A 144,179-nucleotide genomic window follows, 5' to 3' on the forward strand; every position below is an offset into this window, starting at 1 on the left:
CTACTTTTGTCTGTTTTTATCTACATTGAGCAAAATGGTGACAATGTTTGACGGGTCACAGATATTAATGCCAACTGTGCACACAGATAATTCAAACTGGCTAGTTGTGACAAAAGAACCAGCCATATTTTTGACGTAGTATTTCTGTATTACTCTCCATCGCTCCCACAATTTCTGGCAGTGACGAATGTCAGTCAGTTTGCATAAAATAAAATTCTGGCAAAATCATGAGTGATTAAAATGATTGAAAAAGTACAAAAGTGTTATAGTGCCCCCTAGAGGAGCTGTTTCCTCAAATCTCTTGTTATAAATGTATGCAGTGTGTCAAAACTCAGACTTCTCATGTAATTAGAAGGTTGTCTGGCTATGTATCAGTGACTTCATAATTATTATTATAAAGTAGCTTTCAGGGAATAATGGCACTGGAAGAAGGTGGTGGTTTTGGTGCATGAACCCCTAATAATCAATATACACAACTTTTTTAGGGTTTTAGAACTTTTTGTACTTTGCAGACATTTTTCCCATATTCTCCCTATAGCTATCTCCTGCTCAAACTGAATTTCTGTCCACTCCATCATCTCACTTCTTACTTGCTGTAGCATTAGCCATAGCTGGCTAATAAACATTAACATAATATTACTGGCTTGTCCTTCACTGTTTCAATGGGTATGTATTATTCAATATTGGTACACAAGAACAATAACAAATATGCTGCATTTAGAATTTTGTCTCCAGTATACTATTTTTTACCATGATGCAGGATTATTTAGCCATGTCCCACTATTTTAATGTCCAATATTGGCGATTAAATGATTCATACTTGTAATGGATTGTTTTCGACATCTCTATGAAGTCAGGCATTTTGTCCATATAAAGGGGTGCAATGTTTTTCCCAATATGAAGTGTCTGCACTACTTTCTTTCCCTCTGTGCCCTGTCTTATATTACAGGGGGAAACTGGAATATGTGGCAGATAAAGCGTGTTAGCTAGCATGAGAATATTGTAGTCAGTTGCTGCTATAAAATTTTTACAAATTTTACATAATACAGTGGTCTGTTACAAGTCACATTTTTGGAATGTTATCATTGATTTGGCACTGGATTATTGTTATGACATGCCTAGTACTGAATAACTCTTCAAATAAGTGTAGTTTTGCCTGTGTTTGTTAGGGATCAGAAGAGAGTTGATGGTAGTTTTTTGCTACCGACAACATGAAGGAATGGTGATGTCATTATTAGTTTGCACCGCTTCTTTTTCCAAGTAATTGTAATCTGAAAACCTGGAAACTGCATCTGTTACATTGTTTTGACTTTCTATTTAAAATGAACCAAAGTATTTCATGAAGATTAAAGTGCCTTGTGATTTTTTTTTCTTACATGATGACCAACCTTTTTTTTTTTCCCCCCCAACAGGGAAAAGTGCCATCCAGAGAGTGTGCCATCATGTGAAGCCATGCTGTTTATTAGCTTAGACTTCCCCATTACATTATTTGTTTTCTCTCTAGAGCCTCTCAGATATGACTTTCTTCATTACCTCTTCATTTTGTGTTTTTATTGTTCAAAACTATGAGTGTTTCTGATTGTGTACTTTTCTCCACATTTCTGGACTTGCTTTAATATGGGCCACTTCCTTAAATTACTAACATCCATGGATATCTCAAAGATGATGGATCTAAACACTGAAACTGTGGTTTTGTAGTTGGGTGTCCCCAACCCTACAAATGGTACTGTAACAACCCGTTCCTTTGTGTGGAGGAATAAAAGAGAGGCAAAGCTGTTGGTTTCATCCTTAAGTATAGCGGGACCATAGTGTGTGCGTGTGTGCGCGTGCATGCGTATTATATATTTCTTCAGCATCTGCATCATCAAGGGCTTTCTGATTGTGTTTCCCATCTCTTACATTAAATTGTATGATTGCTCAGATTGATTGTGGCTATTTCATATTTATGTAATGGTTTTATCTGCATATAAATGGAGATTGAACGAATATTCTTGTGCAATTACATACAAAATGTTAGACTTAAGGGCTTAGATGACTACAAATGAAATTGCAGAACTTGTGATACTCTTCTTCATTAGATGGCCTATCTCTAACACTATCCAAATTGTTTTGCATTCCTTAAGCCTTGTATCATCCTGTCTCTGCTTTGTCGCTGTGATGGTTTCCTTATTAAAGATAACAGTCAAACTAAACGTAAGCATTGGTTTGTAAAATATATTTACTTTGCTCATATATATATTTTTTTTTCTTTACTTTTGTATCAGCGCTGCCTCTTTATTTACATTGATACCCCTTTAATTTGTCATGTAATGACTACTGATTAGTTAATTGTTAATTTCTAATTTAGTTTGTGCATTTAATTAACCTTTGCATCCTATTTTGCTGCTTGTTTTCAATAAGATATCTGTTTGAGACCTTTCTGTCTCTGTAACACTCGAAATTTCAACAATGTTCCTCAGATTTGTTTTTCTGAAGAATGACCAATATGTATGTATAATAGACCTACATTATGTATGTATGTAACATACAAATGTAGGTCTAATATATGCATTTATGTCCATGTGTGACGGTGCTGAAACCGTTTTTGTTATTTCAGTTATTTAAAATATACTTAACCCTCATGCCCTGTTGAGGACAAAAATGTCCTTTTTCATTTTAGTTTTTAGTGGTAGTTCTGCTTTTGTTATCAAATTTGGCAAAGGTGTGAAATTTTCTGTAAATTTTGGTATTTTAAACTCAAATCCTATAATGCTCCTTTTTTTACACTGAGTAAACTAAATTGTTTAAGGGACAAAAGTGTCCTCTTCAAAAATGCCCTAAAAATAGCACACATTAATATTTCTTAATACTGTTTTTACATAAATATTTTAATCCATTTCAGTGCTAATCTAGTGTTAAAAGTCAGAAAAAAATCAAACCTTTGGTATTTGTGATTAGTACTGAAGTGGATTAAACTTGATGCTGTAATGATGCTGTAATTCCGCATTGCAATTGAACTATACAAAATCAAACAATTCACATATTATTCTACTAATCTGCATATTTTGAGGGTGAAGTTTTTTTGTTTTTTGTCCTGTGTGAAGTGTGAAACTTCAGCTGTCATATCGTTAATCTATAACTGGACACTGGACAGAGCTGAGCGCTCAGTGTTTGGCTGACTGCTGAAGAAGGCGTGTGTTGTGGTTGACGACGACACTCCGAATTCTCCTCTTTACCTTCTAAACGGTATACATTAGTGATGTCTCAACAACCACAACAAACTGTGCCCACCGCCCCTGACTCCCTGATCCTGGTGGTCACATCTAACTTGCAGAGATAGTGCTCAGTGCTCAAGAAAGGGAGCTGTTTGAACTGACACAGGCTGCGGGAATCAGTGCAGATCATTGAAGGCCAGAGAGTAGCAGAAACGGACTTTCCACTCAGCTGCTCATAAACCTTTACAGGGCCACACTCGAGAGCATCCTGTGTCTCAGTCAGTACGTCTGCATGCACATGCAAAAAAACTAATTATTGCCTTAATCGTACTATAACAGGAGAACTTAAGTGCATGTAAACACGTTACTCCAATTAAAATTCTCATTATCCGATTGAGACACCCAGATAATGTGATTGGAATTCGATTTTGTATCGACCAGCGGCAGCGTCGAAAGCGTCAATAACAATACAAATTGTCTCAAAACACTTTACAAAAGACATCCTGAAACCTCCAGAGCAGCCTGAGGGTGACAGTGGCAGGAAAAACTCCCTTTAAACAGGAAGAAATCTTGAGTAGAACACAGCTCATATGGAGGGACCCATCTGCTGAAGGCCAGCTGGGTAGAAACAGAGAAGATAGAGAGAAAAGAGCAAGAGAAACAAGAGAAACTTATGTCAGAGATACATATATTGAGCTGAAGGAAACACGTAGAATCTAATTATATAACATGCTGATGACTGATCTCATGTGACAGTTTGAGAGTATAAGAGGATTCATGGGCAGGTTGGAGAATTGTTCATCCAGGTAGAAGTGGACAGCTGCAAGCCATGAAGACTGGGCATGTTGATGAGGCCACGACAACATATAGTTTATGAAACTCCACAGATCAGACATACAGCACTCCTGGAAGTGCTAATCGAAGTGCTAATTGAAAAGAAATTATAAGAGATTAGAGGACATGAGCTTGGTGCCAGAGAAGAGAAAGTAGAGCACATGTCCTCAGTACATTGTTCCCCAACAGCCTACGCCTATAGCAGCATAACTAAGGGATGGTTATTTATAACTGTTGTTTAAATGCCTGCGTACTTATATGTGCCTTTAAGCCGGGGTAAAATTTCATTATGTTCTCATAATGACAATAAAAGACTCTTGAATCTTAAGGATTTATAATTTGAAATCCTTACAGGAAGTGGTGGCATTACACAATTCCTTTCCTTAACACATATATATGGTACACCTCTGTGTAAAATGAGCAAATGCCTTCATTCACAAAGCTTGAACTACAATATCTGAAATGATCCAATAATCCAAACATTAAGATGCCATTATTGAAGAATCTAACCAATTACACATTTTCAAATTAAAATAGCAAAGTAGTAATTTAGTTTATGGTTATTTTACATTTTTCATATTTTTCTGACTTATTTTTTTTTTAAATATATTCTTTTGCTCACTTTCTTTGACTTCTCCAGTGCCTTCAACAGCATCCCACCCATCCTCCTTAGAGACAAGCTACTGGACATGCAACTTCACCCTGACATGGCTGCCTGGATTTTGGACTACGTCACGGGACGACCGCAGTATGTCAGGGTGGATGGATACACATCAGAGGCCGTGACGAGAAACACGGGGGTGCCACAAGGAACGGTACTGGCACCATTCTTCTTCACCCTCTACACCTCCAACTTCCACTACAACTCCAGTATCAATCACCTCCAAAGGTTTTCCGATGACTCTTCCATAGTCAGATGTATCACCAATGACGACGAGGAGGAGTACAGAGGACTGATCGAGAGCTTTGTTGAGTGGAGTAACCAGAACCACCTACATCTCAACATCAGCAAGACTAAGGAGGTGGTGGTGGACTACAGGAGGAACCAGAGGAGTCCTGTCCCAGTCACCATCCAGGGTGAGGAGGTGGAGATTGTGGACTCGTACAAGTACCTTGGGGTCCACATCAACAATAAACTGGACTGGTCTCATAATACGGACACCCTGTACAGGAAAGGACAAAGCAGGATGTTCTTCCTGAGGAGACTGAGGTGTCTGTAGTAGACTCTTCAAGACCTTCTACTAGTCTATGGTTGCCATGCTCTTCTTTGCTGTGGTGTGCTGGTGGGGCGGGGCCAAGACTGGCGAGGTCAACAGACTCAATAAACTGGTGAGGAAAGCCCGCTTGGCGGTGGGATTGAACTTAGACTGCTTAGAAACAGTGGCTAAAAAGAGGGTGAGGGACAAAGTCTGTGCAATACTGGACAATCCCTCTCACCCTCTGCCAGATGAGCTGTGGCTGATGGGTAGCTCATTCAGCCAGCGGATCATCACACCCCGGTGCAGAGCTGAACGCTTCAGACACTCTTTTGTGCCCACTGCCAAATGTAGCATACTTACACTGTCACTTTATTTAAAACTACTGTCACTTTGTGTACTGTACTTTTTGCTGCTTGTTGCCTGTTGTCCTGTTTAATGTTTAATGCTGTTGTCCTATTTAATTTCTTTAATTTTTTAATTTCTTTCTGGTCACTGTTGTGCTGCTGTAACATTTGAATTTCCCCAATGGGGATCAATAAAGTACTATCTTATCTCATCTTATTGGCTACACATTTTATGTAACCTGCTGTTCTTTACACATTTTGGTAATTATGTAAGTGTAATGCATGATTCCTATTGCTTTATCGTAAATATAAACTTTGTATAGAAATAAAACAATTAACACATCCTTAACAGAGGACCTTAACATTTTGAAACTTGTCGAAATGAAATCACACAAATGAAGTTCCTAATGGAAAAATTAAGTTCTTTGAATTGATTTGAATTGTTCGTTAATGTGTAACGATACATTACCTTAAGTTAATAGAAAATATTAAATACAACTGCTAAAAGAAATTTGGCCATAGAAAATGTGTTCAGATGCGTAGGCTGCTGACTGTATCTAGCCGTTGAGAAGCTGATTATCTCCAGAAGATGGCAGCAGTGCAATAGAAATGATAGAAGCTTCAAAACACCAATGAAGAAATAAAGCTTTTCCGGTTGGATGTGTGTGTTGGCTGGTAGAGATGTTGTTAGTTTTGTCTGAAGAGCATAAAGAACATCTCGCCTTCCTGCCGAAGGTTGACGCCACAGGTAGGTTTCTTCTAATCACATATCAGCTTCGATTTTGTCCGGAGCTGAATCGGCTCCATCTCCTTTATTGTTAACTCGTGACCCTTGACTGTGTGCACAAAATGTTGTTTCGATTAACTATACAAGCAAGTACGCGCTATTAGTAGAACATTCAATATTACCAATACAAAATGTAACAATAAATCACTCTTTTCTATTCGCCTTTTCTCATGAACTTTATGGACTGTGGGTACATTTTGTAAGTAAGACTTGGAAATGTTTAGGCTATATGTCTATGAAGGTTCTTAGTCATCCAGGTCATGGTACGTTAATCCAAAAGACGTTTAAAGAAAGGCAGTTGGACTCGTAGAGTTTCCTGAAGACGGTTCGCCACTCATCCGAGTAGCTTAAATTCTGAGAGACTGGTGGGAAGTTGAGGTTTAAATAGGAAAACTAATAAGCTGTAATAAGCAGAAACTGGTCCCACCAATTTCCATTAACGGCTGGACATTGCCTGTAGTTAAGACAGGGCTGGTCCTGGTCATTTCAGCACCTCAGGCCAAATCAGAGCCGTATATTAAAGAGAGTCTGGTCAACTATGGAACGGACCGTCTGAGCTATACCAGTATGCTGATTGGTTTGAGCTGGTCACGTGTTTCATGGGCATCATATTAGATACATCTAACTAATATTCACCTATAGAGAATAAAGAAAAACAGAATAGGATTAAAAATTACACAGCCACAGTGTTCAGCCTACGGCTGCAGCACAGGATCAGGAGAACACGGGGGAAACTCCACCGTTTCCCCAGGGAACAAAAATAGAGAAAGTTAGGGGAGCAGAAGGTTAAAAGGAAGAACTGCATGTCAACAGATGTCAACGGGATAAACAAACTCTGTGTTTTATTCAAATTCACAATCCGTTATGCCGTCTCTGGTACTTTCAGCCTCACTCCACAGAGATAGTTTTAATTACTTTGCAAATTATAATGGATGATTAAAAATATAGTTTTGATACTATTTATCCCAGGGAAGAAATTACCAACAACCTGGCGGTATTTAAATCAGCTCCGCCTTTACCGATGAACACAGTAATGGCTGATTTAATGGTTTCATTCGTCTAAACGGGTGATTAGTTCAATTGTATTTGAATTTTAGTTGAATTATAGCACATCCTTCAGTATTCTTAAGTGACGAGAGGAAGAAAAAATACGCAAATCAAACAAAAGTCAGGAAAAAGTAAAAACCTACCCCTAAATTACAGACATGTCGATTTGCACTCGATTAGTATTATCAGAGGACCTTTCTGTTACGAGAATTATGATAGGTAATTTTTACTTCACAAATCACGGACATGGACGATTCGCACGGGATTAAGATCACAGACGACCTCTGTGATTATTAGCAATTACCGGAGGTCCCCAGGTAAAACTAATCCCGTGCAGATAGGGCTAATGTCTCTCTTTGACATTGGTTAAGATTTTACAAAGGAAAATTTGAGTCATACCATCATTAATATGTACCTTGAGTTCAAAAACATCCAACACCACTTTATAAATGAATTAAGTTTGAAGCTAACCGAGCCTTATGCTTACGGTGGTCGAGAAAGCTCAACATACTGCAACTTGAGAAAACGCATGCAGATAGACTTACAACACCTGCAAAGTCAGAAATGCGATACAAACTCACAAAACGGAAATGTTTCGAGAGGATCCTTCAAAAGTAATGGATCAAAACCCTGATCCTCATGAGAAATGATATATGTCTGCTATGTACACTAACGGTCAAAAGTTTTAGAACACCACGCTACGGTACTCTCCGAATCTATGTAGACTGCCATATGGGATTTGTTTACTAAATGCGGCCACTGCATTGGTCTAAAACGATCACGTCGTCAGGGGCAATGCTAGGAATATGGCTAAAGCTTTGACAGAGAATGATCCGGCTAGTTATGGCTGCATGGCGCACACACTACAATTGTCTTCATGCTGTGCAGATCCAGTTGGGAATGAAACAAAATACGCTACAGCAAGATGTTTCCACACGCTTTAAGAGTACCTTTTTACATGTTGAAAAGCCTGCTGGAAAAAAAGCGGGCATTTGCAAGATATGAAGCTAAGTCTGCATTATTAGATGCTGTGAATAAGCACTTCGATCAAATTGAATGTGTTTAACATGGCCTCAGTTTGCTAACTTCGCCCTTTTATTCTGGAAGTCTGGCTGTAGGTGTGCGTTCACCTGTTTGTGTGTACATTAGGGTTGAACGGTATCCAAATTTTGATACCTTCATACTGTCTCCACATTTTACTGCGGTATACGGTATTACCAGTGTTGGGCACGTTACTTTTAAAAAGTAATTAGTTATAGTTACTAGATACTTTTCCCAAAAAAGTAACTGAGTTAGTAACTGAATCACACATTTTAAGTTGTGTTTAATGATTTGTATTTTTTCTTAGCAGGTTTCAGCCAGTTGCATAGAGTAGAATTGTATAGACACGTACTTACACAGAACTTTTAATATTTATTGCCCCTCAGACCCCAACTAGTAGACGTATAAGGCTTTCACATCCAAAGTTCCGGGTCAGACCTCAAGCTGTAAGAGCTGCGTGCCTGATTTTTCCTCCCTCATACGTCATCGTGTACATTGCAGAGAAAGTTGCATTTTGTTAATGACCCAAAGAATGGACCCGTCAAACCCCCGCTCTTTCTAAAGGCTGCTGATATTAGAGTAAATCACTGTGTCCTGCACAGAGCCCGATAACTGCCGCCAAATTCCTCCTTTTCTCGGATGCAGAGCGCTGCCATGATCGTTAAAGTGGGAGATCACAGTACAAGCTGTATATAAACACAGTTGCCGTTCACTTATGCGCTTACATTAATGATCGTGTAACAACACATTTGATTTGTTTGATTTAAAAAAAGGAACAAAAATCTCTGTCCTTCAGAGATCAGTCTTTATGGGAGTACATCAAAACGTGTTTTTGAGCTGAAGCTTCCACAATGATCCAGTCTGTCAGGCCGTCGAGTTAGAGTGTAACAGGCAGATATGAGTCAGAGAGAAAAACCCGGGTCGACCCGATCCAACCAGTAACGGCTCGCAACTTTTCCTCCACATTCAGCATCGCTGCCGCTTACTTCTGCTAGCTGGGTGTTATGTGGGTGTGATTTGTGTATAAAGTGAACACTGTGATTGGCTTATGTGAAAGCTTACTCCACCTTAGCCAATCGTCATCACCTGTGCGGTTGTTTCGCACCTCCCTCCTCTACTCGCCAAAAAACAGCTTCGCGGCTCCCGTGGCGGGGAACCAAGTAACGGAAACGGCGTTATAAAGATGGAAACAGTAATTAGTTACATTACCCCGTTACTGAAAAAAAGTAACAGCCGTTTATTTTAACGATGTTACTCCCTTCATTGGGTGTTACTGTGACTAATTAAAAATTACGAAGCACGCGTCAATTTACACAGACCACCTAGAATGGAAGGAAGCCAGACAGACAAAACAAACAAACAAAAAAGAGAATCCGGTGGATTTTCAAAATAAAGTACCCCATGCAAACTGCCGGTCGTAAAAACAGAAAAAAAGCGAAACTTAATAACTACGTAGCATATTTACACATGTAGAAACATGTTTAGAAGAACATGGGCCGGGAAAATGGGCAAGTCTGAGCAAGTAAACAAAGTCTGGCGGGCTAAACGCCCGCTTCTGAAACGCTCCCGGTAGGTTTTGAAGTTGCGTGCAGGACGGACCAAATGGACCGCGACGGTCACGCAACGCGGCGCAGACAGCAGCATCACCAAACAGCATCACCAACTGTTAGCTTGTGCCTACACCGTTCAGAAACTGAATACCAAACACTAATGATGAAACAATAACAACATAATGTGCACAATATTAACAACTTTTATTAGCAACAACTTAAGAAGTACAAATACAACAGTCAAACAATTAAATTAACATAACGATCCAGAACCGTTTTTTGCGCAGAATGCGCTGCACACACATCAATTAAATGAAATCACAGCCTGAGCAACTTTGGGTAACAAAAAAGAGCATCTTATAAAAAAGTGCAAATACAACAGTCAAACAATTCCATCCAGAACAGTTTTGCAGAATGTACCGAACACACACCGACATTGGACATAGAATCATTTATTTATTTTGAATTAATTATATCTTATATTTAATCCTTATCTCCTATATAAGTGCACTGCAATTTTTTTTAATGGCTGTAATGACGGTGTTGATACTGATACCGTTGCTTTTGAAAGACACCGGCGGTATACCTTATTACTGTATTACCGCCCAACCCTAGTGTACATCATTGTGGAGCTCTGTCCATCATAAAGAGAATGGAACAGAAGTGACAAAGAAAGAAAATTAAACAAAGTAAATTAGCTTAAATTAGATCAGTAACCTTATTATTTATTAAAAATATGCAGTCCAGATGTGTTCTATAGGAAAAGTGACCTGAAATTACTTCTGTTGTGATCTGGTGATATAAATGGGATTATGGAAATTGACAGTACACTGTTAATCCCTGTTAATCCTGTTCTACCGCTCTTGAATTGAATCCATTCTATCCTTTAGCCCAGTGTCTTGGTTCAGCAACCTATCTTTAAAAAATAAGGAGTCCGGAGTTGTTTTATTATTATACCATGGTCTGGGTAAACCCTTGATCCTTCTGATTGGCTGCGTGCTGTACATTAAAAAGTGATAATGGACGTTCCGGTCAAATTACCTGATGACAGTTCTAAATGATTGTGCTGGCTCCATTGGTAACCGTGGCAACAGAAACGCAAAACATACGTTATTTCACAGTTTATTTACCACAACGGCAATAGATGTTAAATAGTCTTCTCAAAAAAGAAAAAATATACAAGACTTGCCATTTTTAAATACAAATTCCAAGCTGTAATGTTAAACGTAAATTATTGTGTTGGGTTGGGGCGGTACAGTGGCTCGCGGTTAGCGCTGATGCCTCCCAGCTCGGGCCTTTCTGGGTGGAGTTTGCATGTTCTCCTTATGTCCGTGTGGGTTCTCTCCGGGTACTCCGGCTTCCTCCCACCTACAAATGGTTGTGTGTTAGCCGTGCGATAGGCTGGCGACCTGTACAGGGTGTACCCCTGTCCAGGGTGTACCCCTCTTGTCCAATGCCAGCAACCCCCGCGAACCTAGTGAAGGATTAAGTGGTATGAAAGATGAGATGAGATGTGTTGGGTTGTGACAATTTCATTTCTAGCTATCTTATGATGTAAATGGTTGGCTTTGGGGTTCTGAATTCATGTTTTTTTGTCCTCAGTGGTTGGAGAACTTGGTCGCATAGCGCTGCAGTTCTTAAAGAGAGGAACTACATCCAAGATCTATGACGGAGCAGCCAGTAAGACTCATCTTTCAGTACTTTTCAAACAAAGTGTGGGTACAGTGGCAATTTTGGTTTCAATGGGGCCATGCAGGAAAAATCTTAGAGTGCAATCCAGAAATACCATAATCAATACCCTCACAACTCCACCCAGAAAGGCCAGAGTCAGACTCAAACCCAGACCTTCTCGCTGTGAGGCCTCGGTGCTAACCACCATTGTGCCAATCTGACCACATACATTACCATATCAGTAGCACCAGCGAACGGCAGTGTTTAAGATCTCACGATATCGGATACTCATTATCGAAACAGTAATGTGGCAACAATAAAAAACACAATGATACAAAAATATATAAATCAATATACAAAGTCACCACACACAATATACCACAGTCATTTCACCTCCTAAGATAGATAAACAGCTCCATGAAGTTGTGCCCCCCACACAAAATTCCATCACAGTTCAAACAATATGTGAACTACATTATCAATTCCATTTAGATTAAGAATAGATCAGACTCACCAAGCGCCTTTTTACAAGGTCCTGGCTCCCGGTTAACCAAGTTTTCTGCTTAAGCCACCACACTTGAATTACTTAGTTTTGTCTTTTGATTAAATCCAGTCAATGTGCTCCCAAATGTTTTATCTCCAGCTTCTGTTAAAGAGATTAAGTCCTGAATCATACACTAGCTGGGTAGTCAACTTGATTCATCATGCAATGAATGAATGAAACATGAATTAGGTACCGGTATGTTAGTGGAGCTAGCAAGGCCCATGCTTCAAATCAGCCAATGAGAAGTGCTCTGGGGCCCTGAACTTCAGGACCCATTCCCCAACTGAAATGTGAGCTGTACACGCAGCAGTTCATCAGTCCTCAATACTCCAGACCAGGTCCATCTTGACTGTGCCCCACCAAGTGTAAACAGAGGCGCAGCATTACAAAAAGCAACGCAATTGCTATCATCAAATGAAAACTGTGGATAGTTCATTGGGGACAAAGTTTATTATTAACTTATGTGCTTATGTGCAACAACATTTTTGACGCAGGAAAACTTATAAAAGCATACAATCCTCCTCTGCACAGTAGCGTCCTCTGGTGGGGCTGGCCCCTAATGCAAAGACGCCACTGGTGCATAGTATCTGTCTATATTATTTAATTAAGGTCACAGGGATTTTCAAAATATATGCTCATCTGCTCAGAATTTATGTATTATACTTAAGCTTTGAAACACTGCAACAGTCTTACAGATGTTCTAAATATGTGATTATTAATATTATTAATAATAGCTAATATATATACACAAATACGTAATTATAATAATTTGGGTGACTCTGCTGTCATGCTAGGTACAGATAGGTTCATTATTAGTTACTAAAAACTAATAATCTGGCTGTAGCAGTTTGATCATGTGTTTGACTATGGCTAAATAATTCCTGGGGCCCTTGCAAATGTTATACAGCTTTGACACAAATTATACATAGTTACATACCACAAGAAGTAAGTTCATAATGCATTACTGTTTTTTAGGGAAGCTGAATGTTCCTGTGGAAATGGTACAGCATGGAGTTGAAGGACTTATGTTCCTGATGACAGAGAGCTCCAAACACATGGTGAATGACACACTATTCTCTACACTCTACAGTATTTGTCCTCTTTTTTATTTCTTTATTCTTTTCCTTTTTTTTGCATATTTGTCACACTTCATCAAGCAAATAATAATATTAGACAAAGATAATGAACGTTTACACAACATGCAGTTTTTGAAGAGACAAACTTCCTCCAGTGCAATATGAAAGACTGATTGCTAATTACCACAAAGGCCTGTTTGCAATTGTTGCTGCTCAGAGTGGTACAACCAGTTATTAGGTTTAGGGGGCAATTACTTTCACATAGGGCCATTTGTGTTTGGATAGCCTTTTGTCCTTTTGTCAAAGTGTGTGTGTGTGTGTGTGTGTGTGTGTGTGTGTGTGTGTGTGTGTAGATCTCTGAAGTGGATTTCATGGACTCAGTGTTGGTTTTGGGGTTTGGTGAAGATCTTAACCAGATCCTCTTACAGGTGAATTTTAATTGGTTTTATTTATCTGATGATATTATTTGAGCAGTACAAATTCACAAAGTGTCATGTGTTCCACTGTTCACTGCTCTGTTTTGTTAAAGCTCTACCTGCAGCATCACAATCAGATACGCAGCATTCTGAGACAGCTGCCCTCCAATCTGCCTGCCTACCACAAACTGGAATGGAGACTGGATGTACAGGTGTGTTTGTACATACTCAATGTGATTATATTTCCCTTATTGATCGCTCATGGGCAAATTCCTTCTCTGAGTTTGACCCATCTACGTTCACACAGTAGTGTAGCTATATAACAATTATGTTTGTTGTAACCAGTTATTTTCTGCATTGTATTGTACATGTACTGTATGAGTGTGTTGTAGGTTTGTTAGGCCAAGCACACTGACTTTAATATTTGGCACTGTAACAAACGTTTGTCTTTTTACAATGTCGTTTTTTTTTTTCTTTTCCCCACTCTATAAAGGTGAATTTTATTTATAATGCACAGGTAGCCAGTGCAGTGTGTAAAGGATGGGGGTTATGTGCTCATATTTACGGAGTCTCATTAGAATCCTAGTAGCACTATTTTGGGTGTATTGGAGCTTCTGGACTTGCCAGGAATCCCAGTGAAGAGACCCATTGCAGTACTCGAGGAGATAAAGGCATGGACAAGCTTTTGAGCATCCCGCAGGGTTAAAGTGGGGCGAAGCCTGGAAATATTGCGAAAATGGTGGAATGACATCTGGCACAGGTGCTTGATATGGCCATGGAAAGTCAAATGAGGATCAAACCGAACTCCCAGATTTGTGACTGAGAACATTACTAGAAAACTACTTTGTTTTAGCTAGCTTAGCTAAGCTAACGTTTGCACTCATAGCAGACCTTGTCGGTCCTTATAGATATATAGATGCTTTATAATTCCCAAACTTGGAAATTTCACAGTTGCAGCAGCAATGTACAGGCACTCAACACCATACATACTATTTAACAGGAAAACATAATCTACTATATACACTTTATTTACACAGACTGCAATGCTGTTCCCCCAGCAGACCACAGCAGAGAAAAGGGTGCTGGCCACAACAGACTGGTAGAAGATTTCCAGCATCTTATTTCATACATTGAAGGACCTAAGCTTCCTCACGAAGTAGAGTCTGACGCAGGCCTTCTTGTACACAGCTGTACTGTTGATCCTCCAGTTCAGTCTGTTGTCGATGGTCACTCCCAGGTAATTGTACTCCTCCACCACCTCCACGTCACTACCCAGGATGCTGAGGGTCTGTTCCCTTCCTCCTGAAGTCAATCACCATCTCTTTGGTCTTGTCCACATTAAGCAGCAGGTGATTACTCCAGCCCACCCCACAAATCTGTCCACCAGTCCTTTATACTCCTCCTTAATATTTGAGGAAAAATGCCTGTATGTGACATGACTCTGAGTTGTGCTGAAAGTCAGCGGTGTATAAGGTAAACAGGAACGGAGCAAGCACAGTCCTCTGTGGGGCTCCCACACCACTCACCACCACACCAGACAGGACACTTACCAGATGCACAAACTGTGGCCTGTCTGTCAGGTAGTCAGTCAGTGTGTTTATATGCATGTAGAAAAAAAATGAATTATTGCCCAAATCGGACTATAACAGGAGAACTTGAGTGTATGTAAACAGGTTACTCCGATTAAAATTGGATTTCTCATTATCCAATTGAGACACCCAGATAATGCGATTGGAATTTGATTTTCTCCGGCATGTATATGCAACCGCAGTTTCAGTCGGATAATGCGTGTGCACATGCTCCACAACCACTATGCTGGGGTGTGGCCCCGGAACAAAAACATCTAAGAAAGCCGGTCGCAGAAGAAGAAGAAGAAGCTAAATGGAGCCACTAGAAGAACTGTCTGAGGGATAGTGCGCAACTTATCTGCACCAGAAGTTGTGCGAAAATTACGTACGGGATTAAAAAATTTACTGTTATCCCTATGGTTGTTGTTTGAAATGCCGGTCTGCCGCATGAGCAACTCTCATTTATTATATGACATAATGGGCCAACCGGAAAGCGAGCCGTATTAATGTGGTATTAACATTATCACATATCGCCACCTAGTGTGGAGGAGGAGGAGGACATGTTCCCATCAGTTATTCGATTTTCTTCCACTACATGTAAACTGGGACAAGGACTATAGTCAGAAAGTCGAATTTTGAGCATAGCTCGATTAAGCTCTGCATGTACATGCACTGAGTGATCCAGGAGACAGTGGATGTACCAAAACCCATCAACCGCAGCTTCTCACCCAACAACAAAGGCTGGATGGCACTGGAGAAATAAAAGAAAGTGATCCTCACTGAGCCTCCACTTCTATCCAGGTGTGAGTGAGTGCCATCAGGACCTGCAGCCTTGCATTGGTTTAGTCTCTCCAGGTGTCTACTCACCTGGCCGGTCGTCACAGTCAAGCAAGGGGGCGGTGGGGGGAGTGTCCGGTGGAAGAACTGTGGTGAGCTGTGTATTGATGGTCTGATCCAAAGGGCTCACTGCAGGGGGTGGAGTAGGAGACTTGAGGTGTGGGATCATTGTAGGTAGTGGGGAGGTGTGGGGGGATGGGGTAGAGGAGACAGGGGTCCAAGAGCTAAACCCGTTGGAGAACGTGTTAAGCTCGTTCACACGCTCCAAGTTTCCCAGTCAGTGAACTCAAAGCAGTCCTGCAGGGCCTCCTGTGTGTATTTGTGTACATGCCCTACCTCCACACCGCTCCGCCCACTTTAAATCGCTATTTCCATTGCTAGAAGGTGGGCGGAACGAGGTCATGGGGATACTTGGAACGACAAGGGTTTCCAGCGGATCGCGGCTGAGATGACCAAACTTGGCTTTATCAGGACGGTAAAACAAATGAAGGAGAACCTTAAAAAAATTGAAGGCCGATTATCGAGCAGCCAAGGGACACAACAATAGGTGTGGTGCTGATCGAAATGTCCCGAAATGGTATGAGGAGATGGACGCGATATATGGCCACAGACCAGGGAGCGCCAGCAGGGAAGCTTGCCTTGAATCCATTACACCGTTGGTGTAGTCCTCCGCTAAGTTTTTTTATTTTTTTATTATTTATTATTTTATTACGTTCATTGTGTTCTGCTTGAAAGCTCATAACTGCATAACGGTTATTTTCTTTCATTCACTAGTTATTGGAACATAACTTTACTGTGTAGCCTGCTGTTGCTGGTAGCAACAAGTGTGGGTGTGGCTAAAGCCCACAAAACTGGGGGGAAGTGGAGTCACTCCCAAGCAATGGAAAAGGTAGTTAAAAAAGCTGGTGAGGTGTGGGCCGTTGTGGAGATAGGGCGTGTATGGAAACCCGGCTTTAGACACAGACTGTCTATGAACAAGAGGGACGTACTTTGGAGTGAGCAGGACAACCCAATCAGCATATTGGGTGAAGTCTGTCAGTGCGTTTTCATGCATAGCTTAATGGAGCTATTATTAGCTATTATTATTATAATTGAGCTATTGCAGGACGGCCGGCGGCCAACCACCTACCACCCACCCCACAGTCATCACCTGTTTTTTTCCACACTCCAGTACGCTAGGTGGCAGCAGTGCACCTTTAAGTTGGCCATGCTCGCCAATTAAGGAGAAGAAAAAGAAGTGGAGCAGTAGCAGCAGCAGCAGCAGTAGTAGTAGTCGCAGTCGCAGCAGTAAAGACGTTAAAGCATATTGACCAATGACCATAGAAACAATATGGATAACGCCGGTAAAAAACGGAAAGAAAAGGGTGTGGCTGAGAAGGTGAGGGGGTTAAAAAAAGCGACATTTAGAGAGTGAAGCCACTAAATGTCGCAAATTAACTGAAATATTCAGCAGCACAGCTGCCAGAGGGACTGCAGTGTGATGTTACCTTCATTTCTATGTGAGTATTCAAGTTAAACAAGAATACTATGCTCTTAACACAACATCTCGTCAACATCAGTGCTATTGCTATAATTTGGATGGTAAAGTATCATGAGCCACAATTAAAGTATTGTGACACTCATGCCAGGCGTTATTGATGTTATTGTTGAGTTTCCGTGCGCCGAATGCTTTGGGCCGGGCCTAGTCAAAGTCCGTCCCTGGATAAGATGCGCGCTATCCCTCAGACGGTTCTTTTACCATCTCTGTTTACCTTCTTCTTTTTCTGCGACCGGCTTTCTTGGACGTTTTTGTTCTGGGGTCACACAGCAGCATAGCGGTTGTGGAGCATGCGCATACACGCCTTATCCAATTTAAAAGTCAGGTTCAGTAAATGGTGATCACAATTATAAAGTATAAGATAAAATTTAACGCTGCAAGGTTCTACATGAACTGAAAACCAGTAAGACAACTTTTGTTATAGTGCCAAATATTGTTTTTGTTTTCAGTGTCAAATTCTTTTTTCAATGCTAATGATTAAAGTCAGTATTGTGGGCCTATATTAACAGCTATTCTGAGTTGTACTCTGTTAAAAGTGGCAACATGTGATTATTAAAACTCTCTTTTCAAAAAGTCTGACTTTTAAATAGTAACCATTGTTCTTCTTTAAACATTTAATGGCTCTATGCAAGATGCCTCCTTGACTAAATTGCTTTCACTGTCGGACCTTGTCAGTCTGTGTGGCATCACTAAATTGTGTCATTAAATAATGTCATAATCTTAAAGGTTTTGAATGTGGAGAAATTGTATGGTTTTGTTTCTATTTATAATCTGCTCATAATGGCTATGATTTTGGAGTGGTAGATTAATATTCCAATTCTCCTTTCAGTTGTCAAGTCGTTCATTCCGCCAAGAGGTCTTTCCCATGCTGACCATGAGTCTGCTCTTTAAAAGAAGCTGTGACAACTGCAGTGACTTCAGCAGGATTCTCCAGACAGATCCCAGTACCCTGCTGTACCTTATCTCCACATTAGAAGTTGCTCTGGCTTCCATGAAAACCAGTCATGCTCGCCGTATTTTACGCAATATCAAATAATCTTCCTAGATCATTGTCTGTGTGCCTCTTGTCTTTATTGGACCAGCTTAATTACTCAAAATAGTCAACACAAGTGCTCACTAAAAAAAATCTTGATGAGAATTTTGATGAGAGATGGTTGATGTATGATGTAATAGAAATAAAATGCAAAGTCAAAGTTGCAGGTAGTCACTTATTGTGCAGTAGTTATGTTTTGATTCATGATTGAACTTTTACATGCAACATTACAAGGGGATGAGACAGATTTGTCATTAAGAAAAAACTGCACAGGAAAAATAATAAACAAAACAAAAGTAGTTAAGTTCTTCCACACCAGATTCGCTCATCTATGTCTTTGTGGACCTTGCTTGTGCACTGGTGCCCACTAATTTTGAAACGGGAAGAGACCATCCCAAAATGGTTCCCACAAAGACAGTATGGAATTGTCCAAAATCTCTTGGTATGCTGGAGCATTCAGAGTTGCTTTTGCTGGAGCTCCTGAAAAAAAAATCCACACCATAATCTTGCCTCCATCAAAGTTCACACTTGGCCAAACGCAGTCAAACAAGCACCATTCTCCTGGCAACCACTAAACCCAGACTGGTCTATCAGATTGCCAGATGGAGAAATGTGATTCGTCACTACAGAAAATGCGTCTCCACTGCTCTAGAGTCAGTAGTGGTGTGCTTTGCACCACTGAATCTAACGCTTTGCACTTGATGATGTATGGCTTGGATGCAGCTGCTCGGCCATGGAAACCCATTCCATAAAGCTCTCTACGCATTGTTCTTGAGTTATTATGAAGGCCACATGAATTTCAGTAGTGACTGACCCTGCAGAAAGTTGGCAACAATGCGGGTGACCCCCATTTGTCATCTTGCACGGACTGCCACTTTTTGCCCAAGCTGCTGTCGTTCCCAGTCACTTCTACTTTGTTGTAACTTACAGTTGGCCTTGGAGTATTTGGTAGCAAGATTTGGTATTTGGTATATTGTACATTCAAAATTGTGAATGTACAAATAATTGCATGTAATTTAACCAATCAGAAATATGTTTCTAAGGGATGTTAGGGTAACTATCAAAACCGGTTTTAAGTTTTAAGCCTAATCTTACAGGCAGTGAGGTGTCTGCCTTCCACACACAAATTGGGAGCTAATTACCTCAGATTGCTTTTGGAAACTCAAGTTATATTTTTCCTGTATTTTTTCTCTTTGTTTTGTTTATGTTGTCACATATAATGAACAAATTCAAACACACAACAGCACAGATCATGAAATCCTGTTCATCACTAAAAAGTAAGAATCAACCCCTGGACTGTACTCTTGACCTGACTGAAGTGATCAATAAAAGTTGCCGAAACCTCCCGAGGGATTTGTTTTGCGTGAATTTGGTTTGTGTATGTGCACTCTGCTTCTAATTAAGTATTTCAGTTTTCATGGTAGCAGTGAGAAAAATTATTTTATAGGCCTTTCCACACTTTTTTTTCGAGTTACCACTGGCTGGACTGGCTGAAATGCTATGAATCTGCTTTAAGGCGGTCTTCCACTGCTCATCTGCAATCTCTTTCTCAACTCATTGTGCCAAGCAGATTTAATATGATCCATTGATTCTGTGCATCTCAGTTGAGTCAGATTATCATATTTTATGCATACTTTACCGTGCAGGTCTTGCAGAAATCGAATTTCCATCAATGACTGGTTCAGGGGGGTTTGTACCTGCAGGTAATTCTAAAATGTTGCAGTGAAAGTAAAAACAGACATTGTATTATTAAGTGAGCGTGTGCATGGTGTGAAAGAGGTGATGAGTTGAGACCTCTGAATGTGAACTGATTCTTTTCTGACTGTTTAACTACAATCTCCACAGGGTGTCCGGCCAGAACAGGTGAGGTGGTGATAATGTCGGTCAATGATGCACACACTCTTTATCATGCCACTCGTTTATTTGGAGACTTTTCATGTGAATATGGTTCTTTATGTGGATGTGAATCTTCATGTGGTTTCTGTATAGAGAATTACAAATACATAAATGGAATTAAATCATGTTCATAATTCCTAAACATAAAATATGGCATAAAACACAATATAATATCAATAAAGAAAATATTGATAAAGTGAAACTATGCATTAATTTACCGCAATGCAATATTTGCATACGGTTCCTAACAGAAATGCACACACGGTCCCTCAGGGCAATACACACGAAAGGCATGCAACCATTGACTGACGGTCCCTTAAGCTCTGCACGTCACCAATCAGTCCTGAGCGACGGCAAAGGAAACAATTAACTCCGACGACGCTGTCATACATCAACAGATAAACCAGACGGCCCGTAAGTATGAATAAACCGCCATGTTAATATACATCTTCAATAATAAACAAATAAAAGAACACTTACGGTCTCATGGACGCACAAACAGTCTGAGTGAACGAGTCCCAACTCTAATTACTCCGCTGCACTTTCTTCAGCAGCAATTGATCGCTCAGCGAGGTGATCACGTGATGCTGCGTGATTTTCTGCACACATAGAAAATCCTCACATTTTCAATAAGATGTCCTTAAAGAGAACACATCAGCCATCTGTGAAATTTTCAGATCTACGACCAAACGTGAAGTGTGAAATTTCGGCAATTTTTTTTTTTTTTTTGAGAAAATGGCCTCTAAAGTTTTACATTGCAAAATCATGTATATTTTTATTGGGAACCACTATGTACCAAAACCATATCTCCTCAAATCCTTCAAAACATATCCTGTAATCATATCGGCATGTATAACATCAAAATATCAGATACATTTTTCAGTAAGTTAATTCAAGTGTCAAACATGGATGATGAGCCATTGCTGATAGGTGCAATCGTCTCCACCGTCGTCTCCTTTTACCAAAGACAATTTACGGCCGATGAACTCAGATGAACCTGACTTTCCCTCTCCTTTCCTTCATGGGTCTAATTTGAGCTGCAACTTTCTTCTTATACCACTTTCACATTGAAAATCCCGGGTCGTCATCGGCAAAAGTCCTGGGTCGGACGTCCCGTGAGCGCTGTGTGCCTGTTTTTTGTCCCTCATACTTCATCGCGTACATTGCAGATAACATTGCAGTTTGTTGATGACCTGAAGAACGGACCAATCAAACCCCAGCTCTGTTCACTCCACTAGCTCATGTGTGACTGCGAGATCCCCGGCTTTTTGCAGATGACACGGCAGTGGTCGGATGCATCAGCAACAGCAAGGAGTTTGGCTACAGACAAGAGGTGGAACACCTGTAAGGTTAGTGCAGAGAAAACAACCTCTGCATCAACGTGAAGAAGACGAAGGAGATTGTGGATTGTGACCATTGTGGACTTCCAACAGGGCAGTCGCCTACCCCTCTCCTTGCACATCGGAGGATCTGCGGTGGAAGTGGTCTGGAGTGTCCACCTGAGTGATGACCTGAGCTGGAGAAACAACACTTCCAGTCTGGTCAGGAATGCACACCACTTTACTTCCTCAGATGGCTGAGGCGTGCTGGTCTGGGGAGGTCAATCCTCATGTCTTTCTACAGGTGTGTGGTGGAGAGTGTCCTGTGCTCCTGCATCACTGTGTGGCATGACAGCTGCTCAGCTACAGAGGAGAAGAAGGCTCTACATAATAATAATAATAATAATAATGGATTGGATTTATATAGCACTTTTCAACACATGCCTGTTCCCAAAGCCCTTTTACAGAACCCATTATTCATTCATATACGTTCTCACTGGTGGTGGTAAGCTACTTTTGTAGCCACAGCTGCCCTGGGGCAGGCTGACAGAAGCGTGGCTGCCAATGTGCGCCGAACAGCCCCTCCGACCACCACCACATTCATACACATTCACACGGGGCAAGGAGGGTAAGGTGTCTTGCCCAAGGACACTACAGAGCGGGATTTGAACCGCCAACCCTCTGATCATTGGACGACTCGCTCACCACCTTAGCCACTGTCGCCCTAAATAGGGTGGTGAAGGCTGCACAAAGGACTGTTGGAGTCACTCTCTCCACAGCAGTGGACATTTACACCTCCAGATGCAGGAAGAGGGCAACTTGCATAAGGAAGGTATGTTTTTGTCCCCCTCCCGTCTGTCAAGACGCTGCAGAGTTTAAAGAGCAGGACCATCAGACTGAGGAACAGCTTCTACCCAAAAGCTGTAAGACTGTTAAACTCTGGTGGAGCTGTGTGATTGCACAACTAAATTGTTTTGTACATTTAATTCAATGCACAAACTTGAACAATTCATGCTGCTCTGCTACAGTTACTCATGCTGATTGTTGCCTTTTTATTTTATGTAAAAAGATAAGATGTTTGTTTATCTTATTTATTTAATCTGTTAGACACTGTTTACTAGTATCATATACTGTACTATGTCTATATTATAGTTACTTAGTATCTACATACAGTATTATAGTTACTATGGGTACAAATTTTCTGATATTGGATGTGAAATTGTTATATAGCAGGTAAAATAAGTATTGAATACATCACAATTTTTCATTGTAAACATACAGTCAGGTCCATAAATATTGGGACATCAACACAATGGATCACCAGTGTCTGGGGATGTTATGCTGCTATAGGCCTAGGCTAGGGGGATGATGCACTGAGGACATGTCCTCTCCTTTTTCTTCTCTGGCTCCTGTCCTCTAATATCTCATCTCATCTAATCTTCCGTACCGCTTAATCCTGCACTAGGGTCGCGGGGGTTCCTGGAGCCTATCCCAGCTGGCATTGGGCGAGAGGCGGGGTACACCCTGGACAAGTCGCCAGCCTATCGCAGGGCTGTCCTCTAATATGTTATAATTTTATTTTCTATCTCTTATAATTTATTTTCTATTACTAACCACTGTGTCTCACTCTCTCCCTTCCCTTCCCCTCCCCCTCCATCTTCTTGTGAGGGTCTCTGGTCTGGAGTGCTGAATATCTGACCTGTGGAGTTCTAAGCTACATCTGCTGCCGTGGCCTCCTCAACCAGCCCAGTCTTCATGGCCTGGAGTGCTGTGTATCAGACCTGTGGAGCCCCATAAACTACATCTGCCCCAGTCTTCATGGCCTCCTCCAGTTGTCCACTCCTACCTAGACGAACAATTCACCAACCTGCCTATGATTCCTGTTACACACACAAACTGTCTCATAGATCATCAGCTATGTATTAGATTCTACGTGTTTCCTTCAGCTTGATGTATGTATCTATGACAGAAGTTTGTTTATCTTGTTCCTCCTATTCTTCTTTTCTCTCTATCCTCTCTGTTTCTACTCAGCTGGCCTTCGGCAGATGGGTCCTCCATATGAGCTGGGAAAAGATCCAACTCAACATCCAGCTCATCACATATATCTGACCAACACTACTATTTCGAATTAGACTCTGATGCTGACACGGTGTAAACAATATCTTGCTTGTTTTGTTTCTATTTTTTTTATTATTATTATTTGTTTTGTTCCTGAACCAACCTTCCAACTGTAATGATGATGCATTTTAAATCCATGTAAATTAATGTTTCAGATGATTGAGTTGCGTCCGTTTTGTTTTTTGTTCGTTTGTTTCAATTTTTATTCTCCTATTGCTTTTTTGTTGTGATTAATTTGTAATCAAATCAATCAGCAATGGAAATGTAGCTTTTTTGTCTCCTCTCCTTCCCCAACACCCACTGTTTCTTCCTGTTGAATCTACCAGAGTGTCTATCACCTCACAGGACAGATATGTAAATGCACAGACATGGGAAAACAACAGGCGTCGACCTTACTTCAAGTCGACAGCAACAATGGTGACTGTGCTAGCTCCTGTTCAAGTGTACAGTCCTGATTGCCTTTGTAACAAAGGAGACTATACTGGTTCCTGTGTAGGCCCACCAGTTGATCACAGGGCCCCTTGAAGACCCCTGGAGGTGTTACTTGAGAGCTGGCATCCCTCCCATAAAGGTGGACCTTGCCAGAAGCTCAGGGTCTTTCTTCACAAACACCGGTTGTGTGTGCACTGACCTTTCTTTAAAGAAATGAAATCATTGTTGGCCAATTTAAACCAATAAAAAACGGTAGCCTACCATATATGCCAACCAGATTTTGAAGTCTGTCTAAAAGAACTGAGTGATCCACTGTGTCGTAGCAGTAAGATCACGTAGGACCAATATAGATTTTTTTTATTATAGATATTATATTATCAGCTTTGAAAAGTATGCCTGTCTTGCTTGTTTAATTGCCTTATTGTAGATGGTTTGTTTTTTTACAGAATATTTGAAAATTGACCACTAATTTGTTCTTCCTCCATATTATATGGTCTTGCTCTTATATAGCGCTTTCCTACTTACTCAAAGGTACTCAAAGCGCTTTTACAGTCAGAGACATATCCACCCATTCGCTCACACAACAACACACACATTCACACACCAGCGCCAGTTGCACTGGGAGCAACTGGGGGTTCAGTGTCTTGCTCAAGGACACTTCGGCATATGGCACACTTGGGGGATCAAAACGCTAACTCTCGGTTCATGGACAATCCGCTCTACCTACTGAGCCATAGCCGCCCCAATATATATATATATACAGTGTTATCTTCATTTTAGATGTCAAAGGGGTTTTGTGGCTCCCAATGTTTTCTTTTCTGTGGGAAATGGGTCCAAATGGCTCTTTGAGTGTTGAAAGTCGCCGACCCAACCTTATGTTTGAACATAAGCATCCAATTACAATAAATGAAATAATAAATGATGACAGATGATATATAACGAGATGATTTTATTTTAACTTCAAAGTTATACAGCAACCACTTCCTCATCATATCACCCTTAAAAAGAAAGCTAAAGAAAGCATAGTTAATTAGTTCAGTACTGACATGTAAAACTAGCCCTTACCCAAACGTCACAAGGGAGAAAATTTGACAAATCAGTCAATCGATCGATGTATCATTTAGTAAAACTTCAAGTGTGAAATTGGTTTTACATTCATAGATATTATATTCAAATCATGTTTGAAAAACATAATTGGAAACATAATGGGAAAAGTTATATTTTCATAGTTAACCAAAAATGTATCACCTGCTCAGAAACTAGTCAAACTTATCTAGTCTACAATAATTAAAAAAATCAATAGCTAGATATTAACAGATATTAATTCATTGAAAAAGAATCATTTGTTGCAGCCATTTATAAAACCCACACAGCACATCAAGTGTACATAAGACAGTATACAGAACATTTGACAGATTTCTAAAAGAGATGACAGTAGTCCTCTTTTAATTTCCATCGTATCTCAATTTTATACAAAGTCTATATACAGCTACTTGCTCTGATTTGACAGGTCTTTAACTACACCAAGTAATACCGGGCAGTAGCTGCAAAAGAGTCAGAAATACATATTATAATATGTTCAAAAACTATGAAAACAAATAAAAGATGTAAAAAACATGTTAGCAAATAGCCCCTACTTTTGCGTGTCCCTAAGAAAGCAGTAAGTAAGCAGTAGAAGGGCGGTAGCATTGAATTGTTCTTCCTGGGTTGATTGGTATCACTACTTACTTTCACTTATACAGCTGTCAAAATATAACCTGTCCTCTCATAGGGACTCAGCCTGGATAGAAATGAAAAAAAGACAATTGACACAAATAGGCTGTTATATGTCAATAGATAACCCAATATTAGAATTTTCTATGGAAAGCTGCAAAATGTCACATAGCCACATCAAGAGTAATGATGATGATGCGTCAATATGGCTCAATTCAAAGTTAAGAATAGCCAAAAAGTCTTTTTGTTGGCACCAGTGGGCCAACAAAAGCACCAGTAAGGCAGGCATATTACATTTAAAGGATCTGTATGACAATGCTCACATGGTCACCTTTGAATATCTTAAACAAAAAATTTTGTCACTGTCTTCAACACCCAATACTCATCCCTAGAGTGACCTCTGTTGCCATATATATACACATATATACATATATATATATATTGAATGAACCCTGAATATATTGAATGAAACTTTGAATATATTGAATGAAACCTTGTATTCTGCCCCGCTACCACAGCTCGGACAACAGATCCCAAGAAAAACTCTGTACTTGACTCAGAGGATACACTTGAGAAACACTGTAAAACAAAATGTACAAATTACAAATGTACACATTTCAGACTGTCCGTGAATGTGTATAGTACGAGCAGGTATGTGGTTGGATGAAAAAGCGTGGGGGCAGGGGTGAGTGTGAGGGGATTGAGACCAGTGTGTGCAAGTGGGTGAGAGAGAAGAGGGAGACATGAAGGTAGTGAAATGTTTTTTGTTTTTTTTTTTGCCGTGGTTGTGGCCGACAGCAACCAGTTCTGTTCCGACAAATAAAAGGGAATATTTCTGATCACTTTGTGTCATCCTTTAACATCCAATCAGACATTACAATGCTGTATGAAACTTTGCATTCTGTCCCTGCTACCACAGCAACAGGTCCCAAGAAAAACTAACTCTGTGCGTGTATGTATGTATTGTACTATAGCCCTACGTCTATTTACACTGTGGGGAAAAATAAATCTGTAACAGTTTGTTATAGTTTATACTAGTTATTGTCATTGACTGCTGTCTGTATATTGTCCTCCTGTGCAACAAGACATTTCAAGTTTCATTCCATATACGTCACATTTATAAAATATTAGAACACAGCTCTATTGAATAATCAATTCTGATCAATCGTTGGTCAATCACCAATATTCAATGGTGATTATTTCTAGACATAATTAAAAATTTATTTTGTGTCACATTATTAAATAATCACTCATTGTAAGCTGTGTTCTAAGCTGTATAATGTATAGTGTTGGGAGTTATTTTTACTGAAAAAATAACTCCCAAGAGAGGAATTATATATATTATATATATTATATAGGTTATTTTTTGTATAATCACAGACTTACTACACAATAACCTGACGTTTTCTTCTTCTTGTTGTTGTTATTGTTTTGGTTGTTGTTTAGCAATAACTTTAGCCCTGCTTTTTCATCTGTTGGAAATGAACTGAATGCTGTTGTCGCATCCAGGCCAGAGCACTTACTTCGGTTGCCACGTGTACGTATCTCTGTGATGACGTAGCTTGTAAAAGGGTCTACAGTGGAATCAAGTTATCCCAATTTATTTATTTGTCTATTTATTTATTTTTAATCTCTGGGTGGGACATATGGGGATGACGTCTTTATATACATACAAAAATATTACTACGTTGTATTAATTGTATTGTACTGATGAATATAGGAAAAGATCAATGATAATTATATCAATATCAATAATACCAAAAACATTTTTTCATTGGCACGCGATCTATCCACACTGCCTTCGCAATCTATCAGTCAATTGCAATCGACGTATTGGGCAACACTGGTATAGAGCATTTGAACCCTCTAGTTGTAGTAGTACTCTAGTAATACTAGGAATGGTCCTCCCCAATATGGACATCTGTTAGCTCATTCACATGATCTGATAGATTGACATAATATGGCAAAACATTTAAGCACTCAAGGTATAGCATTGGTATCACCCAGAATAGAGCAAATGTCCATTGCTTCCTCAGCTCACTGGTAAGAGTAGACATCTACACCATATTCTCCAAATCTGAGTGAAACTTCCCTGCTATAATATTTGAGTGACTACAGCTCCTTTTTGATTGAGGAGTTTCAAATTCTTCAGCATTCTCTTGTGCGTTAATGTGTTTTATTGTCAGATATATAAATTCTGTGCATTGTTTTGTTGGACGTTTTAGCTAACCAACTGGGCACAATTTTGTCTTTTATATCTCTTGGTTTCTGTACCACTGTGTCACACTGGTTCCCTGAAATCTGGAGTAGTATATCAGGCCTCTGCAATGATATTACCACCTCTCCCTCAAGATTTATAATGGTAAACTTTTCTGTTTGTATTGAATATTCTTGGGCATTGTCACTATCATCAAATGCCACTTCTATCACATCATCTTTGTAGGTGACCAGATTTTCTGAATGCTTTTCTTTAATAGTATTATCTTGCAATTTCACAACTGAACCATTATAATCCAGCTTCTTAAAAGCCCTGTCTTCATTTGGCGAATTTGCTTCAGTTCTTTCCTCTAATTGATGACTTCTGTGGAACTGGTTCATGCTCAACTGCTCAATTCCAGCTGTCCCAGTTCCAGGCTGTCTGCCTTTTGGCTTCTCTGCCATAACACATCCTATCCCCCTTCTTGGCTTCCCAATTCCAACTATTAAATCAGTCACTGGCTCTAATCCCATTTGTCCTGACTGCCCAACCCATCTTTGTCCCAACTGTCTATGTAGTACAGCCACTTCCCCCCTTTTTGTAATGACATGACTTGGCAGACTGCAATCCACACTCCCTTGGGCTGCCAAGTCATAAACCCCCTGAGGGGGAGCAGCCCCTTTTACCAGGACGACACCTCCTGGCAAAATGCCCTGAGATGAGCCTGTGTCTAACCCTTTTGCCTCCTCTGGAATGCTCTTATTCTTAAGTAACATATAATTACCATCAGTATTTGGTCTCATTATTTCCCAGCCCTCCACAGAGGCTGAGCTGTGAGACACAACTGAGCTATCACATAGCAAAACTGTGGGGTAAACCGAACTGGTAGGGCTAGCAGGGTATTTGGGGTGTTTGGGGCTCTCAGTGTCCTGGAGAAGTAACCCAGAAGGAAAGCTTTGAGGTCCACTGATTACAAGTCCAGAAGGACTCTGAGAACCGACTACATACAGGCCTGGAAAATTGCTTCCATGGGATCCATCTGTCAGCATAAGTGTGTTGTATTGTGGCTGAACTATATAGTGCATTGATGGCACGACAGCGCTGCTTGTGTAGTAAAGTGGCTGCTGCCTGAGTACAGTTTTCTGAGCTGGATAGGGCACTTGAGCAGCATAACTCGTGTTGGAGGACAGACTGATATTAGCAACCTTGGAGCAAGGAAGTGTTATGGATGGTATGGTAGTGCTTTCTGTGCTGACAGATGATTTGAAGGTGTTGATAGATGTCAATACTTCCTCAGTCTTCACACCAACATGCTTTGCCTCACTGGGCTTAATAAATGGCTCAACAATATCAACTGTGGTTTCGATAACACTTCCTGCTTTGTGTGTCAGGGAGGTTTTGGGTCTTTGTGTGGACTGGGAACAAATCTCAGCCAGAGTCTTAAACTTAGGGCCAAGATCATTAAGATAGTACAGGTCATCGTCAGAGTCCAGAAGGCTGCAGCAGCCCACTGAGCCGGCAGAAGAGCCCTGACCCTCGAAGTCATGTTCCAACAGGCCATCCTTCACTGGTACAGCACAAACTGATTTCTATTTGATGTAAAGAAAAAGAACAAATATTACTGCTGATAAACAGTCAACATAGGTAAGTATGTAAAAGATCATCAAATAATCTGCGTGTATAGTACCTGTGAGTAATAATCATTGAGAAAAACATCGGGGAAGGCTACGTCCTCATACAGAGATGCCATGTGGTGGATGACAAGTGGCTTCCCACTGAATGTAGCATTGTCTTTGCCGTGGTGGTAGGACAACCTTGAAAAGCTGCAGTACTTTTTAACCTCTGAGGTTTGGCAGGTCTCCTGAAATCTTTGCACTGATTCATTGTAGAATGACTGATGAGTTTCTGCAGGTGCTGAAACGATGGTGTTGAAGTTTGGTGCTGGTGCATTCTCAACTTTTCTTTGCATAGTCGGCATAATAGGGACACTTTGGAGTGGTAGCTCCTAAAAAATATTAAAAACAAAATAATATTAAATAACACAAATTATGATATAGACTTGGAAATGTGGATGTGTTAGCAAAACACACAAATGAATTTAAAATAATAATAAAATATTATTTTTTCTCTCCGCTGCACAATTAGTATTCTAGAATGTATAATATATTTACCCAGACACTATACTGCAGTTACACTACTTAAATTGCCATTGTTTTATCTGATCCATTTCAACTACAACTTACCTCCTCTAATATGTCTTAATATATCCAGAACATATATCAAATTTATAACATGGCTGTGAGATGCTGTAAGATGCTATAAGATGCTCGACAAGTACTGCTTTAAAAAGCAGTCAGATATATTTTTTACAGGCTCTCAAAAGCCAAAGAAAAGAGACGTAAATGGATCCCTGCACTTCGAAAAAAACAACTGGAATCCAGGCACTGAAACATGGTGTTGTGGTTCACATTTGTGTCAGTTAATATTAATTTATGCTGTATTTTTTTCCATGACGTTTTCTGATGAAAAGTTTTCCCATTACTCTCCCATAGCCAGATCAAGAACTATGTTGCGTGGAGCAACCGGAACCACCTACAACTCAACATCAGTAAGACTAAGGAGGTTGCGGTGGACTACAGGAGGAACCAAAGGAGACCTGTCATCATCCAGGATGAGGAGGTGGAGATTGTGGACTCGTACAAGTACCTTGGGGTCCACATCAACAATAAACTGGACTGGACACATAATACAGATGCCCTATACAGGAAAGGACAGAGCAGGATGTTCTTGGATTCATAGTGTCTGTAGTAGACTCCTCAAGACCTTCTACCAGTCTTCAGTTCCCAGCGAGCTCTTCTTTGCTGTAGTGTGCTGCTGGGGCAGTGCCAAGACTGGTGAGGTCAACGGACTCAACAAGCTGATGAGAAAAGCCCGCTCGGTGGTGGGATTGAACTTGGACTGTTTGGAAACAATAGCTTAGAGGAGGGTGAAGGACAAAATCAATATTGGAGTACTGAGTGCAATATTGGACAATCCTGTTCACCCTCTGCACGGCAAGCTGTGGCTGATGGTCAGCTCATTCAGCCAGCAGATCATCCCACCCTGATGTAGAACTGAATGCTTTAGATGCTCCTTTGTGCTCACTGCCATCAGTGCACTGTTTTATTTTATCAAGTCATACCTTAAGTTACTTCTTAAGTTACATTCTAGAGGGCTGTCAGATAAGTTTGGCAATGTTGTTGTTTTGGTTTAGTTACAGTAACCATTTCAGTTCCAACAATAAATGGAATATTTGTGTCTGGTTGGACACTACAGTATTGTATGACCTCTATAAAAAGCTGGATGTGTTCAACTTAATGCACCAGGGGCTTCATTTATCAACCATGTTTAAGCACAGATCTGTGCATAATGAGACATTCCGGCACAAACTATGGCATTTATCAATTTGTACTTGTGCTTAGAAAAGCGTGTAAATTCACGCACAACTCTGACCACACAAAATCTAGTGGTACAACAGTGGAACTACACATAGAACCCATTAAGACAGTCGCAGTGTTCAGCAGCATCTCAAACTTCACACGTTACCACATATTGCCGGTCTCTTATGAAAAAAAAAAAAAGCTCACTCAGTAATTAATGGACACTTTGAATAATTATCATGACAAGCTATAAAAGACAATCTGAAAAGAAAAGTTTAAGTATACTCCTATTGCTTATCTTGTATTAATGGAGGATTTTGGGAAATGTGCGTTTTCAGAGAAAGTTAATTAATATGATCTGTTCAACACCGCTTCCCCAAAAACATACGGCTTTGATTTAAAACTCTTACTCTCACTTTCATTTATTTTATTTTTTATTGTTGTTAGTGTTCTTATATTTGTACGTAGTCACTCAGGACTAACCCTATTTTTGTAGTACAGACAGTGTAATTTTATTCATTGTATTTAACCTCTTTTTTTTCCAAACTTAAATGAGAGTTGTGCTGGCTGCTGTTTTTTTAAAGTTGTAGCCTAGTAACTAGTATTGCTCAACTGAAATCAACATGACATGTTTGCACTAAAGATGGGGGAAAAAACAGTCAGGATTGCATTGTGATTTATTGTTAACCTGGCTGTAGTCTTGCGTCTAGAAGGTAGGAATCTGTTTCCTGTACCAGTTAATTTTACTGTAGTATACAGTGGGGGAAATAAGTATTTGATCCCCTGCTGAATTTGTAAGTTTGCCCACTTCCATAGAAATGATCAGACTCTGGTTTTTATGGTTGTTTACTGGTTATGGGTATAGACAGAATATCAGTCGAAAATGCATAAAAAACACACAATCTAAAAGTTATAAATTGTTATGTATTTTATTAAGGGAAATAAGTATTTGATCACCAAGCACAACACAAGTCAGTACTTTGTAGAGAAACCTTTGTTGGCAAGCACAGCGATGAGACGTTTCTTGTAGTTGGTCACCAGGTTTGCACACAGCGCAGGAGGGATTTTGGCCCATTCATCTTTACAGACAGTCTCTAAATCCTTCAAGTTTCTTGGCTGCCTCTTGGAAACTCGGAGCTTCAGCTCCCTCCACAGGTTTTCGATCGGGTTAAGGTCTGGAGACTGACTAGGCCACTCCATGACCTTAATATGCTTCTTCTTGAGCCACTCCTTTGTTGTCCTGGCAGTATGTTTTGGGTCATTGTCATGTTGGAAAACCCACCCACGAGGCATCTTCAGTGTTCTTGCTGAGGAAAGAAGGTTTTTGTCCAAGATGTTACAGTACATGGCTGCATTCATTGGCCCCATAATGCGGTGAAGTTGCCCTGTACCCTTTGCTAAAAAACAGCCCCAAAACATGATGTTTCCACCTCTATGCTTAACCGTGGGTATGGTGTTCTTTGGGTCATACTCACGTTTTTTCATCCTCCAAACACGGCGGGTCGAGTTAATGCCGAATAGCTCAACTTTGGTTTCGTCAGACCACAGCACTTTCTCCCAAGCCTTCTCTGAGTCATTTAGATGTTCACTGGCAAACTTAAGGCGGGCCTGTACATGTGCCTTCTTGAGCAGGGGGACCTTGCGGGCACTGCAAGAGTTCAATCCATAACGGCGCAGTGTGTTGCCAACTGTTTTCTTGGTGACGGAGGTCCCAACTGTTTCCAGATCATTAACAAGCTCCTGCCATGTTGTTTTAGGCTGCTCCCTCACCTTTCTCATCATCATCCTCACTCCATGAGGCGAGATTTTGCGGGGAGCTCCAGACCGAGGACAGTTGATGGTCCTTTTATGGGTCTTCCACTTGCGAATAATGGCACCAATAGTTGTCACCTTCTCACCAAGCCTTTTGCTGATGGTTTTGTAACCTATACCAGCCTTGTGCAGGTCTACAATCTTGTCCCTGACATCTTTTGACAGCTCTTTGGTCTTGCCCATGGTGCTGTAGAAGTTGGAATGTAAGAAACTGATTCTTAGAGCAGGTTTGCTTTATATACATGACGAGTTAAGATCAGGAGTATTGGTAATTAGTTGACTGAGCACAGCTGTGTGCCACATGCGCACCAGCCAATCTGTAGGAGCCTGAATTCTAAGTGAATTGTTGGGGATCAAATACTTATTTCCCTTAATAAAATACATAACAATTTATAACTTTTAGATTGTGTATTTTTTATGCATTTTCGATTGATATTCTGTCTATACCCATAACCAGTAAACAACCATAAAAACCAGAGTCTGATCATTTCTATGGAAGTGGGCAAACTTACAAATTCAGCAGGAGATCAAATACTTATTTCCCCCACTGTATTTGGCTCCGAAGCAGGTTTGAAGTGGAAACGTGTAATGCCTTTGTATGCATTTCCAGTTACCATCTGCTGTAGAGAAAATCAAATTAAGCTATAATAAAATGAACTGGAACAGCATGCCACCTTCTGAAATAGGACTACAGTTATTTATTTTTTTGGAAAAATGTGCTTGCCTGCAGAGTGGCTGCATGTTGCCAGTTGCTCCGCGAAGGATAACCTATTCAGGTTATTCTGAGTGTGTTAGTGGTTGTTTTTTGTCTGACTTTTTGTTGTTTTTCTGTGCCTTGTATCAGTCCAATGGTTTTTGTTTGTTTTGTTTTTTTGTTTGTTTTTTGTCTTTTTGTGCTGTTTTTGTTCTGTTTGTTCTGACTTTTTGTTTTTGGCTGTGTCGTTGGTTGTGGAGTTCGGTGGAGCGGCCGTTGTGTTCCCTTGGTGTGTTCCTGTTAGCGCTGTCCGTGTCCCCTGAGCTGCCTGGAGTGAGACCTGCTGGGGGTGCCAGGCTGGAGTTGGAGGTGGAGAAGCAGAGACGGAGGTTTGGGTCGGTGGTGCCGTCTGTCCTCAAGGGGAACGCAAGGCCTTTGGCGGCGGGATGGATGGACTGTGTGTGCTTGATGGGACCCAGAGGGAGTGTGTCATGAGAAGAGTTTTGGAGACCTGGTTCATAGGGCCATGGTACGTCTGTGCCTGGCTTCAGACTCTGCAGGCTCAGTGGCATTTACATCCTTCCCTCACCAGACAACTAGGAAACACCACTGACAAGAAACACTCAGCTACAAACTCAGCTGAGCTGAGATAAGTCTCTTTATAACGTGACGTCATTGAAGACAGATAGGATGGGCTTCTTCGGCACCGGCACTATGCAGGATGTTTTCCATAGCACTGGTATCCTTTCAAACTTTAAACTCAGGTTAAACAGGAATTGTAAGATGCCAGCCAGCTGTGATGCGCAAGTCTTCAGGGCCCAGCAGTTTACACATTCTTGGCCTACTGACTTGCCTTGTTTGATTTTCTCCAGCTGTGTTCTCACCTGGCCAGGAGTCACAGTCATAGGGCTTGGGGCATAGGGGTTTCCTCAGTGGGGGTGGGAGTTGGGGGTAGAGCAGAGGTAACAGGCAGTAAAGGGTCCATGGTGGATTGGCTGTCTGTGGGGGTGTAAAGACTGGTTTGGCGAGGGGTGAAGAGCCAGCAGAGGGTCCAGTGCGGAATCTATTAAAAAAGACATTCAGTTGACCCAGATACAGTTTATCTGGGCCACTTTCGTGCTGCTTGACTGCTTCCCTGTTGTTATTCTGCTAGAGTTTGGCCTCCAGCTTCCTCCTATAGGCATCCTTACGCTCCCTCAGTTTGACTTTGAATTGCCATGTATCCTCTTCAGCTCATCTTTATCTCCAGATCTGAAGGCCTGCTTCTTCTTGTTCAGCAGTGTCCTTCAGATGGTTGGTGATCCAGGGTTGTTGTTAGGATAATAGCGGACAATCCTAATAGGGATTACTGTATCTTTACAGAAGTTCATATATTTGATGATACAGTCCGTCATGCTGTCTATATTATTCACATGGGGCTGGCAGAACACATCCCAGTTGGTGGTCTCGAAGCAGTCGTACAAAACTTCACTAACCTCCTGACTCCAAATCCTAACTGTCCTTTAGGAGACAGGCTGTCTCTTTACTCCAGGAACATACACAGGTGTTAACAGGACCAGATTGTGAGCAGATCATCCCAGTGGGGGCAGGGCAGTGGAACTGTATGCATCTAAATTAGCATATAGTAGATCCAGGGTTCTACTTCCCTGTGTCTTACAATGAACAAACTGATGAAAAGTTGGCAAAACTGTGTCCAAGGTTTTGTGATTTAAATCCCCAGAAATGAAGAGCCTCCAGATTGTTGTGTGTCAACAGTGGAATGGATCGTGTCACATGCCACCGCCATGACCGCTGAGGGAGGGATTTAAACTCCAACAAAGATGTAAATAATATGTACAGTCATGCTCCTTCACAGTTATATGAATGGGACTGCACCATCTCTCATTCACACTCTGCTCAAGGTTTTTTCCTGTTAAAAGTTTGGATGTTTCAGGCTGTCTTAAGACAATTTGTATTGTTATTAATGGAATATAAATAATTCAATTGATTACCGGTGGCAGAGCCACAGGCCTGTAGTCGTTCAGCCCTGTAATGGAGGAGGTTTTCAACACAGGGATTATGGTAGCAGTTTTCAGGCGGGTGGGGGATGGTAGCTTGCTGTATGAATGATTAAAGATGTTAGTGAATACTGCAGCAAGCTGATAGGCACATGATTTAAGCACCCTTCCTTGTTTTCCATGCAGTCCTGTTGCTTCCCTTGTGTCTATGTCATGCAATATCCACAAGTACCTGATATTGTTGGAGGATGATGAGCTGATCTTGTTCTGATGGGGTTAACAGTATGCCCTCTGCCTGTGTGCCGTCCTCTTCAAAGGGAGGAAAAAAGGTGTTGGTCTAGTAGAGAGGGGTGTTGTGGCACTCCCTATAATTTGTCATGTTCTGAATGCCTTGCCATACTCACACTTTACATGCACGTTAAAAAAAAAAACGAATTATTGCCTTAATCGGACTATAACAGGAGATAAGTGCATGTAAACACGTTACTCTGATTAATATCTGAGTTCTCATTATCCGATTGAGACACCCAGATAATGCGATTGGAATCTGAGTTTTCAATCGGATAATGCGTGTGCGCATACTCCACAACCACTGCACTGGTGTGTGACCTGTAACAAAAATCTCCAAAAAAGCCAGAAGCTAAACACAGCCGCTAGAAGAACCCTCTGAGGGATAGCGCGGATCTTACCTGCACCAGAAGTAGCGCGAACATTACGTACGAGATTAAAAAATGTAGTATTATCCGTCTGGTTGTTGTTTGAAATGCCGGTCTGCCGTGTTAACAACTCTTGTTTATTATATCACGTAATAGGTCAACCGGAAATCGGGCCGTATTAACGCGGTGTTATCCCGCTGAAAAGACACGTATCGTCACTTAGTGTGGAAGAGGAGAACAGTTACTCGATTTTCTTGCGTTGCATTTAACTGGGACAAGGACTGTGGTGAGAAAGTCAAATTTTGAGCATAGCTCGATAAAGCTCTGCATGTAAACGCACTGATTGAGCGGAGGTTGTTTCCACTGAAGTTGGCCTCTGTCTTCTCCTTGTATTTTAACTTTGCAGCCTTGATGCTAGCTCTAACCTGTCAGCTCTAGCCTTCCCATAGGCCTCCCTGTCTCCTTCCTTCACTGCTGAAACTCCAGCCCACAGCAGAGCTCGACAGTGTTGAACCAGGGTTTGTTGTTAACAAATGGCAAGGTGTAGTCCTCTGTCTAATTGTTAAAAGATTTCTGGCACAATGTCCTCAAAACAGTCTTGCGAAGACAATGTTGCCTCCTCAGTCCCACACTGCACTGTTTTATATAATAGTTTTGATCTACATATGAGGGGCCTATAAACCGGTGTTAAAACAGGGATAGATGTACAAAGTATGGAGAGGGTTGGGCTTTACAAACTATGGGAGTGTTGGCAACTTAGTCAAGTGTTCTTCCTTTCCTTGTATTGATGTCTCTGTTTTTATAAAATTTGGGAAGCACCATCTTCAGATTGGCATGATTGAAGTCACCAGCTACAATAAAGAAGCCATCAGAGTGTTTGTTTTGTTGTTTGGTGATGCTATGGTGATAATATGTAGCATGTTTGCTACATTCGCATTAGCTCTAGGGACAATATACAGTCCCCTCCAAAAGTATTGGAGTAGCAAGGCAACTTACCTTGTTTTTGTTGTTCACTGAAGACATTTGGGTTTAAGATCAAAAGATGAGTTCATAATGTCAGCTTTTATTCCCTTGTATTTACATCTTGATGTGTTAAACAACTTGGGACATACCACCTTTGTTTGACCCCACCCATTTTCAAGTGAGCAAAACATTGGAACATGTGACTGACAGGTGTCTCTTGTTGACCAGTGTTGCCTTTAAGGTTGATTGTTTAAACATTAAATAGCTCTGTATGACTAGTCTACTTTTTGGCCTGGGTTGAAACCTATTAAGAATGCATTTCTTGTTAAAGAGGATAAACCAACATGAAGACCAGAGAGCTGTCTATGGGAGAAAAGCAAGCCCTTTTCAAGCTGAGAAAACAAGACAAATGTTGGGCATAGCACGCACAACAATTTGGAATGTCCTGAATAAGAAAGAAACTACTGGTGTACTGAGCAACAGATGTCGAACAGGTCGGCCAAGGAAAACAACAGTAGTTGAAATATTGTGAGAGCTGTGAAGAAAAATGCCAAAACATCAGTAAGTGACATCACCAATGACCTCCACAGTGCAGGGGTGAAGGTATCACAATCCACTATTCGAAGAAGACCCTGAGAGCAATATAGAAGAACAAGAAATATAGAGGCCATACCAAAAGATGCAAACCGCTCATCAGTAGCAGGAATCAGAAAGCCAGATTGAAATTTGGAAAGTATTACCGAGATGAGCAACAAACATTCTGGAACACAATCTTATGGACTGATGAGACCAAGATTAACCTCTACCAATGCGATGGAAAGGCCAAAGTGTGGAGAGAGAAAGGATCTGCTTATGATCCGAAGCATACAAGCTCATCTGTGAAGCACGGTGGAGGTAACGTCATGGCTTGGACGTGCATGGCCGCTACTGGAACAAGCTCATTAATATTTGTTGATGATGTAACTGATGATGGTAACAGCAGAATGAATTACGAAGTGTACAGAAACATTTTGTCTGACAATTTATGGAGAAATGCATCCAAACTAACTGGGAGGAATTTTATCATGCAGCAGGACAATGACCCAAAGCACACTGCCAACAAAACAAAAGACTTCATCAAGGGGAAAGAAGTGGAACCCAATTGAGCATGCATTTCACCTCCTGACGAGGGGACTGGAGGGAGAAACCCCCCGAAACAAACAAGAACTGAAAGAAGCTGCGGTAAAAGCCTGGAATAGTATCACAAATGAAGAATGCAACAGTTTGGCGATGTCGATGGGTCACAGGTTTGAGGCAGTCATTGCAAGCAAGGGTTATGCCACCAAATATTAAATGTTATTTATTTTAAGATTATTTGTTCCGTTACTTTTGCTCACCTAAAAATGCTGTGTTGTAATACAAATGGTAATATATCCTTAGTTGTTTAACACATCTAGATGTAAATACCAGGAAATAAAAGCTGACATTCTGAAATCTTGTCTCATACTCTTCTTTTGATCTTAAACCCAAATGTCTTCAGTTAACAACAAAAACAAAGGAACTTGCCTTTGCTGTTCCAATACTTTTGGAGGGGACTGTCCACAATAACAACAAACACAGCATTGGTTTCCCTGGGCAAATGGAAAGGTCTGCGCTTGAGTAAAAGAAAGGTCTGGACAACAGTGTCTCTCAATAATAACAGTGTCTGTACACCAACTGTTGTCCGTGTGATGCCCACTAAGGTGTTATCACATTTGTGGTAGTTTTTGTAATTTCATAATTGATGTTCTGAGTGTTTATTCAAGGGATAATCAACCTGTATTCACTAACATTGCACTAAAGTATTTTATGTACATACCAGGAGAAGTAATGTGTGTTCGTCAGCAGGGAGCAGTGTGGTGTTTACTTGGCCCCAGGGGCTTTACAACAATTTGGTTCGCTTTGCAGCTTTACTCTTTCTGCTGAGCGAGAGCACAGAACTTATATTTCATAAGTTAAAAATCTGTAGGCTCATGGATTTTCAGAAGAGTAAAGGACTTCAAAATTGAAACCGGAAACATGCACTTAAGAAGCATATGTGACTTGTAGTCTAAGTAACGCGTTACCCCCAAAAGTGCTGTCTACTACTGCTGTAATATATTACGTTGAGCCTGTAACGGAGTAATATAACACGTTACTAATTACATTTTAGTAATATTATTACAGTTATTGAGTTCAGTAACGCATTACAATCCAAGCTATCACAGAGGCGGAGGTTTCGAAAAAACAACACAGGCGAGACAGCCTTAAAAAAAGAGGAGGAGAAGAGGACGGTTTTAAATCAACAGAAGAAGACGGCAAGATGGCAACAACCAATTATACCACAAGTAGTTCCAACCAAGCAATCTGATTGGCCAATAAGACATTCAGAACGTGCTCAAATCAGCATTACAGCACGGCTGACTCATTACTAAAAATATTGCTCCGCCAAGTCTGTGGCAACATTGTATCCATCTCCATGGCAACACTAACTGTCAGAGCTGGAGCAGGAAACGGTTGAAAAATACGCTACAAAATGGATCGGTTTGATGCTAACAACATCTTTGTTATAACTTGGGCAATAAAAGCTCATTTATGCATTATTGATTTAGTTCAGTAAAGTCCGAGACCGTGTTAAAACATGAATGTCAGCTCATAGTTCACTCATCTGGGACTAGAAAATCATTTCTGTTGCTAGGTTGTTACTAAGGTTCGGATTATTTGCTGTAATGATGAACTGGAGGATGCGCTGCCTCTTTCTACAGTTGAGTCGCCGACGTTTCAAAAGCTTGTCAGCAAAATCCCCGTTCGATCAAGTGACAAGGTAAAAACAAATCTCTAATGATATAGTCCTATTGTTAAGGTATACAAACATTTCCACAGATAGTCAATTTAAGATGAGACACTACAGGTAGTGTTAGAGGTGATTCAATGATTAAAAATTGTTTTTTAATCATTGATGAGGAATGGCGCTGTGACCACAAACTCTCGCGAGACCGTGCGTACACGCAACATGGCGGCCTGCTGCTAGACACCTGCGTTACACCTGAGCATACATAAACTTTTCATTTATTTCATCTTCTTTTTTTTCTTTTTTTCATTTCTCACTCAATAAACCGGATTACGCCGCAGACCTGGAAAACCTCGATACAACCGACAACCGACTCTGCAACATGGGACGCTCTCAAAAAGCCAAAAAACCACGCACACCCGACTCACCAGCTTCACCCGTCTCTACTTCATCACCGACACAACCGTGCTGCACCGAGGTTAAAGACATGCTAATATCTATTGACAATAAACTCACCGGACTGGATGGCAGTGTGGCACTCATTGAAGTTCTCCACAAAGAATTTCAAAACCTCCGACACAGCCTGGAATACGCAACCACGATGTCTTCACAACTTTCCTCCGTCACCTCCCAACTCGCTACAGTCACCGCAGAAAATAAAACCATGAAAGAAACCATCCTGGACTTACCGATGCACAGCATGAGGGACAATTTGATTTTTACCGGCATTCCAGAACCACACAGAGACGAACCCGAAAAAACAATCAAGAACTTCATGATTAAACAACTACAACTTCCCACAGACACAGTCAACAACATCACCTTTCACCGCGTTCACCGTCTGGGACAAAAACACTCCAACACCACCCGACCCTGGCCCATCATCGCAAAATTCGAGCACTTCAAACAAAAAGAACTGGTCCAACGACAAGGCAGGCAACTCCAAGCAACGGACTACGGACTCAAAAACCAGTATTTAACAGAAATCAACCACAGACGCAAGCAGCTATTCCCCATCCGCAAGCAGATGATGAAGGGAGGTAAGCGAGCAGTCATAACAACGGACAAACTTTACATTGATGGGCAATTATTCAAAGATAAGGACATAACCCCCTGGCTTTTCTAAATCTCACCCTCCATCACACAACCATAAAACTTTTCATCAGACTCTGCAGTACCATCAAAGCCTCTTCCTCTCCCCCCCTCTCTCCTTCTACTTAAATGTTACACTTAAATAAAATAACCAGGGTCCAATTGTATTAAACATTACGCTAAAGTCTCACTGTAAAGTACCTACCATATGCTTTTTCTCACATTTACTTTCATGGTTTCTTTTGTCTTGTTTTTTTCCTCCTGTGTTGTTTATTGTTATCGTTGCTGTCTTTTTCTCTCTTTCCTTTTTGCTTCTACACACACACACGCACACACACACATGCTCACACACATTGACACGCTCATAGAGATGAATTTTAACAACTGTTTAAAAAAATATATATAACCCATGTTACTATGTTGCCTCAGCTAAAGTTTGTCACTTGGAATATCCGTGGAATTGGTTCTCAGGCAAAGAAAAACAAAATATTCAACCAGTTAATAAAGTTAAAAGCAGACATATGTTTACTACAGGAAACTCATCTCTCCAAAACAGACTATAACAAGCTACTATCACTGCAATTTAACCAAGTATTCTCAGCCCACTACAATACAAAGCAAAGAGGTGTAGCTATATTGATACATAACCAAATCTCATTCATTCACAACTCCGCTATTACTGACCCAGAAGGACGTTTCATTGTAATAAATATTACAATCAATAACAAACCACTAACAATCGGCAATATTTATGGACCAAATTCTGATAACCCATCCTTTTTCAATAACTTCTTCTCCTCCATTATCGCCAACTCAAATAGTCCCATAATAATAGGAGGAGACTTTAACACAGTCATTAACCCATCAATAGACAGAAGTAACACCACAAATAAACGCAACTGGCAATCCACAGACACAATAAAACAGTTCATGAGTGATATTGGTCTTGGCGATGATTGGCGTGTACAACACCCGTCCTCAAAACAATATTTGTTCTTTTCACCAGTTCACCAGTCATTTTCACGAATCGACTACTTCCTTACTAGTACTTCAATAATCCGACATATCATAGATTCCAACTTTCATCCTATAACCATCAGTGACCACGCACCAATAACATTCACATGGCAGAGACTCAGTCTACCCAACTCTAGCCCCAGATGGCGCTTCAACACATTGCTCCTCAGTAATCCAGATTTTGACAAGCTCATTAAATAGGAGTGGGCATCCTTCCTAGAAATAAATGATTCCCCAAAGTCATCTCCATCACTTCTATGGGAAACAGGTAAAGCAGTCTTAAGAGGTATCATCATTTCATTTTCCACTCACAACAAAAAGAAGAAACAGGAAGAAGAAACTAAACTGGAACAAAAAATCACACACCTTGAAAATATTATTATGAATAATCCAGCAGAAGATATACAGAGTGAGCTCAGGAAATACAAATCACAATTAAATGATATAATAAATAGGAAAACCAAATTCCTCATACACAGACTCCAACAAGAACAATTTCACCATAGCAATAAATCTGGAAAATACTTAGCAAACTTAATCAGAGCAAACAAAGAAAAAACGTCCATCAAGAACTCAGCAGGGAAGCCAACACAAGCACCACTGGAAATCAATAAAATCTTTAAAGACTTTTATACAAAACTATATTCATCTAAAATAAACCCTGCTCAAGACCAGGTCAACTCTTTTTTTTAATGATATCACTATACCACAACTTTCTCCCGATCAATCTGCCCTACTCAAAGATCCATTGACTACAGAAGAATTATTCCATGCTCTCAAATTCATGCATAACAACAAATCACCTGGACCAGATGCTGGACCCTGCTGAGTTCTATAAGCACTTCTGGCCCATTCTCGCCCCATTCTTCACAAGACTTATTATTGAAATAAAACAAACCGCAAAATTGCCACCAGCAATGAATACAGCCATAATTTCAGTGATTCTCAAACCCGGCAAAGACCCATCCCTACCCTCAAGCTACCGTCCAATTTCTCTCATAAACGCCGACATCAATATTATCACCAAAGCACTTGCATACAGACTGGAAAAAGTAATGCCATCCATAATCCATCCAGACCAGACCGGTTTCATTAAAGGCAGACACTCCTCCAACAACACACGCAGACTCTACAACATAATTGACTACTCCTCCAAGCACCAAGTACAAACCATCACTACCACACTAGATGCAGAAAAGGCACTTGACAGGGTTAACTGGTCAATTCTATCAACTATGTATAAATTTGGCTTTGGGGAATCATTTATTAACAGGATAAAAATTCTATATACAGCACCTTCAGCCACTGTTATCACCAATGGACTAACTTCACAACCTTTCACACTTCACAGGGGGACTAGGCAAGGATGCCCACTCTCCCTTCCTGTTTACAATATTCATTGAACCCCTAGCCACAGCCATACGCCAAAATTCCAACATCAAGGGAATTCAGCCACAGAACATACACCACAAAATCAGCCTTTATGCAGATGATATCTTACTTTTCTTACAAAACCCCCACATATCCCTTCAAGAGACAATTAAAACCATTGAATCATATTCTAACGTCTCTGAATACTCCATTAACTGGCAAAAATCCTCAGTTCTCCCACTATACAGCAACAGCGGGGGTATGGCAACCCAGACACTTCCCATTCCTATATGCACGAATCACATCACATATCTGGGTATTAACATTTCCCCCAGGCTGTCAGAGTTGCTTAGTCTAAATTACACACCATTACTTCAGAATCAGTATCAGACAGTCTCCTCCGCTGGATGAACTTACCACTTTCATTATAAGGCCGTATAGCACTGATTAAAATGAAAATACTTCCCAAAATAACTTATCTATTCACAATGATTCCGTCTCAACCCAGCACATCATGGTTTAAATCACTAGATTCATTTATAACAAAATTCTACTGGAAAAATAAAACATCAAGAATCAAACTCACAACCTTACAGAAACCAAAGACACATGAAGGACTTTCAGCACTAAACTTTAATAATTACTACCTGGCAAACCAACTAGAATACATCCTAAAATGGATCAACCTTCATCAATCAGACAGCACTTGGTTAGACATAGAACAGGCAACTTGCAATAACATCACTATCTCAGATCTCCCATTCCTCAGTCAGATGATCACACAGCATCAGTGTTTTAGAATGTTATCAATTTCAGCGAATTTCATCTTTTTACAATCTGACACAACTCTATCCATACCTACATCAAAGTGGGAAAAAGATCTGGCAATTGCTCCCGATGCTGACTTCTGGAACCACATCTGCAGAAACATTTACTCCATGTCTAGAAATGCAAATCTACAACTTATACAATATAAAATACTTCATAGGATTCACTACACAGGATAGAAACTGGCAAAAATGGGATCCACATCAGAAATCTGCACAAACTGCATGCAAAATAAACCAGACACTTACCTTCACTTATTCTGGCACTGCACACCTGTCGAACAATTCTGGAGCGAGGTCATCGAATCACTCGCTGTTTTTTTGGGTTGCCATATCCCCCTGTCTCCCTCCCTCTGCTTACTTGGTGACACCTCTGCGTCAAACCTGACAAACCCAAACAATAAACTCCTACTGGTGGCCTTAACCATCGCCAAGAAAACTATCCTCATGAACTGGAAGTCCAAACACAACAAAAACATAACTCACTGGAAAAATCTCTTATCCGACTGCATCTCAATGGAAGACTTCAATCAACAGCTTGCAAAAGAATCTCTATCTATTTGGTCACCACTCATTTTCTCTTCACAAAACAGTCCCTCATGATGCCTGAGAGCCAATTCCACTAGAAGCATCAATGTCATTACATTAAGTCTCTGCATGTTGCTACAAAAACATACCTGTAGCTCCAGTTATTGTATTATATTGTTTTATGTAGATAGTATCTTCACTAATTAATTATAGTATAGCAATGTTCCTCTCCATTTTTATTTTTTTATCTTTTTATTTTCATTTCTTTTTTTCTCTTATTTTTCTCCTTCCACTGCCTCTCTCCAATAATTCCTTGCTGTCATTATTGTTAATGCTATTTCCATTATTATTATTATTATTATTATTATTATTATTATTATAACCAACTAACCCTATATCAAATGAGGGGGAGGAGGAACAACAGATATAAATATGATGGTTACTATTACTATGACTATATTTGCTACCTGCTAATGTTAAGGCCTCGGGTCCCTGTGGGGCCGCACCCGATAAACCCTTGCCTGGGGTCTCTTCGCTGCTCCCAGCCTCTGGCCCTTCCCCTCTCTGCCCTGGAAGGCTCGCATGCAGGCGGCAGGCATGGCAACCTCCATCTTGTTTTTTAATGCATCACACATGCCCTGTTTTTAATGCACTACATTCATTCACAAATACAAACAGGCAACATCAGCAACTACAAAAAAACAAAAAAAATCACGCGGGCTCCGGTGGGGGGCGGGGGGCAGGGGCAGGAGGGTGCGGGGGCCCTCAGGCTGGTTCCCGGTGGGTCAGCAGGGGCCCGGGAAACCACATTGAAGTGATTAGGAATAGGACTGAATAAACAAATCAAACAAATCCTTCCTCCTCCCCCTCCACTGTCTCTCACTGTCCTTCACTTTCAGTGGTTGTTGTCGCTATAATTGTTGGTTGTTTTGTATGTGTCTGTTGGTTTTGTTTGTTTTGTTTATTATCATTATTGCTTTCTTTTTTTGCTGCTTATTGATGGAGGCATTGTTTTGCTTCGTGTGTTCATTGTATATCCTTGCTATAGTATGGATAACAATGTGAGATGATTATTATTGTTCCTGTGTTGTTGTGTTGACTGGTGAACATGCAGGTTGTGATAGGTCCCACATGTACATCTGCACACACACACACACAAATACACATTGTTCGTGTCTTCTTTGTTGTTCATGTTTGTATTGTATGTATTGTATTTAAAAAATAAATAAAAAAAAATAAAAAATAGTTTTAATTTGTGAAGTCAGTTGTGTTTGCAGAGGGATTTTCATGGTTGTTATTGTCACATCATCTCAGAATACTTTAACAGTAACAATAACACATCTCTATGTTTTATAGTACTCATAAATGAGACTGTGGGTGATAATGAACAAAGCGCCAACTAAGAAAAAACATGGGTAGAAATATATAAAGTTATGAGTCACTAGAGATTTGTGTCTCAGTGTCTGAAGAAAAATCATTCACGGAAGACAATCTTTAAAACTATGCACTGTAAATTGCAATTCATATACTCGTAGTAGATTAAAAGAATACAAGTGAAAATATTAAAAGGACTATTCGCCATGACAAAATATTGCGCACCTTCATTTTGCAATGCCTTGTCGTAAATATTTGTTTTGGTGAAAGTAACTAAAAAGTAATAAGTAACTTATTACTATACACAGAAGGTAATACTGTAAAGAAACTTATTACTTTCAAATGCAAGTAACTTGTAATATGGAATATATTATATTTTGGAAGTAACTTGCCCAACACCGTAGCAGTGGTTATAGTCAATTCTGATTTAGTAATCAAACAAAACCTATAATTCAGTACTGGCTGAATGATGAAAACGATAAATGTTATTTTATTTTGAAGTTGTGTTTCTTTATATAGAGAACGTTGAGTACATATATATTGACAGTATAACAGTGGAGGATTTAAATTGTGCATGTTTTAATAAATCCTTTCCCATTTTCTGCTGAGCGAGAAGACAGAACAGAAGTGGAGTTTCTTTGTCTCATTCATTCCTCCTGTTTCCAGAGAGATCATAAGCTGTATATGTGGTACCCGCCAGTACCCGTAACATTGGCGTAGGCACATACACACCAGTCATCTTTCCTTACTGGAGTCTGAAGGTCGGTCTGACCGGTAGATTGTGTGGCCAGCTAGCTCAATGGTTGAGTCTCTGTTATAATTGTTATGCAACTGTCCATCCGTCAATGGACAATCCGTAATTTATTGTCCACTTTATTAACCAGGGACCAGGCTTTGGTAAGAAAAACCAAATTCCAGCTCACTTGCCCCTCTTCTGACATCTCTCATAGTGTCACCTCTAGCTCAGTTTCTGGCCACCATGTAATGTGGTTTATTTTCTTGTTCTTATTTTAATTGTTTTATTAGGGGGATCCTGCCTGCTGCTGTCTGGTGTTTATTATCTGTGAAGTTAATCTCATTTATAACTATTTGCAAAGTGGTCCGATGAAAAATATTTCTTTTAATGTAAATAGGGTTTCGAATCTAGTGAAAAGGAGCAAAATATTAGAGTTAATGAGAGGAAAAGCACAAAGTCAAACAGAGCATGCCAAGTTGAAAAAAATGGGTTTCTTGATAGTAAGATACATCTCTAGATGCACTTGGACACATCATCAGTGATAGTACCTGGGTTCATTGGGTGTTTCGGGTCTTTCAACTTTAGACACCCTCACCCAGGTGAGCTGACCTGGAGTGATCAGCCTGTGTCCACGAAGTGTTCATCAATGGCTTGTCCCTCTTGATCCACAGCCATCTAGATGCTTTCTTGGCTGCCTCTGAAGCTCCTCCGATGGCCTTCCTCTTGCATGCGCCAATAATGCCCAGGAGGCTGTAGGCTTTGCCTAGGGACCTGCCTTCACTCCACTTTGATGGGCAAATACATGGCACACCACCCCCATCTGCAGCACTTTCAGCTCAGTGTACTTCGCTCTCTTGCTTTCGTGGGCCTCTTTGATTCTCTCCTCCCAGGGCACTGTAAGCTCCAGCATGACCACTTGCTTTGATGTTTCAGAGACTAGCACAATATCTGGTCGAATGATGTTCTCACAATGGTTTCAAGGAATTTGAGTTGGGTTTCCAGGTCCATCTTCATCTGACAGTTGCCTGGACTTTTGGGCGCAGCTTTGGATGTTGTCTCGCTCACACAAATGCAATCACTTGTCTAAGTGGTAGGTGATGCTTGCCCTGGTCGATGGTGCTACAAATGGACTCGGCGATAACCTTCAGCACCTGGTCGTGTCGCCAGTGACAGCAGGTACGTGTGACAGACTTGAAAGGGTCCTTAGCGCTCAGCATGACTGGTTTGGTGGTGATCCAATGATGGTCTGACGAACCATATCCATGGAGGGAGACACAGACCTTACCAGGCTAGACAGCAGCACCCCGACTGCCATTAGGTTTCAGAATGTAGTCCTTGGAACCATTGTCAGACCCAATACTAGTGCAGTGGTTCTTAGGTTCTTCCTACTGCATAACAATGCCTGAACTCATGTGCTCTAGTATGCTGGCAGTTCCTGGAGGATGAATGAATTAATACGACTGGCCCCTATGCTCGTCAAACCTAAATAATAGATAGAACACTTCTGGGACATTATGTTTTGGTCCATCTGACACAGCCAGGTTGCATCTCAGACTGTCCAGGGGCTTAGTGATGCCCTGGTCCAGATCTAGGAAGAGATACCCAAGGACACCATCTGTAATCTCATTAGGACCATGCGGACCCGCTGTTGTCAGTCATGCATGCATGCATACAAGCATGTGGGGGCCAGAGTACTATTTTGAGTTGCTACAATTCAATTTCAGACTATTTCAGACTGCCACATAATGTGTTCACTTTGGTCTTCAGGGTGTCTTTGAAATCAGTACATTGATAATTCTCATTTCCATCAAACATTGCATCATTTTGTTCCTAATACATTACACAGCCAAAATCAGTATAGATATCCAGCATGTTTTTTTCTGTTGAGATCCAATGTGTTTTTTGTTCCTTTTTTTTTTTTTTTTTTAGAAGGAAGTGTATCATAAGATATCGGATATTCTCTTCTTCCGATGTAAATGAAAAAAGTGCCATTTACCTTATCCTCGCCTCTGCATTCAGTGTGATAGGATATGAGATGTTCTTTGGTGTCAAATGGCAGATCATTAAATTTGTCAGGAAAGATGGTGTCTGCTCCTCCATATTGACAGAACAGCAGAAGAAGTGGGACAACTGTGCAAGAAAGTAACATATTCAGACAAATTTAAACTTTTTTAAATGCAGGACAGAAGAGCAAAAATATGAAAGATTTAAGTGAGGGTCATCATATACACTATGTAAATCAATGTCACTTATTTATTAACATAGGCATTATAGGTATACACTGTAAGTATTGCTCTATAGTGCTATGATGTATTAAAACTCCTTATAGATATAGATATATAAAGGTTTATCTGTATACATCTATAAACATATTTTGCATGTGCTCATTGCCTCCTCTACAGAGCATCTTTGCTTACTCGTCTAAAACAAAGAGTTCTATGCTGACAACTACAAAATAATATTGTGTACTTTTTAAAAAGGTCAACTCACACAACAGTAAGCACAATGTCATTGACAGTAGGCCAATAGCTGGTGCAGAGAGTTCAGATGATGTAGTTCCTACTCTGGCTGCCCTTAATCTGCAGTCCTCTGTTCCCACACAGGTACAAACGTCTATAATCAAAACCTCGTTGACTGGGCACGATAGACCCTGAGCATCCAACACCTCTATCTGCAGTTCATATGAGCCGGGCCACAGTGTTTCACGAGAATGAAAAGCAGCACTTGTTTCTGCAGATGACAAAGCATAGAGATCTCTCAGACACACAATATATAATTAATATTCTAATATTAGTGAACAAACTTTTTTGGATAACACTTTTCTGAACAGCAGTTTCAAGGTGATTTACAATTAATAATAAGAGAGTGCACAGCACAAAAACAGTAAATGTTGTATAAAGTTACAACAACACAATTGACTAGAGAATTCAGCAATAGAACAACAAAAAACAACAAAGCAGACAAAGCAGAAACTGATATACCACATCGTAACAATTAAACTAAACAAAATTAAACAAAAATGCAACAGTATAATAGCCAGGAAGCAGCTTGGGGGTTAGGTGCTCAAGGCCATTTATAAATGTATTCTCTTGTTCTTTCATTTTTGGAAATCAAAATAAAGAATCTTAGTTTTAACTATAAAATTCCCTCTGGGAAATTTTAAAGGGGCTGCGGGGGGACGGGTTGGGGGGGTACCGTCTCTGTCAACATGGGAGTTGGTGCAGTTAGCCTACATTTAGCACAGTTAGCCTGTGTGTGTGAGAGATTAATGTGTGCTTTTGCGCACGTTTGTGCATCCTACTACTCTTCTTGTATGTATCTGTAACTGTAATAACAGAAAGTTACCTGTGTTTGTGTGTGCATGTGTGTGGCCTGCTGCTCAGGGGTTTGCACACTGGCAACCCAAGGTGTTCGTCAATGACGACAGAAGCGCGTGGAGCGCGTGCACAAAGAGACATGGAGAAATAGGCTGATTTTCCCGCTTTTCGCTGGTCTCGCATAATTACTTACTGTAACAAAGCGGTAGCTCCTATCAGGAAAACAAGCAGATCGCGGGCATCGTAACACCTTCCTGAATACTTTCATATGATTTTTGTCCTTGTAGAGTAAATATTTTGGACACACGTACGAGTTAAAAACAGCGGTCCCTTCTTCACTCAGAAAATCTTTGCATTGGAGTGAATGAGCAGACAGGTACTTTGCCGCGAACAGAGGCTCGCAGTTTAAATTCTGTACATCTCACTGCTTTGCATTGTGAGAGACAGAACAAGTTTGTCTATAACTGTGGAAAAAATCATGCGTCTGGTGTGTAAATTATGCCCGGGACGAGCGTGGAAAGAGAAATTTTTCAACCACGTTCCACATCAATGGTCAGGAATAGGTTTAAGAATGAAGCAACATCTTCCGTGATGTCTAATTCACCAAAGTGCCGACTGAACTCTGCTGTCACTTTGTCCAGGTGAACACAGTACTGCTCAGGATGAAAAGCGTCCTTGTCACCGATGGCCTGTGACATTTTCACCAGGTTGGGAAAGTGTGTCAGCCTCCCGTTTTTCAGCCGTGTGTTCCAAACACCGAGCTTGGCCTTGAACGCATTCACTGCGCTTATCATGTGGGGCAGGTGTCGCTCTTTTCCCTGGAGCTTGTTGTTTAGTGCATTCAGTTTTATCGTCAGGTCTGTCAGTCTCTCAACCACCGGACATCAGCGTGAAGGAGTAGGTCTCAGTGCGCGGCATCAAGCTCATCCAATAACGCCTTGAATATGCTTTTGCTTTAATCGCGTTGATCAGTTTAGTCATAGCATAACATGCTAGTCATAACATGAGAAAAGTTCACGACCTTCCCCACCAAGGCCTGCTGGTGAATGACACAGTGGTAATTCATGAAGTCGGGAAAATCATTGTCATTACGGCACAGCGCAATAAATCCAGCGCGCGCACCACGCATCGCTGGGTCTCCACCAGTGGTAATTGCCACCAATTTGTGAATCGGGATGTCATTATCGCGGAGATATGCTTTAAACACGTAAATATCCTCACCTCTCGTTCTCTCCTTTAAGTGCAAAAGAGTGAGGCGATCCTCTTTTTTTTGTAGAGTCCGGGAACGCCATCCTGACAAATACAACAATCTGTGCTGTGTCCATTACATCCAGGGATTCATTAAACTGTAGTGAAAAATATTGGTTGGTGTTGTGGTGCCGCTCCAGATTTCCTCTTTTAGACACCGCTAGAGTTTGGTGGCACAACATACAAACGCACTTGTCTTTCACCATGGTGATAATAAATTCCTCTTCCCATTCCTCATGGAAATGGTATGTTTTCGAGCCTCGCGCCATGCCAGCTGACAACTTTGCCGTCTATCAGTTATCGCCTGCTAGTGCCCTATATTGTCATTTAGCGACGCTGGATTTTTCTTTTTTTATGCACTGTTATCTCGTGATAACGACTTATTATCTTGTTATCTCGAAATAAGAAAGATTGTTTTCTCGTGATAATGAATTAATTAATAATGTGTTCATCTTGAATTTCAACCTACAGAGCTGCCATGAACGGCCTCCATAGCCTACCGGTATGTCACGCTTTACGGTACTTTGTTTACTTGACTGGACGCCGTTCGTGGCAGCTCTTGTAGGTTGAAGTCAAGACGCATAAAAAAAAAAAAGAAAAATCCATGGCCGTTTCCGTTTAAGATCAGGGGTGAAAGTAGTATTAACTGACAGATATTTAAATCATGTTGAAAGTGTTTCAGACAACCACAAGAATGTGTGGAATTTCACTGCAGTCACACCATCTGCGCTTCGGCGAGGCACGGTCGCGCTATCTACACTTGAAAATCGAGTGCCCGTCTACATCGCATCGGACGGTAAAGCGTTTGAGCGGCTTTATGGTGCATTCAAGTGCATCCCGTAAACTCGGAAGTCTATATTTTTCTTCTTATTTTCATTTGTTGAAATACATATATCAGTCATTACTTTGTTATTATTTTTACTACATTCTATTCAATGATTAAAACTAAGTGATAGAACAAAATTATTGAAGCATATTCAGAATCCAACTCATTTCTGCATAGTCAGATTTGAAAACTTAATTAAGAAAAGAATCAAATTGTTTTCCGCATACTGTACAGCTACCACTGTGGTGATTTTCAATTTATTTCAAAGCATCACTTTCTGAAAATGTGATGTTGAATTCATATCCAATGAATGATGTATATGGGCAGATTAAAAAATAAATTAAAAACAAAAAATCAAATTGTTTTCTGCAAACTCCACCAGATTCTTCTTCTACATGTCCCCAGCTACCACTGTGGTGATTTTCAACTTAATTCACTGCATCATTTTCAAATAAACTTGTGTTGAAATTGGCTCCATGAATGATGTATATGGGCAGATTAAAAAAATAATTAAAAAAACAAAACAAATTGTTTTCTGCAAATTCCACCAGATTCGTGTTCTACATGTCCCCAGCTACCGCTGTGGTGATTTTCAACTTAATTCACTGCATAATTTTCAAGTAAACTTGTGTTGAAAGTATGCTCCATGAATGATGTATATGGGCAGATTAAAAAAATAATTAAAAAAACTAAACAAATTGTTTTCTGCAAACTCCACCAGATTGGTGTTCTACACGTCCCCAGCTACCACTGTAGTGATTTTCAACTTAATTTACTGCATCATTTTCAAATAATCGGATGATGAAATCATACCCAATGAATGATGTATATGGGCAGATTAAAAAAATTATTTAAAAAAAACAAAACAAATTGTTTTCTGCAAACTCCACCAGATTCGTGTTCTACATGTCCCCAGCTACCACTGTGGTGATTTTCAACTTATTTCACTGGATCATTTTCAAATAAACTCGTGTTGAAATCGTGCCCCATGAATGACGTATATGGGCAGATTAAAAAATAAATAAATAAATAAAAACAAATTGTTTTCTGCAAACTCCACCAGATCCTTGTTCTACATGTCTCCAGCTACCACTGTAGTGATTTTCAACTTAATTCACTGCATCATTTTCAAATAATCGGATGATGAAATCATACCCAATGAATGATGTATATGGGCAGATTAAAAAAATTATTTAAAAAAACAAAACAAATTGTTTTCTGCAAACTCCACCAGATTCGTGTTCTACATGTCCCCAGCTACCACTGTGGTGATTTTCAACTTATTTCACTGGATCATTTTCAAATAAACTCGTGTTGAAATCGTGCCCCATGAATGATGTATATGGGCAGATTAAAAAATAAATAAATAAATAAAAACAAATTGTTTTCTGCAAACTCCACCAGATCCTTGTTCTACATGTCTCCAGCTACCACTGTAGTGATTTTCAACTTATTTCACTGCATCATTTTCAAATAATTGGATGATGAAATCATATCCGATGAATGATGTATATGAGCAGATTAAAAAATAAATTAAAAAAAAAATCTAATTGTTTTCTGCAAACTCCACCAGATTCGTGTTCTACATGCCCCCAGCTACCACTGTAGTGATTTTAATCTGCCCATATACATCATTCATAGGGCATGATTTCAACACGAGTTTATTTGAAAATGATCCAGTGAAATAAGTTGAAAATCACCACAGTGGTAGCTGGGGACATGTAGAACAAGAATCTGGTGGAGTTTGCAGAAAACAATTTGATTTTGTTTTTTTAATTTATTTTTTAATCTGCTTATATACATCATTCATTGGGTATGATTTCATCATCCAATTATTTGAAAATGATGCAGTGAAATAAGTTGAAAATCACCACAGTGGTAGCTGGAGACATGTAGAACACCAATCTGGTGGAGTTTGCAGAAAACAATTAGTTTATTTTTTTAATTTTTTTTTTTAATCTGCTCATATACATCATTCATGGAGCCTATTTCAACACAAGTTTATTTGAAAATGATGCAGTGAATTAAGTTGAAAATCACCACAGTGGTAGCTGGGGGCATGTAGAACACGAATCTGGTTGAGTTTGCAGAAAACAATTTGTTTATTTTTTTTAATTATTTTTTTAATCTGCCCATATACATCATTCATTGGATATGAATTCAACATCACATTATCAGAAAATGATGCAGTGAATTAAGTTGAAAATCCCCACAGTGGTAGCTGTAGAGTATGCGGAAAACAATTTGATTCTTTTCTTAATTAAGTTTTCAAATCTGACTATGCAGAAATGAGTTGGTTTCTGAATATGCTTCAATAACTTTGTTCTATCATTTAGTTTTAATCATTGAATAGAATGTAGTAAAAATAATAACAAAGTAATGACTGATATATGTATTTCAACAAATGAAAATAAGAAGAAAAATATAGACTTCCGAGTTTACGGGATGCACTTGAATGCACCATAAAGCCGCTCAAACGCTTTACCGTCCGATGCGATGTAGATGGGCACTCGATTTTCAAGTGTAGATAGCGCGACCGTGCCTCGCCGAAGCGCAGATGGCGTGACTGCAGTGGAATTTCGTTGGTGTAACTATTAATTATTTGATTTAATTTTATTTTATAACTTTTCATGCCGACAGATGAGGCCCAACTGCACGTCCCTGGATTTTAGGGCTCAGCGTCTTTAATACACTATTTTAATTACTATTGAAGCTATATAACTAAAACTAAACTGAATATTATTGAAATTGAATTATTGCATGTGTAAACCCTAAAATAGTAAAGATGAAAGCAATGAATGGACTATACCAAGCCCTCACTGGTCACAAATTTCAAGCAGCCCTGGGAAGTGTCACCAGAAACTGGCAGACTGCCCACAACATCATCAGGTTTTATAATCTTAATTTATGTCTACAATCTGATTAATGAGAAAACAAGAAATGTTTTCCTTATAGTGGTAAAAATGTGACCACACAAAGAGAAATCATACGATGGTCAGTGTTTTTTTGGAAGGAAAAAAGTAGGGCTGTCTTATCCTATGTTTTCCCCTCTTCATATACTTACCATTTATGGACTCTGCAACCCAGCTGCCTTGTGTCCCATCAGGTAAGACTCTGAATGTGAATGGAGCAGCATTGGGACTGGCATCTTCATCAAAGCCAGTAACATGGATGGTTTTTTCATCAGAGCATAGACTGCTGTGAGTTTTGGTCAGGGTAGGACAGTGGTCATTGGAGTCAGTGACTTGAATGGCTATAGTTCCTGTGGCTGTTTTTGATGGCAAGTCTGAGGGCGACATCAGAACACATATAAGACACAACATTACAAAGATCCACTATGTATTTTAACAGCCCATATTTTTCAAATCCACAATAATTTAAATAATAATTAAATATTTTTTTTCATAACTTTGTCAAAGTATTTTCTTTCCGTGTATGTAGTTAAAACTGGCAGTGGATGAAATCACCGCTCATTGACAATAGGTTGGTAGTGTAGTGTTGAAGTAAGTAGTCTTATTGTTGACAAGGGTATTACTGTACCTTTGGATATCGCCAGAATCTTGGCAATGTAGGTACCATTTACTAAGAAGGGAGACTCTCTGTCTGGAACCTTGTTGAGTTTAATTTCAGCTGTTTCTTCATCAATAGTAAACCAGTTGTCTGGATCATATGCTTTGGCATAACTGGAGCACAACAGATATATAAAGAGCAAAAAGACCAGTTATTAGTAAGAAACACAGCAGCAAGCAATATTACAGTGGTTAAAAGTACAAAGTAGTGATTGTGTTAAAGTAAAAGTTCAACTCTGCCGTACCACTTTACAGGATGGGAGTGAGAAGGTCAAGGTCATTTTTGCCAAACGCAATTTCAAGAATGCAAATAAAGCCAGGAGACAATTAACAAGCCTGGTTTTGCACAAAAAACCACTGACACAGTATAAACTTTAGTGATCCCATGACTTTTTAAATAGTGCAAAGTTTTGATAGCTCAGGTAAATATCAACAAGTCAAATATCAGTACCAGTGCCAGAAAGAGGCTGGCAGTAGACTACAGCAATTTGACTAACCTGACATCCTCAGCAGTTTTTCCTGTATCTGGATCAATAGCAGCAAACACAGTGATCTTCCCATCTTGAGTGACTTCATTTGGGTCCTCAGATACTGGAACATTTTTGGTGTTTGGTACAAATGCCGGCCCTTCTGGAACATTATTTACTGCTATCTTAATAGGATAACTTTTCATTGGTGCATCTGGCTTCAGCTTTGTCCCTGGTCCTGCTTGGATTCCTGGCTTTACTCCAGTATCCATTCCAGCTCCAGCACTAGGCTTGATTCCATGTCCAAGACCAACCCCTGCATTGGGATTAAGACCTGCATCCAGGCCTGCATCCAACCCTCCTTCCAGGTCAGCATCAAGGTCCATATCTACATTCAGACTAGCATCTATCCCAATGTCTACCCCCAGGTCTACTGTTGCATCCACACCAGCTCCGGCTCCTACACCAGGTCCAGTAGCCAGAGGACCACCCTCCCCAACCTGAACGTCCACGTCCATCTGTATAGCTCCACCCATGACAAACGGAGCCACATTCTCAATAAGAAGGCCAAGCTCAAGGTTCTGTATTTCTTCAAAATCAACAGGCTGTTTGATCAGGGTGGAAAAATAAGAAACAAATTAATGTCAGAAACCTATCCAACTCCAATGCCAAAATATTTGAAGAACATTTGAACATTACACAAATACATATACCTTGACTAGCTTTAAGATGCCCTCATTGGTTTCCTTGTCTGTCTCGATGGAAAAAAGATTATCTTCATTTCCTTTGGCAATTTTAAAGACAGTCAGCCAGTTGTCTGTGTGTTCAAGGTCTTTGTCCAGAGCTGTGATTCTCATCACAACTACATCAGCAACATTTTCATCAACTGAACCATTGTACTGCAAACAAAACAAAGTTTTAAACATGTAGCTGATAGTGGAAGCTGTTGATGAGCTAAAACTGTAGTCTTAATATCAATTTCTGCCAGTTCTGCATTTTCTGCACAAAAGAGTCAAATGTCTGTTATCATTCAACACAATAGAAAACATACAAATTTTTAATGTCACATATACTCTATCAGACAAAAGTTTGGACACACCTTCTCATTCAATGGTTTTTCTTTATTTTTACTACTACATGGAAGAGAGTAACCACCAGGTCACTAAAAAAGCCACATCCCAGGGTCAATTTAGAGTCACCAATCAGCCTGCACAACAAGCATGTCTTTGGAGGGGGGAGTACCTGGAGAAAACCCACATGGACACAGTCCGGACATGCAAACTCCACTCAGAACTCCACCCAGGGAGGCAGCAGCGCTAACCACCGAGCTGCTGTGCTGTGAAGACCTCAAGTGTATCAAACCAGCAGTCAGGACTGTCAACAGACAAACTCGTACTTTTCCTAGCATATGTCATAAACTGTTCCAAAAACTAAAACAGAAAAAAAATCTAAATAATTGTGAAGGGAAGGTCGGAAGATGGTGGAGTAAATGCTTCACCCCTGCTCTCCCATAGTCTTTTTCAATTTTTACTTCTTCAAGACCTTTCTACATCTCTTACTGCCCAAAGCAGCAATGTGGTGAGACCACAACACCACGGGACATCTTAAAATGGCAAATAAGCACGCAAAACAAAACAAAAAAAACTCGCAAGAGACATGCCCCGCAACGATGCAGCTGCTAATGAGCTTAGCATGGCCGTGCTAACGAACCTCTTAGAAAGCCATAAGCCCAAGCTACGGGGTTAAAAATATCCTTCTCAGCGCTGGAGGCCAAAGTAGACCTCATCCAAACCACTGTGTCCACCCATGGCTAACGCATCACCTCTCTGGAGACTAACGCAGACTCGGTGGATGGTCCCCTGTTTAGCCTTGAAGCAAAGTGTGCTGAGCTAAATGCCATTAGCGAGAAGCTAAAGGCCAAGACAGCTGACCTAGAGGCTCGCAGCCACCGCAATAATGTCTGTATGTCTGATTCGCATTTTTCTCTGCACTACTGCCAGTTTGTGTTTCTCTGAAACACCAGCTATGTAGCGGATGGTGATGTTCTTCCTTTTGCTGTGCTCCTCTTCCCTGTCCTTCCTGGGACATCTTTTTGAGCCTTTGACAAAGGCCCACCACCCTCTGGAACACAAACTAGGAGTCATCCGAACCCTCCAGCACCGAGCACAGACTGTTCCCACTAGACAGGATGGCAAGGACAAGGAGGGAAAACACATTAAACATATCCTTAAAACATGAGGATATCCCAACTGGGCCTTTGTCAAAGGCCAATGAACCAATGAACTGTATTCCTCCGAAGCCTCTCCATGTGATTGGGAGTGCTAAAACCCCCTTGACCTGCTTATGTACCTTCAAATCAATGCAGCGGTTGCTACTGATCTAGGTGCACCAATCACGGTCTCTGAGGTTAAAGATGCAATAAGTCCACTGCAGAGCAATAAATCACCAGGACCTGATGGTTTTACAGCAGAATTTTACAAGACCTATTCCGCAGCTCTTGTCCCAATACTAGTTAGGGTTTTCAATGATGCCCGGGTAAAGAGCCTGTTACCACCCACAATGTCAGTAGCTTCAATTACACTGTTATTAAAAAAGGATAAAGATCTGCTTCTTTGTGGTAGCTACAGACCCATTTCCCTCCTGAACGTAGACTCGTGGATCATCATCCGGATAAGGGACCTTGGGGCTCCCTTATCCAATGAGCAGTGGGAGGAGATGTTAAATAATGTTCACTCATCCTCTATCTGTGCGAAGCATTGCCTATCTTATTAATACTAAACTAGCCAAAATCTACCCTGGCAGGGCAGACACATGCAACAGATGTGGGCAGGCTCCTGCTGACTTTGTTCACATGTTTTTGTCTTGCCCTAAATAATTTGAATTTTGGGCAGGAATATTTGAAACAATTAGTAAAGTAACAGGCCAAATCCTACTACTCAAGTCCCTCACTGCCTTCTTTGGATTGTACCCTTCACACAGTGTGCCCAAGTGCACATGAAAAATCATTGCATTCACCACACTACTTGCTCGAAGACTCATTCTTTTAAAATGGTCTCCCCGATCTCCCCGATCTCAACAACATTGAGTGTGTCTGGGATTACATGAGAAGACAGAAGGATTTGAGGAAGCCTACATCCACAGAAAATTCTCCAAGATGTTTGGAACAACCTACCAGCCAAGTTCCTTCAAACACTGTTTGCAAGTGTACCTAGAAGAACTGATGTTGTCTTGAAGACAAAGGGTGGTCACACCAAATGTTGATTTGATTTAGATTTCTCTTCTGTTCATTCTAAGGATCTCTTGCAAAGTACATATTGAAAAAAGAAGTAGGGAAGCGCAACAAGATACTTGTCATGTGTTTGAAAGGACAAGATTGGGGAGTACATAGAACATCACTGTAACTGGTTTATATTGGTTTAATATTGACATTTTTTCCAGGTGTTGGAAACAACCCAAGTAACTGGTTTATATTGGTTATATTGGTTTATATTGGTTTAATCAGGTCAGTATTATATATTTTTATAATCAGGTCAGTATTATATTATGGATGGTCAGTATTATATTATGGATGTATAGTATATAAGTCTGCATCAAGAACAATGTTAAAAAAATGATAGCATTCAGTATCAAGCAATAAGAGTGTGTGTGGTGCAAAGAAAACCACTCAGTTAAGTGGATTATGGGTGAAATGCCTCTAGAAATTAGAAGAGAGCAAATTTCACTGTTATGTTAGACACATTTAAGAAGACATGGAGAAAACCATCCAGCTCAGACTGCAGTAAAACTTTTTTTTTTTAAAATAAAAAAGAAAGAAAGAAAGAAAGTTTTGAGTGGAAAAAAAGATTGAAGAAAATATGATAGATGACAAAAGCCTAAGTAAAACAATTCTGCTCATTATTGTCCCACTTTGGATACTGCCAGGGTCAAATATTGGTCTGAGATTATTAAAGAGAGAAAAAGGGAAAAGTGTGAGTGAAGTGAACAATTATATAAGTAAAAAAATACTGTCAATTTATTGAAGTATATACAGATGCACTGTAAATCCTAACATACAAATTAATTAAATATGATAAGTGAACCAAACTCAGTTTTCATCAACCTCTTATGAACACTAATTTTAAATAAGTAAGTAGTAATTTGGGGTTGGAAAACATGCTTAACTTGATTTATCCCAGTTAAGTCAAATTAGAAAAAATAATTTATTGTACCCAGTGTGCTTTGGGAGTTTTTTTGGACATGCTCAGACCTGCCAAATCTACTTTGCGCTACCAAAACATGTTCACGTCAACCGCATGGTCAACCAGGAGCTCCCTTCAACACCTTAACCTAGCCTATTTGGGTTTAGCATATTGATTTGGTAAGTAAATATTTTACTCTTTTGTAAACCGTCGCGTTGTCTTGTTATGGTGTAGTACTGTGTGCTTGCCAGGGAGGAGTAAACAAAATCTAATTCAAATATCACCGCTAGCACAGTAAGGTCGCCATTTTACAACTACAAATGTAGACTACAGTTTATGGTAGACTATTAGGGAAGTTAGTTTCAGCCGACGCGACCCGGTGTTGTGCCGTTGAATGCATCCTTGCCGTGAAAAGCGCGCTTTTGCCGCTCCGCTGTTGGAAAAGTTAAGCAATTAGCCTCAATGTCGCAAACAAACGCTGGGGGAAATACTGTCTCGTGATTTAAGTATTTGTGAAGGGAAAAGAAGAGAATGACATTGGTTCGTCACACTATTTAAAACTCATCTAAAGAGTGCAAATAACCGATGTTCCTCTTAACACAAAATCAATTAAACGAGCGTAAACCAATACCTTTCAGTAGGCTATGCTATGATATTGTGTGGAAATGAGCAAATGTATGACGTGGCGAAATAGGATGAATATAATGTAGCTTTTCTTGGCATTCAGGTTCATTTAGGTTGAAAACAATAACATTCCGATTCAGAATCCACAACAGGTAGCTTGTTTCAAAAAGTGTAGTTGAAGAACTTCCAACAAATGCAAGTGTTCAGCTAGAGGAGAGTGACCCTGAAGTTGATGATACTGACTGCGAAGTTGCTGAGCAAAATGAAGATGTGGAGGATTTATAATGAATCAAGTTGACTGGAGATAAAAGGTTTGGGAGCACAACGACCAGAGGATTAAATTGTTTTTCAAGAGGGGAAAGACAAAACTAGGCCATTCCACCAGGAGTGGGTTAAGCAGAAAACTTGGTTAACCTAGAGCTCCTAAAAAAGGCGCTTGGTTTATTTTTAATCAAAAATGGAAGAATGGAATTGATAAAATAGTTCACATATTGTTTGAATTATAATGTAATTTGTGTAATGCATGACTGGCAATGCATGTGTGGGCAGGGGCGCTGCCAGGAATTTTGGGCCCCATGAAAGAACATCACATTGTGCCCCCCATCCAGACACCCACCCACCCACACACACTCACACATACCCACACACGCACACACACACACACGTTTCAAATAAATAAAATTCTCTTAACCTACAGTTGTGGGTAGACTAGGCTCCACCACTAGATTGCATACATTGCAGTGGATAAATGTTTTTGGTGCAGCTGCAAGCTGTTCGTGAAAGAGAGAAATTCCCACAGACTCCCTCCAATGATACTAACTTGCATGTCACTGAGCACAATGTTGCTCACCTTCTTCACTGGGACAGGGAGGGGGGAAGGTTTTGGGGTGACTGCTGCTGGCTCATCTATTTTCACATGATAAAAGTGGAAGGGACAAAGACAACTAGAAGATTCCCGTGGAAATTTTGAGGGTGGTATTGCTGTAGTGGTTATTGTAATGCTGTTTTGGTCTGAAGGGGTCATTATATTTTGGTGGTTTGTGTGAAACTTAGCTTTCTGTTGCCACAGTGACCAGGTCCACAGCAGGCCCAAAGCTGCTGCATTAATGAAGGCCCCTCTCCTATACTGTAATGCTTTAAATGTCTGAGGGGGTCATAAGATCCAGGCTGAGGCAGAATAAAGCCAGACGACATCAGTCCCAGGCTCCACAGGGAGTGTGCTGGGCAGCTGGCTGGAATCTTTTGGCACCTCTTTAACCTCTCCCTGAGTTTGATGAAGGTACCCAACCTCTGGACGACCTCCTGCATTGTTCCAGTACCAAAGAAGGGACGTCCCAGTGCTTCCAATGACTACAGGCCAGTGGCAATAACATCCCATCTCATGAAGTCATTTGAGAGGCTGGTTCTCCTGCACCTGAGGGACTTGCTGTTTGTTTTCCTGGACCCCCTGCAGTTTGTGTACCAGCAGCACATGGGTGTTGAGGACGCCATCATTTTCCTCACTCATAAGGCGAGAGAGGCGAGAAAGTGAGAGTCACTTTCTTTGACTTCTCCAGTGCCTTCAACAGCATCCAATCCATCCTCCTGAGAAACAAGCTACTGGACATGCAACTTCATCCTGACATGGCTGCCTGGATTTTGGACTACGTCACAGGACGACCGCAGTATGTCAGGGTAGATGGATGCACATCAGAGGCCGTGACGAGAAACATGGGGGTGCCCCAAGGAACGGTACTGGCACCATTCTTCTTCACCCTCTACACCTCCAACTTCCACTACAACTCCAGTACCAACCACCTCCAAAGGTTTTCCGATGACTCTTCCATAGTCAGATGTATCACCAATGACGACGAGGAGGAGTACGGAGGACTGATCGAGAGCTTTGTTGAGTGGAGTAACCGGAACCACCTACATCTCAACATCAGCAAGACTAAGGAGGTGGTGGTGGACTACAGGAGGAACCAGAGGAGTCCTGTCCCAGTCACCATCCAGGGTGAGGAGGTGGAGATTGTGGACTCGTACAAGTACCTTGGGGTCCACATCAACAATAAACTGGACTAGTCTCATAATACGGACACCCTCTACAGGAAAGGACAAAGCAAGATGTTCTTCCTAAGGAGACTGAGGTCATTTGGTGTCTGTAGCAGACTCCTCAAGACCTTCTACCAGTGGCTGAAAAGAGGGTGAAGGACAAAGTCTGTGCAATACTGGACAATCCCTCTCACCCTCTGCCAGATGAGCTGTTGCTGATGGGCAGCTCATTCAGCCAACGGATCATCACACCCCGGTGCAGAGCTGAACACTTCAGACACTCTTTTGTGCCCACTGCCATCAGACTGTACAACAGCAGTGTGAACAGCACACAGCTCTGACCTCACTGAGCCCGTACGTAGCATACTTACACTGTCACCTTATCCAAAACTGCTGTCACTTTGTGTACTGTACTTTTTGCTGCTTGTTGCCTCTTGTCTTGTTTAATGTTTAATGCTGTGGTCCTATTTCATTTCTTTATTTTTTAAATTTCTTTCTGGTCACTGTTGTGTTGCTGTAACACTTGAATTTTCCCAACAGGGATCAATAAAGTACTATCTTAATCTTAATCTCAATGATATGGCGGTCATGTTCCAGGGTGGGATGATTGGTTCTTAGTTGGTCATGTGTATTTATGGGGCCATGTTAGATACAAATAACCAATATTCACCGATAGGGAAAGTGGAAATAACAGAGAATAAAGCTCAGCCTATGGCTGCAGCACAGGATTGGGAAAAAATGGGGGAAACGGTGGAGAACAAAAACACAGCAAGTCATGGAGGCAGAAGATTTAAAGGAAGAACAGGATGTCAACTGATTTCTCCTATTATGTGAGGTGAATATCAGTGTCTCTCTTTGACATTTGTTAAGATTTTATAGTGGGTTTTCGCAGAGAGGCCACTTTATCACTTTATTAGGTACACCTTGCTAGTAAAAACTTGGCTGTTGTTTACACCAAATTCTGACCCCGCCATCCGAATGTCGCAGCTGAAATCGAGACTCGTCAGACCAGGCAACGTTTTTCTAATCTTCTATTGTCCAATCTTGGTGAGCCTGTGTGAACTGTAGTTTCAGTTTCCTGTTCTTAGCTGACAGGTGTGGCACCTGGTGTAGTCTTCTGCTGCTGTAGCCCATCTTATTCAAGATTCAACGTGTTGCGCGTTCAGAGATGGTATTCTGCATTCCTTGGTTGTAACGAGTGGTTATTTGAGTTAGTGTTGCCTTTCTATCATCTCGAACCAGTCTGCCTATTTTCCTCTGACCTGTCACATCAACAAGACATTTTCGTCCACACAACTGCCGCTCACTGGATATTTTCGCTTTTTCCGACAATTCTCTGTAAACCCTAGAGATGGTCGTGCGTGAAAATCCCAGTAGATCAGCAGTTTCTGAAATATATTAGTAAGAATATGAAGAATATGATGCCTCTCACAGAAGCACCATTTATGTTGGGGATTGTACACTGCCTCCTACAGACAATGCCGATCAAGGTTATGCACTATAAATCTGCTCTATTTGACATAGAGGGTACTATTTACAGTGCACGCAGGCAGATTATTGGCTATCAAATTAGTAAAATATTAATATAGAAATATTAATCGTTATTATTAAAAAAAAAGTTTAATTAACATTAAATTCACCTCGGGGCACCAGGCAGCCAATTTACCAAAAATTTGTCTCAAAAGGTGGGTATGCTAACTATTAACACAGGACCCACAATGACCATTGCAGAGTTACTCTTACAACTTCACATGAGCATAGGATAGCTGTGTCTTTGCAGAAGGGAGTATGTGGGTTTGGAGAGTTCTATGTGCCATCATAGACTGGGAGATGACCAACACCAACAGCTCTCGTGTATCCCCAAACCATGATACTGCCTCCACCATTTTTGACAGTAGATACTGTACATGCTGGAGATAATGCTTCACCTGGCCTTCTATACCCTCACATTAGCAGGAGGAAGATAAAGCTGGAAACTGGACTCATCTGACCACAGAATCTTCTTCCAGTTCCTGACTGTCTGGTTCTTGTGTTCTTGGGGTTAACCTCTGTCTCTCATTGATCAGGGGCTTATTGACAGCATTGTAGGACCTTAAGCCATGATCTAAAAGTTGACCATGTACACTGCAGGTGGAACACTGGACACTAGTTTTAGGTGTTTCAGTCTTCAATCTTTCCTGTGTTAGGTTAATTGTTTTTGCCATTTTTGTCTCTGAAGATATAGACACGAACCACAGCAACAGAAAAATTTAACCTTTCATAAAAAGCACAGCCTTCATTACTGGATGGAACCAATCAATTTCAAATTTTTAACAGCTGTTTTAGAATTTGTTTATTATTTTGTCTGTGACTGTACTAAAAGAAATTGCACTTGAAGACCTAAGAGTGATTCTTAAAGCATCATTTCAAAAATGCATAGGGTGTCCAAAAACTTTTTTTTCCACCACTGTAACATAGTGGGACAGATCTTTCAATCTAGAAAGCAAAGGCAGAAGACAAAACCTTCATCGTTTGGGCATTAAAGAAGGCAGCAGCTAAGGATGGCCTGATCTGATAATAATAATAATAATAATAATAACAATAATAATAATAATAATAATAATAATAATAATAATAATAAAAATAAAAATAAAAATAAAAATAATAATATATTGATCCCACAAGGGCCCATATTCCTGCTGTCTCTCAGATGGATTTGTCTTGTTTTTGCACCTTTAGTACGGCCTCTTTCTACACATGTTTGGAATTTATAGCCATAGATTAAAAATGAAAATTCTACACATGGAAACAACTGCTTTGCCACTGGCTTAATTGATCAAGAAATAAAGGAATATCACCTTTGAGCCCAGAAAATGTATAAAAATGAATGAAAGTAATACTTAAATGTATTTACCTCAAATTAAAACTGAGAATCAATTATTTTAATAATTAATTAGTAACTAGTTACTGATATATTCGTAAGTAAACATTCTATTTTTATTTTACAAATATATGAGTGCATTTAATTGTATTTGCAGGATGAGCAACTATTTCCACAGCTAGATGCCACCTCATCTTCTGATACTGGTTCATGATCTCTAGTATAGCACTGAATCGTATGTGTGTCTGTGTGAATATATTGTACAGCACAGGCCATATTCTGTACCTCAGATTTTTCCAATGTGGGAATGTTGTCATTGATGTCCAGGACTTTGATCTCCACAGTTCCTGTTCCTGTTAGCCCATCTGCTGCCCCTCCCATATCAGTTCCTTTTATAACCAGTTTGTAGAAATCATATGTCTGTAAAAACAGCAAATCAACAGTAAAGATTACACACACAGCCTCCTGTTAATAGATGAAATGTGGTCATACTGTGCATGTGGTGACAAAAGCTTGAAACATTATATGTCAGTCAAATTCAGCAGTCTTGCCGGAGTGAAAGAGTAGACAGTGCAAAATAGTGGTGATTATTATGAATTTCAGGGAATACAAGAAAGTAATTAAAGTCCTCTCATCACAGCACAATTAAGTGAGTTGAAGTGTAAATAATTTATTGTGACCATACCTCACTAATGTTAAAATGCCTTTTTGCATGTGCACTGAGAACTAGCCTCACCTCTCTGTCCAGAGTGGGCTCTTTGACAAACAGTTTGCCTGTCTTTTCTTCTAGGGTGAACATGTGACCTGTGCCTTCTGGCTCCTGACTGATGATACTGTAGGAGATCTCAGCATTAGCTGTTCCAGATTGGTCGTCATCTTTACCCTTGAGCTGCATAACAAATGTTCCTGTAGTGGATTACAACAGGCCAAGATCATTTTAGCGGGAATCCATCAGACGAGTGAGTAAAACAGCACCAAGTATACAATACAGTACCGTAAACAGTATTTTACTGCAAGTCTCAAGTTATAATTGTCCTTGAATCATTGGTCTTAGATCTGAAGCATTGTTTCTCTAAGATTCGAAGAACTATTAATGAGAGTTTAACATTATTAATCTCTAAACTATTTGCTTCATGATGAATAGTACTGGCACCATAAACAATGTCATCACACTCTAAAGTTATGGTTAAATGACTGGAGCTAAATACAAGGCTTTGTGTTTAAAGTGTCCACGTTTTTTTTTCCACATTCCAACTTAGAAACATGAACACCAAAGACACTCGTTTAGGAAAACAAGAGGGACGCCAAAATCCTCCTCGTGACAGTAGCTGGGCTTACATGGAGATTTTTTTCTCATTTCGATTGAAGGTTTCAGGTCAGCTGTTAACAGACGTGAGACATGCGCAGATCGATGAAAACATCCTGTTCTTCTTCTTCTTCTTTTGAATCGCGGTTGGCAAACAACCTTCAGGTGCACCTACTGAAATGGAGTGTGGATCTGGATAATTCAGTTCAATTCAATTTTATTTATAAAGCGTCAATAACAATAAAAATCGTCTCAAAACACTTTACAAAAACTGGCCTGAAACCTCCAGAGCAAGCCTGAAGGTGACGGTGGCAAGGAAAAACTCCTTGAGCCTTGCACAGAACCCAGTTCATGCAGCTTCAATAAAATTTTGATGGGCCTTTTTAAACAGTTCGGTATTTCCATTTCTTCTGCCGTCTAAGTGTGCGAAACATTTACAGAGTTATTAAAAATAAGCTCTCCACAGCGCCGCAGACCAGTTGAGGAAACGTCACTCGAACGTCACTGTGCATTTATGTCAAGACATAAATGTCAAGACATAAATGTGATTCCGTTTCACATTCCGATTCATAGTTTACATGACTTTCGATCAGTTTGGGAAAAGGAATATTCTACCCCCGTGAAACCGAGTGTTTGGGCTTCTAAATCTATTGTAATTGGAGTACATGTCTCCATGTAAACCCAGCTAGTGATAGGTGGTGTTACCTTCGTGGCAACTTGAAACACAAGTGAGTACTTGTGACACTGTAGTATCAGCATCTGTCATTTCCTCTGCAGTAAAACGATAATGGCCTTAGTGAGGAAAAAACTGTAATTAAAGTTAAGCATTACCTTCTTTGCTTGCCTCTGAGATATTTCCAGTTTGCAGCTCAAAGTAAGGGGCGTTGTCATTCTGGTCCAGTACTGTGACTGTCAGTGGGATGTCATCCTCTGCTGTGGTCCCATCAGTATATTTAGCAATTCCTGTTAGCTGCATGATGTTATAGGACAGGTGCAGACAGGTTCAATAATTACAGGTATAACAGTAATATAGTTATGCATATGTAAACCAAAAGAAATTTGATAAAAACCTCAACAAAAACAATTTTATTTTTAGAATCACACCTTTTGGAATTTATTAGCAGATGCAGTTTGTACTGAACAAACTTAGTATATTGCATGAAAAGATCAAGGCTCAATGAGTGAACGGGATTATTTTGTTTTTACTCCAGGTACTCTAGTTCCCTCCCACCTTCAAAAGACATCCTTGTTAGTTTGATTTGTGATTCTAAAGTGTTTGTCTCTGTGATAGCCCTGTAATGGTCTGGCGATTTGTCCAGGTTGTACCCTGCCTCTCTCCCAACCTCTACGACCCTAGTGAGGATAAGCGGTTCTCTCCTCCTTGAACTGTCACCTTACCGTGGTGGATCCTAGTGGCTATGCTGTCCGGGATATTTTGCCCCCTACGCTGAAGGGTCAGACAAAGGACGGTTCAGAAGACCCTGAAATTGGGGGTTACCAGGGACCCATCCTGGATCCAGCCCAGGGACTGGGGCATATGGATGATCACCTGGTGGCCAGGCCTTCGCCCATGGGGTCCGGCCAGCCCAGCCTAAACTGGATGCATGTGCTCTCCTCCCCGTGGGCCCACAACTTGCAGGAGGAGCATGAAGGCACGGTGCTCTGCGGATCAGGTAGCAGACCAAGGTGGGGGCCTTGGTGGTCTGCTCCTGCGTTATGGAAGCTGGCTGTTGGAACATGGAACGTCACTTCTTGGTGGGGAAAGAGGCATCCTGTAGGAGTGCTCTGGGACTATGGGGTGGATGGCCCCTTGCTAAGTGCCATTCAGTCCCTGTATAAAAGGAGCGCGAGTTCAGTCCGTGTAGCCAGCTGTAAGCCGGACCTGTTCCTAATGACAGCTGGACTCCACCAGGCCTGCCCTTGTCACTGGTTCTGTTGGTAACTTTTATGGAACAGGGTGACCGAATGAATATTGTATCCAATGTAAAGTGAGTGTCTTTGATAAAGTGTTATATAAAACCAATGGATTACGATAATGCAGCAGTTTTCGGAATCAGAAAATCTTTTTCTTATCCCCGAAGGGCAATCTGGAGGGCGAAGAGCAAAGAGGAGCAAGAGAATAAAATCACAAAAAGAATAAAATCACAGAAGTGGATGGCCAAAAACAGCATATTATGTACAATGGAAGGCCTTCTGCCAGTAACAGAAGAGTGAGATGAATTGTGGAAAATAATATAAAGGGCAATATGTAAAAAATGTAAAACAGCAGATAAAGAATGGCGAGGTGTGGATAAAATTAAAAGTGACAATGTGATTAAAGTAATCTTGTAATATTGCACATAAGGACATGTGGTATTGCACTTGAGTATTGCACAAGAAAACTTAAGTTATTGTAACTAAAAATCTCAATGTTTTCTCACAATATGAGCCATTACTACATTATGAGCTGTTATTACATTATGAACAGCACCAGTAAGGCTCATAATGTAATAAGTTATTACATTGTCACATTATGTGCAAAACCATTAATACATTATGTGCTCATGATTTCATTACATTATGAGCTGATTATTACGTTATGAACTTTTATTACATTTAAGTTATTACATTATGAGCCATTATTACATTTTGAGTTGCTACAGCTGAGTACTTAAAATTAATTATTTAATTCCATCATTTTCACTTTATTTCAGTTCATTTGGGTAAAGTTTAGTTAATTCAATTTTATCTTTACATTATAAGTTAACTCAAGACACGTTTCTGGTTGGTTTTGTCTTGGAGTATAATGGCATTCAAACTGCACAGAAGAAAAACATGATAACCAGCAGAAAATACGTAATGTGATACTCTCACGGAATACCACAATTTATTTTTTGCATCTGCTCTGAGTTTGGGTTATTTCCTTACTCAGACTTACAGAGCAGACTCTCTTTTTAGAGAGTAGTAGTTTTGTGTGTGTGTTTGTGTGAAATCTCAGTCCCCAGAAATTTGTTGTGATTATGTTTCACACCAGCTGGCATGGAAATCTGTAATGACACACTAATGTGTTATGAAGCAGTGCGCCCCAACCCCTGGGCCATGGACTGGTACCGGTCTGTGGTACCGGGCCACACAGAAAGAATACATAACTTACATTATTTCTGTTTTATTTAGTATCTAAGTCTGAACGACATTTTATTTTGGAAAATCAATGGATTCTCTCTGTCCGTGGCTCAAAAAAAGTTCGGGGACCGCTGTTATAAAGCATGACTCACTCTTGTCTTTTTTCTTTTGCAAATACATTCATTTGAATACAGATTTTCTTAACAGCAGCAAGGTTTGGAAGTTTGACTAGCATTAACATACATAACCACAAAAAGCTTGGTTAAAGAAAGACTTACATTGTAGGATGGGTATTTTTCCCGGTCCAGAGTATCAGTTATCCGTACAAACCCGGTGTTATGATCCACCACAAAAAGGTTGAAGGGTGGTTTGTCCGCTCCTGGTCCAGAGAGATAATACTCCACCTTTGCATTTTGGTCTTTATCTGAGCGAATCTGAAATCAAAACCACTTACCATTATTTGGTTTCTTTTGACGAAATGAGTCCATATTCACAATTTGTCAGAACATTGAACAGATGCTGTTGAATATAAACCGCACTGAAACTTTAGTAATTTGTTCAAGAAGGAGCTGAAGAAAGATTATAGAAATCCTTTAGAAATTTCCAGCCACAATAGAACCCCACTGTGGTGTTTGTTTGATTTACTGCTCGTTTGTCATTTGGGATGCCATGCTTTTCTTTTCTTTGTGGGCAATACAGACATTTTCACAGACATTTTGTGGGCAATATTTATTTTGTATAAGCCAAAATACCTTTGCAATAAATTCCAAATGCGTGTAGTCAGTATTCTCCATCAGCTTGGAAGGGGGAAGGATCCACTCTCTCCTCTGCCTCCTCAGTGTCTTTTGCCTCTCCTCTTTGTCATCAGCACTAACCATCTAAAAACATATGAAAAGTAGTTGTGAGTACTATAATGTGCAAGTCTGTACAATTGGTGTATACCATGTCTTCACAGCAGTTGGTATCTTAGCAGCTCCAATACTCATCAGGGTCTACATAGGAGGTTCTCAGGCACAGTATGCTGTAGGTTTACAAAACCACTTTTCTTCAACAGAAGTGCAGAAATACCAGTTGTTGATGGGAGCAGTAAGTTCACACCAGGCTTGTTTAGTCCACTTGAAATGGAACTTTTCTTTGGTGCAGACCTTTTGGGTAGGTGTGAAAACAAATCAGCATACCCTGGTGCGGATCAAAGAAGTGAACCGAGTCCCAGCTGCAGAGGTGGTCTCGGTTCACTTGTTGGGTCTGCACCACAGTCCGTAACGAACCCTGGTACGCTTCGTTTGTCCTGTGAATGCAAACCGAACCTTTTCCGAACCAAATGCAACATCTGAGCGCCTTTTTGGATTAAACAGGCTTCTGCTTGTAACAGTTCACTATGCACACTTTTCAGGACAACAGTACCATTTAATGTAATTAATATTTCACAGAAAAACTGACCCTGCCTTTGAAACCACCAATACAACACACAAAAACCCAGCACGTGTAGGACTTCCCGCATTTAATTAACAGAAATAATGTCCCTTTTTACATTATGTAAATTCAGAATAATTCCAAATATAATCATTAACACACCATCAACAAACCTAAAAAGGTTATTCTTCACGGAGCTACTGGCGACATGCAGCCACTGTTTCAGGCAAATTTCTCCAAAATAGATAAATTAAATTAAATTTATATTCACAGGGACTAAGTGAAATAAAAATGTTGTTTTTTTTTTTTTTTCCTGTCACATCAACATGAAATGTCATTAGCGAAGTTCACAAGTAGAAGATGGTATGTCAGTTTTTGGGGTTCAATTACGTGTTTGTAGTTGGCTCGTGAGGTGGGTGCTCTGTTTTTGTTATGACTTTTCTAAAAAGTACGTTTGGAAAAATACTGACATGGATAATGCTCTCATTGCAGGTTCAAAATGGTAATTCAGCTTCCTGTGATTGCAGGGCTGCTACTGAGTTGAAAGTGACAATGGGTCCAAGAATCTATTACACTCAATTAATCATAACTAGACTGTAGGACCAATACCTGTGGCTCGAGCGTTCCCAATGCTGGGGATGAGTGGAAGTCTGGAAAACTCAAGTTGTCATAAACGACAAGTCATGCAGTGACAATATTTCTGCACAAAAGAAATATTCTCCATAACTATAATTTAAATGTAATATTAAAATGAACCTAAATAAACTAAGAAAATATTAAACACCTTGTGACTAAGTATCCTCATATTTTGAACCATTAGCCCACATCAAAATTTTTTATTCTAATATTTTAGTAAGCCCAGAACATTAATAACATAACATAATGGGTTACACAGTTCTTTTAACCCAAGATCACGTGTAGCAGCTCATGATCCTCCTGTTCTCTTTATTCTCATTTAACCTATTTTTGTGCAATACATTTTTACTTCTGCTGCTGTATATTTTTTATATTTATTATATTTTCAATTCTCTTGTAAATTGTACCTTTTGAACTATTTTGCATATACTTTGTGTCTGCACTGAAAAGGAGAATTATACACTGTATAATGACAATAAGGGTCATTCTATTCTATTCTATTCTATTCTATTCTATTCTATTCTATTCTATTCTATTCTATTATATGAAGTGGTCAAAACATAACAAACTCCCTCCAAAGCAGTTGCACAGGGGTGCATTCTGGTGCAGTTGCTGGCAACCATCCCTTATTTAAAACTTTAAAGTTTCAAATCAGTTTAAATATTAAGTCGGTGTAAAGAAAAACAACAAAAAAAAGACATTTACAGGCAACACTTTGTCTGGTGAAAAGTTTGAACTGGGGCTAGTTTCCTACTTTCTGGTTAATAAAATCTTACTTCAAATTGCAGGAAATATCATATCATAGGTATCATTAAGAGTTATAAATTCATATTATTATGTATTTATTATATATTATAATAAATACATACAGTGGCGTGTAAAAGTGCTTGCCCCCCTCCTGATTTCTTATTTGTATTGCACGTTTGTCACAACTAAATGTTTCAGATCATCAAATTTGTTTAAATATAAGACAAAGATAACACAAGTAAACACAAAATGCAGTTTTTAAATGAAAGTTATTATTATTAAGGGAAAACAAAATCCAAACCTTTGGAAAAAGTGATTGCCACCCCTGTTAAAACATAACTGTGATTCATAACACTTGAGTTCAATTTCTGTAGCCATACCCACCCCTGATTACTGCCACACCTGTGAAGTGAAGTAGACCAAAAGATCCTCAAAACCTAGACATCATGCCGAGATCCAAAGAAATTCCGAACAAATAAGAAAGAAATTCACTGAGATGTATTAGTCTGGAAATTATAAAGCCATATCTACAGCTTTGGGACTCCAGTGAACCACAGTAACAGCCATTATCCACAAATGGCGAAAACATGGAACAGTGGTGAACAACATCCAAAGAACTGCAGGCCTCACTTGCCTCAGTTAATAACTGACTGCTCCATGAAAAAGAGACTGGACAAAAATGGTCTGCATGGCAGAGTTCCAAGATGAAAACCACTGCTGAGCAAAAAGACCATAAAGGCTCATTTCAGTTTTGCCAGAAGACATGACAAAACAGAAGACTTTTGAGATGCTCTGACACCTTAAAGGGGCAGTTCATGTTGGAGAACCTTCCACTGTGGCTGAATTACAACAATTCTGCAAAGACGACTGGGCCCTAATTCCTCCACAAAACTCATTGCAAGTTATTGCAAACACTTGATTACAGCTGTTGCAATGTGGCCCAACCAGTTATCTTAGGAAAACAAAGTTTTCAGGAGACCTGAGACCTGATGACAAGAAAGCTAGAGCAAATATCTAGTGTATTTCCCTGTGTGCAAACTTTAAGTTTGGTTGTTGTGATGAGCTTCACACTGAACATTTAAAAGACATGCCTATGTTGCCAATTTTATACCCCTGCCTTCACAACTGCACAGTAGTTCTATATGTTTTGCCCATTTCCCCCCTCACCTCATAGCTTCTCTTTAGGTCGTTAAAGTATACGCTTTCACTTATGTGGTACAGAATCTAAAGATATTGCCATTTAATAGTTTTCTGTGTCATAAAACCAAAAGGACAGGAAATATTTTTTGCAATGATGAGTGTCATCATTGCAAAAATTTTAAATAATAAATGATACCAGTGCAGCATTTTATATTTATGCGTGACAATAAAAAAACAATAAAGTCCACTGAAAGATTAATCACTCTTGTATCAATAGCTTCCGTCATGGACTGCAAAACTCCCTGAAAAGGTGAAAGTTGTAGGTAACTTCAGGATATATACTCACCAAGGCCAGCACTAATAAAATCAGACCCACTTCTGCGAGGAAGACCCGAGCCATAAGGACAAGAAAGCTACAGCTTATATCTAGTGTATTTCTTTGTGTGCAGACTTTACGTTGGGTTGCTGTGATAAGCCTCTTACCCCTGCCTTCACACCTTTACACCTGCACACCACTCCTATATGTCCTGCCCATTTCCCCCATTGCCTTGTTTCATGTGTGGTTTTGTAATTTCAACTGTCATATTTTGCATGTTTCTCAAAGGAGTGTCTGTTCATTGCTATGTAGTTTGAAATGTTAAGCAAAAGCCTCAGGGTTGACAAGGCTGACAAGGACAGACATGTCGAGCACACTGAGAAAACACTGCAATATCCTCGGCAAATATTATTAGAGCCCGGCAAAAGATTCTTTTCTAAGAAAATTACTTTTTTAATGTCAGTGTGTTTTTACATTGCACTGATATTGCACGCTGTCTATATGAAAACACTCCATTGGTATGAAGATTAAATCATCACGTTTGTATGTTTCTCAAGGTGTTCTTGTTTGCTGTGATCTACTTTTGAACAGTAAAGGCCCGGGGTGTACACCTGACAAAGCTGACACGAACAGACATGTAGAGCAGTTTTCTGAGAAAAGTACTTACTATGCTGTTTCTAAAATACAAATAGTTTATGTTTTTGAAAGAATTAGTTGGTTCATCAAGAAAGCACTGTATCAGGCAGTATAAAGTTAGGATGACTTCTTTAATTTTAATGGAGATTCCGATCAAACTTTCTGACACTGGGCAGCACATTTCACTCCAGACTGTCTCAATAGTCTCGAGATTTCATTTTATCCTGCATAGATTCAAAACACCCTGTGCCAGATGCTGGACACTGTGGTCCATGTTCATCGTGTTACACACCACGATACCAAACAGCACAGTGATTACTTTTCATTAATTGCAAATTACAGGGCACACCTTTGCCCTGTAACCCAAAAGACAGAATATACACTTTTTACTCATAGCCATTAAATCTCAGTCTAGCATAAATTGTTGTTTGATCAGCAAAGATCTGGTTAACAGTGTTTCTGACTGCTCTAAGCAAAGGCAATGATTAAAAAACCTAGTCTTTACTTAAGGACCTGGAGAATGCTTTGACTGAGAAACAGAGTAATCTTGTACTGAAACAAGTGAAGCATGAGACCTGAAATGTCAAATAAATGAAATATACAATAAAATGGATGGATGGTTTAAGATAGAACAGGGCTTGCATGTCCATTTAGTGTTATGGAATTATTGTCACTATAGAATACAGAGTCCAAAATCAGACTAGAAAAAATAAATAAAAAATCCTACACATAAACAGAGTTCCTCAATTCTGCACATATTCTGCACTCATGTTTCATTAGGAAGATATTCAGTTCAGTTCAGTTGTTATTTACATGGAGTCAATAATAATACAAACTGTCTCAATACCAGGCCTGGAATTTCATCATTTTATGGGCAAGGCCACTTGGCCAGGACACCAAGGTCATGAAATAAAACAATGATTTTAAGTTCACATCTGCAATGAATTTATTTTAAGGACTAATGACACTTCTGAGGAAGACTGGCATTTCAGTCGAACTATCAGGCAGGTAAAGAAACATCTCCTACTACACTATTATGTCTGCAGATGAGAAAATATTGAACGTATCTAACCTTATTAATGCAACACTCACTTCAAAAACTATAAAACTTATCAAACCTATTTCCTTCCATAATTTTTGTTCAATTGATGCAGAATGCGCATGAGAATCTTGAGACTGTTCTACTACACAGACTTTTGATTAATCAAAATTGATCCTGGAGTGCATCAAAATGTTTGTCTGTAAACGGAACATATAGTCTATTAGCATGCAGGCTACTGATTAACCCATAAGAGCCCAGACCGATTTCTCAATCAAGGAAAATTATTGAGGAAATAAAATGAACTAAATAGACAACAACAACAAAAAAACATTTCTGACCTTTTATTTTTAAAAATAGCCCTCTCATGTCTCAGGATCTGAAATATTAAATTACAAGTAAATTTGCAGAACACTGCAACACTGGCAGTAACAAAACAGTGCTAACTGCATAGATTAAAAAAGTGGTTATGAACAGCCAGCGCATGCCACGTATCATATTATGGCAGGAACAAGCAGTAGTAACTTCCATGACCTTAGCTTGAAACTTGTCAAAGGAAAAACTTGACAGCAAGCTAATTAGCGTTCGTCACAGGCTATAGTCAGTACTTGGCAAGTTAAAAGTGGGCCAACGTTGTAACAACATAACATTACTATACAAGCAATGCTTATTTAACAGTAACAAACTTAGGCCCTATATGTTGAAATTCCTGTCTTATACCGCTTTGAAAATCGCAGGTCGACCCGGGTCGACTTGCTTTTGGTGATTTCACATCGGCAGAAGCGCAGTTTGTTGATGACCAGAATAATGGACCGGTCAAGCCCCCGCACCTACAAAAGGCTGCCAATATTAGAATAAATCACTGTGTCCTGCAGAGAGCCCGATATCTGCCGCCAAATCTCCCTGGATGGAGAGCTCTGCCATGTTCGTTAAATAAGTGTGAGATATTGCTAAGGGTCATGTAACACAGACCAAAACTTATTGTTGAGCTGAAGCTTCTACAATGATACAGTCTGTCAGGCCGTAGAGTGACAAAATCATCAACATCAGATCAAAAACCCGGGTCGACACGGCATTCCTGTTCACATAGAAGCCGCATCGAGCCAAGCCCATAAAATCCTTTTACATCCAGTGGGGGCAGATTCGGTCTTTAATTTATCACACAGTCTTGTCTCAGTCAACTTTTTCCCTCTCTTCAGTGAAAATTCAACGCCACAGACACGGACACAAGTGGGTGGGGTTGCGTTTGATCAAGTCTCCTGGTTAGCTGGTGAGAGATTGGTGTCAAACTCTTATTATAGCCCGTCTGAGCGGTTCATGCCAGACTCGCATCAGATCTACCACTGATGAGTTGCCCAAAAAGAATCCAGAACGTCATCAAAAGACGTATTTTCTCAATATACGCTGGTGGTGTTAAAGTCGTGTTGACAGTCAAGAGGCAGACTACAAAGCTGCAAAACTGCAAGGCATCAAGGCCACGGTGGCCTTATGGCATTTATTGTTTTCAAGGGCACAAGGCCAAATTGAAAATATACAAGACATAGCTGATGATCTTATGTTATAGTTTGAGTTTGAGAGTACAAAAGGAATCGTGTGCAGGTTGGAGAACTGTTCATCTAGGTCAGAGTGGATACCTGCAGACCATTAAGACAGGGCAGATTGATGATTCCACAACAGCAGATGTAGTATGGAGCTCCGCAGACCTGATATGAAGCACTCCAGACACGTTGATCAACATGTGTTAAGGCTAAAGAATAATATGCCAGAATAATTTTGGTATAGACATTGATGAGGTCACTAAACTTAATGTTGAATCGGTGTGCAAGTTTGCTAAAACTATGTTGGACTCTGTAGTTTTCTCTGGTCCCCTGCCCAATCCACTGGTTATCTAGGTGGTATCCAGCCAACGACATGGCCTACGTTGATAATTTGAACTCTTTCTGGGGAAAGCCTGGTCTGATTAGACGAGATGGAGTTCACCCCACCTTGGCGAGTGCTTCTCTTATCTCTAGGAATTCGCCGATTTTATTAACCCCCCAAAACCATGACAACTTAGAGTTCAGCCCAGGTGGCAGAGTTGCAGTCTTACACGCCTCTCTGCCGCTTCTCTAGTACTGTCTCACACCCATAACTCCCCAAACTCCATAGATGTGCTGTCTGCTCCCAGATTTTTTAAATGGAAGAATAACAATAGAGGAGTTATTCATAGGATCCTTATCCAAATCAACACAAATTCACTAGTACAACAGAGCAATAAAAAAATTAAATGTGGTCTTTTGAATGTCAGGTCTCTCTCATCTAAATTGCTTTAAGTGACTGATTTGATGAATGATCATCAGATTGATCTATTTAGTTTGACTGAAACGTGGCTGCAGGATGATGAGTATGTCAGTTTAAATGAGTCCACGCCACCCAGTCATAATAACTATCACATTCCTCGAGGCACAGGCCGAGGAGGAGGAGTGGCAGCAATCTTCCACTCTGATTTATGTATTAATCCTAGACCTAAGCAAAGCTTTAATTCATTTGAATGCCCTACTCTTAGTCATGCTCATCCAGACTTCAAAAAACAATTCTCTTTGTTGTGGTGTATCGCCCACCTGCTCCTTACTTAGAATTTTTAGCTGAATTCTGTGAGTTTCTATGTTTCTAAGTGCTTAGAACAGATACAGTCATTATAGTAGGTGACTTTAACGTCCATGTTGATGTTGGCAGTGACAGTCTTAGCTCTTCGTTTATGTCATTACTAGACTCAGTTGGGTTTTTCTCAGAATGTAAATGGTTCAACTCACTGTTTCAATCACACCTTAGATCTTGTACTAACTTTTGGCATGGAAACTGAAGGTCTAACTATATATTCTCATAACCCCCTACTGTTCGATCATTTCTTTGTAACATTTGAATTTACTATAAGAAATTACACAGAAATTGGAAAGACATTTCATTATGGTAGACACTTATCTGATGATGCCAGATATAAGGAATTAATTCCTTCAGTATCTACCTCAGTTCCTTATGTCAGTGATGTGGATGTCAGCAACCACAATCTAACTCCATCACAAATAGATTATTTTGTTGACAGCACAACAGCATCACTTAGCACAACTCTAAATCTAGTTGCTCCTCTTAAAAAGAAGGTGATAAATTGGAGCTCTATGGTATAATTCACAGTTGGTTAGTTCAAAGCAGGCAGTTCGAAAGCTGGAAAGAATTTGGCATTCCGCTAATTCTGAAGAAGCTCACATAGCCTGGAAAGATAGTTTAACAACTTATAAAAAAACACTCTCCGTAAGATTAGAACAGCATATTATTCTTCATTAATAGAAGAAAACAAGAACAACCCCAGATTTCTTTTCAGTTCTGTGGCCAGGCTGACAACGAGTCACAGCTCTGTTGAGCCATCTATTCCTTCAGCCCACAGCAGTAATGATTTCATGAGCTTCTTTACTGATAAAATTGTTGGCATTAGAGATAAAATTCATAGCACCCTTCCAGCTGTCAAAGATATAAGTACAGTGCCATTAGAAACCTCTGTAGTCAATATTTGGATTCTTTCTTTCTAATTGATCTTACTGGGCTCACTTCAGTTATTACAGCATCTAAACCAACCTTGTCTTGTAGACCCCATCCCGACTAAGTTGCTCAAGGAGGTTTTCCATTAATTAATACCTCCATATTAATTCAGATAAACTTATCTTTTTTAACAAGATATGTGCCCCAGTCTTTTAAAACCGCTGTAATTAAACCATTACTTAAAAAACCCACTCTTGACCCAGATGTTTTAGCCAACTATAGGCCAATATAAAACTTTAGAAAAGTTTTAGAAAGAGTTGTTGCCAATCAGTTGGTTGATCATTTAAACAGGAATGGTTTGTTCCTGGTTTGTTCAGCCAAGTTTTAGAGCTCATCATAGTAAAGAAACAGCTCTGGTTAAAGTAACCAATGATCTCCTCGTGACTTCAGACGATGGATATGTCTCAGTGCTTGTCCTGCCAGATCTCAGTGCTGCATTTGACACTATTGATCACAGTATTCTACTACAGAGACTTGAAAGTGTGGTCTAGATTACAGGAACTGCATTAGACTGGTTTGAATCATATCTGTCAGACAGATTCCAGTTTGTCCATGTATACAATGGATTTTCTGTATATGACAAAATAAGCTATGAAGTTCCTCAGGGTTCTGTGCTAGGACCAATATTATTCACATTATATATGCTTCCCTTAGGCAATATTATTAGAAAGCACGGCATAAACTTCCGTTGCTACGCAGATGATACCCAGCTTTATTTATCCATGAAACCAGATGAAACTTATCAGCTGGTTTAACTCCAAGCATGCCTTGAAGACATAAAGGCTTGGATGACCTGTATTGTTCTACTTTTAAACTCAGAGAAAACAGAAGCATTGTATTTGGCTCTAAACATGTCAGAGATTCATTATCTAATCACCTGGTTTTGTTGGATGGCATTACCTTGGCCTTCAGTACTACTGTGAAAAACCATGGTGTTATATTTGACCAGGATATGTCCTTTAATTCTCACATAAAGCAGGTGACCAGGACTGCTTTCTTTCACCTTCGTAATATCATAAAAATAAGGAAAATCCTTTCTCAGAGTGATGCGGAAAAACTAGTTCATGCATTTGTGTCTTCCAGGCTGGATTATTGTAACTTGTTACTGTCTGGCTGTCCAAATAGCTCTTTAAAAAGCCTCCAATTGATTCAAAACGCAAAATGCAGCAAGAGCACTGACAGGAATTGACAAGAGAGATCATATTGTGACAGTTTTAGCTTCTCTTCATTGGTTCCCTATAAAATCTAGAATTGAATTTAAAATCCTCCTCCTTACATACAAGGCATTGAAAGGCCTAGCTCCATCATATCTGAAAGACCTTATAGTACCATATTGTCCCAACAGATCACTACCATCTCTAACCTGTCACACTGTAAAAAGGTATTTGGGTCATCTGAAGGGACAGTCCGAACTGATAAATATGATACACACTGATCCGCCAGTGGCTGGGGGAAGTCTGGGCTACACAGGGTTCACTTAGGTAGAGTTAGAGAACCGTCTCAAACCCAGTGAAGAGTTAAAGTCATTTAGAGGAGAAAGTGGTCACAAAAGAGTATTTCAGTAGAGGTATCTCCCTTAGGAAACCCCCCAAGAAAATGGAATGGATCAAATCCCCACAGAAAACAGACTTACTGCCTTAACGCGGTGAATTTAAATGTAATCATCTGATAATATCACAAAATAAGGATAATGGACTACATGTATTAAACGTAGCCACGGATAGTCACACGATATACACAAACCCATTAAGACACTTCACCATACAGGTCATACAGGTGACCAGAACCAATGTCACCTTAGCTACTGAAGCAGAAACCAACATTTTCTACTGATACACGGGTGGCATATCTAACAAATATCCCATTTGACGACAAACTAGCACTAGGAACAACAGAGAACTACTGGACTGATTGGATGATATATTCAACACGAGAAATTGGTGAAGCCAATTCCATAGCACGTTCTACTGACAACAATTCAGAACAATTCTATTTAGGCTAAGCTTAACTTCTGACCCCTAGGGTTGCAATGTGACCTAAGCCTGTTTAATACAAAATAAAAGCATAACTCCTTCAACTAATCAATGTAACTCTGAGTTTGTTGTCTCCTTCAATTAAGGACTCTCCCACCAATGATAACTGGTCTGCCAGGTAATTACACCTGTTTTCTATGAGCAGGAATTGGCATGAAATTAAGGACCCTCGGGTGGTGCTCCAATACTATCAAGGCTGAAAACAGTTATTCTGCCTTACGTCAATCAAACTACAAGCAGAGCTGACCTCTGGAGGTGTGTGGAGACCAAAGGCTGAGATCTAAGCTGCCTGCAGGGTGATATGGTAGCTGTGCAATGGTGCGATTACTCATGCCATTCCAATTCTTCGCAGTAGTGAGATTTTAAGCATCTCTCACTAATACTCAATGACAGACAGCCACACAGGACAGCCAGGACGTACGTTTGATAACAGAGTATGCATTGGTGCTATTGGTGTACCTTGAAGGGTTCCTGATGAGTTTAAGGCACATGATCAATGATAGCTGGGTTTGAGTCATTCCTTTGCTAGTGGTTTACAATAAGTTTTTATATAAATTTTATATAAACCAATACATTTTTATTGGTTTAAGTATTTGTATTTTAATCAACAGGATTAACTTAATTAGATGAGATATATGAACAATTAGCTCCAACTTCTCTTATGACACGGGAAACTAGAATGGCTTCGGACATAGAAAAGAGGAGTATGTTACATGTTCGGTACATTGTGTTGCACTTTCATCCCAAACAATACAGCACCTGATGGATCCATTATGAAGGAGCTCAAAGGCCTTAGACTACTCTCCAATGAGATGGCTGAGCGCTCAGAGATTAATGATCAACCTATGGCCTGTATAGGTCGAGTATCGGCCTGAAGGAGCATCTGACCACCTGGTGTGAGTTGTTCAGAGTTCAGATTTGGTTTACACTTTAGCAGGTGTAAAAGGAGGGATTTGTTAGAATTATTTTTGGATTTTTGTCTAGACGTATGATAATCAGTTGAGTTTCTAGATTCTATTTATAAGTGTGAATATTAATGTAATTAACATTCATATAATCAAATAAAGAATGAGGTCCTAGATAATGGGAGGGTCAAGAGCATCAGCGTTTAAGTTTACTTCTGTAGGGTTGATACATGTTCAGAAAGTAGCAATCAGCTGACTAGGACAGAGCAGGAAGGAAACATATAGCAAGTCTGGGGGGAAAAAACAGAGAACAATGAGGAGCTGTTCTGAAGTGATAAAGTTGCAAAGGAGGGAGTCACACAACTGCACGGGTCAGGCAGATGAGGATGAACGTGGAACAGAGCGTGTGAGGTCTATATCACACAGGAACAGGTAGGACTTTTAACGGCTATGGATGAACACGGGAGATTGGGCTACAAAGCATTTTAGCATTTAAGATTTAAGATATTTAAAGTATGTTAAATGTTAAATCTAAATATAAATGTTGAATCTAGGGGGGTTAGTTAGCTTATTAGCTAAATATTTAGTTTCACCAAGCACTACATTTAACATTTAGATTTTACATTTACATTTAACATTCACATTTGGATGTAACATTTAGTAAATATGATAATACAGTGACTGAAAAATTCACACCTCATTTTTTATTGATTTGGCTCTAAATGTACGAAAAATTGCATGTTCATTTTAACATGCACAACTTCATAAACAGTGCCCCATAGGCCTGCAATTATGATGACCAAGAGGGCTAAGCACTGCAACTTGAGAAAACATGTAGAAATAGACCCAACGAAAAACAAAAACAAACACCTGCAAACACACAAACACGCTGCAACAACTCACATCTGAAATCACAAATACACAAATATGTGCAGGAAATACAGAAATGTGGTGCAAAAACTCACAACACAGCCAATAACAAAAACGCACTGCAACACCTCACAACACCAGCAAATTTGCTGCGAATAGACAAATGCACTACGGGAAGTGCAAATGAAGTGTTCCCAAGTTTACAACTTTTTGAGCTGTTGACATTTGTTACTAGTGAGTGGAAATGAACTGAAACATAACTTGTTCTCTGATGATGATGATTATTATTAGCGTGACCTATAGCTGTGGTGGGTCTCTGGGCCTGCTACACATGTGCTCATTCGGATTCAGAATTAGAATCAGAATTACTTACGTTACAGCAGCTCCTACTCAATGCTTACCAGTGTTAAGAACAAAGAGCAATGTAGGCAATAAGAATAAGTATGAATATTTTTACTCATATTTAGGGAATCCCCTAAATGTATGTGCAGTGCTACCTGCAGCCTTGTACTGGGTCACACAGAAGAATTAATAAGTTCTGCCTAAGAAGGTGTGGACTGTTCTATCATTCGCTCATTATGGGCCCTATCTTTGGCTTGGCTCCTCTATTGGGACACCCTTACCCTCCTGGACTCTCCCATCTCTCCAGAGAGATACACAGGAACCCTCTGAACTCCCTTAATCCTGACTGATTTGACTTGGAAAGCTCTGATCCTACACTCCACCAGTTCCTACCAGCACCACATGCACCACCTCTCTTACCCTGTCCATCCTTCCAGCATCTTTTCAGTCCTTTGTTCTCCCCCTCTGTTCACTGAGGTGTAGCACTGTCTTCCCTTAGGTCACCTAAGCCGCCTTCTCAGCATGTACAGATAAAAGTGGTTTTCTGTGTAATGCTGACAGAGTGTCACTGCTGTGTTTCAACTGTGCTGTGAAAATGAACAAAACAAAGGGTCAGTTGGTAAAATGGGTTAGCAGTTTAATCACCTTGAGCAAGACGTTGAATCCTTAATTGATCCTGATTCTTGGCACTAGTGTGTGAATATGTGTGTGGTGGTGAAAGAGAAATAACTTGTTTTGCATATACTGTGCACTGAGACTGAGACACTTTAAATTATCTGTATATCCTATGTAAATTGGACTGTATATTATTTTCTGTAATTCTTAATACCTTATTCTTATTGTATTTTTAAGATTATTTTGTTTGAGTCTTACTCTTATGTCTATATGCGGTTCATATATATGAACATATGACATATGAATATTATGACCTTCTGTGGCAGGGAGAGTGTGGTGTATCTGATCGGGCACTCGGTGCTCGACTATTAGACTGTGCACTTGAGGTGCGCGGAGTGTGATTGCTTCCATCTGTGGTTATGGAGTTAGGCACCAAGTAAAGACTTCGCTGTTTACAGCCTTGCCTCCGTGTGGATTAGAGTCAGTCAATATATATATTCACAACAATATATAACCACAACATGGTGTCAGAAGACAGAGTTATGGAGTGAGCCGAGGGACTGTGCTAGCAAGCTAAAACCGTTAGCATTCTTCTTAACCTTTATTTAACCAGATACAATCCCATTGAGACTGTGATCTCTTTTTCAAGGGTGACCTGGCCAAGAAGGCGGCAGTTAAATCTTTTAACTGGTCACCAATAAGTTTTTCCAGGATTTTTGCATAACATAACTTGGAAATGGGCCAATAATTATTTGCGTCCAAAGGGTCACCTGCTTTTAGCAAAGAAAGAACGAAAGCAGACTTCCAATCTTTTGGGAGTTTATTGGTGGTTAGGCTAGGATTGAAAATGTGAGTTAAAGGCCCAGCTATATGATTGGCAGCCATCTTCAAGAAAAAAGGGTCCAGTTTGTCAGGACCAGCTGCTTTTTAATATCCAAGCTAGTCAAGGCTTTGCAGACTTCGGATGTGGTCACAGGTTCAAAGTAAAAAGAAGTTTTTGGGAGGCTGGATAGAGCCTCATCCACAAAGTCTATGACCACGTCAGGTTGTAGGTGATAGGGATTTTCCTTGTCAAATAGATGACCAGCTGAGACAAAATGCTCATTCAAGAAAGTTAGCACCGTCAATTTTTTCAGTCAGACAAAAAAATTTGGTAGCTCATTTGGTTGGACAGCACCAGACGTTGACTTTACCACCTTCCAAATTTTCTTTGGATCATTTAAGTTTCTTGTGGTTTCTGTTAGGTAAAACTCTGCTTTTCCCTTCTTGATCATAGACGTATGTTCTGTTAACACCGGACAGCTAAGGCGGGAGGATGGAGCAGTTCAAACCACCGTCACAGCTAATACTCAATGGCAATGTCGCTGAAAACTGGCGCAGATGGGAACAACGCTTTCGCCTGTACATGATTGCTTCAGGTGTGTCAGAGAAGGAGGTTAAAATAGCCATCCTGCTTCATACTATTGGCGAGGAAGCATTAGAAGTGTATAACACACTCTATGTAGTTCCATCTGGAGATGATGATCTATCGATGGAGGATGTAGGATCCTGTGCTTTCCACAGACCCATCACCATATGGCACCGGGAGACAAAGTCCAGCCAAGAGGACATCAGAGAACACAGGTAACTTTCCGGACCAACTGCCATAGGGCCACAGACTGCGGGCCCAAGAGATACCCACCTTTGGAGGGTGTGTGTCTCTTCCAGTTGTGTCGTACAGAATCTAACGATATTGGCATTTCATGCTTTCCAAATAGTTTTCTGTCATAAACACAAAAGTACAGGACAGGAATCGTTTCAATAAAATGTTGCAATGATTGCACCGGGCTACCAGTGCAGCATTTTATGTTTATGTGTATAAAATTTAAACTTTATTTATATAGCACTTTTCCTACAAAAAAAACACAAAGTGGTTCACACCAATAAGAACATAAAACAATTCTTCTTCCACATACAGACATATAAACACACTCACATACACGTGTATGCATACATACACACACACGTCAACATACACACCAAAAGTTCTTAACGAGACATGACGTCTGTGAGTAAGACCCGAGCCATAAGGACAAGAAAGCTAAAGCATATATCTAGTGCATTTCTCTGTGTGCAGACTGTAAGTTGGGTTGCTGTGATGAGCCTCATACTGAGCATTTAAGACACACCCATGTCAACTTTACACCCCTGCGTTCACACCTGCATACCACTCCCCTGTCCTGCCCTTTTCCACCATTGCCTTGTTTCAGGTATGGTTTTGTAATTTCAACCGTCACATTTTGCATGTTTTTCAAAGGAGTGTCTGTTCATTGCTATGCAGTTTGAAAAGTTAAGAAAAAGCCTCAGGGTAAAACACTTGACAAGGTGTCATGTCGGCCAAGGTGTTATGTAGAGTGCAAGGCAAAAACACAAACTTTTTCTGAGCAAAATTATGTTTTCCTAATATACAAATAATTTATCTCCTGCACATGTGCGTCGCCAGACACTTTTTACTGGGGCACGTGCACCGGTAAACACGTGCTGTGCCCCCCTGTAAAATTCCAGATAAAATGTCACTAATGACTCTATTTTTCATCACACACAGTTTATTATCACAAAATAATATACAACATAGGGATCGGCCGATTGTCGGCCGGGCCGATTATCGGCGCAGATATTCGGCATTTTGACGGATATCGGCATCGGCCTTTTCTTGTTTATCCGACGGTCGATAAGAGATCAATTTAAAACTGGATTATTTTGGCTCTGATGCAGCTGTGCCTCTCTGTCTGCTGTCACTACGCTGTTTCCAAACTTTGTCTTACCCACAGCACTATCTGATTGGTTACACGCAGAACTATGGCACGGGTAACAGTCAATCAGCAGCGAAAGCTGTACATGCACATTGCACACACAGACACACACGGCGGAGAGGAGATAAAGTTTTGCCACCGTTGAAAGCCGGCGCTGTTCCTGCAGGATTGATTTCTCAAGGTAAGTTGAGACAGCAGAGTCTTCCACAGTTGTAATAAACATCCCAGTCCTCTACAACTCATAACTACTAGTAAGATTACTGTGAGCCCATTAACGATATAAACACATAAGCGGCAGCTCTGCTCGCTCGCAGTCCTTCCAGACGTGCCTGTTAATCACTCGTAACAAGGTCGCTGATAATATCGATATGGATATGTTCTAAGAATCTTTTTATTAAACATATGCTTAAATGCATTTAAATGAAGTTAAGTGTTTGTATTATTCAAATTTTTGACACAAATATTTTCCCTTTTTCTGTAAATGAATATCGACTCCAAATATCGGTTATCGGCCTCCTCGACAACTAATAATCGGTATCGGTAGCGGCCCTGAAAAAAACATAGCGGTCTATCTGTAATCCAAACCCCTGCGCTATAACTGACACATCTAGGAGTAGTTGACAGCTCCTGTGACAGTAGATACTGAATGCAATAGGCGACACGTAGCGTGTAAAATTTAAATAGTCTACAAACACTGCTGCAGATCATAGATACAGATGCGCTGTCAGTGGACAGCCTGGCTGCCGTCATGGACATCAGACAGTTCTTTAAAAACAGAGGGGATTGAGACAAAGAAGCAGGGAGGAGGAGAAATGTGAATGAGAGCGAGAGAGAGCCAGATGTTAATGGGAATAATTTCGGGAGAGAGAGAGCACAGCTATCCACAGGACCTTAACACACCGGCCTACTGTAGCCTACGTTACTCTGTTGGCTGGGACTGGGCTGTTTCTAAATACTTAGAACAGAAGACATACAGGTTCGATATTCAAATTAATTAATTAACACTCGAAAAAGACGAATAGGCCTAGTTTATGTCATCTTGTCTGGAAAAGTGTAAATGTTCCCTTTACTGTCGCAGAAGGAAGAACATGGACATAACATTACTCATACAGCCATCAAAAGTTCTGTGTGAAACTCAAAAAAAAAAAAAAAAAAGAAGAAGAAAGAAACTCAAGGTGTGGACTGTGATGAGAAGCGGTTGCCTCCTCTGGTGCCGGTGACAGATGGTGTGTGTGTGTGTGTGTGTGTGCGCGTGTGTGTGTGTGTTTGTTTGTCTTTATGATATTGTGGGGCCACCAGCCAGTTAGCACATTCACAGTGTGGGGGTCCAAAATATTTGTGGGGCCCAAAAACCTGGACCCCACAAAAATGACCTCAGATTCAGTGAAAAGATGGTCAAAACAATGTTCTGCCAAGTTTCAGGGCTATCCCCATTTTGAACATATGCCAACCAATGTTCCCTCTAAGCTGCGCGCTTGCGCAATCGCGCACTGCTTGCACATTCTCAGCGCACAAGAAAATCTATGCAGCGCATAAAAGAAAATTCAACATAAACGTATTAATTAATATCTAATATTAGACCTAATCTAATCTAATTAATTAGACCAATAATATTGTGTTCTGTACCATTTTGCAACGTAACTCTGTGAGTGACAGGTGTCCATTCAATGGTACGACACAGTTCACTTACGCTACGCAGCCAATCATAGCCTTGACCAGACCTGGGCATTTTACGGCCCTTTGGGCATTCCCGTCCGGCCCGCGGTACGTCAGTCATGAGCACAGATGAACTGTTCATGCAATACGACTGTGTTGCTTTTATTTTGAGCCATTATGTGTTATTTACGTCATGACACTGTTAGTTCGTCAACAACAAAAAAAGTAAGATTGTTTGCTTGTGATGCTTCTTGCATCTATTAACCCTCAAAAGCCTGAACGGATTGCTGGCATCCGTCAAAGCGGCCGATTTTGAATTACCGTAAGTCACAGTGGTTTGCGCTATTGATAATATTCATTGTGACTGAACACTGGTTAGTTGTGCTTTTGCCTGGAAGACCTTCGTGACATCTCGAGGGTATAACTAACTTTGTTTTTACCAACAAATTCCTCCAAACAAGTCTCTCTTGCTGAGGCTCCGTGATCGTTGCTCTCCAACCTGCAGCCGACAGCAGCGGTGCGTCATCATTACCGTAATGGCAGCGTTTTTTTCTAGAAAGCGCAACTTGAATATTGTCCATCGGGGAGTTACGGTAATTCAAATATAGCAAGCTTCTCTTTGTGGGCAGACGAACATTCAGGTCTTAAAGGGTTAAACATTTATTGAGATTTATTGAGATACAGAAAATAATTCATGTAGCTATATGATCCACCGAAGTTTTCGAAAGAGGACAAAGTTTCCAACATTTCAATGCGTTATATCCAAAACTACAGATCGATTGTGTTTCATTTTCCTCTTCAACCTACAGCAAAACTCTATTTACAGAATATTCTTATGTTTCTGATTACCAGTAGCAGCTTATCAACATATATAATTTACTGCTTTTTACAATGGGAGAAAATTAATATTGAGCAGAATAACGTTCAAGTTATCGTTTGGTTTCAACACAGTTCAGATTTTTCATGCAGCCCCCTGTAGAAATTAATTGCCCAGCCCTGGCCTTGACAGTGCTCGCCTATGTGCCCTCTGCCCTGCCCATACGCGCCGTGCAGGCTAGCTAGCTAACAACAACCCTTACCATGGCGAAACGAACGGGCAGCGACACATCCACTCACCAAGCTAAAGTAAAAAAGAAATGCGGTTCTTTTAAGATGGAATGGCTGTCGGAGAATGTGCAAATAAAAGAACAAGCAGTGAAACGATGTGAGATTTTTTCTTTTTCGAGTGAGAAAGGTCTACTCTGTAAATGTTGCTCACAGTGGTCCTCGGTGTGCTCAGGGAGCTTGTGTGTATGCCCAGACACATGAAAAATTAGAGGGAACATTGATGCCAACTATTTGTGTTTAGGCGTGTTTAGACGAGGTAACTCGTGCCATAAGTGGCAAAGCAAGGTACCGCCTCAACACACACTTGGACATACACTGAGGTAACTGAGCAGTCGGATAACATAAATAGGGGGGAAAAAACGTTTTTATGTTGTGAAAAACACACAATATACTATCCTGAACATGAGCAGGTAGGTTACCTATTAAAATAAATATCACAAAGTTTTTGTACGTCTATAATTTACAAAGCAACAAGATTTGTGCATGGTTTCTTTTAATCTGGAAGGAGGGTGAAGTACTGATAGGTAGGCTAACTGCAGTTACCACAGTGATCAACTTTTATATTTATTTTAAAAAAACTCATTATCAAGTGTAGCATGCCATCTCTCCAAAAGAACTATACACTAACTAAACATAATATGCAATGAGAAGTTTGTATTAAAAGTCTGATTTGGACCTCAAACTGGATGTTTTTTATACATGTGTGGTGCAGGTTTTAATTCACATTTTAACAAAGTTTCTTTATAAGCTACACTATGATATTTGACATTTTACATAGCAAAAGTTCCAATTAAAGACATCTGAAATCATTTTTTTTTTTTCTGTTATCATAGCAGATGTAGGTTTTAGGTTAAATTCCCCCTGACAGGCTTCACATTTCCTTGTTTGATTAGATACTAGAGTGAGGTTATTTGAGGTGAGTTTTCCAAAGTGCTTTGACGTTCATCACTAATAATGCCATGTGCCACAGGAACCCCATGTCTATGATCATCTCTTACAATAAGTGCTAGCAAAGGAAAGTCGTACTGATTTACACAGTGAGTGGTGTGAACAAACACAGAGGGTCCATTCCATTCAACAAACATTCAACGCTTTGGCTTCTCGTTATAGTGGTTCTCACATTGTCTATGTCATGAGGTGTGACAAAATAATGGATATTGCTGTGTCCTTGGCTTTTGGCCCACTTGTGACACTTAGTATGATGTTGGGTTTAGTTCCAAGGGCAAGCAATTCTGCTATCTTTGTCCTCAGCTGAGGGTCAATGCAATGCGGGTGTGCATCAATAGGCTCAGTGTGGTCAGGGTTGATATGTTCATCATAGCCATGCTGGACGATGACTGTGTAATTTTCCCATTGTTTTTTTTTTTACTTTAAATGAAGCATACAAATTGCAACCCACTGATTTGTGGCTTTTAGGGAGTGGCTTCCTGGAATGTTTACAATTAAATTTGTAGTAGCCTTTTTCTTTATCCTTTTTTGAAGAAGAAGAGAAAGTGTAGAATTCCCCTTTCAAACTTCCTAATATTTCTAAAAAAAAAACAAAAAAAACTTTGCTTATCGTCCTGACGCTTTATGACAATGCAAATAAACACTCAAGAAGGGTTTCAAAATATGAGGCAAGATTTCCAATAACCCAAACCGTTTTTTTACAACATCCATTCAAGAATTTGGGGGAGCTTCACAAGGAGTGGGCTGAAGCTGGAGTCAGCGCATCAAGAGCCACTCCTGAACCAGAGACAACGTCAGAAGTGTTACCTGGGCTAAGGAGAAAAAGGACTGGACTGTTGCTCAGTGGTCCAAAGTCCTCTTTTCAGATGAAAGCAAATCTCAAAGAAGGATCAGCTTTCTGCTCTGCCCCAACACACTGCGAGAAACAGACAGCAAAGAGTCAGGGACATTAACAACATCAATCTCAGCCACTTCCTCCTCAGGCTCCTCCTGGTGTGAATGGCTCATAGCCCATGTCACAGCACAGGCTGTAAACACTTCAGGGAAGCACTGCACATTCTCATCCAAGTTACCAGTTACAATGGGTGAAGATGACACAATCGGGGGTGGTGGACTGTCAGCCCACACTCTGCTTCCAGCGAGACCGTTTCCCAGGATGACATCCACCCCACTGATTGGCAACTCGGGGGCGAACCCCCATCGCAACCTCTCCCTGTATCAAACCACAGTCAATACACATAGAATGCAGTGGAACAGGCTCAACATTTAATCCCATACCTCGCATCAAGACAAAGTCCCCAGTATAAGAGTCTCCAAAAAAAGGCAATATACAGTAGATCTCAAAATATACGAGTCAAATGCAGCTGTGTCCCTCAAGATTTTCACTGGTACCCTGTTTTCTCCCACCAGTGACACGTGGCCTTCATACATGATCGCTGAGAAGTCAGGTCCTCTTCCACACTTGAGCTGTCGAGGAGACACAAAGACAGGTGCCACAGACACAGCACAAACACCAGAATTTTCCTGTCCCCCGCCATTTCCCCGCCGAACATTAGCTTTTGGGCATTCAGCTTTCCAATGCCCTCTTCCTTTACAAAAATTGCAAACCTTTGAAAAGTCAGAAGGAAAAGTGTCCCCGTGGAGTGTAATCGGACTTAACATGGCGTGGAGGCCGTTTCTCTTCCCACTTACCCGCGATACATACCAACCTCAGGAGCCCGGATGACACTATGTGTCAACACGTACTCGTCAGCCAATACAGCGGCCTCAGCGGCGGTCTTCACCTTGTGCTCACTGATGTAAACAGCAATATGGCTGGGAATAGAATGTTTGCATTTTTTCAACACCATCATATCACATAAGGCATCAAAAGTGTCAACCTCCGAAGCACTGCACCACCGACCAAAAAAGGTGACCAGATCCCTGACAAACTCAACATGACTTTGTGTGCCAGTCTTCTCCCAGAATCTAAATTTCTGGCGATAGGCCTCAAGAACCAACTCATACATTTTTAACACTGCAGCTTTAACAGTCAAATAGACCCTGCTTTCTGCCACTGTCAGACCCAAATAGTCTTCCTGAGCCTTACCTGTTAACACACAATGTAAAAGAAGGGTACGCTCAGAGTCAGACCAACCCCTGCTCTCAGTTATACCCTCGATTAAGGAGAAAAAGGTATCAGGGTCTCGTTCACTAAACTGAGGAACTAACCGCAGATTATTTCTAACATTTAACACAATGACAAACTAGAACCACCACCGAGCAGCCCGTCCAGCATGCAAGTTCAACCTCCGTTCTTCCAGCTCCAGCCTTTTGAGTCCAGTCTCTCTCCTCAGTTTCTCCACCGACAGCTTCTCCATCTTTGTCTGCAGGTACAATTACTCCCTCCTCTGCTCAAATGTCAAGGTTGCATCCTCATGAACAGAAACATCAACACTGTCCCCTAAAAGAGCAGCAACCAGCATTTTTGGTCCAAAACATCCCCTGTCAGACAGATTAGCTCTGATAATGTTTTTCATATTTTCCTTCTTCCTCTTATCACCAACATCCAGGTCAAAATGTTCTGCAACACAGATCAATTAATTATTAGGCTCTTTAAAAAATTCCTCCATACTTGCCATTGCTCACCTAATTGGCCATTAAAAAAAAAAAAATCTCACAGCACACACAGCCTGAACGTCACCGTAGCACTGTCCCTCTAACTGCCTAACCAGAGTAGCTAAAACTCCCCACCTATTCTTCAGGCGCTAGTTGTGGTGGGTATTTATGCACTTCTTACCGCAGACCCGGTGAAGCAACCAGCAATTGGTGACCTCACCAAGAAAATCAATCTAAAGGCCTCATCTGAGCTCCGAAAATCAACCGGGTCAACGATCCTGGACGGACGAGTCCCCGCTTGTTACGGGAGGAGAGATGAGGTTGCAACAAAAGTAACAAGTTTATTAATTAAAAGATCAGTATCAGTAATCAGTAGTGTAGGCATGTATGGATGCGTCTGTGTATGAGTGTGTGAAACGAAAGAGAAACAAAAGCGCAAAGGAAACAGACAGGAAATCCAGAACTTAACAAATCAGGAAACACAACATGACACAGACATGACAAAACCACAAGGAGGCACGACAGACAAGAAACTTGCCAAGACAAAACAGAAAACTGAAAACATGATCACAAAATTAAATACAGACACAGAACCATGACAAAGCCATGAGGAGATCGTTGACAACTTTAACCAGAGCTGTTTCTGTATTACTATGATGAAGTCAAAAACCTGACTGAAAATCTACAAACCATTCCTGTTTAAATGATCACACAACTGATTGGGAACAACCTTTTCTAAAACTTTAGAAATAAAAGCAAGGTTGGCCGATAGTTGGCTGAAACATCTGGGTCAAGAGTAGGTTTAATTACAGCAGTTTTAAAAGACTGGGGCATGTCCTGTTAATAAAGATAAGTTTATCTGATTTAATATGAAGGTGTTAATTAGTGGAAAACCTCCTTGAGCAATTTAGTCGGGATGGGGTCTAGAAGCTAAATGGTCTTGGTCTTATATAGCGCTTTTCTACCTACTCAAAGGTACTCAAAGTGCTTTTACAGTCAGAGACACATCTATCCATTCGCTCACACCAGCACATACCAGTGCCAGTTGCACTGGGAGCAACTGGGGGTTCATTGTCTTGATCACTCGGGGGATTGAACTGCTAACCCTTCAGTTCATGGACAACCCGCTCTACCTACTGAGCCATAGTCGCCCGCTGTGCTGTGCTGTAATAACTGAAGAGCTCAGGAAGATCAATTAGAAAGAAAGAATCTAAATATTGACTAGGTCCTACAGAGGTTTCTAATGACACTGTACTTACAACTTTGACAGCTGTCAGAAGGATGATTTGAATTTTATCTCTAATGCCAACAATTTTATCAGTTAAGAAGCTTATGAAGTCATTACTGCTGAGGGCTGAAGGGATAGATTGCTCAACAGAGCTGTGACTCTTTGTCAGCCTGGCTACAGTCCTGAAAAGAAATCTGAGGTTGTTCTTGTCTTCTGCCATTAATGATGAATACTGTTCTAATCTTATGGAGAGTTTTGTTTGTTTTTTTACAGGTTGTTAAACTATCTTTCCTGGCTATGTAAGCTTCTTTAGAATAAGTAGAATGCCATATCATGGAGCTACCCTCCTCCAATTTATGACCTTCTTTTTCAGAGGAACAACTAAATTTTAAGTACTAAGTGATGCTGTTGTGCTATCAACAAAATAATCTATTTGTGTTGGAGTTAAATTGTGGTTGCTGTCGTCCACATCATTGACATAAGGCACTGAGGTAAACAATAGAGGAATAAAGATAAGTATCTATCATAACGAAATGTCTGTCCAATTTCAGTATAATCTATTATTGTAAATTCAAATGTTATGAGGAAATGATCAGACAAAAGAGGATTATGAGTAAGATATGTCAAACCTTCAGTTTCTATATTGTATGTTAGGACAAGAGCTAAGGTGTTATTATTACAGTGAGTTGATCTGTTTACATTCTGAAAAAAGACAGCTGAATCTAATACTGACATAAATAAAGAGCTCAGACTGTCACTGCCAACACCAACATGGATGTTAAAGACACCTACTATCATAACTTTATCTGTTTCAAGCACTAAATCAAATAGAAACTCAGAGAATTTGGCTAAAAATTCAGAGTAAGGAGCAGGTGGGCAATACACCACAAAAAAAAATAAATAAAAAAAATTAGGTCTTTGTGTTTTCCAATCTGGATGAGCAAGACTTAGCAAAACTAAGAGTAAAGCTTTCAAATGCATTAGAGTATTAGATTAGGCAATAGATTAGCCAAATAAGTGTCTGTACCTGTTACAATGAACATCTTTAAAAAACAGTAGCTCGTGGACTCAAAGTCTTCATCTTTATCACTACCTTCAACAGGGCATGTGATTTTTGTCTAGGGGCATCTTAAAGAACATATTTCAATGCAATTGTGTTGTTTCAAAGAAAAACTTATTCTAATGTTCTAGTGAAGCATGTCTAGATTACTTGGTCAGAGTAAAAATAAGCTGCTCAGTACATTAAAACTGCTCAAAATTTACAAGTTAAGTTTTAAACCAAAATAATTTGAACTGAGAATTGAATTACCTGGGGTTCAAAATGCATTTCTGCTGTTATGGGAAAAAGTAGTGCAATTACATCTTGCCTAGATTTCAGCAGGGGCCATGCATGCGAGTGCATTGTGAGAAAAAAGACGGAGCTACCAGCGAGTGAAAAAACGTCACTACATGATTGTGTGCCTTTTTATAATAATTCTTTAAGTTATAACTTAACTCTTTATACTCCTTCTCCAAACAAGCGGAAGCACGAACACCGCCACCTAGCGAGTTGGAATGTATTTTCCAGAACTTAATTTAAATCCATAACAGATCAGATGTAAGGAGTGGTTGAAAATCCACAGTGAGAGATAAAAAATAAAATCATGATGAGACAACAATGACATAATTATTTCCATTTTTTTGTTTAATCAAATAATGATAGGCTACATTCAATTGACCAAAAGTGACATAATTAATTTATTGAATATACATATTTCTTATATATTTTGTATATATTCTATATATTTCTATATATTTGTCAGTTTTAGCCCTCCAGAGTTACAGGACCTTGTTTATATTTTTTTGAAAAGAAGAAGATAAATAGGAGAATATAGCCAGAAGGATCTAAATAAGTGGGTATGCCATTTCGATCTACACTCAATTTCAGAAGGTGGCGGTAATGCACCTATAACTTGTTTGCCAGCGCCAATGAAGAAGAAGATGGGGACGGGGCAGGGGAGGGACACGCCGACCGGAAACTGTAACTGCTGACAGAATGAAAACAAACTATTGTTCCCAGTATCTTTTTCACTTACTTTATTTGTCATATATCATCCTTAAATAGAATACGATGAATGTCATATTTATAATGAATCAGTGTGGAGGGACCTGGTGGTATGACTTATTTCATCTGAGCGCCATTTGATGAAGTAGTGAGCCGACGGTGTAAAGAGCAGAGCACCGGCTGTGAGTAGGCTGTAACAGTTAGTTGTGAAGGCGAAGCAATCCTGCACTCTAAGTGACCAACTATCCGAGCTAGCGATATATTCCTAGCTGACGATACTGTTAACCATGGAACATCAACATGAGCAATAGTTGTATCACTGAGTCCGTTGCGTAACGGTTTCGGCGATATGTCCAGCCGACAGTGTTTATTAAAGCCCTCAGTTGCCTGACAGCTACGGTACAGGCCTGCTTCTTCCATCTGGAAATTTCTTGCCAGCGGAAAACATCCAGCTAGCACTGCTTCAGCGCACTGTTTTGATGGTGCCGTTTTTTTCACGACCAATCCATTGACACGGATGCATCTCAATCCGAGAACATTTTAACTGCAAAAGGTATTTTATGGGAGTGATACCGGCAAAAGAAAAGCGGGCCTAAGCCAAAATGGTGAACTGGAGGCGGCTGCTGCGAATGTCCAACCGATCGTTTCTGGCCTTCATATTCTTCTGCACCATGTCCACCACTTGTCTATACTTCATTTACGTGGCTCCTGGAATAGGTTAGTTTATAATTTACACGTCATGTGGCAACAGTGAATGTGATAATGTCTACATCATTTGCACATGGTCAAACATCAGTTGCGTTTACTGTTTATGCTAAGGGTGAATGAGTTGGCTAAGAGCCCATAGCTAAACGTGTTATCTCAGGCTACAGTGCCCTTAGGCATTTTGCAGTGTAAGCCAGACTGTCTATCAATAGTTCACTTATATGTTGCTTAAACAGGACCAATTGTCCTTGTTTTGGACAATAATGCAAGTTTGCTGCCGCTGCACAGCTAGTTTATGCTTGAGTTTCCGGTACTATGTATGTACAGCTTACTTACTCAGTACTGTACTGCAGTTCAAGGGTTATAACAATATAACAAAATCAGTGAAAGTATTTTGCAGGTCTAGTAACTCCAGTAGCAGTGTGTTATGGAAAAAGACTTTAAATTCATGCATGCAGGCGTAACCTACTTACTATTACTGAAACTGCTGAAAAAAATCATGTTTGAAATTGATTCAATTGGATGTTATTTATATAGTGTCAATAACAATACAAATTGTATGCTTCATCTCCTGAAAGTGTCTCTCCCTCCCTTGCTGATACATGTCCTCCACATCTGAAAAGCATTTTGTTTAGTATTCCTTTAGATGAACTACACAGGCTGCACTGTTGCTAAATCCAAAATCTGTGTTATCGCAGTAATTTTAAGACGGACTAGTAAAAAAAAAATGGATGTGCCATATACTGCTGTATAAATGGTTTTTAATAGTTGGGATAGCATCTTAATTAAAGTGAAAATGATTTTTTTAAATGAGAGGCATCATATTTGGAAAAACTACAATATTTCCTCATCACAGTAATCTAGTCCATCTTTTTTGGGTGGACTGCATTGATTCCTCTCTTAACTTTTGACAATTTCAGTAGAAAATGCATGTAAAATAATATACCGTGATACCATCAGAACTTCGAAAAATACCGTGATATACATTTTTGATCACCCAGCTCTACTTAACTGAAAAGTTAATGTACAAGAGGGTCAAACCAAACATCAAACTATTTTTTTTCTTATTTTTGCAACTCAGATATCTACAAATGATTAATTGTTTAGAATAAACAAACATGAAATTATGACATTTTGCTTTCATTTGTTTGATTGGGTTCTCTTTGTCTACTCTAAATACACTGACATTGTTCTTTCAATAGTCTATTTTTGTTTTTGTTTTTGCCCTCATTCCAGTCCAGATAATTGTAAAATTATATATTTTTTATTTAGTGTCGACTGATCTGAGTCCCAATCCCATTGCATGCCAGGCAACCCATTTTAGACCTATTTGCTTGACAGCTGAAGAGTTCTGCAATGCATTAAAAACTTCCTTCAGGCTGTTACTTTTAGATTTGATTTTCATTTTTAACATAACAGCAGAGTTTTTTCTGCTGTGCACAATTAATAAAGCAAAGTAACTGATGTTGTATTCAGTCTTATGTTAAAAAACACTTGATGGTTTTACTGAAATAAATAATCAATTAAAAAAGTTTAATATCTTTATATAGAGCTTAGTGGTGTATAGGTGACTATAGCTTTTAATAGTTGTATAAGACCCACAGAACTAATTAGCATCTAACGTGGATGTTTTCATACAAAGCGCTGTATGACAACCCCTGTCCTGTATTCCAGTTGTAAAACTATCAGATTGGGATATCCCTAATACTAAGTTCTGCCACTGTTATTTTTCTAAACAGGTTATGTTCCATTCCAGTTTTAGCTTTAGTTTTACTGCCTATACTTAGGCCAATTAGGCAGCCAAATGCCAAAACAGCCCTGACCCATCAAGGCATGAATTCCACTATTCCCACCAAGGTGTACTGTCGTATCTGACACCAAGATATTAGTAGGAGATCCTTTAAGTCCTGTAAGGACTCAATTGGAACATTGAGATTTGGGGAATTTGGAGGCCAAGTCAACACCTCAAACTTGTTGTTTTGCTCCTTAAACCATTCCTAACTCATTTTGCTTTTTGGCAGAGTGCATTACCCGGCTAAAAGAGGCCACTGCCATCAGCGAATACCGTTTCTGTAAAAGGGGGTACATGGTCTGCAACAATGCTGTATGTAGGTGGTATGCATCAAAGTAATATCCACATGGATGGCAGGACACAAGGCTTCCCAGCAGAACATTGACCAAAGCATCACACTGCCTCTGCCGACTATGCCATCCCATAGTGTATCCTGGTGCCACGTGTATTCATCATATCAGGCCACCTTCTCCCATTGTGCTGTGGTCTAGTTCTGATGCTCATGTTCCCATTGTTGGCACTTTCGGCGGTGAACAGGGGTCAGCATGGATACCCTGACTGGTTTATCTGTGCAGCCTTATACAAAACAAACTGCGATGCACTGCGTATTCTGACACTTTTCTCCCAGAACCAACATTAACTTCAACTGCAATGTGAACTAAAGTAGCTCTTCTGCTGGACTGGACTGCTGTAGCTCTTCTTTTGGATCAGACCATACAGACCAGCCTTTGCTCCCCACATACATCACTGAGCCCATGACCCTGTCGTCGGTTCACCACTGTTCCTTCCTTGGACCACTTTTGATAGATACTGATTACTGCAGACTGGGAACACCCTACAAGAGCTGGAGTTTTAGAGACCCAATTGTCTAGCCATCACAGTTTGACTGATGAGAAACTTCCTCACGCTTACCCTTTTTTACTGCATCAACTTTTAGGACAAAATGCTTACTGTTTAATGTCTCAATTATATCCTGCCCTGTAAAAGATGCCGTGATGAAGTGATAATTAGTGTTAATTATGACCACTGTCAGTGGTCATAATTTATGCCTGATGGATATATGTGGAGAAGTACAACTTCATTGCTTAATCACGCATTAATAAACACTGTACATAGGTTACGAAAAGTAAAGTTTGTTGCTTCTATGGTAGGATAACATTATTCCAACTAAAACATTACAGATTGAACAGGTCAATATTTTCTGAGGCCATTAACATAAAACTTTTCTCAGTAGCCTCCAAAATTAAATTGAACCAATCATCTACCTTATATGCTTTATAGTCTATGCTTAGGATGCTTAAATAGTGAGGTCAAATCCATAAGATATTATTTAAGAATGAAAAAAAGCAAGCACTAGGCACTTGTGGACATTAAAAACTCCCAACAATATCAGTTGGGCTAGTAGCCGCCATTGAGAAAAATTAAGATGTGGAGCCATAGTTAGGGACAGAAAAGTATAGTAACTGTAATAAAGTGTAGTTGCATGTCAAGTGTTTACTGCTAGCAATAGTATGGGAATTGTCTGTAGTTTTACAGCGCTACATGACAAATATGATCAATAATCTAATCAGATTAAAATGTCTATTTCTGGTCTTTCCTTCAGCCAACACATACTTCTTTATGGTGCAGGCGCAAGGCATCATGTTGAGGGATAATGTGAGGACCATTGGCCAGATGATTAGATTGTACACCATCAAGAACAACAGTACTCTCAACGGGACAGGTAAGTGGTGGACAGTTGTTATGATATAGGCTTTATGTTTTAGATAGGTGTATATCACACAATAAAACCAAAAGAAACGCACATGCTTGACCAATTTATTCATGTGTAAGAAAAAAAATATTCTGGCAAAAAATAATTCCAATTTACTGGAAAAATGATTAAGGCTGCCATTCATGCCTGCTTTAATAATATTCATTAACATTTTGCTCCAGATACTGCCACAGTATCCCAACACCCGAAGACATACTTGTTAGGGTAATTGGTGATTCTCCGTTGTCTGTAGATGTGTGTGTGTAAATGGTTGTCTGTCTCTGTGTTAGCCCTGCAATAGATAGACTGGTGGGTGTACACCGCCTCTTGCCCAGTGACAGCTAACCTGAAGAAGTGAATTGAAAAATGATAGTTAGCTGTACTCAATGCAATTTTTTCCAGAAGAGTCCAGAAATCGGATTGCATATCTCCAAAAACGTCAGTGCAAATTCCCAAGTAGGCATATTGTGGGAAATCAACCACAAATTGAAAGTTCGAACAACCAAATTTTTGCATGAAGAATCTTACATAGCAGTATCACAACATTAATAATTCAAAATATAACTTACAGTTGTGACCAAAAAAAACACGTTATCTCAATGATTGATATTATGCTCGCTTTGATAGAAAGACTCTTTGTGGCGTTTTCACATGAAGAGAAAATTGCTGTGATATTAACATCTTTAATGGCCTTCTTACACGAGGAGCATGTTTTCTTATTTAGGTCAAATATAAATGTAATATTTATGCTTTAAAGCTGTGTGCTTAAATTTATGGAACTTTTTTCCATTAAGCCTCATTAGTATTGTATTAAATTATCCGTAAGGGTTCATATCAAACTGTGTCCATTGTATCTACTTTGACAATCCTCTGGTTGAAGGAATCCTCCACAACTTTTGGTGAAATGACAGGATCCTCGGTAACACTTGCTATGAAGGTTGTATTTATAATGCCCTATGAATGCACTCATAATGTTTTATAAGGTGTCTATAAAGCATTATAATGGTCATTATTACCATCTATACATATTCACAAGTCGTCATAACCAACTTCATGATGCATTATGACAACTGGTTATGAATGATTATAATTTTAATCTAAATAGTGCATTATAAATATGTCAATATCTGCCTAGTCACTTGTTCATTTTATGATGCATCATAACTACTTTGCTATGCTAAATGTGTATAGTGATGCATCATGAGTTTTGACTTCTACAATAATCCTTTATATCTGTAGTTATAAGTATATGTAATAAAGTTATAATAATGTATACATCTCTCTACAGCACACAGTTATAAACATCTATGCAATATCATAAGTGCTATTTGTCAGCGCTAAGTAAAGTGACAAGAACATGACACTATTATTAACAGATATTAGTTACTATGAGTAATCAAAAAGTGCAATAAACTAAGTCCTGAGTCTGGCATCTTTACCCCATATGCACAGTGTTAATATCATAGGTGTTATTTGTCAGCTTTAGGTAAATTAGTGCAAATGAGGTGTTGTGGATATAAGACTATTATAAACAAATATGAGGCACAATGAAATGAGAGCCTGGACAGTAAAGACAAAAGGAATGCATTTAGATCACTTTATTTTCATTTAAACCAACACACATAATCAGAATGATTATCAATGCTCTGAGCACATTACACAAACACATGAAACAGGCCACAAAAGTGGCACGGCGTGGTCCCAGACATGTGGCTCTTAAAAGTGCCTTTGGGTTGGTGAGGTGATTCATGGTCAGAGGTCAGGAGATGGTTTGACAGCAACTACAAGAAGAACAGAGGCAAATCTTTAGTGCTCTAGCTGGGTTTGTTTTTTTTTTTATCCAGAAAGGTTTGATTGAAAACACATAAGCAGATCACGTGTTTTTGTTTAAAGCAGCCTAATGAGACAATATGTTACCGGGGTCATGGACTAAAGAATGACATTTTTACAATAACAATAATATAAATAAAAACGATATTAAAATAATATCTGACGGTATTCAATAAATGCGGAGATTTCTAGCGATCCTGTATAAAGAAGCGGTTAAATGCCAACCCGGTCTCACAGTGGATATGAAACTGTCACGAAAATGAATCTATTGTTTGGTGCCTGACGATTTTTCTCAAATTTTCATGCCGCTCGAAACGAATTTCAAACTGATGTATTTCAGTTGGAAGTTATTTCGTGCTATGAGGACGACTGTCACTGTGACACTGCGCAATGAAGAGGTTTGATTTAATTTCATTTAGACTAGATTTGTAATGGTCTTATTTCGGTTTTTAATGTAACGTCAATTTTGCTGCAGGATTCGGCACTTTGAGATTCGAAAAAAAATTAATGGTTATTTGTTATGTCGGTCTCTTATACAGGATCGCTAGAAATGTCCACCTTTATTGAATGCCGTCAGATATTATTTTAATTTCGTTTTTATTAATATTATTATTATTGTAGAAATGTCATTCCTTAGTCCATGAACCCTAACCTCTGACCCCACCCACCCACCTCCGTCCCCAGCTCCACCCACTGTCGTAAAGCATTGACTATATGTACTAGTCGTAAAGCGGCTTTTCTTTCCTTTCTCCGCTGAGTCCTCTCCAGGACAGGTAGGTTGTCTCTCTGTCCTGCTAGTGTTTTGTGAGCTAATACCTTACTTTGCTTACATGAAGCACATTGTTTACATATTAAAGCAATGATTTCGAATGGTTTCAATCATTAAACGCAAGAATATGAAAACGATCTAATTTGTGAATTAAAACTAGCCGTGTCTGGTAACTTTCGTGTAGCTAGTTTAAGCCACCTACGGGTAATCTGCGCTGCCTGCATGATATGCGGTAACACAATGTCTCATTAGGCTGCTTTAAACAAAAAAACGTGATCTGCTTATGTGTTTTCAATCAAACCTTTCTGCATAAAAAAAGACAAACCCAGCTAGAGCACTAAAGATTTGCCTCTGTTCTTCTTGTAGTTGCTGTCAAACCATCTCCTGACCTCTGACCCTGAATCACCTCACCAACCCAAAGGCACTCTTAAGAGCCACATGTCTGGGACCACGCCGTGCCACTTTTGTGGCCTGTTTCATGTGTTTCATGTGTTTGTGTAATGTGCTCAGAGCATTGATAATCATTCTGATTATGTGTGTTGGTTTAAATGAAAATAAAGTGAACTAAATACATTCCTTTTGTCTTTACTGTCCAGGCTCTCATTTCATTGTGCCTCATATTTGTTTATAATAGTCTTATATCCACAACACCTCATTTGCACTAATTTACCTAAAGCTGACAAATAACACCTATGATATTAACACTGTGCATATGGGGTAAAGATGCCAGACTCAGGACTTAGTTCATTGCACCTTTTAATTACTCATAGTAACTAATATCTGTTAATAATAGTGTCATATTCTTGTCACTTTACTTAGAGCTGACAAATAGCACTTATGATATTGCATAGATGTTTATAACTGTGTGCTGTAGGGAGATATATACATTATTATAACTTTATTACATATACTTATAACTACAGATATAAAGGATTATTGTAGAAGTCAAAATTCATGATGCATCACTATGCACATTTAGCATAGCAAAGTAGTTATGATGCATCATAAAATTAACAAGTGACTAGGCAGATATTGACATATTTATAATGCACTATTTAGATTAAAATTATAATAATTCATAACCAGTTGTCATAATGCATCATGAAGTTGGTTATGACGACTTGTGAATATGTATAGATGGTACTAATGACCATCATGATGCTTTATAGACACCTTATAAAACATTACGAGGGCATTCATAGGGCATTATAAATACAACCTTCATAGAAAGTGTTACCGGATCCCCTCTACAGTGAGTGAAAATTTATCTGGGTAAAACAGGCTAGTTCACATTAGTGCAGCTGGAAATTAATATTGCACTGTTACTAACAACTGCCAACAGTACTAGGCTTTAGACAAGGCATCATTTTTCTTGAGCTTTATAAGGAGCAAATATGGTTATTGGCAATAATGAATACTTATTAAGATTATTATTAATTGTAAGAATAATAACATTACTGATTTTTGTTAATCATTATGGGTCCCCACCATGGCATCAGGAACCAAGAAACAAAAAGTCCAGTCTAATATAGTCCCAAATATCAGTATGTAAATGTAAATGTAAATGCAATTTTACAAAAGGGAACATTTTGTAATAAAAATAGCACTTAAAATAAAAATAAACACACTCCTAGTCCTATTCAACATCAGTCCCACAAATCACAATATTTACATGTTCAGTCCTGTGGACACTAAACCCCCGGTTGCTCTCAGTGGCGTGTGAATGTGTGCGTGCTTGTGTGAGCGAATGGATTGATGTCTCTGACTGTAAAAGTGCTTTGAGTACCTTTGAGTACCTTTGAGTAGGTAGGTAGGTAGAAAAGTGCTATATAAAAGCACAGTATTTGTACACTGCGTTCTGTAACCCGTGTTCAGGCTTCTCATAAATTGGGAACATAAAATCAACTAGTTTATCAACTAGTGAGAGCACCACTGTATACTATGAATTATACAGGTACATGCAACTGCAACTGTACATGCAATCTAAGGCTTACAGTACCAATGCTGTTGTCTGTCACACCATCTCTTGGCATGTCATGGCACTCTACAGAAAGGGCCTCTATTTTCTAAGGAGACTGAGGTCCTTTAATGTCTATCGGACAATACTGAGGCTGTTTTACAAGTCTGTCATGACTCCTGTACGGTGTTGCATGCTGGTAGATGCAAACAGACTCGACAAACTGATCTGCAAGGTCAGTGATGTTGTAGGGGTGGAGCTGTACTTTTTTAATACAGTATCGGAGAGGATGTTGGCAAAAGTGAAGACCATCCTGGACAACTCCCACCCACTCCACAACACACACGTAGATCCATACTATGTAAATGCACCACAGAAAGCTACAGTAGGTCATTCCGTCTGCGGCCATTAAAATTTATAACTCCTCCTGCTGAGTGTTGGTCACTCTTAACACTTCAAAGTCTTTTTAATTGTAACCATTGTTACAACCATTGTTGTAACCATTTACCTCCATTATACTGTAATTACTTGTGCAATATTTGTTTTAACGCATCTTACATCTTATTGTTATTCTTTATATTTTTATATATTTTTCTTATATTACTTTATTTGTATTTGACAATGACACCTTGAAACTGTAACATTATGGGAGAGCAACAGCAACAAAAAATTACCTTGAAGGATCAAAGAATAAAGTATTCTGATCTCAATAAGTGTGATAACAGGTTTCAGCAGTCTGCTGCCCTGGACTGGACACAGCTAGTAACATCGTTGACTGCAGTAACATTTTCCATGTCGTGCAGAACACTATCAGCAATGCTCAGATTTTCTGTGCACAAAAGAGCGTCCAATGGATCGTCAGCAACAGACTGCAGTTGCCAGAAGGCTGAATAAGAAAAGTCTTGGGTTATCTGGTACTAGCATCAGGGTTCATCTCACTTGAAATTCCACTTGCGCCCCACGCACCTTCCCTTGCCACATGATACAAACACACCACCTCTCATTTTCAACTTGTCCCAAATTCTCAGTAGCTTGACGGCTTCAACTGGTTCTTTTCCTTGTTTTCTCCAGAATGGCCTTCATCCCATCTCCACGTAGAAGATTCACGTTCAGGACATTGTCATATCACTGTTGCTCCACTAGTACATCGTGAGTGTGCACTTCAGAGCCAACATGCTCCGATGTCAACACTGTCTGTGAACCCCTCAACGGCAATGGATGAAGGGCACTCCCTTATGTCGGCCTGCTTTTGTGTACCCAAAGCAGCTTCCACTTCATGTGATGTCGGAGTTCCCCCACTATTGGACATTGAGATGTGAGTGACTGGTTGCCCTCTGGTGTCATATTTACAGGTTGAGCACACAAGCAGAAAGCCTTCTGCACTCCATTTGCTCCTACTGCTTCAGCTTTAACCAGAACTTGCTTGTAGGGCACTCTTGTCAGCGTGCTTGACTGCACAAAATGTTCCCTGCTCAAAGCATCAACCACCATGTTTCTGGGACCAGGATTCTACATCATGTCAAACTGAAAAGTGCCTGCTTAGTAACCCACATGCATGTAGTCAAACTTTGGACAGTATATATACCTCAAGGGGATATTGTCTCTACAACATAAACGGATGACTCCTCAGCCAGTGATGGAACTTGACTCACAGTGCCCACTTCAAGGCAAAAAATTGTGTACGAGGTATCTTGACTGTGCATATCTGAATACAAAGGCAACCGGCCTAGCAGTTGAGCCATTGGTAGAAGCGTGCAAAAGAACGGCACCAAGGCAACTAGAGACATCGGCTGAGAGCAAAAATACTAGTTGAGTTCTAGGTCAGCCAGGGCAACTTGGTTTAACAAGGCTTGTGTCCAGTCAACAGCACTTAACTTCCTCTTCGCCTGGTGACACTTTCATCCCATTCCACAGGGACTCTTCTGTTTCTTCTCTATTTCTCTTCCATTTTCCATCTTCAGTTAAACCTTCCCTGTCATCTGCTCATGTTTTTCCTCCAGTAACCATTTAAAATGGCGACGGGGGTTATGTCATTCACATGACTGACAAAGACCGATTGAGTGATTGATTGTGTCACAAGCTTTCTTAAGATCAATAAAAATTCCAGTTGCGTGTTTTCTTTGGTTCAGTGCATTAGAGATTTCTTCTGTTGCTTTAATTATTGCCATTGAGGTGGTTGTTTTTGTTCTAAAACCATATTGACCTGGATTATCTGATGTTTGTCAAGAATTTTTTCTAGTTGGGAACTGAAGAGTTATTCTAAGATTTTGAGGTAGTAGGGATATTGGTCTATAATTTGTGTAGCTGTGTTTACTCTCATTTTTGTATAATGGAATTACTTTTGCGATTTTCATTTTATTGGGGAAACACTGATTGGAATGATAAATTACAGATATGGGTTAAAGGTTTTGCAGTGTTACTTATGACTTTTTTTACATTTGTCATGCCAATGTCATGACTGTCGGTGCATAATTTACTTTTTTACATTTTAGAACAATGTTTATCACTTCCTGCTTGTTTGTGAGGAAAATTGTGCGTGGATTCCTTTTGATAGTTTTATCACATTGTTCAAAATTTCACCAGCCAACTCCGGGCCAGCATTTACAAAAGAAATAAAAAATTAAAACTGCTCACTACATTATTCATGTTATTATTTACACCATTCTTATTAATAAAGTAGTCAGGAAATGTTGCCTTAGCATATCCTTGTTTAAATAAGTTGTTCAATATATCCAAAGCTTATATCTTTGTTTCGCTTCTTTGGATTTTAATTTAATCAACTATTTATAGAGATTATATTCCTTTAGTTAACCCAGGGCTTTTTATTTTTTTTTTCTTATGTATGTATTATACAGAGAAATGAATATGTCCAAGAAAAGACTATACACACTGTCCACATCTGTACAATGCACTCCAATCCTGGAGCCTTAGACTGTTGTTGAAGGCATTGATAGTTTCCTCAGTTGTTATTTGTTTATGGATTAGGGCTGCACGATAAATCGTTAAAAAAATCGCAATCTCGATTCACTCATAGATCTGATCTCATTTCGAAATGCAACGATTCTTAAGCATTTTATTTCACAAGCGGCATCACAAACAAATGCTCCCATTTGTTCCCTGATTTTTTCAAGCGCCCCTAAAGGCAGCACTGCTGCTGACTCCTCCCTCGACCTAGGGTAAAGCGTCTTTACAACCCACTCAACTAAAACCGCCTTTAGTTGAGTGTGTGGAAAGTGAGGGAGAGACCGAGAGAGAAGTCAGCGGTAAAGAGAGTTAAATGGATGGCGAATAAACCTCAGGTGGTAGTATCGACAGTCACCCACAGACCCGAATTGAACTCGTGCCCAAAAACGTATGGTCTACATTCTAAGAAAATCTCAATGTTTGATACTCTACTTGAATAAATATTTAAATGTTTTTTTTTTTATTTACTTATTTATTTTATTTGTATTGTTAAAGTTCATCAGTGCAATAAATATTTAAAAAAAAATGTGCCAAAAAAATCGTGATTCACATTTTTTCCAGAATCGTGCAGCCCTATTACAGATAACTTTTGCATCATCTTCAATTTTCTTTATATCACAGTCAAACAGAGTGATCAAAGGTAAGTGGTCAGTGATGGTGCCACTGGTGGTTTGATTTCCCATGATGAAGGGACATACTGTATATTGTATCCAAGAAGTCATCTAGGATTTTCAGCTTAGTTGGATTTGATAGATCAATATTAAAATCACCACAGATAAATAATGTTTTTTTTGGGTTACAGTGGAAAATAATTTCTCCATCCGTTCATTGAAAAGTTGAACCAGGTGATTGATACAGCTTATAATTATATTTTTCTTCTTTTCATTATGAATTTCTACAGTCAAACATTCCATTGTTTCATCCATTGCACATCATATGCACCATATATTTTACTGATTTATGAATATATAAAGCAACACCACCCCGTTTTCTTTTTTTGTATTCATAAATCTTAATTCTAATCATCTAGACAAAAATCAATACTTGTCAGTATTGAACCAGATTTCTGTAATAGTAATGACACAAAAGGGTCGAGTGAATTGTTTCAGATACTCTATGATCGAAGTGAATTATTGACAGTTGACCCACCGGTACTGTTTTCATACTTGTGTAAAATAATAACAGTTTTTAATGATGGAAGAAACTAAGTTATCAGGATCTATGTCTGTATTGAGATCTATTGTGTTGTGCTCCTTGTATTCAAAAGTTTCCAATTTCATTTGTTTATGGGAGAAGATTCTCTGTAGTATGTCCATATCATTGTTGTTCCTTGGTGCAGTCTGTATGTTAGGTGTATAGTGCATGGTGTATATATCCAGAGTCACATGTTACCTTAATTCTGTTGGTATCAGTACCTGTCGAGTTTGCAATATTTCTCACCACTTCTCAACACTTTTGCTTCTTCATGAGTCCTGTTCACTTTAATGAATATCTTACACTTTGTGTTGTTGGATGTTGGATCTTGCGTTGCTTTTTGAGTTGTCCTCCCTTTTTAACAACATCAGCATTCTTTCTGGGTATGTGATAATTCATGAAGAAGTCCTTTTGTGTCCTTGTTTCGAAAGGGCCATCTTTTTTTTTTTGGCTGGTGGTCTCTCGTTCATCATGAGCAGTGGGTAACACACCTCGATATTATCCAAGTCCATCACTACTCCCTGGCTGTGGAGGTACAATGCCACCCGTTGCTCCACTGACTGCGTCTCCTTCTCGCTGGGGTCCCCGCCATTTGTGGCCACTGCACGCGCATAGAAGCATGGCTTGATTTTGATGCCGGTGATGACCACATTATTCATGCATGAGTATTGCTCCAACACGTCTACTCGGTGCCCCAGTTCCACAAAGCATCGGTCCTTCTGCACATTCTGGAAGTGTAGTTGTTTGACCTCCTCCAACAACCCCAGAAGTTGATCCTGCTGCACTCTGACAGCCTTCACATCCTTGATTAAGGAGACGAGGGAGGTTTTTATCTCCTCAAACTCCTCAGGCGTCTGGATTTTTTCAGTGGCATTCTCATGAGTCATGCTGAACCACTTAGCGCTAGACCAACAATCAAACTTAAATGTACACTCTGTTTTCCAAGAAGCCAAACAAACAAAACAGGCGCAGTCTGTATTTACATCAAAGTAGCTCCAGTGTCCATAATCCAATATCAGTAGTCAACTACTTCAGAAACATTTTCAAAACAGCCAAGCACCAGTACGAGACAAACAAATTGTGCGACAGGAACAGGAAGTCAAGACGGGAACAACAATCTAATGTGTTCCTGGAGAAGATCAATTAAAACTCCACAGAAGCAGTGAGACTTGCAGCAACTCATAATATAATAATGACTCATAATGTAATAAATTAGATGTTATAAAAGTTCATAATGTAATACTTGGCTCATAATCTGTTAAAACCATGAGCGCATAACGTAATAATGACTTTGCGCAAGATGTAATAATGTAGTAACTTATTACATTGTGAGCCCTACTGGTGCCACTCGTAATGACGGCTCATAATACAATAATGGCTCATATTATGAGAGAAGTGTTGCATTATCATCATTCTTACCTCTGTCATTCCTGCCACATATACATAACAAGGAATAAACGCCTATTTGGTCAAAATTGCACCCACTGACAACTAAAATGCACTAGGGAAGGAGTGCAATTCATTTAGCTTAAATGAGCATTTTCTTTGTTAACCATTGCTGCAATAAATGCATGAAACAACAATAAGTGAATACTCCTTCCATGCCACCTGAAGAAGTCTTTCCATTTGCTGTTTTATAATGTTGGATGCCAGTTTAATAAAGACTTTTAAGCACTGTCAAAGACAAACAACAAAGAAGGGTTTGGAAAACCCTGAATGAAGAAGAACAAGTCTGTGTACCCAGCTTAGAGGGTTACCAGGGCCCCACCTCATCTGCGGCTGAACTGAATGCATGGGCTCACCTCCTTGTGGGCCCACCACCGACGGGAGGGGCCGGTGCATTGTGGATGGGACAGCAGACCAAGGCGGGACCCTTGGCAGTCTGATCCTCAGTTGTGCTCTGACTCTTGGAACGTGGAATGTCACCTCTCTGGCAGGGATGGAGCCAGAGCTTGTGGAAGAGGTCAAGTGCTATTAAATAGATGTAGTTGGCCTCAACTCAACACCAAGTGTTGGGTCTGGAACCCCGAGTGCTTGAGAGGGGTTGTACCTTCTTCTTTGCCGAAGTTGCTCTGGGTGAGAGGCAGAGGGCCCAGAGTGGGCTTTTTGCTAGCCCCAACACTCTCTGCCTGCATGTTGGTGTTCTCCCGTTGCCTAAGACAGGCAAGACGGGCTGGTCTGAGTATTTCTGAAACTCCTGTAAAATTGGGATTGTCACACACAATCATCTCTAGAGTTTACAGAGAATGGTCTGAAAAAGCAAAAATATCTAGTGAGCGGCAGTTGTGTGAACAAAAATGCCTTGCTGATGTGAGAAGTCTGGAGAATGGGCAGACTGGTTTGAGATGATAGAAAGGCAACAGCAACTCAAATAACCACTCATTACAACCAAGGAATGCAGAATACCATTTCTGAACGCAGAACATGTCAAACCTTGGAAATATGGGCTACAGCAGCAGAAGATCACACCGGGTGCCACCCCTGTCAGCTAAGAACAGGAAACTGACTACAGTTCACACAGGCTCACCAAAATCCATCGTGCCTTGTATCAACGGTTTAGGCTGCCGGCGGTGGTGTAATGGTGTGGAGGATATTTTCCTGGCACACTTTGAGCCCCTTAGTACAAACTGGTCATTGTTTAAATGCCACAGCCTACCTGATTATTGTTGCTGACCATGTCTTTCCCTTTACGACCACAGTGTACCCATCTACTTCCAGCAGGATAATGCACCATGACACAAAGCTCATGTCATTTCAAACTCTTGAACATGACAATGAGTTCACAATGAGATGTGCATCATAGATGTGTAGCCGACAAATCTGCAGTAACTTCCTGATGCTATCATGTCAACATGGACCAAAATTACAACATAATTATGTTATGCACTCATAATTTTATTACATTATGAGTTGTTTTTTTACATTTTAGCTTAACGTTTGTCCCTGAATTATGGATTTGTTGAACAGATGTTTCACTTTCAGAAGCAGCCAGCCATTGTTTCTAATCACTGCCACAGTCCAACTATGACAACAAGAAGCTACCTAGCCAACTGCTACCTAGCCTGGCCAATGGCAGTTGGTAGTATGCTGCACATCATTGGGGTTTTCAAGCGCGCACCTCCCTTCACCCTGAGCAACTGAGAATTTTGCCCATTTTGACATGACAGGACTAACTTCACTGTGAACAGACTGTTGAGTGTCACTGGTGGAGAGGGCTGGTGGCTGGTGCTCATTAGGCTGAACTGCGCACAGAACCTCAACAACTAACTTTTGACTAATATGCTTTATATAAGTTGTAGTGGGTTTGGTAACATTATGAAATAATAGTGTATAACGTAGTATAGTAAAGTGCCCTCATTACGCCCCCTATGGATCCGTGGCGTCCTTAGCATTTACCTATACTGCCTATACTTAGGGCCGGCTCTACTTCAGAACTCAGAGTTGATCCATGTCTGGCTTTATCATCAGTCAACTGTACGGTAACAAGCAAACAAACAACACATTTCTGAAGAAAAGATGTCTCATTTCCCTCTCCTCTTGCATCTGGAGTCTTACATTTACATTTACATTTGTCAATGGGACTGCCCAAGACCCCATAAAAAATGCAAGCGAGAAAGACATTCAGTTAAGGTAAATGTGATGGTTCCTCTAGTTTAGCTGTTGTGGGATTGCCAACAAAAAATACTTGACCATTCCAATAAATAGACTGCTTAGTTTTATGACAAAAATGATTTTCCTGCATAAAATTCTAATTTCATCTGGAGTATCCCATTATACCTGATATTGTGGGATCCCAAAAACATTCACTTTGTCTTCTTTAACTTAATAATAGGAATATGTAAGGCTGCAGTCTTCTTCAGTGGTGTCATGTGGTGGATGTGACGTGTCATTTAAAAGGTGTTCTTCCTGTAGGTGTGACCGACCTGATGGGCCTGACAGATCCACCAGGCCGGCCACGCCTGCCAAATTCAACAACAACACATTCACAACAACAGAACAGAGCAACAAATTCAAGTGCTGGATCACAACCATTGAAATCAGGAAGTGGACTAACCTGACCATGAATCGGGATGAGGGAGCATTCATGCTCTCTCCAAGTGGGACTCTCTCCTCCAGGGACCTTTTTGTTTTGATAAAAGAATCAGCACTATTATTCTGATTTTGTGGGGTTTTGCTGCAGATTATCCTGATGGCAGTAACTCCAGTGAATACCTGGCCCAGCCAACTACGTACCTACCTGAGAACTTCACCTATGTTCAGAACCTCCCCTGCCCAGAACGATTACCTTCTATGAGTGAGTACACTGGTACTTTATACCAGTAAAGTGTTGGGGGGGTTCAGTGATGAGTGAATTGTTCACTCTTTCTGGTTATCTTTGTTGTTCTGTACAGTGATTTTTTTTTTGTTTATTACTGATTCTTGACGGTGACTTGTGGGTGAAATAACCTCCCAATTAAATATACTTTCCACAGAGGGCCTTATGGAAGTGAATATGTCAGAGATCCCTATGGAAGAGATAGAACGCAAGTTCTCCAAGTTTTTTGACATTGAATTTGGAGGCCATTGGAAACCAAAGGACTGCAGAGCTCGTTGGAAGGTGGGTATACATATTTACAATGTAATTATTGTATGTCCTACAAAAACATAGTGCCTGATCATAGCAGCTCTGACTGAAAGCATCTTTTTTTTTTTATTAATTTCTGATCAATCATGTTGTCCTTGGAGGACTTTTTGCACATTCTTCAGTACAGATCTTCTTCAGACTGTTTGTGGATTTCCTCACATGAGCAGCTTGCTTCAGGTTTTACTATAACATGAATGACTTATGTGCTTGGAGTTGTTGCTGCATGACCAAGTTTCTCCTAAGATTCAGCTCACATGTTCTCAAATATCTTTAATTCAGAATTCAATGGCCAATCAATGATGCAAGCTGTTCTGGCTCACATACAGCAACCACATTCAGCAAAACAAGCCCAAACAAGACTCTTGCCACCCCCATGAGGTTCCGATGCTGGAATACAGTGTTGTTTCGTCTGCACACATCAACCTGAAATAATCATTTAAATCAAACAATTTTACTTTGGTCTCACCCATCCACAAACCACTTCCCTTATAGTCTTCTGGCCCGTCCACATGATTTTTTAGCCAAGTGCAGAAGGGCAGAAATATTCTTTTTGAAGGGTGGTGACTTTGTACTTGTGACTTTGCACACCATTGTTCTCTTTTATGGTAGATTTATGAACATGTAAATTAGTCAATGTGAAAGAGGCATTCAGTTGCTTTGAAATTACCCCGTGTTCCTTTTGACCTCTGGGATTATTCTGTGTTTTGCTTTCTCAGTGATCATTGTTGATTAAATCTCCTTTTATTCAAAATCTGTCCGATAGTGATCCAAAAAGCATTTAAAAAGGCAACTGGACATGTAGATTGAAATGAAAATGGTTCCTGTAGTCTGCAAGTCCTCTCATACTTTGCACTAGGGTGCTGTCCCAAAGTGTGTAGCAATATGTCTGTGAAGGTTGTCAGTCATCCAGGTGATGGTAATCTAGAAGGTGTTTAAAAGGGCGACTGGACTGTCTGACAGTGTATTTGTGTATTCCAAACTATTCATAGATGGTTATAAAACCATCTATAAATAGCCCGATGAGCTGATGAGTAACACCTGAGTTCTTCAGAAAGCTCTTTCATCTGTACCATGATATACTGTATTCCCACAAACATGTGTTGTCAAGATTGACTGTGATGAATTCCATATTTATTTTAACAAACTGTATGACACCTGAGTCTCATGACTGGAAACTCTTCTGAGCAGACAGATTTTGGATTCGTCCTTGAAAGTAACTTCAGTCCAACTTTAGTCCTAGAGTTGAAATTACATTTGCACCTCATAAATGTATAGTATTTTTGTGAGGAACACAACAAGCAATTAGCAACAAGAAAAAACTCAGCAGAAGAAACCACTGAAACAACCAGACAGTCAGCAGCCACCTGAAGAAAGAATAGGGCATTGATAGACAGCAGATCAGGGATATGTGTTCATTCTAACTCTTAATATCTGTAGGTGGCCATCCTGATTCCATTTAGAAACCGTCACGAACACCTCCCTATCCTCTTCCAACACCTCATTCCGATGCTACAGAGACAGCGCCTGCAGTTTGCCTTTTATGTCATCGAACAGGTATTGTATTAGATGTTTTTTCTGGCATTTTGGTAGTAACTGTTTTTGATTTTATGAGTCCACATAGGAAGGCTAAATTGAATGCTGGAGAGTGTAAAACATTTACAGGGTATCCGCGGGGTCTTGAAAAGTACTAATAGTTGATCATTCAATATTGGGGAAATTAAGACCCTTAAAAAGTATTAAAAAATCTTATCATGACTTTATGAGGTTTTAATTTGAAGGTATTTTTGAGGTAAAATTTGAGTTTGAGTCCAATTTTTAGACTCAAACTCAGCGAATAATTGAATTAAGTGAATTTATTTGTTTATTAAAAAACAAAGATAAACCAGTACCATAAAAACTGGACTACTAATGGTGTGTTCGTACATTGTCTCTTAGAGTGCCAGAACGGCGTTTCGAAAAAAAAAGTGTTTACTCTAAACGTGTTCATACTTTGCCTTGGATTTATTCTCCCAGCCTATTTGAATTCTGTTTATGTAAAGATGTAACAATATGGAAATATAATTTCATGATTATTGTGACCAAAATTATCACGGTTATCATGATTATCACGTTATTGTTAAAATGTGCTCAACATGTTCAAAAAGTATTATACATCCACAATGAAATAATTTAACCAAATTTTATTTTGAAGAGACAAATAATAACCAGACACAGTTTTAATGATAAAAAAAATTTGAAATGATATTACTAACCATTGGGAATTTTACCTTGGTTTATCATGAAACCAGTAATTGTTACATCCCTAGTTGTATGATAGTGGTCCGTAGTCTGAAGTGGCGCCGATGTATATTAAAAAATATCTAGAAGGTCTTGAAAAAGTCTTAAAGAGGTATTGAAACTAACAAGATTCCTGTATATATCCTGATTAAGGTTTTGCTCCGTTGAGATGACCTGAAATAGTACACTGTCTAATCTTACAATCACGCGCGTCACTTTTCACCAGGCCCCGGTAAACACTTGCTGTGCCCCCCTGTAAAATTCCAGATGAAATTTCACAAATTAGCCTAATTTTCATCACAGGCAGTTTATGATCACAGAATAATATCTGAACTCCTGCGCTATGACTGACGCGTCTAGGAGTAGTTGACAGCTCCTGTGACAGTAGATACTGAATGGAACGGGCGACACGTAGCGCGTGAAATTTATTCTACAAATACTGCTGCAGATCAGAGACACGAATGCGCTCTCAGTGGACAGCCTGGCTGACATCATGGACATATACCAGATTATAATAAAATTGGGGGGTCTGGGTCTGGGTGGGGGCCTGTGCCCCTGTGAAAAAGCAGGCCTAGCAACACCCCTGGCTACAATCTTTACATCTGCATTTAACAAAGAGATAGGTCAATATGACACACACTCAAGTGGGACTTTGCAGAAGTGAAGAAGTGAAATAGATGCCTCAGTCAAGCTATGTGGTAGATTTTTCTGGCCAAAAGATTGACAAAACGTTTCAAGGAGAATGGAAGAAGAGATTTTTTTTGTAGAATTCCATAGGAAAGCCATTGTGGCCTGGGGCCTCATGTACAAAGATTTCCTACTAAAACTGGGCATACGCTAAAAAAACGCTGCTTGACCAAAAATCCTGATAAATGAAGAATCTGTACGAATCTGTACGACGTGGACGATCTGCACGGGACTCACAGACAACCTCCGACATTATTACAAATTACTAGAGGTCCCAGATAAAACTAGTCCCATGCGAACATCCCATCACTGATCTCCTCTAGAGCAGTGATGTTTTGGGGCTGTCGCTGGGCAACACGGACTTTCAACTCCCTCCAAAGATGTTCTATGGGGTTGAGATCTGGAGACTGGCTAGGCCACTCCAGGACCTTGAAATGCTTCTTAAGAAGCCATCATTGCCCTTGCGGTGTGTTTGGAATCATTGTCATGCTGAAAGACCCAGCCACGTTTCATCTTCAATGCCCTTGCTGATGGAAGGAGGTTTTCACTCAAAATATCACAATACATGGCCCCATTCATTCTTTCCTTTACACAGATCAGTCGTCCTGGTCCCTTTGCAGAAAAACACCCCCAAAGCATGATGTTTTCACCCCCATGCTTCACAGTAGGCATGGTGTTCTTTGGATGCAACTCAGCATTCTTTCTCCTCCAAACACGACAAGTTGAGTTTTTACCAAAAAGTTCTATTTTGGTTTCATCTAACCATATGATATTCTCCCAGTCATCTTCTGGATCATCCAAATGCTCTCTAGCATCTCTCGCCTGGACATGTACAGGGGGGGATTTGAGTCCCTGGCGGCGTACTGTGTTACTGATGGTAACCTTTGTTACTTTGGTCCCAGCTCTCTGCAGGCCATTCACTAGGTCCCCCTGTGTGGTTCTGGGATTTTTCCTCACTGTTCTTGTGATCATTTTGACCCCTCAGGGTAAGATCTTTCGTGGAGCCCTAGATCGAGGGAGATTATCAGTGGTCATGTCTTCCATTTTCTAATAATTGCTCCCACAGTTGATTTCTTCCCACCAAGCTGCTTACCTATTGCAGATTTAGTCTTCCCAGCCTGGTGCAGGTCTACAGTGTTGTTTCTGCGTGAGGCATCGCACATTTCCGCATTCATTTCACTATTGATACATCTGAACTCTGCGGAAGAACTTACGCCACACATTTTGGCGTACGCACTCTTTAAACACGAGGCCGTGCAGAGAGGCATTTAAGTATGAGAAAGTGCCAAGTTTGGATAAATTAGCAGACAAACAAACAAAAACAGAAGGTGGCCTGGTCGAGTATTCTCAGCTTCTTTCAGTTCTCACTCACGTGGAGTAATTACACTGATACACAATTCTGGGTCTTTTCATCTTATTGGTGTGGATGAAGATCGAATAGGCAGATACCTCATTATTCAGTGTGAAATTCTCTCAGTTCGATTAAATCTGGTTAATATATATGGGCCCAATGAAGATAATCTGTCTTTTTTTAGACAACTGTTTTTGTCCTTGGCTATTTTACCTGGCAACTTGTGGGGAGTATAATTGTCCTCTACGGCCTGGAAAGGATAGAGCTACTGGAACTGACTCTTCCCATAATCAGACAAGAAAGGATGCAGTATATTAAAGAATTTAATTTAATTGACATCTGGAGAGAGAACTATCCTGACCAGGTAACTCTCTCTTGTTACTCTAGTACAGTGCTGCCCAATTCCTGTCCTCGGGGGCCACTGCCCTATGTTTTCGATGTTTCCCTCCTCCACCACACCTGATTGAAATGATCAGCTCGTCATCAAGCTCTGCAGTGGCCTGATAAGGAGCCATTCATTTGAATCAGATGTGTTGGAGGAGGGAAACATCAAAAACATGCGGGGCAGTGGCCCCCGAGGACCAGAATTGGGCAACACTGCTCTAGTACATGTATGACATTCTCCAGAATTGATTATTATTTGGTTTCTGCCTCCTTGGAAAAATGGCCAAGATGGCGTCTCCAGTCATTTTGGCTTAGAGATCCAAAATTTATAGAGTTTATTGGAGCACAAATTGATTATTAGTTTGAAAATAATTCAAATCAGACATCAGCTGCTGTACAATGGGAGGCTTTTAAGGCCTTTTTGACGGGCCAGATGATAAGCTTCACAAGCTTCAAATGCAAGCAGTGTAGGTTGGAGATGGAACAACTGGAAAACAAGATAAAAGATACTGAGACAAACTACTTTGCAAATCCTTCTCAACGCTTATTTGTGGAACTTAATGAGCTAAGAGCTAAATACAATGTTTTATCTACAAATAAGGCAACTAAACACTTGATGAAAGCAGTCCTATTACAAACAGGGTGAGAAAGAAGTATACTCTTAGCTTGGCGTATCAAACAGATGGAAACTGAAAGAGCAATAAATATAGTACAAACAGATGAAGGCTTGGCGAGTAGTGACCTTACAGAAATTAATAATACTTTTTCAAGCTTTTAAGAAAATTTATACTGTTCAGATTATTCAACTTCAGCTTTTCAAAAACAAAAAGAATTTCTTGATTTGTTTAGATTTTATCCCCCTAAAGGAAGACTCTCGGGCTGCTCTAGTGTTTGACCTAGAGGCTGAAGAATTGTCTGTGGCTATGAGTAGCATGAAGGGGGGAAAAACCCCAGGACCGGATGGGATCCCCATCGAGATATATGAAACCTTTATAACTAAACTAATACCACTTCTGCTCAAGATGTATCTTGAGTCTTTAGATAGTGGATCCTTTCCTCCTTCTCTCAACACAACAGTAATTACTTTGTTGTTGAAGCCAGGGAAGACACCCACTCTGTGTGGCTCTTACAGACCAATTTCATTGCTTAATAATGATTTCAAAATTCTTTGTAAAGTGTTGGCTAGACAGCTTGAACTGAGTTTGCTGGAAATAGTTCAGTCTATCCAGAATGGCTTTGTGCAGGGAAGGCAGGGCTTTTACAATATCCGTAGAGTGCTTAATATAGTGTTTAATATATCTGGCTGTACGGATTCTGCCATTCTGTAATTGGATGCCGAGAAGGCCTTTGAAAGGGTGGAGTGGCTGTTTTTATTTGAGACTCTGCAAAGGTTTGGTATAGAGGGAAATTTCTTGGCTGTATTCAACTTCTTTATGCTGCTCCACAGGCTGTAGTTTTAACAAATGGGTTATTTTCAACACCTTTTGAACAGCACCGGGGGACAACACAGGGTTGCCCCCTGTCACTCCTATTATTTACCCCTACCCAATTCGAAAAAATACTGACCTGATTGGAATAAAGATAGGAGATGTTGAACGTTGCATAGCTTTATATGCAAATGATGTAATTCTGTTTTAGTCTAACTTGAAACGGACTCTGCCGACTTTGCTTTCTCTCACAAACACTTTTGGGGTCTTTGCAGGTTACAACATAAATAACACCAAATCAATAATATTATTTATGAATGAAAATGAGAGTAGCACCCTATAACGTAATAATTTCTTGAAAATGTAATAACGCCTGAAAATGTAAGAAAATTTGCACATTACTTGATCAAAAATGTATTAAAATCCAATAATGTAATAATTTCACCAATAATGTAATAAAATATCCTGATATTGTAATAACATTTTTACCAGCATCAGTACCTTCAGATTTCTGTAGGATACCAGAAAGGAAACCTTTTCCTTGAAACTTGAGACATTGCATACGCACTTACCAAAGTGATTATATAAAGGGAGAAAGCTTCAATGTTGCTGAACATATTTTCAACTAGGCACCACTGAAAGAGACCCTGATCGTGTTCTCTCTTGGCCAGAGTGCCGACGTCCGAGATTAATTGACATATAATATATATATATAATTGACATAATGGATAATCCGATATTCAGTTCCCCCCCATGGGTTTAAGATCAAAAGATGAATATGAGACAAGAGTTCAGAATGCCAGCTTTTATTTCCTGGTATTTACATCTAGATGTGTTAAACAACTTAGGATATATCAACGTTTATGTTATTACATTATCAGTCAGGATATTTTATTACATTATTGGTTAAGTTATTACATTATTGGGTTTTATTCCATTTTCGATTGAGTTGTATTTTATTACATTTTTATTACATTTTCAGGAAATTATTACATTATAGGGTGCTACACCCTCCAATTCATACTCCTTTTCTGGTTTCATTGAAAGGCTTTGTGTATTTGGGTGTGAAGGTCACTCCTACCATTGACAAAATTGTCCCAATGAACTACAATCCCTTAACAGATAGAGTTACAAAGCTCATAAACAGGTGGACATAATTACCTATTTCTATGGTCGGGCACATTAATGTTTTAAAAATGTCAATTTTACATAAGTATATATATCTTTTCCAATCTATTCCACTTGCTCCCCCACTTTGTTTTTTTCCAGTCACTTGAAAAGCTGTTCTCCTTCTTCATTTGGAACAACAGGCGTCCCAGGCTCAGGCTATTACAGCTACTAAATCTTATGTGGTATTATTGGGCAGCTCAAATCAGAGCAGGAATATTTTATTTTGTGAAAGACCATCCCCCAGCTTGTATTTAAATAGAATCTCATTCAATTAATATTCCTTTTAAGTTATATACTGTATATATGTGTGTGTGTGTGTGTGTGTGTGTGTGTGTGTGTGTGTGTGTGTGTTCAGCCAAAAAAAACAAATTAATCAAACAGACCAAAAACCTTACTCAAAAATACAGTAATGATTTGGCATAGTGCTTTGGTATACTCAGGAGAGACTTCCAAGTTATCACAGTTTTCTCCTATCTTTGGTAATGATGAGTTTCAGCCTGGAAGAGCAGACCGTGGGTTTAAAACTTAGGCATCCCAGGGTGTAGCTAAAATATCTGACCTCTTTAAAGACAATCATACTTTCATGTCTTTCAAAGAACTTAAGGCCACGTATGGAATACCCTCAAAACACTTCTCTTCAGTCATTATTTTTGTATTGAATATTCAGGTATATTTTGGCGTATTGATTACAATATAGACCCCTGTAAGTAACAAGCACAACAGTTTTACTCCCCCGTCATTTAAACACTTACCAGTAGCGAGATACAGTCTGTGGCCGAAACAATTCAATTCAATTCAATTTTATTTATATAGCGCCAATAACAATAAAAATTGTCTCAAGATGCTTTACAAAAACCAGCCTGCAACCTCCAGAGGAAGCCTGAGGGTGACGGTGGCAAGGAAAAACTCCCTTTTAACAGGAAGAAATCATGAGCAGAACCAGCTCATATGGAGGGACCCATCTGCCGAAGGCCAGTCGGTCAGAAACAGAGAGGACAGAGAGAAAAGAACAACAGGAGAAACAAGATAAACAAACTTCTGTCATAGATACATACATCAAGCTGAAGGAAACACATAGGATCTAGTAATACAACACATAGCTGATGATTTTATGTGACAGTTTGTGAATATAACATGAATCATGGGCAGGTTGGTGAATTGTTCATCTAGGTAGGAGTGGACAACTGGAGGAGGCCATGATGACTGGGACAGATGTAGTTTATGGAGCCCCTCAGGTCTGATACACAGCACTCCAGACCATGAAGACTGGGCTGGTTGATGAGGCCACGACAACAGATGTAGCTTAGGATTCCACAGGATGATATTCAGCACGCCAGACCAGAGATACTCACAAGAAGATGGAGGAGGAGGGGAGGGGAAGGGAGAGAGTGAAACACAGTGGTTAGTAACAGAAAATAAATTATAAGAGATAGAAAATAAAATTCTAAGATATTAGAGGACAGGAGCCAGGGAAGAAAGAGGAGAGGACATGTCCTCAGTACATCGTCCCCCTGCAGCCTAGGCCCATAGCAGCATAACTAAGGGATGGTTAAACTAACCATGACTATAAACTTTGTCAAAAAAAAAAAAATCTTAAGCCTGACCTTAAACTTAGAGACGGTGTCTGCCTCTTGAACCGAGACTGGGAGCTGGTTCCACAGGAGAGGAGCCTGATTGTTTGAGGGCTCTACCTCTCATTCTACTTTTAGAACCACAAGTAGACCTGCACTTTCAGATCGTAGTGATCTGTTGGAACAATATGGTTCTATGAGGTCTTTCAGATATGATGGAGCTAGGCCTTTCAAGGCCTTGTATGTAAGGAGGAGGATTATAAATTCAATTCTAGATTTTATAGGGAGCCAATGAAGAGAAGCTAAAACTGGAGTAATATGATCTCTCTTGCCAATTCCTGTCAGTGCTCTTGCTGCAGCGTTTTGAATCAATTGGAGGCTTTTTAAAGAGCTATTTGGACAGCCAGACAGTAATGAATTACAATAATCCAGCCTGGAAGACACAAATGAATGCATGAACTAGTTTTTCCGCATCACTCAGAGAAAGGATGTTCCTAATTTTGATGATATTGCGAAGGTGAAAGAAAGCAGTCCTGGTCACCTGCTTTATATGAGAATTAAAGGACATATCCTGGTCAAATATAACACCAAGGTTTTTCACAGTAGTACTGCATGCCAAGGCAATGCCATCCAACAAAACCAGGTGATTAGATAATGAATCTCTGACATGTTTAGAGCCAAATACAATGCTTCTGTTTTGTCTGAGTTTAAAAGTAGAAAATTACAGGTCATCCAAGCCTTTATGTCTTCAAGGCATGCTTGGAGTTTAACCACCTGATTAGTTTCATCTGGTTTCATGGATAAATATAGCTGGGTATCATCTGCATAGCAATGGCAGTTTATGCCGTGCTTTCTAATAATATTGCCCAAAGGAAGCATGTATAATGTGAATAATATTGGTCCTAGCACAGAACCCTGAGGAACTCCATAGCTTACTTATATAATAGTAAGCCATATATAGAAGAATTGTTGTTTACATGGACAAACTGGAATCTGTCTAACAGATATGATTCAAACCAGTCTAATGCAGTTACTGTAATTTTGATCACATGTTCAAGTCTCTGTAGTAGAATACTGTGATCAATATGTCAAATGCAGCACAGAGATCTAGCAGGACAAGTATAAAGACAAGTCCGTTGTCTGAAGCCATGAGGAGATAATTGATAACTTTAACTAGAGCCGTTCCTATACTATGATGAGCTCTAAAACCTGACTAAAACTCTTTAAACAAACCAGTCCTGTTTAAATGATCAACCAACTGATTGGCAACAACGCTTTCTAAAACTTTAGAGATAAAAGGAAGGTTGGAAATTGGTCTATATTTGGGTAAAACATCTGGGTAAAGACTGGGTTTTTTAAGTAATGGTTTAATTACAACAATTTTAAAAGATTCTTAATAAAGATAAGTTTATCTGATTTAATATGGAGGTATTAATTAATGGAAAAACCTCCTTGAGCAATTTAGTCGGGATGGGGTCTAGAAGACAAGTTGATGGTTTAGATGCTGTAATAACTGAAGTGAGCTCACGAAGATCAATTAGAAAACACTGGAGCCTGACCCAGTTGTTCAGCTCGGTGGCCTTCACCAGGTTGGCAACATTATCTGTAGTAATACTTACTTGCTGCTCTTCACACAGGTCCCATCATGTGCTTTACCAAATAACGTGTGACAGCCTCTGTTATTTCTTTGTGTTGCTTGGAGGTTTTCTCATGAGGACTGAGGTTTGCTGCTACTTTTCACAACTTTTTTGCAGTGGCTAACACTAGCTTTTTTTCCTTGTGGTTGTATTGCAGGTGGCTGAAGATTAGTTGTTTTCCCTCTAGTTGCCACGATAGTTCAGCATGCCTTGTAACATGTCGTCTGTTTTGTATCCAAAATATTGCCGAATGCCAGATAGCCAGATGAATGCCAACTGTCATCCACGTTGTCCATGCTTTTTCAGGTAAATGTGAGGAAACTAAGGCAGTATGGCAACTGATTGGCCAGATACACTGAAATGCATCTAAATGCAGGTGAAACGTGAAATTATCGCAGTTCACGGACTCTTTTGTGCCTGTTAATATCACGATGACCATACATTTTCGATATATTGTGCAGCCCTAGTGTGCCTGTGTCAAGGCGTATCCTGCTGGGTTCATATGGGGCCTGGTCTGGCACTCCAACCCCATAGTGTACTGGGCGGTATGTGTCTAATTAACATCCACATGGACACCAGGTCCAAAATTTTTCCAGCAAAACACTGCCTTGTCACAAGATGATCAGTGTTACTAACTTCTCCTGTCAACAGTTTTAATGTTGTGGCTGATTGGTGTAACTTGTGATGTTCATTCTCCTGTTACTGTACCCGGTCACAATAGCCTCCTCTAGCTTGTCCTAGTGTGGTATCATTACAATTCTGACAATAAGAAGCATAATGACTGTGGAGTTGATTGGGTATTTTTAAAATAATTATATAATGCAAGTTTTTTACAAACTCTTCTAATCTTTCAGTTTGTTGTTTGCTTACCCACTCAGGAACACATATCACACATCAAGCATTTACTGGGAATTTGATGATCAACGGTGTTAATACAGCCAAAATATATACAAACCCTGATACCAGCACCAGGCTCACTATATATGTAACTGTGTTTAGAGTGGGACGCAGCCCTTCAATAGAGCCATGCTTTTTAATGTTGGATTCCTGGAGGCCATGAAGGACTTGAACTGGGACTGCCTGATTTTCCATGATGTTGACCATATCCCAGAGAATGACCGAAACTACTACGGGTGTGGTCAGATGCCACGCCACTTTGCTGCCAAGCTGGACAAATACATGTACATGTGAGTGTCAGAAATGAACTGTAGAGTGAAATTAACTAAGAAATGAATTGTAGATGTATTATAATAGAATTTTAATTGTATCATTTTATCCCATGATACAAGCGTTTGAATTGGATGCAGTTTATATTATCTCTTTTTAACTCATGTTTATTTTCATTTCCAGTCTTCCATACAATGAGTTCTTTGGTGGTGTCAGTGGACTCACTGTGGAGCAGTTCCGCAAGATCAATGGCTTTCCCAATGCTTTCTGGGGTTGGGGAGGAGAAGATGATGACTTGTGGAACAGGTGAGTCTACTGCATTAGGAAGATTTATAAAAAATTACCAAATTAGACAGATAAAAAAATTAGACAATTCCAATTTTTTAACATAATGCCAATACTTGCAAGGCTGTCATTAGAGAAACAAAGGCAATTTATTTGCACCTAGTAATTTTGTATTACCAGGTTTAAATAAATTGCCTTATCTTTGTCGTACAGTTGGTATAAGAAATTTTCAACCCGACAAGATTTTAGGAATTTATCAATTAAAGATTTTTTAAAGAGTAAGAGTCTGCTTTGGATGAATTCTTAATGAATGAGTTATACATAAAATCAAAACAGAAAATGCATGATGTAATACGTGTGTTTAATAGTCGATTTAGATAAGCTAGATAATTGTCGCAGTTATTCAACCCTGACATAAAATTGTTGTTCTTAATGATTTCTGACAGTTTTTATGGCCTAAAGTTGTGTTAAAACTTTTTAAGCCTTTGGAAACTCTATAATGATCCTTCATTTGCTTCAGCTTTGATGCATATATCAACTGCATCTGTGAAGGTATTGAAGGTGAGTTGTAATCATGGGAAATACAAAGGAGCTTTCACAAAAGCTGAGAGAGGAGATTATTTCATCTCATCGAATTCCAAAAAATGTAACTTTGCAAAAAACACCACTGGGAAAACATGCCTGGCTGTGGAAAAAAGCCCAAAATTGCATTAAGGGCTTTTAGTATCTTCATCAGGACAACTGCAAAAAAAACCCAGTGTGACTGCAAAACACCTGCAAGATGACTTAATAAATGCTGGTACAAGTGCTACAGTGGCAACTATAAGACATAGACTGAATAAACAAAGACTCTTCTCTTGACCACAAGGAACATGAAAAGTCAACTAGAATAAGCCAGGAAGAATTTGGACAAGACAGCAGAGTTTGGGGAGACAGTTCTGTGGTCTGATGAAGCCAAATTGGAACTGTTTGAACACATGGACCAGTGGTGTCAGGTGTGTGAAATGCGATGCTTATGACCAGAAGAATACTATCCCCACGGTCAAGCATTGACGTAAGTCATTGATGATGTGGGTTTTTTTTTTTTTTTTTTCTGTGGCAGAAACTAGCAATCTTATACCCCTTTCACATTGAAAATGTGGGTGGACCCACCTTTGGTGTGATTTCACATCACCTGAAGTCCTGGGTCTGACCTCCTGATGTGAGAGTTGCGTGCCTGTTTTTTTCCCCGACAGCGTCATCATTACACATTTAGGTACAGTACACTGCAGGTAAACAATAGATTTTTTTAACACCAGCCAGTTTTTCAGTTTGTTGATGACCTAAAGAATGGACCGGTCAAACCCCCGCTCTTTCAAAAGGCTGCTTATATTCAAATAAACCACTGTGTCCTGCACAGTGCCTAATATCTGCCGCCGAATGTTCTCTTCTCCTCAGATGCAGAGTAGCTTGCAGATCTCACAGTTTTGCCAGTGTCCTGCCATGATGGATGAAAAAAGTGTGCTATATTGCTTTACAAACTGTATATAAACACAGTCGCACATGCTTTCCCTGATCGATGCAATTAGGTAATAGGTAAGACTAATTTACCTATGCGCTTCCATCAATGATTGGTGTTAGATCCCCACAGGTAACAGGTAAGACAGCTTCTCTGTTTATATAGGGTTACAGCTTCACATCAGCAGTATTAGCAGTATTAGTATTAGCAGTATTACTCCAACTGAACTCAATGATAGCACTACTCAAGCTGTAGGCAGGGTAACTCGCCTGGCTTCTAACCACCCTTAATTCTGCCCCGCTTCCTCACGTCCCCCAAAACCGCCAGTCAGGGAGGCTTCCCGCAGCTGGGTCCGAAGTTGAGTCCCATCAGTTGTGGTGGCTTACCCCTAATGGATCTGGGCACATGGTGCGTGCCAGGTCATAATTTAGGCTGAAATCCCTAGGGACATAAGAATAGTTTTAAGTGGACTTGACTAGTGTGACCAATAAGAGCTAGGTGTCGGAGCTACCATTCGAGTTGCCTATAGTTTTACCATAGTGAGTACCAGCAAAAAGGGAGAAATAATTGTCAGCAAAGAATTCTGACCTTTAGAGCCAAATTTTATTTGCAGGTTCAGCTTAAGCAATTTGCAACAGCTCAATAAATCAATCAAATCCAAAATCAGACATTTGTTAAAATAATATTCGAGTTTCAGATAATGAATTAAAATTTCAATCATACAGTATCTAATCAGCAATATCCTTATCAGATTCCATTCCAAAAATTAATTAATCAAAAAGAATTACTTATGTGCCAGGCAGATGAAGTAGGGGCAAAAATCCTTTTTAGGGAAGGACAGGCATCAAGTGAGCCGCACAGCCTATGCGACCACACCCAAACCCAACAATTGACAAAGATTCCACTTGAAAAGTGTAAAAAGCTTGTCAGCACACTTTACAAGAACAGGGAAGATGAATTGGAGAAAACAGACAGAATGAACAGCACAGGGTGAGATAAATGCAGGGTGTGTATAGCAGGCCCATGTTAGAGGACCACAGACTTTGGGTTGGAGTGTGTTGGTTGAGAAGGTCCAAGAGGTAATGGGGGACCAAGGAGTTGAGGGATTTGTAGGTGAGAAGTAGGATTTTGTAGGAGCTGCGGAATTGTGTAGGGAGCTAGTGAAGGGTGATAGGGTGATATGCTGCCAAGGCTTGGTGTGGGTGAGAACCCTGGCAGATGGAAAAAGGCAGATATGATGACACTGAGGTGTCATTGAGGTGTCTCTGGAAGGAAGGAAGGAGAGAGTAGAGTCCAAGAGTAGAGTCCAAACTGACACCCAGAGACCTGGGGGGGGGGGGGGTCTTTTATTCTCATTTTCTTTCATCCATATCACTGTGTCTTTTGAGGTGAGGGTGTTTCATATTGAATCTCCATTTAAAAGAAGTTTTGAGTTATGCGCTGGGTCCAGGAAAACCCAGAAATTACTGTCAGTAAGCGTTGCTTTATCAAGTGTTTTTTTCATCACCTATAAAAACGGAAACACTTTCAACAGGACTTAAAATTTGCATTGGCCATCTCACAACTGTATTACTGTCAGGAAGTGCAAGTAATATCAGCATCCAAATGCCACAGTCTCACTGATTTAATCATACATGAGCGACTGTCTCAGAGAGACACCAACAAATAAGAAGTGCAGTTGGATTGTCATTGCAAATAATTTTCAACTATCTCAATGTTTGGAGATGCAGGCCTTCATAACCTCATGAAAACGAGAGACCCATGTTGCAAATTATGTTCTCACATTTTTCTGCACAGAAGTAATTCACATTCTTTTGAAAAACAAATGGATACTAAAAAGTGGCAAAAAAAAAAAGCCCTGTTTTCAGTACAGATATTTGGACCCCACAGGCAGCAAGTCAAGTCAGTCAAGTCAAGTCAGCGTTTATTCATATAGCACATTTAAAACGACAGCAGTTGACCAAAGTGCTGCACATGGGAAGGATAGACAGTTAAATAAATCATTAATAATAAGAATCAGTTATTGCAGCAACTGCAATAATAGTTGGATAAAACATCAATAATAAATAAAATTAATAAGTATAATACAATAAATAAATAAAAAAAAGCAAGGAGTTACCTCACAGTGACTTTTTTCAACAAAAGAGTCACGGCCCACCATTTTTTTTATATTTCAAGTGAATGGAGTTCCAAAAACACTATTTGGGCCCGGGCAACACAGCGGCTCTGTGGTTAGCACTGATGGCTCCCAGCAAGAAGGTCTGAAACACAGGTGAGCAGTATTATGACACCAGCCTCACCTGATTGGTTAATCATTCTTCTTTTTATTTTTTCACCAAGAGAAGCCTACCGGCCTGGCTTCCCATTAGACAACAGTGCAATACTGTTCTTTGGCCACGTAACATTTAGAGGGGCACTGTTTTACAGGGCCTCACTAATTAGAGGAAGAGAAATAAGGGAGAGACAATTTCACACAGAGAAAACTGCCGAAACTGTTAAGAAGAGTGGTTTTGAAAGATGCCAGCTACAGCCTGATTAAAAAAGAAAAGGGAGGAAGCATGGCTTCCCTCGGCCTCCAGGAGAAAACGCCACTGCACCAACCCAAACCTCATTCTCCGCTCCTTCTGTTGTTGCCAGCACCCTTTTCTCTGCTGTGGCCTGCTTGGGGAACAGCATTGCAGCCAGTGACGTCAACAGACTGAATAAGGTTTAAGGTTTAAACTCTGTATTTAATACAGTCACCCTCCATATACTGGTCAGTAAATTGAACATACTGAGCATGGGCCTCTCTCTGTGCTCATCGGTCATGACATTACCGACACTTTGACTGCATCACGTCAGAGTTGGGAGGCACAACACCATCAACCTTATTATGAATACAGACACCCGCAGGGCTGTCTGTTGACCCTTTTTCTCTTTGTGCTCTTTACACACCACTGCAACCATGTTCATACCACCAATCAGATAATCAAGTCTGCTGACAACATGACTATGGTTGGCCAGGAGAGTGACCTTAACACCACAAAAGTAAAAGAGATTATCACAGACTTTGAAGACCAAGTTCCTTGGAGTCACGCTCTATCAAAGCATGGCATGACATGGATGGTCAGCACCTCACTGCTGATGAAAAAGGCCCAACAACGACTGTTCTTCAGGAAACTCAAACAAGTACAGCTCCCACCAGAACAACAGTACATTTTTATATTTTATAGCAGCACAGTGGAGAGGTGTGGTATTCCAGCTGTGTTCCCTGTGTAGTTTTTGGAGTATGTTTTGGGTGATTGTCCATGTGTATTGTGAAACACCTTCCAATAAACTTTAATGCATTTGGCTGAATGTGAGCATAAAAGATATGCCTATACGCTTCAGATTTCATCTGGCTGCTTCTGTCTTCTGTCACATCATCAATAAACACTAGTGACCCAATCGCATTGGAAGCCCTGCATGCCTATGCCAATCTGGATGTATACCCTCAAATTACAGCTGAGAGTCTACACGTTAAGCTCTTAGTGATTATATGACTATGTCTTCAACATGTTTTGGTAAACAGCTAAAATAGCAAAACTTGTCATATATATGGAACGGACCTAACTGTATTTAGTATTGTTATTAATGTTCATTTATCTCTGCTTTGCTTTCATTTCTACTATTTTTTTCCTTTAGTTACTCTCGGAGCAATAATTTATTTTCATTTTTAATTGGGTGTCATTCTTTTGGGTCATGTCATTGTTTTGCATGCTTATTGATTTAATAATGGCAATGGTAAAGCAGCCTGATTTCTCCGCAGGGTTTATTACGCTGATCTGAATGTCACACGACCAGAGGGAGAGATCGGCAAGTACAAGTCAATTCCTCATCACCACAGAGGGGAGGTGCAGTTTCTTGGGAGGTAAAGCTGCTTTTTGTCTCATATTTACACAAAAGGTCTCTATTCTAAACTAGAAAATTGTAAACTGTGTTTTTTAAATGAGAATATTTCTATCTAGGCATATATCAAATCTTCTGATAATAATAATTATTATTAATTAATTAACATTAATTATTAATAATAATGCTGTGGCACCATAGGTACAGTGGGTTGTCCATGAATCAGAGGTTTAGCATTTTATATCCATGAACACACAACATACTGAAGTGTCCTTGAGCACAATAATGAACCCTCAGTTGTGTGTGAATGTGTGTGTGTGGTTGTGTGAGTAAATGGGTCGATGTGTAACTGGGACTATAAAGTGCTTTGAGTACCAATAGATAGAAAAGCGCTATATAAATGCAGGACACATTCTTTAGAAATTTAGAAAGTTACTTTAGAAAGTATAAGATAAAACTCCTCCTGAAATTCCTTTTAGGGATACAGTGCCTTGAAAAAGTATTCATACCCCTTGAACTTTTTCACATTTTGTGACCTTACAATCACAAACTTGAATGTATTTAGTTGAAATTTTATATGATGGACCAACAAAAAGTAGCACATAATTGTGAAGTGGAATGAAAATGATATATGTTTTTCAAATTTTTAAACAAATATAAATCTGAAAAGTGTGGTGTGCATTTGTATTCAGTCACCCCTGCATTAATACTTTGTAGAGCCACCTTTCACTGCAGTTACAGCTGCAAGTCTTTTTGGGTATGTCTTTACCAGCTTTGCACACCTAGACACTGAAATTTTTGCCCATTCTTCTTTGCAAAATAGCTCAATCTCAGCCAGATTGGATGGAGAGCGTTTGTGAACAGCAATTTTCAAGTCCTGCCAGAGATGCTCAATGGGATTTACGTCTGGACTTTGACTGGGCCATTCTAACACATGAATATTCTTTGATTTAAAGCATTCCATTGTAGCACTAGCTTTATGTTCAGGGTCATTGTCTTGCTGGAGGATGAATCTCCTTCCTACTCAAGTCTTTTGCAGCCTCCAACAGGTTTTCTTCCAGGATTGCCCTGTATTTAGCTCCATCCATCTTGCCATCAATTCTGACCAGCTTCCCTCTCCCTACTGAAGAAAACATCCCACAGCATGATGTTTCCACCACCATGTTTCACAGTGGGGATGGTGTGTTCAGGGTGATGAGCAGTGTTAGTTTTCTGCCACACATAGCATTTTGCATTTTGGCCAAAAGTTGGTCTCATTTGACCAAAGCACCTTCTTCTACATGTTTGTGGTGTCCCCTGCATGGCTTGTGACAAACTGCAAATGGGACTTCTTATGTCTTTCTTTCAACAATGGCTTTCTTCCTGCCACTCTTCCATAAAGGCCAGATTTGTGGAGTGCACGACTTGGAGTTGTCATGTGGACAGATTCTTCCACCTGAGTTGTGGATTTCTGCAGCTCCTCCAGAGTGACCACTCGCTTGCTCTGTCAGTTTAGGTGGACGGCCATGTCTTGGTAGGTTTGCAGTTGTGCCATACTTTTTCCATTTTTGGATGATGGATTGAACAGTGGTCCTTGGGATGTTCAAAGCTTGGGATATTTTTTTATAACCTAACCCTGCTTTAAACTTCTCCACAACTTCATCCCTGACCTGTCTGATGAGTTCCCTTTCTTTATTATGCTGTTGTTCACTAGTTCTCTATCAAACCACTAAGGACTTCACAGAACAGGTGTATTTATACTATGAGTAAATTACTCACTGGTGGAGTCAATTTTTATTTATAAGGTGACTTTTGAAGGCAATTGATTGAGTACAATGGGCTGAATACAAATGCACACTACACTGTTACGCCCTGGCTCGCTGGGGAAATGGGGGGCAACACAAAATAACCAGATGGTAAAGTTTTAGGTAGTTTATTGTAGCATAAACTTAATAAAACACAGCAAAACAGGGAAGAGCGCTGATGTATGCTGTTCCAAGCAACACAGAAAATAAAAAAAGAGGACAGTTTAAGAGCTAATAATCTTGCTATTAAAAAAAAAAAAAAAAGAACCCAAACGCTTACTAAGCTAACAAAAAAAAAAAAAAACAACAAGGGAGAACAGCATCCCTACACCTAGTGTGTCTAATACAAGGGAGATCCTACCTGTGGTGGAAAAATTAGCGGGGTCTGCCTAACACTATTCTAAGACCTGGCCACTCTTCAGAAACAGAAAAAAACTAGAATAAAGACGCTACAGTTACAACTTTGGGCAGTGGTCACAGCCTGCCCCAAAGTGCCGAAATCCAGGCACTACAATCTACAAATATACAGGATATACACACAAAGCACAGCAAGTGACCAGGGCGAACTGACACTAACAGACAGCCGCCATGACTGAGGGAACCGCCAGTATATATAGGCGGTCAGTCGGGATTGGCTGCTGTAGGCCTGCTGCACCAATCAGGAACACGGGTGGTGTGAGGTCTGGATTAGCAGGATCAGAGTAGGCTGCACCAATCAGGTCAGAGGGTGGAGCTTCAGAATCCAGCAGCATGAAGGCAGCTTGGCAGACCAGGGAGTGAGCAGGCGTCATATAAACACGAACAGAAATGACAAGCTGCGGCCGTAACAACACTTTTCAGATTTATAATTGTTTAAAATTTTAAAAACCATATATCATTTTTGCTCCACTTCACAGTTATGTGCTATTTTGTGCTAGTCTATCATATAAAATCTCAACTAAATACATTCAAGTTTGTGATTGTAGGGTCACAAAATTTGAAAAAGTTCAAGGGGTATGAATACTTTTTCAAGGCACTGTATGTAAATGATTTAGATGAAGATCTCTGTCAAAACCTGTATCTACAAAATATTCACTCACCTGACTTCACACAAATATGACATGAACTTAAGTGACATCCCATTCTTATTCCATGGCGTTTAATATTACAGCTTCAACTCTTCTGGGAAGGCTTTTCACATTTTTGACCATTCTTCCAGAAGCGCATTTGGGAGGTCAGACCTTGATGTTGGATAAGAACGCCTGGCTCACAGTTTTTGCTTTAATTCATCCCAATAGTGTTCTGTTGGGTTGAGGTCAGGACTCTGTGCAGGCCAGTCAAGTTCTTCCACACCAACTTGCTCATCCATCTTTATTGTCCTCACTTTGTGCACTGATGCACAGTCATGTTGGAACAGGGAGGGGCCATTAGTAGTAAGGAAATTTCATGACTGAACTTGTTGCACACATGGGAGCTTATTACAGTACAGAGCTCCTGAGAGTGAGCCATTCTTTCACAAATGTTTTATGTCGTAGCAACACCAGATAGATAGATTATTAGGGAAGAAAATTTCTGATAACCGATTAAATTTTTACATTTTTTTAAGAAATGGCTGCTTTTGAGCCTTTCAGGCACTTCTTTCTTACGAAGATGTAAATTGAAGGCAAAACTAATTGCAGATACTTTTATTGTTTTGAGGCAAGCAGCATATTAACACAAACCTTACCATCCTTAACATTACAACACTATTACGTTTTTTTAAAAAAAAATGAAGTGCTTAACAGTAAAACTTAGCTAACATAGCTAAATAGATTTGTACTGTTATGTACATTCTACCGTTACTGACACGGCTAATGTGTGTAGCTAGGCTAATAGCTGATGGCTTATTCTCACTTTAGCTTGCATACATAGGTAGTGCTTACATGCAACATAAACAGATGACTCGGCATGACCAAGACCACAGCGAGGCATCGTGACTCACGGACAAGTTGGTTGAACTGAAACGGGGAACTTATTGACTTATTGTTTATTTCACAAATTAGTTATAATTACCTTTGATGCAGACCGCTCTGCTCTGCATGTGCGTCCCAGCTGCTGTTGGCTCCAGGTCACTCTGCTGTGAGGTGGTTAATGGAGTGTGGAGTGTGTCATGCAGTCAGTGCCCGTCTACCAGATAAATAATATTGGGGAATCTTTTCAAAGTAAAATCAAGTCTTGTTCTCTGCACGCTATAATCGGCGAATTTTGTCCGATTACCGATTATTCTCAAATGGGCTGTAATTGACCGATTTGATGAGGATAGAGGCGCGCTGATTTTCTCCCTCTGTTCTGGTCTCACATTTGGGCTTACTGTGACAAAACCGTAGCTCCTATCAGAAAAACAAGCAGACCGTAGGCGTTGTAAGGACTTCCTGAAGGCTTTGATATGTTATTTGTTGTTCTATAGTAAATATTTTGGAGACACGTGCAAGTTTTAAACAGGGGTCCCTTCTGCTTCCATCAGAAAATCTTTGCATTAGACTCAATGGTGAGCAGAGAGAGACATGACCGCACTCAGAGGCTCACAGTTTAAATTCTGTAAGTCTCACTGCTTTGACGAGCACATTGTGAGAGACAGAACAAGTCTACAACTGTTGGAAAAATCATGTGTGTAGAGTGTAAATTGTGGCCGGGAGCTGCATGGAAAGAGAAACGTTTCAGACAGTTTCAGACAACTTACCCCACTCTGACTGATGATGTTACCCACCAGGGCTGGCCTCTCAATTCGGCCTTGTGCCCTTGAAAAAAATAAATGCCATAAGGCCACAGTGGCCTTGATACCTTGCAGTTTTGCGGTTTTGTAGTCTGCCTCTTCACTGTCAACACAGCTTAGCGTCTATTGAGAAAAAGACGCTGCTTGACGTGGCTTCAATGTGAACAAGAATGCCGCGACGACCCGGGTTTTTCCCTCTGATGTTGATGACTTTGTCACTCGACGGCCTGACAGACTGTATCATTGCAGAAGCTTCAGCTCAACAACAAGTTTGGGTCTACTCCCACAAAGCCTGATCTCTGAAGGGCAGAGCTGACCTGGGTCGCCCCAGGATTTTCAAAGCAGCATAAGATAGGAATTTCAACATAGAGGGCCTAAGTTTTTTACCGATAAATAAGCATTGCTTGTACAGTGACGTTATGTCGTTACAACGTTGCCCCATTTTTAACTTGCCAAGTACCAACTATAGCCTGTGACAAACGCTAATTAGCTGGCTGTCAAGTTTTTCCTTTAACGAGTTTCATGCTAAGGTCATGGAAGTTACTACTGCTTGTTCCTGCCATAATATGATACGTGGCATGCGCTGGCTGTTCATAGCCACTTTTTTAATCCATGCAGTTAGCACTGTTTTGTTACTGCCAGTGTTGCAGTGTTCTGCGAATTTACTTGTAATTTAATGTTTCAGATCCTGAGACATGAGAGTGCTATTTTTAAAAATAAAAGGTCAGAAATTTTTTTTTTTGTTGTTGTTGTTGTTGTCTATTCAGTTCATTTTATTTCCTCAATCATTTTCCTTGATTGAGAAATCGGTCTGGGCTCTTATGGGTTAATCAGTAGCCTGCATGCTAATAGACTATATGTTCCGTTTACAGTCAAACATTTTGATGCACTCCAGGCTCAATTCTGATTAATCAAAAATCTGTGTAGTAGAACAGTCTCAAGATGCTCTTGCACATTCTGCACCAATTGAACAAAAAATATGGGAGGATATAGGTTTAATAGGTTTTACAGTTTTTGAAGTGAGTGATAGATTGATAAGGTTAGATGTGTTCAATATATTCTTATCTTCAGACGTAATAGTGTAGAAGGAGATGTTTCTTTGCCTGCTTGATAGTTCAACTGAAACTTCAGTCTTCCTCAGAATTATCATTAGTCCTTAAAATCACATCAATCGGAAGATGTCCAGCAGTACCATCAGCTCACAACTGGCAGAAACCAGTGGGACCCAGGTACACTCATCTACTGTCTGGAGAAGTCTGGTCAGGATTGTTCTTCATGGAAAAATTGCAGCCAAAAAGCCATACCTCCAGAAAAATGGCAATGGGTGCTCTGGACTGGTTAGTCAAAATTTGAAATATTTAGCTGTAGCAGAGTTTGTTCGCTAAAGGGCTGAAGAGCGGTACAATAATGAGTGTCTGCAGGATACACTGGAACATGGTGGAAGTTCCTTGCAAGTTTAGGGCTGTATTTCTGCAAATGTGTCCTCAATGCTGAGAAATACATGCAGATACTTATCCAACATACAATAGAATCAGGGAGGAGTATGATTGGCTCCAAATTTACTCTGGCATGACAAAGACACCAAACATACAGTCAGTGCTATAAAGAACTATCTTCGGCTTAAAGAAGAACAAGAATGCCTGGAAATGATGGCATGAATCCCACGGAGCCCTGATCTCCACATCATCGTGTGTGTGGGATTACATGAAGAGACAGAAGGATTTGAGGAAGCCTACATCCACATAAGATCTGTGATTAGTTCTCCAGTATGTTTGCAATAACTTAACAGCCGAGTTTCTTCAAAAACTGTGTGCAAGTGTACCTAGAAGAATTACCGGTAATGCTGTCTTGAAGGCAAAGGGTGGTCAAACCAAATATTGGATTATATTTAAATTTGTCCTCTATTCATTCACTGCATTTTCTTAATTGATAAAAATAAACTATTCACACTTCCATTTTTGAAAGCATTCTAAATTTACAGCAGTTCTTTTTATACCTGCCTACAAGTTTCACACAGTACTGTATATACTGTTACAGAATAGCGTTATTGGCGATAATCGTGGTATTAAAAATATTGTGTTAGAAATGCGTATATGGTATTATGGCAGTCATTTGGGGACGGACAAACTATATTTGGCCCGCGCCTTGCCCACTGTATAATTTTCCCCCCAATGCTCGGAATCTGTACTCGATGATTGAATATTACTTATTGGTGCACTTCCACTCCTGACCAACGAATAACGTTGTGATACATTGATGGTGTGGTGGCGCTGTTGAGCTCCTGCCAGCTCAAATCCTGTGAGATGAAGAAGACCAGCAGCGAGACCAGAGGATACAAATAGAGCCTGTTAGGCATTGGCGGTTCTACACAGGAGCCAACGGGGGCCAGTGACCCCGTAAAATTGTTCCTGGTCCCTATTGTGGCCCCTGTGCTGAACGGATAATAAGTTTGTTAATTTATTATGGTGACATGCGGTGGCTCGAAGATCTGAACTAACGCGATGGAGCATTCTACATGGACTTCTTGAAGTGCTACACACACAGCGTTACCCGCTTCTGAAAGACGGGCAGCGCAAATTTGGAACTTTTGAAAGCGAACATCCAGCAGCCCTGCATGGACTACTGCAAAGAGGCCAAGGTTGGAAAACGATTCAATTTCGTGACGGCAGTGACGAAATAATGTCACATATTCGTGTTTTACTGTTGTTCACTACAGTGATAAAATCCGTTTTCATTGCGTTTAATCGTTATTCCGTTTAATTTATTGCGTGGTCTTGTTATGTTTGTGAATAAGCAAAGCTATTGAAGTCAGTAAACATGATGTCATGCTTAGGAAATGGGTGAAATAACCAACAGCATGTAGCCTACTTGTTTAATGACAATTACTTTTCTTATGTAAAGAAGCCAAATAGACGTTCAGTAATTTTTTGAACATTAATGTAAAGCACAATAACCAGTGTCATACATTTTTTCAAAATTCATTTATAATAGTGTTTATTTTGCACACACATGCTGTATATACCCCTATTTAACTTAATGTACGTTTTGTCCCACATCCCCAATTTTGGCCCTGCTGGTGTAAATCACCCAGTGCCACTTGAACACAATGTGTGCTTTACATCTGCCACCGTTTTACTCTTATTTTGAGTGTAATTCATCTTCATCAGAGAGAAAATGACACAAGCAAAGTTAAAGATGCATTTCCTGGATGTCATCATCTTTGCAGAATTATTGTTAGTCAGCCACATTGGCGATAGTTCTAATTATGAACCACCTTTTTAAGGTCATACCACAGCATCTCAATAGGATTCAGGTCAGAACACTCCCTATTTGTTTTTTCTTCAGCCATTCAAAGGTGGACTTGCTGGTGTGTTCTGTATCATTTTGCTGCTGCAGAATCCAAGTTTGTGTCAGCTTGAGGTCACAAACAGATTTTGTTATACAGCAGAATTCATGGTTCCATTTATCACTGCTAGCCTTCCAGGTCCAGATGCAGCAAAATAGCCCCAGACCATCACACTATCACCACCATATTTTACTATGGGCGGGAGGTTGGCTTAGCACCCATGTTTTTTGGGGTGGGAGGAAACTAGAGTGCCCAGGAAAAACCATGCAAACATGAGAACATGCAAATTCCGCACAGGAAGACCCCAAGAAACAAACCCTCCGACTCTGGGATATGAACCTAGGACCTTCTTGCTGTGAGGTGCCAGTTTACCAATATACGTTCATACATACATACAGTGCCTTCCAAAAGTATTGGAACAGCAAGGCAAATTCCCTTATTTTTGTTGTTCACTGAAGACATTTGGGTTTAAGATCAAAAGATGAGTATGAGACAAGAGTTCAGAATGTCAGCTTTTATTTCCTGGTATTTACATCTAGATGTAAGGATATACATCACTGTTTGTATTACACCACAGCATTTTTAAGTGAGCAAAAGTAATGGAACAAATAATCTTAAAGTAAATAACATTTAATATTTGGTGGCATAACCCTTGCTAGCAATGACTGCCTCAAGCCTGCGACCCATCGACATCACCAAACTGTTGCATTCTTCATTTGTGAAACTATTCCAGGCTTTTACCGCAGCTTCTTTCAGTTCATGTTTGTTTCGGGGGTTTCTCCCTCCAGTCTCCTCTTCAGGAGGTGAAATGCATGCTCAGTTGGTTAAGGTCAGGTGATTGACTTGGCCAAAACCATGTTCTCTAAAACCTTCCACTTTTTTTCCCCTTGATGAAGTCCTTTGTTTTGTTGGCAGTGTGCTTTGGGTCATTGTCCTGCTGCATGATAAAATTCCTCCTGATTAGTTTGGATGCATTTCTCTGTAAATTGTCAGACAAGATGTTTCTGTACACTTCGTAATTCATTCTGCTGTTACCATCATCAGTTACATCATAAATCAATATTAATGAGCCTGTTCCAGTAGCGGTCATGCACGTCCAAGCCATGACATTACCTCCACCAGGCTTCACAGATGAGCTTGTATGCTTCGGATCATAAGCAGATCCTTTCTCTCTCCACACTTTGGCCTTTCACTCACTTTGGTAGAGATTAATCTTGGTCTCATCAGTCCATAAGATTGTGTCCCAGAACTTTTGTGGCTCATCTCTGTACTTCTTTGCAAATTTCAATCTGGCCTTCCGATTTTTACTACTGATGAGTGGTTTGCATCTTTTGGTAGGGCCTCTATATTTCTGCTCTCGGAGTCTTCTTCAAATAGTGGATTGTGATACCTTCACCCCTGCGCTGTGGAGGTCGTTGGTGATGTAACTTACTGATGTTTTTGGGGTTTTTCTTCATAGCCCTTGCAATATTTCTGTCATCAAGTACTGTAATTTTCCTTGGCTGACCTGTCTGACGTCTGTTGCTCAGTACACCAGTAATTTCTTTCTTATTCAAGACATTCCAAATTGTTGTGCTTGCTATGTCCAGTGTTTGTCCAATGGCTCTGATTGATGTTCCTTCTTTTCTCACCTTGACAATGGCTTGCTTTTCTCCCATAGACAGCTCTCTGGTCTTCATGTTGGTTTATCCTCCTTAACAAGAAATGCATACTTTATAGGTTTCAACCCAGGCCAAAAGGTAGACTAGTCATGCAGGGCTATTTAATGTTTGAACAATCAACCTTTAAGGCAACACTGGTCAACAAGAGACACCTGTCAGTCACATGTTCCAATAGTTTTGCTCACTTGAAAAATGGGTGGGTTCAAGCAAAGGGTGGCATGTCCCAAGTTGTTAAGAACATCAGAATGTAAATACATGGAAATAAAAGCTGACATTCTGAACTCTTGTCAGAATGTCATCTTTTGATCTTAAATCCAAATGTTGTATAGTTGTACAGCATGACCTCCTCAACCACCTGTCTGTGGTGCAGGACAGAGACAGCAGCCTGTCACTGAACAGATTTATTGTTAGTGGTGCCTCTCCAGCTCGCCACAGTGTAGAAGAGAGCACTAGCGATAAAGGTCTGGTAGAATAACTGCAGGTGATAAAGACTGGGCAGGCTGATGAGACCAGGACCACAGATGGGTAGTGTGGTCAACACACAAGTGAAGGCCAGAGTCAATCTGTGCAGGATTTTAGCAAGGACCAGTGAAGAGAAGCTAAAACTGGAAATCAGTTTTCCATCACTGCTGTTGCTGCAGCATTTTCAAATAATGGGAGACTTTTTAAAAGAGCTATTTGGACAACTTGATTATAATGAATTGCAGTAAACTGGCTGGAAGACACAAATACATGAAGTTTTTCAGTATCACTCTGAGACAGGATGTTCCTGATTTTGACAATATTATACAGGTGAAAGAAGGCAGTCCTGGTCACTTAATTTATTTGCCAATATCCCCCCAAGGCTTTTCATATTAGTAGTGAAGTACAAGGTAATGCCATCCAGAGAAACTACACTAACTATCAAACATTTGGACACACCTTGTCATTGAATTGAATGATGACTGGTAGTGTATGATTATATATATTACTGAATTGAATTATACCTTTCCAATATATTTCTACAGTTCTTCATGTCTGGCATGTTTATATCAGAATGTAATCAACGTATGATTAAATTTAAGTTGCCTCTGGGCATTTTTGTTTTTGATATTTTGTATAACTAAAAAAAAATAAAAAATAGGAATGAGCAAGGCAGGTGGTAGCAGTCACTCTTGGCAGCAGTTGTTTGCACATATTGCTCCCCAAATGATTGGTGTGTTATTTACCTATAGACAAGTTATTTGAAGTATGTGCTCCTTCCTCAATACTGGGAAAGAGCACAGGGCTTATATTTTCAGTTTGTTCTTGGTGTGCTGGAAAACAAAAATTTGCTTATTCCACAAAACTTGATATCACACTTACAGCGTCATGTTACATAAGCCTGCTGCTGCATCTGTATTCAAAAGCTGATTTTAATGTCCTAACAAAAAACGTTCTAATGATAGGAGTTGTTAAAGTGACACCTGTTTGTCTGTTGATGTACAGATTTGAACCTGCGAAAAAAATCACTTTGAAATGGAATGTTGGTAATCAGGGCAAATTTGTGCAGGCCACAGGAGGCAGTCTTGGTCAGTTGTTTTATGTGTGAATTAAACTCATCTAATCTTCTACTACTGCTTAATCCTCACTAGGGTCGCGGGGGTTGCTGGAGTCTATCCCAGCTGTCATCAGAGAGGCAGGGTACACCCTGGCCAGGTTGCCAGCCTATCACAGGGCTAACACATAAACAAACAATCATTCTCACTCACACTCACATAGGGTCCATTTAGAGTCACCAATCAGCCTAATGAGCATGTCTTTGGAGGTGAAATGGAGATGATACAAACTCCACCCAGAAAGGTGGGCTCAAACCTGGACCTTCTTGCTGGGAGGCATCAGCACTAACCACCGAGTCGCTGTCCTCCGTGAATTAAATTATATATTGTAATCCTTTTTAACGGATTAACAGAAGTAGTACTTGAGGTTTATGTTTT

At 40.0% G+C, this 144,179-nt stretch overlaps 4 protein-coding genes across 6 annotated transcripts in view; 3 read left to right on the forward strand and 1 right to left on the reverse strand.

The window, feature by feature from the left end:
* lmnb2 (lamin B2) overlaps positions 1-2,192 on the forward strand; it is a 20,031-nt gene extending 17,839 nt beyond the window's left edge. The window contains exon 13 of the mRNA XM_047587829.1: positions 1,413-2,192. Coding sequence (XP_047443785.1) covers positions 1,413-1,448 — 36 coding nt within the window. The 3' untranslated portion in view covers positions 1,449-2,192. The remainder of the gene's footprint in view (positions 1-1,412) is intronic.
* Positions 2,193-6,191: 3,999 nt separating this feature from the next.
* Positions 6,192-20,027, forward strand: commd2 (COMM domain containing 2). The gene is made up of 6 exons (XM_047587836.1): positions 6,192-6,319; positions 11,599-11,676; positions 13,187-13,269; positions 13,641-13,715; positions 13,817-13,915; positions 18,475-20,027. The coding sequence occupies exons 1-6, from the start codon at positions 6,253-6,255 to the stop codon at positions 18,679-18,681; spliced, it is 609 nt and encodes a 202-aa protein (XP_047443792.1). The 5' UTR covers positions 6,192-6,252; the 3' UTR covers positions 18,682-20,027.
* Positions 20,028-25,365: 5,338 nt separating this feature from the next.
* On the reverse strand, positions 25,366-75,625 carry LOC125009669 (desmoglein-2-like). The gene is made up of 14 exons (XM_047587819.1): positions 75,438-75,625; positions 71,908-72,033; positions 71,434-71,589; positions 68,885-69,023; positions 67,484-67,653; positions 67,033-67,167; positions 57,768-57,953; positions 57,085-57,659; positions 56,559-56,701; positions 56,083-56,304; positions 50,118-50,357; positions 49,624-49,757; positions 30,041-30,358; positions 25,366-29,942 (listed from the first exon to the last, which is right to left on the reverse strand). Exons 1-14 carry the CDS (start codon positions 75,489-75,491, stop codon positions 28,323-28,325), a joined length of 4,218 nt encoding a protein of 1,405 aa, XP_047443775.1. The 5' UTR covers positions 75,492-75,625; the 3' UTR covers positions 25,366-28,322.
* A 22,125-nt stretch (positions 75,626-97,750) lies between these two features.
* Positions 97,751-144,179, forward strand: part of b4galt6 (UDP-Gal:betaGlcNAc beta 1,4- galactosyltransferase, polypeptide 6) — a 57,254-nt gene continuing 10,825 nt past the window's right edge. The window contains exons 1-8 of one of the 3 annotated variants that reach the window (XM_047587830.1): positions 97,751-98,510; positions 101,894-102,013; positions 114,938-115,051; positions 115,230-115,354; positions 116,819-116,935; positions 126,885-127,072; positions 127,236-127,358; positions 132,623-132,724. In XM_047587830.1, the coding sequence (XP_047443786.1) occupies positions 98,396-98,510; positions 101,894-102,013; positions 114,938-115,051; positions 115,230-115,354; positions 116,819-116,935; positions 126,885-127,072; positions 127,236-127,358; positions 132,623-132,724 (1,004 nt within the window). In that variant the 5' untranslated portion in view covers positions 97,751-98,395. Of the gene's footprint in view, positions 98,511-101,893; positions 102,014-114,669; positions 114,855-114,937; positions 115,052-115,229; positions 115,355-116,818; positions 116,936-126,884; positions 127,073-127,235; positions 127,359-132,622; positions 132,725-144,179 lie in introns of those variants that run through there. The other 2 variants (XM_047587832.1, XM_047587833.1) reach the window with 2 other exon arrangements.

Source organism: Mugil cephalus, chromosome 6, assembly GCF_022458985.1.
Source record: "Mugil cephalus isolate CIBA_MC_2020 chromosome 6, CIBA_Mcephalus_1.1, whole genome shotgun sequence".
NCBI lineage: Eukaryota > Metazoa > Chordata > Actinopteri > Mugiliformes > Mugilidae > Mugil > Mugil cephalus.

Coding starts and splice junctions, on each gene's coding strand:
- commd2 (XM_047587836.1), top strand. CDS start 6,253: ATGTTGTTAGTTTTGTCTGAAGAGCATAAAGAACATCTCGCCTTCCTG. Junction 6,320..11,598: donor GCCGAAGGTTGACGCCACAG/GTAGGTTTCTTC, acceptor TTTTGTCCTCAG/TGGTTGGAGAACTTGGTCGC. Junction 13,716..13,816: donor TTAACCAGATCCTCTTACAG/GTGAATTTTAAT, acceptor GTTTTGTTAAAG/CTCTACCTGCAGCATCACAA.
- LOC125009669 (XM_047587819.1), bottom strand. CDS start 75,491: ATGGCTCGGGTCTTCCTCGCAGAAGTGGGTCTGATTTTATTAGTGCTG. Junction 69,024..71,433: donor AAAAATACCCATCCTACAAT/GTAAGTCTTTCT, acceptor AACATCATGCAG/CTAACAGGAATTGCTAAATA. Junction 30,359..49,623: donor AATGCAGAGGCGAGGATAAG/GTAAATGGCACT, acceptor AATATTTTTTAG/GAGCTACCACTCCAAAGTGT.